The sequence below is a fragment of the Nicotiana sylvestris genome, chromosome 12 (genome assembly GCF_000393655.2).
Source record: "Nicotiana sylvestris chromosome 12, ASM39365v2, whole genome shotgun sequence".
NCBI classification, from domain to species: Eukaryota; Viridiplantae; Streptophyta; class Magnoliopsida; order Solanales; family Solanaceae; genus Nicotiana; species Nicotiana sylvestris.
Window position 1 is genome coordinate 112,969,403 of NC_091068.1, and position 144,179 is coordinate 113,113,581.

General features: G+C 39.1%; 5 protein-coding genes, 1 non-coding gene and 1 pseudogene across 7 annotated transcripts; 3 read left to right on the forward strand and 4 right to left on the reverse strand.

Moving 5' to 3' along the window:
* Positions 1-14,101: 14,101 nt before the first annotated feature.
* On the reverse strand, positions 14,102-55,599 carry LOC104238874 (uncharacterized). Of its 2 annotated transcripts, XM_070165516.1 has the most exons (14): positions 55,397-55,599; positions 55,178-55,290; positions 53,228-53,324; positions 52,961-53,085; positions 23,876-24,416; positions 23,574-23,759; positions 21,667-21,960; positions 21,287-21,439; positions 20,402-20,556; positions 18,509-18,614; positions 17,512-18,429; positions 16,116-16,203; positions 14,824-15,183; positions 14,102-14,617 (listed from the first exon to the last, which is right to left on the reverse strand). In XM_070165516.1, exons 1-14 carry the CDS (start codon positions 55,499-55,501, stop codon positions 14,424-14,426), a joined length of 3,435 nt encoding a protein of 1,144 aa, XP_070021617.1. In that variant the 5' UTR covers positions 55,502-55,599; the 3' UTR covers positions 14,102-14,423. The 2 variants fall into 2 exon arrangements, with proteins under 2 accessions (XP_070021617.1, XP_070021618.1); XM_070165517.1 differs by lacking the exons at positions 52,961-53,085; positions 53,228-53,324; positions 55,178-55,290; positions 55,397-55,599 and adding an exon at positions 24,577-24,966.
* A 747-nt stretch (positions 55,600-56,346) lies between these two features.
* Positions 56,347-56,516, reverse strand: LOC138884491 (U2 spliceosomal RNA; annotated as a pseudogene).
* Positions 56,517-65,419: 8,903 nt separating this feature from the next.
* On the reverse strand, positions 65,420-67,263 carry LOC138883555 (uncharacterized). The gene is made up of 4 exons (XM_070164249.1): positions 66,874-67,263; positions 66,576-66,723; positions 65,772-65,964; positions 65,420-65,669 (listed from the first exon to the last, which is right to left on the reverse strand). The coding sequence occupies exons 1-4, from the start codon at positions 67,261-67,263 to the stop codon at positions 65,420-65,422; spliced, it is 981 nt and encodes a 326-aa protein (XP_070020350.1).
* Positions 67,264-71,669: 4,406 nt separating this feature from the next.
* On the forward strand, positions 71,670-77,297 carry LOC104216137 (uncharacterized). Its single transcript, XM_070164250.1, has 3 exons — positions 71,670-71,678; positions 71,764-71,855; positions 76,826-77,297. The coding sequence occupies exons 1-3, from the start codon at positions 71,670-71,672 to the stop codon at positions 77,295-77,297; spliced, it is 573 nt and encodes a 190-aa protein (XP_070020351.1).
* Positions 77,298-77,367: 70 nt separating this feature from the next.
* LOC138883557 (uncharacterized) lies at positions 77,368-77,718 on the forward strand. The gene has a single exon (XM_070164251.1). It carries the CDS (start codon positions 77,368-77,370, stop codon positions 77,716-77,718), a length of 351 nt encoding a protein of 116 aa, XP_070020352.1.
* A 32,408-nt stretch (positions 77,719-110,126) lies between these two features.
* On the reverse strand, positions 110,127-110,492 carry LOC138883558 (uncharacterized). The gene has a single exon (XM_070164252.1). The coding sequence runs from the start codon at positions 110,490-110,492 to the stop codon at positions 110,127-110,129; it is 366 nt and encodes a 121-aa protein (XP_070020353.1).
* Positions 110,493-132,452: 21,960 nt separating this feature from the next.
* LOC138884452 (small nucleolar RNA R71) lies at positions 132,453-132,558 on the forward strand. Its single transcript, XR_011404646.1, has one exon. It is a non-coding gene; the product is annotated as a small nucleolar RNA R71 (small nucleolar RNA).
* The last annotated feature ends 11,621 nt before the right edge of the window (positions 132,559-144,179 follow it).

Genomic DNA, 144,179 nt, shown 5'->3' on the forward strand with positions numbered 1-144,179 from the left:
ATGGTACTCGGCGGTGATTTTTATTGAGTAGCACGGCTATTGTCCCTCTGAGCTAGTGTCCATTTTTGACCCCGTGGCCGCGCGTGCCCTGCGGTCCCCACGCCAGGTTGTGGTTCCTTTGAAGGGTCTTGGTCGAATATGCCTGAGCCGTTCGGCGTCCCTGGTTTCGCTTATGGTGATCATGATATTTGGTATAGCAATGTTGAAATTGTACTCCACTAAGCGGGGTTCCTCTGCCGGTTGTGCCTCGTTAGATCCGATTCCACTGAAGGTTCCTCGAGGATGTTGCCCTCGAGCTATTTCCCTACCGTTGCGTGGTAGATTGCATCTTGTGGCATTCCTCCCATTCGCGGTGCATGGATGGTACCTCCATCTGTTTGACATTAGTTTCTTTGCTGGGAGCCTGCTTGGGTATACCGGGCCCGTAGAGGCTCCTAAACGGTTGTCTGTGGCCTTGATTCATGGCAGATGACAGGTACGGGCATCCGACCAGGTCTTCGCTGGGTATCTGATTAAGCTTCGTTTGAAATGACCCGGAGTCGTCGGGCATGCTTCTTTTAAACTTTGGGCGAGGGCCTGGGCTGCGCAGTCATCCGAAACCAAGAGCGATCTCATTCGTCCTATCAGGGAATGAGGCGCGACTTCCTGTGATGTTTCATTCTCTCTTTGTTCGGCCTCCGATGTGCCGGGCTCTTCCATTACTGCTTCGATGGCGTCGGCATATGCTTCTGCAGAGGAACCTGTTGGCGCGGTAAGCGAGTTTGTGAGGTCAGGCGCAAGGCTGCGGTGCCACATCATCGTTCAATGAGACGGGCTCAAACTCATCATCTTGAAGGTCGCTGCCTTTTTCCGCACATGTGTAAGCGGTGGTGCGCTCGTCGGGACCCGAGGTCCTGTCGCACCTAGGGAGTTCTGGCATTCTGAATTTCCATAAAGCAGGTTCTGGGACCGCTTTCCCGGGAGATAACTGTTGCATGAACCTCCATGAACCTGACTCGACTCCCTTGGAGAGATCCTCCAGCGGCATCGTTGTGGCGGAGTCTGTTATCGGTCCATTGTCGCTTGATCTTTTGGGTACGCATTCGGCGAGGGAGCCATTTTCGGTGCTACTGTGCTGGGGATCCCCGAATGACTCTGCAACTGAGCGATAGCCAACTATTGTGCCTGCAATATTTCAAAAATGTCATGAAGACTAACTTCCTGTGTTTCCGAGCCGAGGTTTGTTGGGCTTCCTGTTGGTCGATATGCTGAATGCTCCTGTCGGTGCAAGAAGTTTTATCGACATGCTACGCGTCCTATGAGTCCGGGTCCGCTAGAATCAGTCCAGGGGCGTTATCGAGATTTTGTAGTGGTGCTCCGGCGACCGGGACAGCCATTCCATTTTCCCCGTGGTTTTGAGGTTGTCGTTCTCGAGTCTATTTACCGAGCCAGACATTTTGATCTGAAATCAAAGGATTTTAGACAAGAAAAAGGGTGAAAGATAATGTACGTTTGTGCAATGAAACTAGCAAGGAAATAATCACTATTATTTTTAGCCCCACGGTGGGCGCCAAAATGTTTACGTGAAAATGGTAACAACAATTAAATTAGTAAATGGGATTCTAAAAATATGTAATTTATTCCCGAGATAGTTGTTAGAGCAGTTGATGCTAATAATATGGAGTTTAACGATGAAATACAAGCTAAAATGAGATGATAATCAAATCGGGGGGCGTGCTACCCAAATATAGGTCTGGTCTATGGGGGACCTCGGGGTCAAAGTCAGGGTCGAATTCGAGCTATCGACGATAGTCGGGAATGGGATAACAGTTGAATATATAATTAAACAAGGCTCTTTATGGCCGATACTGAGCTTATGTGATGAAGAACAAGTAAGAAAGCGATGGATATTAAGGTAACCTCGGGCCAGTGAGAACGAATAAGTTAGAAAGAAAAGAGAGAGAGAGAGAGAGAGGCATATTATTGCACTTGTGGAGAAATGGAGCAACATCAGTCATTTACAAGGTAGGGTGAGTCCCCTTTATATAGGAGGGTAACTCGGCTACAAGTACGTGGGGATTAATTACAAAGTATGGAGATGGGATGGCTTGACGCAATGCCTCAGCATAGGCTCTGGATAGGCCGGCCCTGTCAGACTTAGTCGTGTGCCTTGGGAGCTTCCCTTCTGTCCTGGCTTCGATCTCCGTCTTCTCTAAGTCGGGCCTTGATGAGCCCCGAGGTCGGGAACTCGGCTGTGGCTTCCCATCCTCGGGGTCTCGAGGCGTTCCTCTGAAATGACTTGACAGCGAGAAATCAAGTCCTCTGATTTTGCCACGTACACTTATAACAATAGTTATCAATCCAGCACAGAGATGGCTCCATTTGAGGCCTAGTATGGTCGATGATGTCATTCCCCCATCGGTTGGCTTGAGCCTGGCAAGTCCATGTTATATGGTACTGATTTGGTAAAGGATACCTTGGATAAGGTAAAGTCAACTCAAGAGAGACTTCGCACCACTCAGTCCAGACAGAAGAGTTACGCAGATTAGAAAGCACATAATTTATCATTTATGGTTGGAGAGAAGGTTCTCTTGAAAGTCTCGCCGATGAAGGATATCATGAGGTTCGGAAAGAAGGGAAAGCTGAATCTAAGGCTCATCGATCTATTTGAGGTGTTGGAGCGTATTAGAGAGGTTTCTTACAAGCTTTCTTTGCCTCCTAGTCTATCAGGAGTTCATCTGATTTTTCATGTGTCTATGCTCCAGATGTACCACGCTGATAGACCACATATGTTAGATTATAGCACAGTTCCGCTAGATGAGAGCTTGGGTTATGAGGAGGAGTCAGTTGCCATTGCGGCCAAGAAGGTCCGCCAGTTGAGGTCTAAGAAGATTTCAGCGGTAAAGGTCCAGTGGAGGAGGTGACTTGGGAGGCCAAGAAGGACATGCAGAGCAGATATCCACACTTATTTACCACTCCAGGTATGATTCTAGACCTGTTCAAGGATGAACATTTATTTAAAAGGTAGATAATGTAACAACCCGACCGATCATTTTGCTTTCTAGATCCCATTTCCCCTATTTAAGATTCCTTGTATATCCTTTTACTATTTTATGGGGATGGGTGGTTTGGTTTCAGAAGGGTTCGGGTTGAAATCAGAACATTTAGTTCCTTAATAGTGGCCTAAGATGGCCAAGTTTGATTTGAGTCAATATTTTGAGTAAACGGCCTCGGAATTAGGATTTGATAGTTCCAATAGATTCTTATGATGAGTTTGGACTTGGGTGTGTCTTCGGATTGAGTTTCTAGTTATCCGAAAGCGTTTTGGCGCTTAATATTGAAAGTTGGCCCCTTGAAGGTTTTAGAGTTTCTTAAATTTGATTTGAAGTAGTCTTTGGTGTTATTGATGTCCGTTTGGAATTCCGAACCTGGGAATAGGCTTGTATGGTGATTTATGACTTGTGCATAAAATTTGGCGTCATTCCGAGTTGTCTAAATATGATTCGCCACGTTCAGAGCTAGTTGAAGAAGTTTGAAGTTCATAAGTTGATTAATTTGATTTTAGGGTGCGATTCTTAGTTTCTATGTTGTTTTATGTGTTTCGAGGCTTCGAGCAAGTCTGCATTGTGTTTATTAACTTGTTGATGCATTTGGACGGGGTCCCAGGTGTCTCAGGTATGTTCTGGACCACCCGGAATTAAGTCAAAATTTCAGAAAAATCTGCTACTGGTTTCCTTCTTCGCAAACGAGGAAGATGTCTCGCGTTCGCGTAGAAGGAATTGAGGACCGTGACATTTTTTGCTTCACGTTCGCGATGGCTTGGGTCCAGTGGCTTTCGCATTCACGAAGACAGTTCCCGTCTGCGTAGAAGAACTGGGTCAGGGAGGTCAGTTGGTCTTCACTCTTCGCATTCGTGAAGGTTAGAACGTGTTCGCAAAGGTAAGTTCAGGTTAGCCTTCGCGATCACGAGTTAGAGGACGCGTTCGCGTAGAGATTTTCTAGCCGTGGGAGACTTTTGCCTTCGCAATCGCGAGGCACCATTCGTGATAGCAAAGAAGGAATATCTGGGCAGTGACTAGTTTTAAAAATGGGGCTTAGGCCATTTTCTTCATTTTCCACTTCTCTTGGCCTATTTTGGAGCTCTTGGAGGGGGGGTTCATCTAGCATTTTAAGGTAAGTGATTCCTACCCAATATGAGTTTAATACATAGATTATGGGTAGATTTCAACATAGAAAATGTGAAAATCATAGATTATGTTGAAAAACTTAGATTTTGGTAAAATAAGATTAGACCACCAATATGATTATGGATATGAGTATAAAATATATATTTGAGTTCGTAAGGTTATGGATAATATTTATCTACAAAAATTTTTTGAATCCGGGCACGTGGGCCCGAGGTAACTTTTAGGAATTATCTAAATTGAGTTGGTAATTACTCTAATAGATGGATTATGAAATTTTGAGCATATATTGATTAGTTTGTACAATTTTTGATTAGTTTCAGGATGCTCGGCTTTATTTTAAGGATATTAGTATGGTTTGAGGATCGGAAAGAGGAGTTGGAAATGAGGTATGTCTCTTGCCTAACCTTGTAGGAAGGAATTTTCCATGTAGGTGTTTAAATGGTTAATTGTGGGTACTATGTACGCACGAAGTGACGTGATAGGACTTTACCATGCCATACTTGTACTATTTAAACCCAACTTTTTTAGTTTAATTACTTGAATTTATAATTAAAATTTAATTTAGAATTATGTGAGATCGAGCTTCATTATCTTGAGTTTTGGTAGAATACTTGATTGTAAGTGGAGATTATTCCTTCTTTGAGTACTATTCTTGTGTTGTAGTCGTTGACCGTAGCTTGCAGAGTTCCTCTATTCATGTGGATCGGGCCGAACTCCTAGGCAATATATATATGAGATGCATCTATGGTTCACGTCAGTCGACCATCGGTAGTGTGCACGATTATTCTGGATCGGGCCATACTACCTCGACATAACTTGTTCGTAATATTGAGGAATCCGGTTACACTTGATATTTCCTTCATGACTTGAGAATTGATAATTACTTGATGGCTCTTATATTTTGAATTTGGCATGTGATAATTTGTTTTAAATTGATATTTCATTAAGGCTCGTTTATTTATTGTTTCCCCATTCCATTGCTACTGTTGTATTTCATGCCTATTTATAATTCTTGCACTTTATTTATTGACCACTAATAAGTGTCGATGTTGACCCCTCGTCAGTACTTTTTTGAGGTAAGACTAGATACTTACTGGGTACACATTGTTTACGTACCCATGCTACACTTCTACATAAATTGTGCAGGTACTGAGGCAGGTACATGTGGTACTCATTCAGGCGTGCATACACATAACCCGGAGGCCTAGTGGTGAGCTGCTCCCTCTTGCTCTGATTTGCCTGGAGTGTCCTTCTTGTTGCATTTATTATTCATGTATATTTTATTCAGACAATAGTTGTAGTGGTTTGTATATTATACTAGATTGCTCGTGCACTTATGACTCCGGATTTTGGGAATTTCTAGCAGATATTTATGGTTTTTGCCCGTTAATATCACCATTTCAATCTTATGTTTATTTTTATGCTTTAAATCACCATGCCTTTTATACCTTTTTTCTTTATTAAATAAAATTCATGACTTAAAAAGTAATAAAAAAAATAATTAGATGGATTTGTTCACTATTTTTCTTATTAAACAGACTTTTCATTTCATCAAAAAACTGTCTTTACAGAACCAGGCAGATGCAGACCTTCCACCTCCAAATTAAGAAAACAAGATTAAACTATACTAATTACACTTCTAACAAATTTTGAGTCGCCATTCTAGCCTATGGATAATGATTCAAGCCTTTTAATGTTGACTGCCATTTATTTTTTGATCTCCCTTGTATGTACATGTGTATTGTAATTTCTCTGCAGATCGTGTCAGCATCATAGTTCCTTTTGTTGCATCTGATTGAATTTCTTTCACGCTAAATACAGTATATTACCATGGCAAATACTGAGGTGGTAATGGATGTTATACCAGTTTTCCTCTTGGCTAATATTCTTACCCATTCTAACTCATTTTGCGAGCTGCCTATTCTTTTGTGATGTCCCAGCAATTTAAGCATTCTTATCCATAGTATGCTAGTGCAGGAGCATTCAAGAAATAGATGACTAAATGTTTCAATGTTCAGTGCGCAGAAAACACAATCCAATGGCACTTGAAACCCAAATTTCTACAGCCTATCCACAGTAGATAACATTTGATGGATAGCTAGCCACAGATGGAATTTGAATCTAGGATGAATCTGTGGATGCATATGAATAGTCTTCCGGGCAACTTTAGGGAGTTGGGGTAGCAGTTGAGTACATGCCTTCTTTATCTGAAATCTGCCCTTAGTCTCTATCATTGTCAGCTTGGCATTAAGGTTGGTCTGCATTGTGTTCATCTGCACCAATGCTTGCTTTGAATCTATGATCTTTCTAACCATCCAAGCAGTTGTCTTAGGTGGAGTCATAATTTCTATGTCTCTCTGCTTTATGTAGTAACAGTGCGCCCATTTGATACAGAGTGCATCCTTTTTCTTTGCCAATGCCCATAAGTGTTTTAAGGTTGTTGCTTTATTCCACAGTCCCATATTGATGATGTTTAAGCCACCAGCAGCCCTTGGTTGGCATGCTTTGTCCCATGCTATTAATGTTTTCCTGGATGTAGCACTTGTACCAGTTCACAAATAGGTTCTACATATAGTTTCAATCAACTTCATAATCCTCTTGGGTAGTAGAAAGATTTGGGCCCAATAAGTCTGCATACCAAAGATCACAGACTTAATTAACTGCGCCTTTCCTAAATAGGATAGCATTTTAGCTGACATCAGTTCACTCTTTCTGTGATTTTCTCCATCAATGGTAGGCACTGTTGTATATTTAACTTCTTGGAAGACAAGGGTACTCCCAGGTATTTGAATGGTAGGGAGCCCTCTGCGTATCCTAGCAAGCTTATCAGTGTATCTTTAAGATTCTTTTGAACCCCAGCAATGTAGATAGAGCTTTTGTCTGCATTTTCCTGTAGACTAGATGCAGCAGAAAATCTTTGAAAGGTTTCTTGAAATATGGTGAGTGAATTAATATCTGCCCTGCTAAACATAAGTAAGTCATTAGCAAAACAGATATGTGTCACTCTTAGCTTCTTGCATCTTGGGTGATACTTGAACTCTTTGATCACGGGCAGCTGGTTCATCTCCCTTTGCAGGTATTCTATTGCAATTACAAAGAGATGGGGTGACATTGGGTCCCCTTTCCTGATCCCTCTCTTAACCTGGAATAGTTTGGTAAGACCACCATTGAATACCAGTGAATAAGAAATTGTGGTTACACATTCCATGCCCCAATTTTTAAACTTTTGAGGAAATCCAAGGTCTGCTAACATGCACCTGAGGAAATGCCAATCCAACGAATCATATGCCTTTCTAATATCCACTTTCAGCACACATCTGAGAGATATACCTTTCCTATTATAGCCTTTAAATAGTTCATGGCTAAATAGGATGTTGTTAATAATACTTCTTCCTTCTATGAATGCTGATTGTGATTTCTCAATAATCACCTCTATTACTTTCTTGAGTTTGTTGGTCAGTATCTTAGTAATAATCTTGTACAATATAGTGCAGCATGCTATTGGTCTGTAATCTTTCACCTGAGTTGATGCTGGAACCTTAGGGATCAATGTAATAGCAGTGCAGTTCCATGCTGTCATCATTTTCCCTGTTTGAAAGAAATGCTTCACTGCTCTATAGATGTCCTGCTTCACAATCTCTCATTGCTTAGTGAAAAATTTTATAGGGAACCCATCTACTCCAGGAGCTTTATCATTTGGCATGTCTTTGATGGCTGCATCAACCTCCTCCAGTGCTATGTCCTGTATTAATTCCTGCGTGTGATTTAAGGTGAGGCAATTTCCACTTTTGATGATGCTTAAGTTTGGGTAGGGCATCAATCCATTTGTATCACCCATAAGCTTTGTAAAGAATGTAAGGAATCTTTTTCCACAACCTTTGGATCACTGATCTTTATTCCCACATCATTATATATAGAAGTAATGGCATTCTTATTGGCCCTGATCTTCATCTGTGCATAGAAATATTTTGAGTTGGAGTCCCCGTGTGCAATCAGCATTTGATCAAAGGGAGTAATGGCAAGTGCTTCTTGTATACATTATAGGCTTTGTCTAGCTTGATTTAACTTCTGCGCATAGGCTGCCATGGAATTGTTCAATCCCTTTCATCTTTTAGTCTTTTGAGCTTTTGCCATATATTTTTCATTGGATACCCTCTCCCCTGTATTTGCCATACTCTAGTCATAATGGGTGAAAAATCTTGATGTCTTATTATCACCATGTAAATCTTGAAAGGCTTGGGGTGAGTAACTATTCTTTTCCATAATCGGATCATGACTAGTGAGTGATCAGATACTCCAGGGGCTAGGTAGTCTGCTTCTATATGCCCATACACTTGAGTCCGGCTAAAGTTCCTAAAGGCCCAAACAATTTTACTGTAAACTCTACTACTTTCCTATTGTTTATTACACCAGGTGAAGAAGCATCCCTTTCTTCTGAGTGGTGTTAGCTGCAAAGAGTCAATACATTGCTTGAAATTCTATACTTCACCTAATGTAACTGGTTGTCCTATTCTATCATCAGTGCGCAGTACATTATTTAAGTCTCCACTAATAAGCCATGGTGTTTCCTTTACTCTAGTTTCTAGACATCCAATGATATCTATTTTATTCTTTTTCAGAAAAGGCCCCAGCTCCTTCTGTTTATAGGGCTTGTTCAGCCCTCTAATATTTCAAGTACACACTATCATGGGGGTTTGAATGCAGGATCCTTTCTAGCCTCTTCCAGTCTAGAAGTGCTTGGAAAACATTCTTCTAGGATCATAAATCTATTTGCGTTGATGCCTCCTTCATGTTGAGGTTGTTGTCCTAGTTCAGTATTTTGCCTTTGTTGCATTCTGCATTCACCATTCCTACTGAGTAGTTGCCTTGGAGAATCTGCAACAATTATTTTTTGTTTGCCATTTCCAGCTTCTTCCTGTGGAGCTCCCACCTTTATTGCATCTTCTTCATTTCCATGCTCTACAGGTTCCTTTGGTTTCCATTCCTGCACTATTTTTTTCTTCCTTACCTTTTTCCTTCTTTTTGGTGCCTAGAATTCTGCCTCTTCAGTGTTTTGTTGGTTATTCCTCCAGCCCTCAAACTTATCATGGCCAAAGTGATTGCAATCTATGCAGAACTTTGGTTTCTAGCCATAGGCAATTTGTTGCTGAATAGTTCCTGAAGGTCAATATCTACACTATCCAGTAGTAATTTTTTGATATCAACCTTCACTAGGACTCGAGCATAAGAAATTTTGTTGAGATCAGTTGTATATTTATCATTATACATTGGGGATCCAATAGTCACTTTGCTAAGTGCATCTGCAATCCAGTATCCAACAGGCACCTGGGAAATTTACCCACAGAGGGATGTTGATGCATTTAGGATCAAAATGGAGGTCTATTTCCCAATTTTGTAAGATAAACGGCTTATTGTGGTATGTATATGGGCCTGCTTGCATCACTAGTTCTCTATCCTCAATTGTTAAGAATCGAAACACATAGTAACCATCACTGTGATACAGAATTTGTGGCTTTGAAACAAAATCTCAGACAGACATAATAAAGTTCTCCATAGATTTTTATACGGAATATCTCCTAGTACATACCTAATTAATGCAGTAGCCCAATGATCATTTAGCATTTGGACATCTTCCTCGACAATTTGAACTACAATCTTACCATCTTGATGACTAGGAGGCACATAATCTAGTTGCATTCCCATCTGAGAGTTGTGATTTAGCTTCCTTAGGTATTTTGCATGTTACTTCGTCGAGTTTTCTCTTTGAGCTATTGGTATTTGTTCTTCTAGAGTTGGGGATGGCTGCACGGAAGATCCAACCTCTGAGAACTGTAGTCTCTGAGGTATTGCTGGCACTTGGATTTTACCCTTCTGATTCTCCTCAACCGTAATTTGATATACACTGTTCCATTCGCTTTTACTGTTACATTCCTTTTCAGAGATGCTTTCACTTTCCTATCTAATTGGTTTAAATTGAGTTGGGAGGAAACTTCCAAAAGTTAAAGGAGTGAATGTATGTTGTCCAGTAGCTACCAGAGTAACGGTTGAGCTCGCCGTTGCGGGTTGTTTCCTCCACCTTGCCATCATTGGTGCAAGTTAGCCTTTCTTGGCTAAACGTGTGCCGAGGGAGAAGTCAGCCGGCCAGATTTGATCCTCCTAAGCCGCTCTAATTTATTCACCATTGGCTTGCCTAACGGTGACGTTGGGCACAATCACGGCCTATAGTGGGAAATGGGTCGTGACACAGCATGTTACTAGATCAATCAGAGTCCATCAGTTTCATTGGAGTTTGATATCCCAAAGAGAGTTTGGACCAACAATGAGGTATCCTACTCGCATATGAAGGTAATCGATTGCGGAGCTTTGTACATATACTGAAGGAGCAAAGAACAAAGTTGGATGATAAATTCCTTGCATATTCATTGAATATGGATATGAAGATTTTGGGTATAGATTGTGAGATCCTGCAAAGAAAAAGTCATCAGAAACAGAGATATAATCTTTCGAAAAAGTGAAGTAGGAATTGTTGATGATCAGACAGAGAAGGCCAAGAAAAAGAATGATATAATTCCTTACCTTGTTACCATTCCTTCTACTTCTAACCATCTCACAAGTGCAGAAAGTATTATCGACGAAGTTGCCGAGCAGGGGAAACAACTTAATGAGGTTGTTGAGCATGGAGAGCAACTTGATGATGATGTCGAGCAAGTGGAGTACCTTACTCAAGAAGAAGGACAACCTCAACCTCTAAAGAGATCAGAAAGGTCAAGGGTAGTTTCATGCAAATATTCTTCCACAGAATATGTCCCCATCACTGATAAAGGAAAGTCAGAAAGTCTAAAGGAGGTGCTATCTCACCAGAAGTGTATGAAAGCCATACAAGAAGAGATGAAATCGCTATAGAAAAATAGCACGTACAAATACAAATGGGTCTTTAAACTCAAGAAAGATGGAAATAGCAAGTTGGTCAGATAGAAAGATTGATTGGTGGTAAAAGGCTTCGAACAGAAAAAATGTATTGATTTTGATAATCTTTTCTCATTTGTTGTAAAAAGAATTTTTGTTCAAATAATTTTGAGTTTAGCAGCTAGCCTAGATCTTGAAGTGGAGTACTGGAATGTGAAAACTACGTTTCATCACGGAGATTTTGAAGATGAGATATATATATGGAGTAGCTAGAAAGATTTGAAGTAACTGGAAAGAAACAGATAGTGTGCAAATTGAATAAGTTTTTATGGGTTGAAGTAGGCACTAAGGCACTGGTACATGAAGTTTGACTCATTTATGAAAAGTCAAGCATACACAAAGACCTTTTTAGATCTTTGTGTATCTTTAAAGATTTTCTGACAGTAACTTTATTGTTTTGTTATTATACTAATGCCATGTTAATCGTAGGAAAAAATAAGGAGCTGATTGTAAAGTTAAAGGGAGAATTGTCCAAGTCATTTGATATGAAAGACTTGGGCCCAACACAATAAATTCTAGGGATGAATATTGTTCGAGAGTGAACATGCAGAAAGTTGTGGTTATCTCATAAGAAGTACATTGAACGTGCACAGAAACACTTCAACATGAAGAGTGTTAAGCCAGTCAACATACCTCTTGTTGGTCATTTGAAGTTGAACAAGAAGATGTGTCCTACAACAAAGAAGGATAAAGAGAGCATGACCAAAGTTCCTTATTTTTTAGCAATCAGAAGCTTGATATATGTAATAATATGCACCAGATCAAATATTGCTCATGCAGTTGGTGTTGGTAGAAGGTTCCTTGAAAATCTTGGAAAAGAACTCTGGGAAGCAGTCAAGTGGATGCTCAGGTACTTGGAAGGTACCTCCGAAGATTGTTTGTGTTTTGGAGGATCTGATCTAATCTTGAAGGGCTTTTATCCTAGCATAACAGTCTAGAACGTAAAAAAAAAAAATATTATTACTGCCTAACATAGGGGGCGGAGGTAAGGTAAACTCGGCCAAAATATGAGACTTGAAGGGCTCATTTACACGGATGCATGATAAGTGATTTTGATAATCAAAAATGTACTACTTGATAACTCTTCATTTTCAGGGGAGCTGTATCATGGCAGTCGAAGCTGCAAAGAATTATCTTGTAAAGAAGTTGATACGGTAATCAATTTTATCTGAGCAGCAAAAAGGGAATAGGATGCTTAAAAATATTATGGATGAACCCTGATCTCTAGGTTACCTACATACCTCTGGTTTTACAAGAATCAGGCCACGTGTAGGTCCGTCCAAGGGCGAATGATATCCTCAAAACAATTTATGAGCGGTTATAACTTCAAAAAAGGTTATATAAATAGAGGCCTTGAATAGAAAGAGTGCTAGGATATATATATATACATATATATATATATATATATATATATATATATATATATATATATATATATATATATATATATATATATATATGAGAACAGAATCCGGGGGTGAAACAGATATTTAAATATGGAATGAGGATGGCTAAAGAACAATATTTAAAATGATAAAGGGGTGTAGTGCTAAAGCAAAAACAAAAGCGATGATTGCATCAGTTTGACAGGACGATTGCCTTCATATCTTACCTGCAAAACATAAGCATGTTTGAACACTAATAATAATAAAATAATCAGGTCAGTATCATGATGATAAAAATTGCAAATATTTAAACACGATGCAATTCTCTTTGGACCATGAGAGGTGCCTTCAGACTATGAGGATGATGGGTCATCGGCCATGAGGCGCATAATGGAGAATTCGCATGCCATGAAATGGTGTCTTTAGGCTAAGAAGATGGTGTCTTCAGACGATGACACCTTTGAATAATGATGTGCAAAGTTAGATCCTTAGTCCATGAAATGATGTCTTTAGGCCATGAAAATGGTGCCTTAAGACTGGCACCTTCGGATTATGTAATAATGATGAGTTAGGGAAAGCATATTTGTGTGCTTAGAAGATCATTGTTCGAGTTGTCATCCACTTCAGAAAAGCTAATGCACCCACTTTGATGTTGGTTTCTGAGACTCCCCTCCTTCAGCGACCATTTGCTTTTGGCAGCAGCTTCACCATACGTCGAGTTCACGTCGGGTTTCTGCATCTCCCCAACCATTGTTGGAGCGAGTTCAGGAACTATAACGACTGATCTCCTTTCCCCCTCCTTTCCCCCTGTCCTGCCACTATACTAATGAATCTGCCATAACTATTGTACTTTTGAAAAATAAGTAGTTGTGTAAATGATCTTTAAGTCTCCAGTTGTTATATTTTTTCCTCCATGGCTTCTGATGGCAATAAATGGCATATCCAAAGCAAGGTCTTCTTGCTGATTGTTATCCTGTGAATTAAATTTCTTTTCCCCTCCACCCAGTTATACCACTTTTCTAAGCCGGAAAAATCCTCTGTGATGTCGAAAGATTTATCCTGCGTTGAAATATGTTGTATTAACCATGTTATGTATATAGCGAACCATCTTTTTGATCAATCAAAAAAGATTGAAGAAAAAGTCCCTCAGCCACTGAGCACTTTGCTTAGTAATTTTTGCTATAAAAAATATAGAGAAGTTTGACTGCATAAGCATGAAAATTCATCAACTTGTTCTAATTTACCCCAAATTTGGTAGATTAAAAACTTGGACATCACATCTCATTATATAAGCATCTCAATTATTCCACTTGTTCTTATTTACCCCAAATTTGATAGATTAAAAATTTGTACATCTCATTATATAAGCATCTCAATTATTCCACTTGTGCAAATTTTCCCAAAATTTGATAGATTATTGCGTGAATGCAGAAAGATCATCGTCTTAATGCATTCAAATTGCTTAATCTACTACTCGTCACATCAGGTCAAGCTTGCTACCTTACCACCAGCAGATTTGTGCTCAACTAGCGAGAAAACAAGTCAAGGGCTTTGACTTGGCTCGCCTCATCTTCTGAACCAGCATGATCTAATCATTTAGCATATTTTCATATCAAAATTTGAGAGATGGATTCAGAAAAAATGCCGAAGACCATTCTAGAATCAGCTTGGTAATTCATATCAGACAAAACGGAGTGGTTGCGATGCGAGCTCTTCTGTGGTTGTTATTGTTCTATCAGTATTACTACCTCTGTCTTGGGTATTTCGGGGGCTGGGGGTAGAAGCAATTTGAAGATTTCAACATATCCTTTCAGTCAAAACAAAAACTCCATCCTTATTTACATCGAATAAGGACAAATACTAACACTGTTGCACTATAGCCATTGTATAGCGAGCTTTTCCCTGACTAGCTTTCTGCTTTGTTCGACTTCTTGCTTTTCTTTTGTTTTTGCTTCAGCTGAGTAAGGCCTGCAGATGTGATTTTGACATTACCCTTAACTGCAGCAACAAGCTCAGGATCTGTGCATGCCTTCATCAATTCCTTCTCTCTGCTCGTAGCCTCGGGCATGTGACTGAACAAATTCATGGCTGTCTTCGCCGCTGCCAAAGGAAAAAGATTGTCTAACTAAATTTTTCCTGACATATCAACCCAATAGAATAGAAAAATGGCTCTAGCGAGAGACAGGATACAAATGTGAATATAAGCCAAAATCCATGCACAACTAGGCAAAAATATTTCACTTCTCTGTATAAAACCTTTGACAGCTGCCACAAGTTAAAAAAACAGTGACAGCATGAAATATTACCTTTTCCTTTCTTAACAGTGCCTGGAACCAATTTCACACGATATTTGTAGGATTGTAGAGCATTATAAGGACCACATACGGGCACAGCATATAGTAGAATATCATTTGGCAATGGATTTCCAGTCAAGTAGTCCACATCATTTAATTTTTCTTTCTCTTCTTCACCAATCTCATGAATATCCTCCTCCTCCATGACTATCCTGTCCCTGTCATTAGCAGCATTATCCGCACTGGTTACAGAATGACCATCCCCTCTATTTGCTGTACTTTGCGGACTCTCATCTGAATTTTCCTGACAATCCCGAGAGAGATGACCCACCTTCTTACACTTGTAACATATTTTTGAAGCATCTTCAGGCCCTAAAACCATGAAAACAAAATGAAGTCACAGATTCAGAGTCAATAAAACACTTTGTACGCATATTGGATTGCTACATTTATATTTCAAACCATCCAAGCATCCCTACTATCACCCTGTTTTCCCTCCCACCAATAACCAAAAGCATACAAATCTATAAGAGGCTTCCAAATAGGGACCCGGAAAAGATTCAGAAATTGAACCATTCCCATTTCTGTAAGTTCTTTTGGCATTTAACTGACCTAATATACAACGAAGCAGTGTTGTCAACGAAGCTTAGAAAAGCTCAGGGACGGTGTTTCCCGTTGCTTAAGCTACGCTTCAGTGTAGGAAATGCGCTAAGGTGTGAGCACTCATTGCCCATGAGTTCTGTCTTGAATGGAGCGGTACTAAACAAATATAATCGACAAAGAAGTGTATTGGAAAATGAATTTGTTACTATTTTTTTAAATTAGATATATATTTTTATTTTGGTCCTTCATTGAGCCTTTTTTACTAAAGCCCACACTTAAATTTCGCTTTCCGCTTGAAGCCCCAATAGACCTGGATGGCTTTTTAGAGCTTTTCGCTTTTGACAACACTGCAACGAATGCCACGACAGATGTGAATAACAACGCAAGTTACATGCATTTAATCTACAACACTGTCACTTTTTTCCTTTTTTATGGAAATCAGATTTCTAATTCTAATGCGTCACTGCATAATTTCCATCAATTGCCAAAAAGTGTCTCACCACAGACAGACATATAATACTTAGGCAAATCAAAAAATTGGCTGCAGTACAACACAAAACATAAGTCAATATTTCACACTGCAGTCAAATGTAGAAAAAGATAGTGTAAGATACCACTTGGCAGAAAAATTATCTATTGCAGAAACCCAATGTAACTCAAAACTGCTTCATTTTTGCTATATAAACAGACATCGAACTTACCAGTAGTAGCTTTTGCTCCCTTATCTGGCTCTGCATCAACCTTTTCACTCTGGATTGTTTGATCAACCTTTTCTACTTTTCCAGCAGACTGCAAATTCAGTGGAATCATAACTAATGCATGCATTGATGGATAATGAACATGAAAAACTAACAGCAATTGAAGATCTTCGAGAAGAAGTTCATACATTCATTTGTCAATTCATACACTTTGCTGGGAACCCAAGTGTGAATAAGCATCAAATCATGAAGAGAAAGATGGTAAATGATAAAAGGAAATCCCATAAAAGAAAAACAATATATCAACTGCATGATCTGCGCATCAAGTACGATAATAGGACATAGCAACTGCTAAGTAGGTTAAATGTGTAATGGGAATGAAAGCTTCCGATCATGGATTGGAAATGCTCATTGGTGAACTTGAATAGATAGTCATGTTCAAGAACTTCTAGCGGAAGGAGATTCTAGTTATGTTGTGTACAGGGAAGATAAAATGGAGAGATTCCACAATCCCCACCCCCCACCCCACCCCACCCAAAAAAAAGTGACAAACTTCTTAAAAGAAGATTTCATAGAAACTTTGGACAATGGTAACAGGAAAGACCTTAAAGCTCTTTAGGAGAAGAAGGGCATTGCCAGTGGATTACATCTGTAAGTAATTAGAGAACGGATTGACCACTCTTCAATGAGAGAAAGGCATATTAATCAAACTAGATCAATAAATTTCAACTGGCATCAAAAGTAACCTTTTTAAGGGACTACAACAATTGCACTTGCTTGACTGGGTTTGATCCACATTCACCTCCCTATGGTTGTATAAAAGAAATCTGAGGTAAGAAAGAAAGAAAGGCGTATTGACCAAACCACATCAAATAAACTCCAAAAGCCATGCAAGTACTTTTTGATGCAGGGTGTCCACATCTCCCCCCTGGCCACCCCCACATTGTACAAAAGAAACATTTTTAATTACCTGATTCATATTGTTCAGTTCACAAGACCTAATAGAACTATATGGAGTGGATCCAGAGAGCAGATCAGAATGAGCATCTTTACTTTAGAAGCCTGACCTTTACTTTGGCTATTAGTGCACTCCAAACCCTAGAAGCACCCATCCCACCCAAAAAATGACTGGTTTTAGCAACAGATTTATGACCAATCCAACCTATTATCTGCATCAAATGCATGATATCCACATGGCTTTAGGTTACATAGGTAAAACAAGATACTCTTTATTTTATAAGTACCAAGATAATCTGAGTAAAAGCCTTTTAAGACCCAAAGCAGGAGGCCACATACTAAGATCATTATACCTGCAAAATGTGGAGTAGAAAAAAAAGGAGCAAACCAAACCATTGAAAATGGAACAGTTATAGAAACACAAACTGATCACAATACTCACCGCCAGCAGAGCCATCCGAATACGTCGCTCCTCCTCATCCTGATCTGCATATTTCTCCTTTATCTTCTTAAGCTTACCCTTTTGCCCGCGAGTGACTTTTCCGCCACCAGACTTAGCATTGTTTACATCGTCCTCACACTGCTTCTGAGTCTTCTGGTATTTCTCTGACTGCTTCTCTTGCCTAGTGGGTGCACCCTCAGTGCTATCACTGCCTTTCTTAAGCTTTCTTCTTTCAGCTTTTGTAATATAAGGCTTTTCTCTCTGTGTTAATTTTTTTTCTTCATTATCATGCTGCCCTGCAGATCCTAATAGAGGAGGGACCCCATGGTTTTTAGTAGATGCAGTAGAAGATCCAATTTCGAGAGCTCTATCCATAAGATCCTCCAGCTGCGACGTCCCAGAAGTAGCCATTATCCCCAAAGAATCAGATATACCATCATTGTTTAGGCTATTAACTTTAAAAGAAGAGTTGTGTGAATTAGTAGCTTTATCATCAGAGATGCTCAATATGCTATTAGATTGAACTTCATTAGAAATGCCCGCAACACTTGACATATCATTTGGCACATCTGTGATATCTTTATCTACAGCGGGTGTTTCCATTGACAACTCCTCCTCTGAGTTGGAATCAGGAATTGCTAAGGACGGGTCACTTTGTTCAGCATCATTTAATCCTTCATCTTCACCTCTAAGCCTCCTTTCATTCAAGTGAAACCCCAAAGAACTTTCATCCAGGCGAAATAATATTCCAAAGCCCATAATAAGAGGGTGTGGCGGAAGAAAATTCTTTTTACCACGGATCATGAAACTTCCAACTGTAAGATATTCACCTGTAGGAGCAGTTTTACTGACCTGGTGAGGGTAAACCCACCAAGCACTAGTCAATATCTTTGAGTCCCATGCCTGGCTTTGGCAAACCTAAATCACAATTTAGTAAATATTGTGAGGTTGTTGCATCTACAGCAGATACGATTAATATGAAATCTGCACAACTTACAGTGCAGCACCCAGCTTGGTTCAATGTGAGAGGAGGTATTGGCATCTCAGGTTTGTGATTCTTGATCACAGTGCTGGAAGCTCCATGGAGCTCTGCATGTACATACCTATTTCAAGGAGATTTTTGCTCATTCCATCACAGAAACAAGGGAGAAACCCCCAACAAAACTTAACCAAATACACAAGAGTTTAGATACCCGATTTCATAAAAGAACTAGACATATATTAAACAGGAAGTCATCAATTAGGAAACAATGTAAAGTTATTATTATATTAAAAAAATACTCAGAATAAACGAATAGGCATGGACTAAAGGTAATGTAGCACAAAAAGTTCAGATCAGATAAGAGCAGAAATTCCACCTTTCCTCTCTTTCTTCTGTCAAACAAGCTATATTCTTACAAGGAGTGCAAAGTTGTCACGTTCTATTCCTCTGACTTGCTTATGATTGATAAAGTGCTAATTCGGTTGCTTCATTCTAGCGAGTGTAAACATTTCCTTTTTTGGGTGGTCATCATAAACTAATGTCTCTTTTCCTATAACTGAAAGTTTGAGAATAATGCAACACTGGGAGTTAACATTTCTAAACTCCATATGCTCAATCTATAATATGTCACTGATTGATGGGGCATAGAGTTCAAATATTGATCTGCAAATATTGATTTGACTTGTTTAGTATAAGTGGAAGAAGATATAACAAAGAAATGATTAAAAAGATACTCCCTCCGTTTCAATTTAGATGACACACTTACCTTATTAGTCTGTTTCTAAAAAAATGACACATTTCTATATTTAGAAACAATTAAACTTTAAGCTTTCCATTCTACCCACTTTATTACCCTTAATGAGAAGCTTCTATAGCCACACAAGTATCACAGTCCCACAAAGTTTTTACCCCTTAAGCTTTTAGGATCACATGTTTCAAAAGTCTTCTTTTCTTTCTTAAACTTTGTGTCAAGTCAAACTACCTCATCTAATTTGAAACGGAGTAGTTTGATAGAGAATACATCACATCATAGGTTAAGAATTGATTAGTATACTCCCTCCGGTCCACAATAAGCGACCAATTTGCTTTGGGCGCACCCATTAAGGAAATATAAATTCTAGACGAAAATAGTTAGTGTGACTAAACTACCCTTCATTAAATATTGCACCATAGTTATAGTAGTACTTACTTCTCTTCTCAAATGTGAGGAGTAAATGACATTTTAAGGATACGTACATAAGGGTAATTTTGGAAAAACAAATTGAATTTTTTCTTGATTATATAAATGGACACTTATTTTGGACCAAAACAAAAGAGCAAATTGGTCACTTATTGTGGACCGGAGGGAGTAATAAATTTGAATTCTTAAAAATTGTGAAAGTTATATAAAATAAAATTATCAGAAAATGGTGCTAAACATTTTGGAATGGGTTAAAATGAAAGAGTATCATGTAAACTGAAATGGAAGGAGTACAACTTTTCATGGGATTTAATATCTAAAAGAAAAAAGTGCTAGTTGCCCAACACGTTTTCCCAATAAATGTTCATTAAAAACACATTGTTGATTGCCTTCTCAATAACAAAATCAAGTATTTTTCTTTTATGTGGACCTTAGGTGGGCACCCCGCCAAAGTGCAATGGAGGTCACTAACCTAGGCCATGGGCCTTCTTGATTGCCCATTGACCCCAATTAATGTTGATTAAAACACATTCTTTATTGCCTTCTCAACCACTAAATCAAGCATCTTTTTTTTCCTTTATTATAGACCTTAGGCGGGCGCCCCTCCAACTTGCAATGAAGGTCACCAACCAAGGGCATTGGGCCTTCTCAATAACCAAGTCCAGCATCTTAAGTGGTGTTAATCTGGAAACAAAATCTTGACAACCAAACAGGCTTAATTTACTTACAGATCTCCTTTGGACATGTATCGTTTGACTATCATCTCATTCTGTTGTGCATCACGTCCACTTATGACTAGATAATTCTCACTGCTGATGAACCAATTAAATTTCTCAAACCAGTGAACTTTGCGCATATGCGAAATCACAGCAACCGTCTTTTCCTGCGTATTTATAGTACAGAAGGAAGTGTTGTGTCAGTCAACAGTACAAAGATAAACAGCCTCTCAGATGGGTATATTTAATCACCAAAGAAACTTCAAGTGTAACAATAGGCGTCTCTTGCCTTAGTTTAACATTTTATCCTCCTTAGTTGCCTGTAACATATTCATCAACAGACTATAAAGAAACTAAATATATATAAAAAAAAATGAAGATATTCACCTACAGCATACGTAACCAAAAGATGCATTTAGATAATTGTGGGGCCAATCACTAAGCTAACAGATCAATTGTGCTGATTCTCATAATCAACTTAAATGGACGATACCCAGGGAACATACTATGAAACAATGACATCCAAACGTCGTTTTCACACAAGATATAAAAGCTAACAGTTCTATGGAGAAGATTTTTAGGAAATCACATCAATAAAAACTTCTATAGATTCCAATGGGAACTCAAACATCAATGCCCAAAAAGGCCCCAGTAGATGGATTATCAAAAAGTTCCTCAGGGTTACAACCACTAAGAAGACAAAGATTTACTGAAAGTCTAATCTATGTTGCTCGGACTCTCCGAAAATGTCGCCGGGTGCGTGTCGGATACTCCAAAAGTAGTGTATTTTTGGAGTATCCAACACGGGTGCAGCAACATTTTGGAGAGTCCGCGCAACATAGTCTAATAATTTTACAACACAAAATGTGAGAGGCCACTGATCAAACTTTTAGCTACCTGAGATAGCTGAAGACGTGTCTTTCTCTCAGCAGCCTTGAAAGCTTTTTCATGTGCAGTTACAGTCTTCTCTTGCTTGTTTTCTTGTCTTTTCTTCATTTCATACCACCGTCGCGCATTTGCATGGGCTGATAGTGCCAGATCAACTTCAACCTATGAAAAGAGAGCATGAAAACTCACGCACAATTACTACCATTCATGCTCAAACCGCTGCATTTCTTTCAAATCAATCACAAGCATAAGTAAAGGACTTGAACCAACATTAATACTACACAGGCAGTATATATTAGGTGGGTACAAAAAGTTTTGCCACATGTGGGTTCTTAACAGAAAAATTAAAGAGAAAATCCAATCAGCAAAAGATTTTCAGGTCACCATACCTTGTCGACTGGTTGTGTTTTTTCATCATCATCCATTTCATCAAGATTGTTGCTTAAGAGCAAAGTCATGCAGTTTCTTTCAAGACGGAGCTTGTCAATAAGTCCCGCTACAGGATTTCCAGATCTCTTCTCCTCTTTCACCATTCGAGCCAAATCTTCCCAACTCATTCCATTGGCAAGAGCTACACGTACAGCTAAGATAGCAGCGTCAACATCTTCCAAATTGTATTCTATCAATTCTGCCATCTTAATACAATGTTCAACTTCTTGCTTTAATGTCACTACACGGTTTTCCTGCATCATCTCGGAAAAGCTTTTGAACTCAGAAAACATAGTAGTACAAGGTCCACTGAGATGGTGATGGGACAACAAATGAAGAGCCAATCAAACAAAGCTACAGCAATGTATCACTTCGGAAATATTTTCTATTAGATATTTGCAGATTTGAAGTAACGGAACATTTTTTTAGATGAAGTAATTGGTTTCACTGATGGCATCAAGAAGATGCAGAATAGTTACAAAAGTAGTGAAAATTGCTAGCTCCAATACAAAAAGGCTCCAACTGAAGCAACCGAACATTGCTTAAGTAAGTTTTCCCATATCGATGGCTGACCTAGTTTTTCTCTATCATTACGCAAGGAGCTAGCCTCATTAGAAAAAGAGATCATCCAGACAGAAGTCATTTGACAAACTTAAACAGGAAATAACTAGGGTGCAGATTTCTTTTCACCAAAAATAAATGACAGTATCTTTTTATAGGTGAAAGTAAGTGTAGGAGTCATTACGCTGATTTTAGAAGCAGCAGGATGAGAAAAATCTGTTTTCAGTCTTTTTAGTTCTTTATTATGTGTTGAGTAGAAGGACAAAGAGTACAACTGATAAGCATCCCTCCAGTTACTGCAAGCACATAATGGGAGAAAGAGGACAGAGAGAGAGAATATGGAGGATTGTTCAACCCAGGTACAATTCCATGCATCAGTAGCATATGAGTATAATGTTCCTCTTCATGCAATCGAAGAAAGTCTTTTTTTTTTAAATCAAGTAGAATCGAAGAAAGTCTGTTTGGGACGTACATTCTTTCTCATCAAATTCAACATCCTGCCCCCGCAGCCTCAAATCCCAGAAAATTATCAAAAAACACAAAAGAAAATTTTATTCCCACTATTTTCTCGTCAAATCTGCCCAGTATCCACAGGCTGAAATGAGTAAAAATCGCACATTGCTCACACTATAGAAGCTTTAGAAACCTCCAAGAAGCCAGTGAGCTAATCTACTTTGTCTTCACAACATTGATTCCCACGTATATCTCTTTCCAGAAATGACAATGCTGCTGCTTCTTTTTTTGATAAGTAAATTACATGTTCTGACATATTGCAACATATCTGTACCGTGGAGTCCTGAAACTTTCATTTATCATCAAGATTATTTATTAAAAGCTATGTTGCGCGGACTCTCCAAAATGTAGCCGCACCCGTGTCGGATCCTTCAAAAATGCACTACTTTTGGAGGATCTGACACGTATCCATCCACATTTTTGGAGAGTCCGAGCAACATAGATTAAAAGTATCTCCTGCCCCAGTGGAGATTCTTTTTTTTTTCTTCCATTGGGACATACTTTAAATGGAAGTAGGTTTCTTTCAAAAAGTAGTATATCATGTCCTACTTATGTCTTCCATTTAAAAAACGTACCACTTATCCACTAGTTAAAAATCATGACCTGCATGCTTCCTCCCAAAACCTTTTTGCCCCTTTGAGATCAACTATGGCCCATGAACTCTTCCAAGATTAGCCAGCATTTTCACACAGGAATTCAAGTATTCACAGGCTTAAAGGCATACTTCCTAGAGTAATTGAGAGCAACCAACTGAAATGCTTCATTATCATTAAACAGTACATGCGACACGGACCTGGTCAGTGCGGATCTTATTAAGTTTCTGCATTGCAGTGCTTTCTTTGGCTTTTTGCTGTTGTTCGGAACGTTGACTTTCAATCTTACTATAGAACTCATCCAATGCTGCATCAAATGTCTCAAACTTCATAAAATCCCGAGACTTAAACTGATTCAATAACAGTGGGCAGAATTCATCATACATCTGCAGAAAAGGAAAGTCTCAAATAAATCACTCTTCTGAAAGTATATAGGTCCAGAAAAGAAAAATAAATGGCCTCAGGGGCGAAAAAATCTCAAAAAGCAGGATACAAGTACAACCTTCTCAGAAGCTCCATTATTACACATGCTAGAGTCCTTTTTAGACAAAGCATTTTGCTGCATTAAAATGTAGCCTTCCGGAACTTTCTCACCCAGTATAACGCCCTCCAGCCAGTCTTCAAACTGCTTAACCGCCTCTATCAGAGAATGAAGCATCTCACCTTCTAATTCAAAACCTTTGCCAATCTTTGTATTTGGAACTAAACCAGCATCCAAAATAATGTGCTCAGAAAGTGCTGGACCATAACCTAATGCCTCCCCAAGAACCACCTTCAATGTCAGTGACTTTGCACGAACACCATCATTCATTTTTTTAGTAGATTCAGTAGCTTTTATGTTTTTCCGGTTACCCTGCTTTTGTTGAAGTACATCAGATCCATCATTCCCCTGTTCATTATCTTCCACGCCTTCATTTTTATCGGTCTCGGCTGAAGACATCAAGGCCGCCTGCAACTTTTCAGTAGTCGTGCGCTTAAAGACACGGCATATTTCAACTGGATATCGATGGCGAGACATGATAGCAAGACCTTTATCATCATCCCTGCACAATTATGAGTTACATGTAAAAGCAAGCCTTGCAAAATTCATGTCCACAGGAATAATCCTAGATGATGTCTGTCAAGCTTAGTTGTAAAAAAAAAAAAAAAAAAAAAAAAAAAAAAACTGCAATAACTTTTTCATTAAAAAAAAATCGGAATTACCCTTCTGCGCGATGGCTCGCTTCTCTAAGGTTGCATGTTAGCAAGCAAGCGCCTGCCATGGCGGGAAAGATGGCTCGCATACCATCACAGAAGGCATTAATGGTCCAGGCAGCTTCCTCGCAATCACAGCGAGGGCAAAAGATGACTCTAGGTGTTACAGAAGGTGAAGCAGATGATGCCCAAATTGGATCTAGGTCCAATGAGGTTGAAGAAGAGAAGGCTCAGAGGTTGCAAGCTCAGAAGCAGTGGAATGAAGTGGTTCAGGAGTCAGCTAGTAGTGGGAAAAGTGATCCAGCAAGCGGTGGGAAGAAATCATGGGCAGATGAGGTGGAAGAGGAAGAGATGTCAGGGAAGAAGGCTTAAATTTGGGACAATGTTGATATCTCTAAGATATCGAATGTAGGCTTCAAATTGGGGTATGTTTCTCCATCCATGCATGGTGAGTCCCCTATCGTTGAGATTGAACTGGAGGATATTACTTCTGAGATAGAATATTGGAGGAATGCAGTTGTATGCTATGTGTTGGGTGCTCAGTGCTCAACCCCCCCCCTCCCCCACTGCTGTGATTAAGGGATACATACAAAGTCTTTGGGCCAAGCATGGGCTGAACAAAATTGTTATGCTTAAGAATGGGATCATCCTAGTTAGGTTTGATTGTGTTGTGGGGAAGAATGATGTTGAGGAATCTCTCACTTTGACAACAAACCCTTCATTGTGAAGGCTTGGAGCTCTGATATGGAGTTTATCATAGAGGAGCAGTACACAGTTCCAATTTGGATTAGATTTCCCGGGCTGGACTGTAAGTAAAATAGGAAGTCTAGTGGGGAAGCCATTGATGGTGAACCACATCACTGAGAAGAAGATAGGTCTAGGTCTAAACTTTACAAGAACGTTAGTGGAAGTGGATATGGATGCATATTTACCTGATGTATGGGTACTTTGAGGGAATGTGATTGAACAAAAGGTCTTATACGACTGGAAGCCAACTCTTTGTAAATTTTGGAAAAAGTATGGGCACTCTGAGGACATATGCAAGAAGAAGAATGTTCCTAAACCAACCCAGAAGGAGCAGGAGGTCCAGCCTGTGCAAAAGCAAGTGGACCATCAGAAGAATAAAGATGGGGATGAGAGGCAGGTTATTGTACAATCACAAGGTGCTCAGAAGGAGTCAAGTGCTAATACAAGATGGGTCACACCTATGAAAACAGGGAGGACTCATCACAAACAAGATCAGCAGATTGTTAAAGTTAATTCATTTCAGGTATTAAATAGACCTGGAACTAGCAAGCAAGTAATGAAGGAAACAGTTGGAAATGAGCGAGGTTCAGCCCATTCCTCATTCAGGGGATGGTTCATTTTCTTTCCTGGAATGTTAGGGAGCTGAATGCCCCTAATAAGCAGAAGGAAGTGAAGCTCCTTTGCAATGAAGAAAAGGTTGGTTTGATAGGCTTGTTAGAAACCAAAATAAAAAAGGATAAGATGGATCAATTAGCTGATAAAATTTTAGTGGTTGGCACCACACTAAAAACCTGGACTCTTACTATAATGGGAGGATTTGGATCCCTTGGAGGCCTTATTACTATAGAATAATTCCACTTAGTATCATTGCTCAGATAGTAACTTGTAAGGCGTATTACAGCCCTCTTCAACTGACTTTTGGTATTTTCTTTGTCTATACAGTTAATACAGAGGAAGAGAGGAAGGGATTATGGGAATGTTTAATAAGCCAGAATACTGGTTGTAATTTGCCTTGGACGGTAATAGGTAACTTTAGTTCAGTACTTACAATCTAAGTTGCGCGGACTCTTCGGTTTGCCGTCCATTGCATCCCACTTTTAACATCCTCTCAAGTCTCATATTTACAAACCTGTACTCCATAATTATACCCCAATGGGCAATTATTCTCTCTGGGACCTTAGGTGTCTCTTGCGCGTCGCTTGGGCATCCAATACGTTTGGAATTCGATAGGAAGAGAATGCTACCTATTGCTCTAAGTATCATAGCACGATCTAGATTAGAAAGAAATGAGACAATCCCCGATACGAGACTAGGACGGGTGCGGGAGCAGGATACGTCCCGGATACGGTCAACCGACTTCGGACACTTTGACCGGAGTCCATCGACAAATTTGGGAGAAAAATTGAGATTTTGATTTCTCAAAATCAAAAATTAAACAGATTTAAGTTATGGAAAATGGCATACCTTCAATTTTGTAGTATTTTTGTCTAATATTTGCTGCTTTGCGTGTCTGAGAAATCAAAAATTCAAGGGGTCATGTTCTTATTTTGGACTTCTTGTAGACCCAGCAGCGATGTAGATGGAACTTTGCGTTGAATGGATTTCTTTTTCTCTTACGAGGGAAGAACGAAGGGACGTGAACGAAGCGTGAATGGCGATCTGTACGAGCTTGAAAGAAGTTGGGGAATTTGAGCATTTGTAAGAGCTTGAAAGAAGTTGGGGAATTTGAGCATTTGTAAGAGCTTGAAAGAAGTTGGGGAATTTTGAGGAAGATGAGCTAGAAGAGATGATCGGCAGTTCCTTCCTAAAGACTCTTAATTGTAATAATATAATAATAAGATAACCCCTTTATTCTCCATTATATGCCATTTGTCCCCTTTATTCTCCATATGTGACACGTAATTGAAAGGTTGTTATTTGCAAATGTTTCTTTCTGATACAATATATAGGAATAATTTCTAAATTAATTATTAGCATGTTGATTTTTTGCTAAATAATTTATATATTTTAATCGAGCAAAATTAATTTATACGAAATTATTTACTAGTTGTACAAATTTATCGTAACTTAGTAGTATTGTATAATTTTCAAATATATAAATTTTATTTCGAAAAACTAAAAGATTCTATGTCCAAATGTACAATCAAAATTAGGAAGTTTGAATCTCGAAAAATAAAAAATATTATATAGGATAGAAGAAGTAATAGATATTGACATAATTGATAAGTTATATCGTCTAACTTTGATGTCGAAGTTCAAAATTCTCAAATTAAATTAAACTTGTGACCAACGTGTAACCACCAATTGAGGGAAACTGTGAATAATTAAATTGTAGAAAAAGCTGACTATTATATTAGCGATCCTATCTTCTTAATAATAGGTTGAGAACAACTCTTTTGGCTCAAGAAAAGACTAACATTGCTAGAAAGTTGCAACCAATTAAAGATACATGGAGAAAGAAAGGGTTGTCGATTTGTTCGGATGGATGGTCCGACATTAAGAGACGACCTTTGATAAATATAATGGCATCATCTAGTGGGGGCCCAATATTTTTAAATTCAATCAATTCTAGCGGGGTTATAAAGGATGGAGAATATATTGCTAAACTGTTTATTGAAGAAATAGAAAATGTAGGTTCGGATAATGTTGTTCAAGTTATTACAGATAACGCAAGTAACATGAAATTAGTCGGTTCTAGCGTAGAGCAAACATTTCTTCATATATTTTGGACTCCTTGTGTTGTTCATTGTTTAAATCTAGCATTGAAAAGCATGTGCCAACCTTCGGAAAGATCACCTCACTTTTCAAATTGCGAATAGATATCAAAGTTACTTGGTCAAGTGAGTAGTTTGAAGAACTTTATTGTGAATCATGACATGGCACTTGCAATTTTTCAAAAGCATTCAAAGTTGTGCTTATTGAAAGTTGCCGAAACAAGATTTGCCTCGCACATTATTATGACCACTTGTGTTCAAAAAGTGAAATAGACATTAGAGAAAATGGTGATGGATGATGAATGGAAGCATTATAAGGGGGATAAGGGACTTGAAGCTAAAGCACGTGAAATGAAATCCCTTATAATGGATGATGAATAGTGGGATAACATTGATTATTTTTTGAAGTTTACGGAACCTATGGTAGATATGCTTAGAAGTGCCGATCTTGATAATCCAAAATTGCATCTCATTTATGATATGTGGGATACAATGATTGAGAAAGTTAATAAAATTATCTATGAGCATGAGGGGAAGGATCTTATTTCCGGCCAATCAAACTTTTTGATACAATTCATGAGATTCTTGTAGCTAGGTGGAACAAAAGTAATACCCCTTTGCATTGCTTGGCACACTCTTTGGTTCCAAAATACTATCATGAATCATGGCTTCAAGGTGAAAATGGAATTCGAAGGCAAGCTCCGAATGAAGATCAAGAAATCTCAACAAATAGGGTCAAATGCTTTCGAAGATACTTTAAAGATGATGAAATGAAGCAAGTCTCACTGGAGTATGGATCATTTTGTAGTGGGGTGGTTATTTAGTAAGCCTTTTGAGGCTATGATGTATGAGGATCCTCTTTCTTGGTGGGCAAATCATGGTGTCTCGGCTCCACTCTTGCAAAGATTAGCTTACAAGTTGCTTACTCAACCGGCTTCTTCCTCTTGTTGTAAAAGAAATTGGAGCACATATTCTTTGATTCACAACATCAAGAGAAACAAATTAGCAACTTCAAGAGCTGAAGATTTAGTTTTTGTACACTATAATCTACGGTTGCTCTCTCGCAAGAAGGAAAAGTATACATGCGGACCAAACAAGTATTGGGATTTGGGTATGTCTACATTTTTTTATTTGATATTTTCCTCAATTATTTATTTTGTAAAACTCTTTTCCCTTTTCATGAAAACTTTCTAATATATCAATTCTTTTTAATCTATTGTTACTTTAGGTGGAGATCAATTTGATATTGATGAGACAATTGATAGTTTAACCGAGCTATCAATAGATGAACCTCAATTGGAAGGAGTGATCTTTTGTAACACTCCTCAAATTTATAAAAGTTTCGAGACACGCTAATTATAAAATTAAATTATTATTATTTATTTCTTCTTGCCCACAGTGAAAACAAATATATATATATACAATTAAGTAGTTGGATGTACAATTAGGAGAATATTAATAATTTTGTTATTATTAAATATTAAAAGTATGTTATGTATAAGTAATACTAGTTAAGCTAAAACCAAAAAAAAAAGGAAAATAAATTTTAAAAAAAAAAGAAGGGAAAACGTGAACCTAAAAGCCCATAAAGGGCCGTTGGGACCAAAAAGGGGTTTCTTTGCACATAAAAGTCTTCTGTTCACTCTAGAACAGAGAATAACGAAAGCAGAAAAAAAATCCTATAGACTAGAACAGAGAGTAACGCAACAGAGGCAGCAAACCCAGGAAAGATTCTAGGGTTCTTTACAAATCACTAATTCTTGAATTCAGGTATATAAAATTCTCTATTTTCAATTATCCTAAAGTAGTAATATGTAAGAATTGAATAGCTAATTCCCTTCTTCCTCTATATCAACAATAAATTTCATATTTAGGTGTAGTACTTTAAAATTGATTAAAATATATTGGTTGTTGTAGAATCGATTGGTTGACTGGTGTCAATTTGACTGGGGCTACGTATTGGCTCGAGAAGTTTTGAGGTGAGTTGATATAACCCTTTACTAAAGTGGTTTAACTCACAAAAGCACGCATACAAGGTGTTTAACGAATTACTTAAAAGAGTTTATCTTTATTTAATTAGAGCGAGTGAGTACCCATTAATTTAGAATTGTTCTAGCAAAAGTTTAGATGATCTATTATGCTATATGTGCTTAAATTTTCAGATTTTTGTGTTATTCTTATATGTTATTTTCATGTTGAAAATTATGAAGAAGAAAGAATCTTTAGAAATATTTTTATATGTTTATTTCATTCTTATGTCATGTTTTACATTAAAGGACACCAATATGAGCATGTACATAATGTTCTATAAAGAAAAGATTTAGATTTGAAAAGTCACAAGAAGAAGTTTTAGAAAGAAAAGATTTTTGGGGAGTATCCTTTATTCTGAGAAGGGGTCATCGTCCAGGCCGAGGGTCCTGACCAAGGCGTTGACTTCCTGAAACTACTTGTGCCAAAGTAGGGAGCATACGAGCCGAGGGTCTCGTTGCTGAGAATTTACTTAGCCATGCTAAGGTATGATACATGAGCGCTGAGAACCATGAAGCGAGTGGCACCTCGTGGATTGGGCCTATTCGATCAGGTTGGGATCGAACCCGTGCCGATCACACGGTGACTGAGACAGAATTAAGTCAGGATAGTTGGAACTCCCAAAGTATAAAGTGAAGTATTTTTTTTAAAGAAAGAAAAAGAAAAGAATTTCTTTTAGAATATTCATAAATTGCTATTATGCAATTATTTTAGAATTATTCTTATAAGCTTTATGTTTTACATGCATTTAGAACCTCTGCTCGTAATGTATATGTTATTAAAGTTTCTCCCCCTGTTGTTGAGACTCACTGAGTACAGTGGATGGTACTGACGTTCTCTTTTGGGAACCTACGTTGGTCTGCGGTACAACGTATGAACCGGATTTGCAGGCGAGCATGCTACGAGTTAGGACTTCCTTCCCTTCCAGTGATATTGGTGAGCTCCGCTTTTGTTCGTGGAGTATTCTTAGAGTCATTTTCATTTAGCTATTTCTTTGTTTATTTAGAGAACTGGCCAGGAAATCTCATGTCCTGAGCAGTGCGTCAGTTTATCAGTAGAGGCTTCATAGACATAGTCATTGGGTTGAGATTCAGATGTTATTTTATAATAACTTAGCAGTAATTCAGTAGTTACTACAAATAAAGCTTTGGAGTTGATTTATTTAAATATTTGAATTAATCCAAAAGTATTTGTTTGGAGTATTGCTTTGTTGCATATAAAGTTTGGAGTTATAATAGGGTTGATAAGCAGAGATGGTTCGCTCGGTCATGTTTAGTGATCGAGTGTCGGACTAGGCTTGTTCAGAAAATGGGTCGTGACAAACTTGGTATCAGAGCCTCAGGTTTATGGAGTCCTAGGGGTCTATGAAGCCGTATTAGTAGAGTCTTGTTTATGTGTATGAAGCGCGTCATACTTATAAACATGAGGCTACAAGCATTTAGGAAAAGTCTCTTTTTTTTTCATACTTTAGATCGTGCAATAGAGTCTACCTCTAAGAAATTATCTAATTTATTCGTTTCTCCAAAACTCGCAGGAATGGCTCGTACTCGCAACTCTGACACCGACACTCAGGATGCTTCTCAAGAAACCATCGCTACTATTGTGGCTCAAGGTAGAATTAAGAAGGCTTCGACTCAGAAAAGGAGGGGAAATCCTCAAAGGGAGTCCAAGTACCCCGGGTTGAACAAGAAGAAGGGGTGGAGCATGATGATCCAGTACCTCAGGATCCAGTACTGCCCCCAACAGCAGCCCCGGCTCAGGCAACTATATCTCCCGAGGTGGGTCAGATGTTTAATGCTGTCAACAGTGCTATGGAGATGTTTAAAGCCTTTATGGCCAACCAGAACGAGAGAAGAGATGAGATTCCACCTCAATCAAATAGACAGAGCAATTCTGAGTCCTCAAGAGTGAATGAATTTTTGAAGTTGAGTCCTCCAGTGTTCCATGGTTCTATAGTTGATGAAGATCCGATGTTGTGGCTGGAGGGTGTCAAGAAAGCCCTCCGAGTGATGAAAGCATTTGATGATGAAGTTGTAGAGCTAGCTGCTTAACAGCTTAGAGATGTGGTCGGCGCTTGGTTTGAGATGTGGGAAAAGAAAAGAGATGAAGATGATGGTCCGCCTACTTGGGAAGAATTTGAAGAGGCCTTCATGGCTAACTTTATCCCAGAAGATGATAAGGAAGCTAAGGCTACAGAGTTCGAACAGCTCAAGCAAGGGAATAAAAGTGTGCAAGAGTACTACATGGAATTCATAAGGTTAGCTAAGCATGCTCCTCACATGGTTAAGACTGAAAAAGCAAAGATTCGCAGGTTTGTGGGCGGTTTAGCTTACCACATTAAGGATACGACATCAGCTGCAGCAGTAGGGATGGAAGCCTTCTCCTCTGTTGTGGGATTTGCCAAGCACTTAGAGAAAGACAGACAACTAAGGAGAGAAGAAAAAAAGCTTAACAAGAAAGCTCGTACAACGGGCAGGTTTAATGGTACATCCAGCGGAGGTGGAAGGGATTCCTCTAATAAGGAGTCATTAGCACCAGCTCAGTTCAGTCATCAGTCAGGTGGTGGGTCTTCCTTCAGACGTACTCAGAGTAATGGAAATCAGTCTCGCCAGAATCAAAATTTTAGGACATCATCCTCACATAGCCAGAATCATGCTGAGCAACATTCACACCAGCAAAGTCTTTGTGGAACATGTAAGCGGCAACATTCAGGTCAGTGCAAGCTCGGGTTTCAAAGTTGCTACCATTGTGGAGACATTGGTCATATAAAGGCCAATTGCCCAAAGTTGCGACGTAATCTCAGTGGTGGACCAACTCGTCCTTCTAGTTCCTCAGCTACTTGCAGTTGCACCACCTTAGGCTCGTGGTTTTCATAATCAGATCGGGCATGGAGCAGGCAGAGGTGCAGACCGAGTTACTCAGGGAGGGGGACAACCCCGTTTGTTTGCTACACTTGATCGTCAGAGTGCAGAGGCATCTGCAGAAGTTATTACAGGTATACTTTTAGTCTGCTCACATAATGCTTATGCCATAATGGATCCAGGTTCAACATTTTCATATGTGACTCCATACTTTGCAATTAACCTCGGACTAGAACCTGAACAACTTAGTGAGCCATTCCTGGTATCTACTCCAATTGGCGAGTCAGTGAAAGTCACCAGAGTCTATAGAGGTTGTATAGTTTCAGCCCAAGGTCGCAACACCAAAGCCGATCTCATAGAGTTAGAAATGGTGGATTTTGATGTGATCATGGGTATGGATTAGTTGTCTTCCTGCTATGCCATGTTAGATTGTCATGCTAAGATAGTCAGGTTCCAATTTCCAAATGAAGAAGTCTTACAGTGGAAGGGTAGTTCAGCATCGTTTGTAGCTAAGTTTATTTCTTACTTTAAGGCACAACGAATGATCGGTAAGGGGTGTCTTGCCTATTTGGCTCACATTATTAATCCAGAATCAGAACCACCAACTCTTCAGTCAGTGCCAATTGTTAGAGAATTTCTAGAAGTTTTCCCAGATGACCTTCCCGAACTTCCTCCTGAAAGAATCATAGACAAAGCATTGATCTCATGCCAGGCACTCAGCCCATATCTATACCTCCTTATAGGATGGCTCCAGCAGAACTTAATGAGTTGAGAGAACAGTTGAAAGACCTTCTTGACAAGGGTTTCATCAGACCGAGTGTTTCACCGTGGGGTGCCCCGGTCCTGTTTGTAAAGAAGAAAGATGGGTCTCTCAGAATGTGTGTCGACTATCGGCAGTTGAATAAAGTTAACATTAAAAACAAGTACCCACTGCCAAGAATTGATGATTTATTTGATCAACTTCAGGGTGCAAAGTACTTTTCAAAAATAGACTTGAGGTCGGGGTACCATCAGTTGAGAATCAAAAAAGAGGATATATCTAAAACAGCCTTTAGAACTCGCTACGGGCATTATGAATTTCTAGTGATGTCCTTCGGGTTGACAAATGCTCCAGCTGCATTCATGGACCTCATGAATAGAGTTTTCAAGCCATTCCTGGATACCTTTATTATTGTGTTTATAGATGATATTTTGGTGTACTCTAAGAGCAAGGAAGATCATGCAGAACACCTCAGAATAGCCTTGCAGACATTGAAGGAGAATGAGTTTTATGCCAAGTTTTCAAAATGTGAGTTCTGGTTGCAGTCAGTGGCATTCTTAGGCCACGTGGTATCTAGTGAAGGAATAAAAGTAGACCCTCAGAAAACAGAAGCAGTCAAGAACTGGCCTAGGCCGACAACGCCAACCGAAATCAGGAGTTTCTTGGGGTTAGCTGGCTACTATAGAAGGTTTGTGGAGGGGTTTTCCTCACTTGCAGCTCCATTAACTAAGTTGACTCAGAAAGCAGTTAAGTTCCAATGGTTGGACGCTTGTGAGCAGAGTTTTCAAGAGTTAAAGAAGAGGTTGACCACTGCACCTGTGTTAACCTTGCCGACAGGTTCGGGTGGGTTCACAGTGTATTGTGATGCCTCCAGAGTGGGCCTTGGTTGTGTTCTTATGCAAAATGGAAAAGTTATTGCGTATGCTTCCAGGCAGTTAAAGAATCATGAAAAGAACTACCCCACACACGACTTGGAGCTTGCAGCAATGGTGTTTGCATTAAAAAATATGGCGACACTACCTTTATGGTGAGCATTCTGAAGTGTTTACAGATCACAAAAGCCTCCAGTACATTTTCAAGCAAAAAGAATTAAATTTGAGGCAGAGAAGGTGGCTTGAGCTATTGAAAGATTATGACATCAATATCCTTTATCACCCGGGCAAAGCTAATGTGGTAGCAGATGCACTTAGTAGGAAGTCAATGGGTGTCTTGGCCCATCTTGCAGTACAAAGGCGATCTTTGGGTCGAGAAATTCAAAAACTAGCAAATGATAGAATTAGATTGGATGAGACCGAAGAAGGAGATATAACTGCTTATGCCTTAGCGCAATCCTCCCTTGTTGCGCATGTTAAGGCTAAGCAAGACGAAGATCCGTACTTAGTGAAATTAAAAGGAGTCAGAAGCAAAGAAATCACTGCTTTCACTTTAGGAAGTGACGGAGTTTTGAAGTTGAATGATCGGTTATGTGTGCCTGATGTAGATGGTCTTAGGAAGGCCATAATGGAGGAAGCTCACAGTTCGAGGTACTCTATCCACCCAGGTGCTACCAAAATGTATCTAGATTTGAAAGAGTTGTATTGGTGGAAAGGCATGAAGAAACAAGTAGCAGATCACGTGGCTAAATGTTTAAATTGCCAGCAAGTCAAAGCCGAGCATCAGAGGCCTGGTGGCCTGGCTCAAGTCATAGAGATACCATAGTGGAAGTGGGAGATGATTAATATGGATTTCGTAGTAGGTCTACCTCGCACATACCGTAAACATGATTCAATTTGGGTTATTGTAGATCGACTGACAAAGTCCGCGCATTTTCTACCAGTAAAGACGACAGACTCCGCAGAGCAGTATGCGCAATTGTACATCAAAGAAATAGTCCGACTGCATGGTACTCCTTTTTCAATCATATCTGACAGAGGCCCTCAGTTCACGGCGCATTTTTGGCAGGCATTTCAGAAAAGATTAGGTACCATGGTCAATTTAAGCACCGCTTTTCATCCATAGACCAATGGCCAGGCAAAAAGGACCATTCAGACTCTCGAAGATATGTTGCGTGCGTGTGTCATAGATTTTGGAGGTAATTGGGATGATCACTTGCCACTTATAGAATTTGCTTACAATAACAGCTATCAGGCCAACATTGGTATGGCTCCCTATGAGGCGTTGTATGGGCGGAGATGTAGGTCTCCAGTGGGTTGGTTTGAACCAGCAGAGGTGCCGTTGATTGGTCCAGAGTTTGTTTGTGAGGCCTTGGAAAAAGTTCAGCTAATTAGAGAAAGACTTAAAGCGGCTCAGAGTCGTCAAAAGTCTTATTCTGACAAGAGGCATCATGAGTTAGAGTTCATGGTTGGTGATAAGGTGTTTTTGAAAGTTTCACCGATGAAAGGAGTTATGAGGTTTGGTAAGAAAGGGAAACTTAGCCCTAGATTTATCGGACCTTATGAAATTCTAGAAAAGAAAGGAAATGTGGCTTATAAGCTAGCGCTACCCGTTGAGTTGTCCTCTGTTCATCATGTCTTTCATGTGTCTATGCTTAGAAAGTACATTCATGATGAGTCGCATATAATACCTGCTGATACTATAGAAATTAAAGAAGGCTTGACTTATGAAGAGGTACCTATAGAAATTCTCGATAGGCAAGTAAGAAAGTTGAGAACAAAAGATTTAGCATCGGTAAAAGTTTTGTGGAGTAATCATGATTCAAAAGAGGCTACATGGGAGGTGAGAAAGAAATATCCATATTTATTTGAGGAAAAAGGTATGTGAACCTAAGTTCGGTTTTACATTTATATTCCATTTATTAAATACAAGTTAGCAAGTGTTTATGTCCTTCCTAGATTATATTTAGTTGTCTTAGTGATTTAGTTTATGTCAGAATATATTTAATTCATTAAAGTGATTTACTTTTGCTAAAGTGTTGTGCTTTAGATTCTTGTTAGTTATTGTGGTACCTCCTTGCCGGAGTGTGAGTAATTAATTTATGAGCTGCGTATGGTGCCTATGAATGGCCTGTTATGGTATATTTGGTTGTTGGTGTATTTGTGGTATTTGTGACAGGGATATTTTTGGATAGTCCAATTTACAAGGAAAACTCTGGCGAAATTTTTGAAAACTTAGGGAGTTAGCCAAAATTTTGAGTCCCTTACAAGAGTGAGTAGTGCTAAGAAAATTTAAGAGGTTCAAGGACCTAAGGAATGATTGTTAGCTTAAGAATAAAGCCCTAATAACATTCGAGGACGAATGTTTTTAAGGAGGGAAGATTGTAACACTCCTCAAATTTATAAAAATTTCGAGACACGCTAATTATAAAATTAAATTATTATTATTTATTTCTTCTTGCCCACAGTGAAAACAAATATATATATACAATTAAGTAGTTGGATGTACAATTAGGAGAATATTAATAATTTTGTTATTATTAAATATTAAAAGTATGTTATGTATAAGTAATACTAGTTAAGTTAAAACCAAAAAAAAAGGAAAATAAATTATAAAAAAAAAAGAAGGGAAAACGTGAACCTAAAAGCCCATAAAGGGCCGTTGGGACCAAAAAGGGGTTTCTTTGCACATAAAAGTCTTCTGTTCACTCTAGAACAGAGAATAACGAAAGCAGGAAAAAAATCCTATAGACTAGAACAGAGAGTAACGCAACAGAGGCAGCAAACCCAAGAAATATTTCACGCAGATAACACGGAAAGATTCTAGGGTTCTTTACAAATCACTAATTCTTGAATTCAGGTATATAAAATTCTCTATTTTCAATTATCCTAAAGTAGTAATATGTAAGAATTGAATAGCTAATTCCCTTCTTCCTCTATATCAACAATAAATTTCATATTTAGGTGTAGTACTTTAAAATTGATTAAAATATATTGGTTGTTGTAGAATCGATTGGTTGACTGGTGTCAATTTGACTGGGGCTACGTATTGGCTCGAGAAGTTTTGAGGTGAGTTGATATAACCCTTTACTAAAGTGGTTTAACTCACAAAAGCACGCATACAAGGTGTTTAACGAATTACTTAAAAGAGTTTATCTTTATTTAATTAGAGCGAGTGAGTACCCATTAATTTAGAATTGTTCTAGCAAAAGTTTAGATGATCTATTATGCTATATGTGCTTAAATTTTCAGATTTTTGTGTTATTCTTATATGTTATTTTCATGTTGAAAATTATGAAGAAGAAAGAATCTTTAGAAATATTTTTATATGTTTATTTCATTCTTATGTCATGCTTTACATTAAAGGACACCAATATGAGCATGTACATAATGTTCTATAAAGAAAAGATTTAGATTTGAAAAGTCACAAGAAGAAGTTTTAGAAAGAAAAGATTTTTGGGGAGTATCCTTTATTCTGAGAAGGGGTCATCGTCCAGGCCGAGGGTCCTGACCAAGGCGTTGACTTCCTGAAACTACTTGTGCCAAAGTAGGGAGCATACGAGCCGAGGGTCTCGTTGCTGAGAATTTACTTAGCCATGCTAAGGTATGATACATGAGCGCTGAGAACCATGAAGCGCGAGTGGCACCTCGTGGATTGGGCCTATTCGATCAGGTTGGGATCGAACCCGTGCCGATCACACGGTGACTGAGACAGAATTAAGTCAGGATAGTTGGAACTCCCAAAGTATAAAGTGAAGTATTTTTTTTAAAGAAAGAAAAAGAAAAGAATTTCTTTTAGAATATTCATAAATTGCTATTATGCAATTATTTTAGAATTATTCTTATAAGCTTTATGTTTTACATGCATTTAGAACCTCTGCTCGTAATGTATATGTTATTAAAGTTTCTCCCCCTGTTGTTGAGACTCACTGAGTACAGTGGATGGTACTGACGTTCTCTTTTGGGAACCTACGTTGGTCTGCGGTACAACGTAGGAACCGGATTTGCAGGCGAGCAGGCTACGAGTTAGGACTTCCTTCCCTTCCAGTGATATTGGTGAGCTCCGCTTTTGTTCGTGGAGTATTCTTAGAGTCATTTTCATTTAGCTATTTCTTTGTTTATTTAGAGAACTGGCCAGGAAATCTCATGTCCTGAGCAGTGCGTCAGTTTATCAGTAGAGGCTTCATAGACATAGTCATTGGGTTGAGATTCAGATGTTATTTTATAATAACTTAGCAGTAATTCAGTAGTTACTACGAATAAAGCTTTGGAGTTGATTTATTTAAATATTTGAATTAATCCAAAAGTATTTGTTTAGAGTATTGCTTTGTTGCATATAAAGTTTGGAGTTATAATAGGGTTGATAAGCAGAGATGGTTCGCTCGGTCATGTTTAGTGATCGAGTGCCGGTCTAGGCTTGTTCAGAAAATGGGTCGTGACAGAGTACTGTTTGTTTCCATCCAAATGGTCCACCATATACATCCCGAGATGGTCTTCCACCACTTTTTTTGTTTGATCAGGTCTCCAGAGAAATTCCAGCAAGCAAGTAGCTCCCATGTACTCCTAGGCATGGCCATGACAGTCCTTTCATACTCAAAAATAGGTGCCATAAAGCTCTAGCAAACTGACAGTGTAAAAATAAATGGCTACTACTTCAGCCTCATTTCCACACAGATAACACCTTGAACACAATGGCATGCCTCTTCTCATTAGATTGTCTTGTGTTAGACAAGCATCCCTGGCTGCTAACCATACAAGGCAGGCTACTTTAGTTGGTATTTTGGCTTGCCATATTGTTTTCCAACTCCATAACTGAGTTTGCTGGCCTTGATGGTTGAGCAGTTTGTATGCTGAGTTCACTGCAAAAGAGCCACTACTATGCCTTGTCCATTTAACCCTATCCTTCTCCACTGTGGTCCCCTTGAACGGATCAAGAGCATTCAAAAATTCAGTGAATCTAGGCAATTCCCAGTCATTTAGTTCTCTTCTAAAGTTGAAAGTCCATCCATGTTGGTCCCAACTGTCTTCCACCGTGGCTTCATTATTCAAACTCAAAACTTTCATGTCACTGTAAAGGTCTTTCAAAGGTCCATGTCCTAGCCAATTATCATTCCAAAAGGATGTTTTCCTCCTATTCCCTACTACAATAGAAACATTCTCAGCAAAAAGAGGCCAATAAGCCCTGATGGACCTCCAGACACTAACCCCATATGTTGTTGTCACTACTCTAGGTATCCATTGTCCCTCTAGTCCATATTTTTCAGTGATGACCTGTCGCCATAGAGTTTGATCTTCCCTGCCAAACCTCCAAAGCCATTTCATGAGTAGGCTTTTATTATGTAGTCTTAAGTTTCTTATACTTAAGCCCCCAGATTTCTTGCTTTGTGTCAAAACCTTCCAGTTGACCAAGTGATAACCTCCCTTCTCCTTATTTCCTTGCCAGATGAGATTCCTTCTAATAACATTAATCCTTTTATCTATTTTTGTCGGAATAGGAAAAAGGAACATTATGTATGTGGGAAGTGCATCTAAGACACTGTTAACCAATGTTACTCTGCCCCCAGGGATTTGTACTGGCTTTTCCACTTAGCCAATCTTTTCTCACATCTTTATAATACCCCATTCCAAATGTGTAACGTCTTGTTTTTAGAACTCAATGGCATACCTAAGTAGATTGTAGGAAGAGTTCCAACTGTGCATCCAAGAACGCCTGTCAGCCTTTGTATATCAGTTACCTCATTTACCGAAAAAATGAGGCTTTTCCTCCAATTGACATGTAGATCAGAGGCTGCCTCAAAAATTGTTATAATTATCCTGAGATGTCTTAGCTCTTCTTCTTTTGCATCACAAAATACCAAAGTATCATCTGCATATAGTAGATGAGTTACCTCCATTCCACCTACACTACTTGCCACCTTAAAACCAGTCATCCACCTATTGTTATTTGCTACTTTTATCATGTTATTTAGACCTTCCATTGCTATTAGGAACAAAAAGGGGGAAAGAGGGTCACCCTGTCTCAAGCCTCTATGTGAAGGGAAGAAACCTTCTGGGGAACCATTGATGAGAACAGAGAACCTAACTGAGCTTATGCAGAAGATCATCCATTTAATCCACTTTCTTCCAAAACCCATAGATTTCAGCATTTTAAGAAGAAAAACCAGCTCACATGATCATATGCTTTCTCAATATCAAGTTTGCAAAGAATTCCAGGTGTCTTCATCTTTATCCTTGAATCAACACATTCATTAGCCACTAGTGTTGCATCCATTATCTGTCTCCCCTTTATGAAAGCCATCTGATGTCTATCTACTAGCTTAGAGATCACTGTTTTCAATCTCTCGGTCAAAACCTTAGAAATAATTTTGTACACAGACCCAATTAAGCTAACAGGCCTAAAATCTCTTAACTCTCGAGCTCCGGTCTTCTTTGGTATAAGGGCTATATATGATGCATTAAAGCTCTTCTCAAAAAACTCATGTGTATGAAAATTTCTCAAGGTTTGCATAACATCTTCCTTTACAATATCCCAGCAAGAATGAAAAAATCCCATAGTATATCCGTCTGGCCTAGGTGCTTTGTCTGAAGTACATAATTTTACCCCTGCGCAAACTTCATCCTCTTCAAATGATCTTTGTAACCACTGCTTCTCACTCTCACTTATACAAGGACAATCAGCCAAAACAAACTCCGGTCTCCATTCCTTTGTTTCAGTGTAAAGTTTTTGGTAGAAGGATAGAATTTCCCCTTTTATAGTCTCTGGATTCTCCATCGTCACACCATTAACTTCTAGCTTATCAATTGTGTTATTTCTCCTGTGTGCATTTGCCATTCTATGAAAGAATTTTGTGTTCCTATCCCCTTGCTTGAGCCAAAGAACTCTAGATCTCTGTCTCCAAGCTATCTCCTCATTGTTTGCTATATCTTCCCGCTCCATGAACATGCTGGCCTTCTGCAAAAGCTCATCTTCAAATAGATTTCTAGTTTCCTGTACAACATCCATTTCTGCCATGGAACTTAGAAGTTGAGTTTTCCTTACTTCAAAGTTACCATGATTTGTACCATTCCACTCTTTTAGTTTTCCTTTCAGCATCCTCAATTTGCAGGCCAAAATATAATCAGGTCTACCTTGTACCTCAAAAGAAAGCCACCACGTTTTCACCATGTCACTGAAACCTGCCAATCTGAGCCACCAATTCTCGAACTTGAAATAGCATGGTCAGAAGAGACTCTAGGTAACAGTGTTTGGGAAATATTCCTGAAATCATCATTCCATTCCGTAGAGAATAGAAATGTGTCTATCCTTGAAAAAGCTTGCTGATTGTCACCCTTTGCCCTAGTAAAACTTCCTCCGATAAGAGGAGGATCCACCATTTCCATGTCATTAATGAAATCAGAGAACTCTATCATGGATCTTGTCATTCTCCTACAATTTTTCCTCTCATTTACAAATCTAGTTGTGTTAAAATCCCCGCATATTACCCAGGGACCATCAAAAAGTCCCCTAGTATCTGCAATTTCCATCCACATAAGATGTCTTTCCACCCTGTTGCAAGGTGAATCTGTGAGATGCCATGAGAACTCCTTTGTCATCGAGCTGAATCTACAAATAATTGGGATATTCCAGTGGTGATCACCTCTCCTCTCCATGCCCTATTATCTCATAAAATAAGAATCCCCCACTTCTCCCATTTGATTGCAAGCAACCAAACTCTACCCTTCTATTGGTCCATATTTGCTTGACTAATGGTTCAATATTTCCCTCTAACTTAGTTTCTTGAAAGCAATAAATGTCTGCTTTCCACCTTTGTATCAAACTGTTCACTAACCTTCTCTTTTCCCTTCTATTCAATCCCCAAACATTCCACGAGATAATTTTTATCTTCATGGTTCACTTCTGGAAATTGACCTCCCCCTTGCTCTTTTCCCCTCATCTTTATACGTCACATTGAAAACCAGTTTTTCCACTTCCTTTGCCCCCTTTTGTTTTGGAGTACCACAGTTGGCAGTAGGAGTTTCTGTCATCTCCTCCTTCCTTTTGGCATCTAGTTTCATAAAAAGAGATAGAGCCTCCCCTTCACAGCCTTTGAACACTGCCCCATATTCCTTGCTCAGTCTCAATATATTCCTATGTACCCATAAAGTTCCTCCATTTCAGCTTCTTGGAATTGAACTTGAATTGGGTTAACATCTTCTATCTCTCATGCATCTGCACCTCTATATTCAATTAACTGTTGTTGATTCAGATTTTCGAGTATCTAAACCTCCCCCTCAATTTCCCCCTCTTGCATGTCATGATCTGTGTGACTTCCATCATCTTCCACTTGAGCTAATAACGGTTGAGCAGATGTTGATTTTTCAATTTGCTCTATCAGATACACCTCTGTATGTTTACACGCTTCTATCTCTAGGAATAGAAAGTCGGTCGCTCCATTTGTTGGGGTAAATTAGAATCCCTATTCAGATCCTTACTTATAACATCGGGCCCAAAATTTTGAGATATATAAGCTTTAGGTCTTGCTAGATTGGCCCCACAGCTATCCATAATAGAACTTGGGCTTTTTTCATCAGCCAATTTTCTGGAATCTGGATCTTTTATTTTTTGTAAAGTCTTGGGCTTCTCTTGAGTTCGGCCCACTTTAGTATTTATCCTAATCTCATTAGAACAATTCCCCTGCTCAAGGGCGCGTGAGATACAACTGTCAACTTTTGAATTAAAGGGCCATGTCACTGAGTCCACGTGCCTAGATCTCCCTTCTATGAAAATAGGGCCCGTAACTATATCATCACAGAACTTGGGCCATATTTCCACTACTGCATCTTCTTGGAAACTTTCACGGTCGTCGGAATTTCACTCTACAATGGCAAGGAAAAAAGCATTCCTCCTTCTACTTCTACGACTCTAGGAATCTTTTCAGTCGGTCCCTTAACTTTGATACAAGCCCACCTCATGTGATTTTGCAGCTGCGTCTCTTCCTACGTATCAATCCAGCCACCACATTTTCTCCGATAGCTTTCATGATTTCTGATGACCATAGATGTAATGGGAGTCCGAGAATCCTCACCCAGATCCAGTCGAATTTTGTTTCAGAAGGATAACAAGCTGCTGTCGGGGACCACTAGCTCAGCAATAGAGTAGCATTCTTCCATCTCCAGGTTTCCTCCCTAGTCTGCTCCGTCATCCTTCTGGTTGTGAATTCGAAAAGAAATTGTTGTCCATTCAGTTCATACTCCAACAGCATTACTCCACTTGTTGTTTACCCATCTTCGAACCTCTGTGCGTGAGGGAATTAAATCTAGTTCTTTCGAGAACTTGCCGACGATGCACCTATTCAAAAGACTTTTGTCTGATGGCATTGAAGCAGCGATTTTGATAGGGCTGCTTTCTAGTTGAATAACTCTGATGTTGGCATTTGATTCTGACCATTTGTTTGAGCGTAGAGTATGAGCAAAATCATTATGTAATTTTGGAGCCTCTGTTACTCTTGTAAAGCGAAAGTTTCTGTGAATGGACCTTTCTATTTTAGAGGTTATCTCTCCCCACCCCGCATTTAATTCAACTTCAGGTAGAATAATAACTGCTCTGCTTTCCCCACGTATTCTACTTAGTGTATTGAACTATTAATTAGTCATGTACTTTACTAATTATTAATAGCTAAATTGTGGATGAAATGAATGTCTTTGTTTATGTCTTAAATTTTAGATTTCTAATTTCACACTTCCACTTTGTTTAAGATCTTATTTTCAAATTTACAATACAAGTTACATTCTTTACATCAAGAATGTGCCATTCTTGTTGGATAAAAGGTTGGATCTTTTGTTTCACTTTATATGTGATTCTTTTAATTAAATTTGTTCTATTGTAATATTCTTTTAATATTTAGTTTCTATTTTGTTGAGTTTGTAGGAGAATGAAAGAATAATGTCCATCTTGGAGAATGAAAGATTGAATTCTACAATATTCATGTAAATTTTTCACATAATCTCTCAAAATTTACAATATTTTTATAACTCTATTTTTTATTATTTTGAATTTTCTTAGTCGTATCCCCTCATCCGTATCCATATCCGAACCCCCGAATCTTAAAATTTAGATTTTGCCGAATCCGATACTCGGATCCGTCCCCGTATCGGATAGCGGCACCCAAGTCCAAGCAACTTAGCTTACGATGGAGGATCGGATTGGAGGTAATCCCGTTACATAGGCTGAGGCGGTGGATTTCCACAACTGCATTGAAGTATGTGGTTTAACTGAACTACCTCGTCAAGGGAATAGATACACGTGGAATTACAGACATTATGGTTAAAGGATTTATTCTAAAATTGACTGGGCTTTCATCAATGGTGAATGGCTTGATTCTATGCTTTCATGTAAAGCTAAGTTTCTACCTGAAGGTATTAGTGACCACTGCTCTCTGAAGATAGCATTAAAAGAGGAGGAGCCTAGAGTTTCAACAGAATGAGCATGAGAATTATCAAAAGTTCAAACAATCATCGTATTAAGGAGAGATGTTTTTGCAGCAGAAAAGCAAAGCCACTTGTTAGCGGAAACGTAAAAGAAAGAACACAAGATTTAACGTGGTTCGGATCAAAATAATCCTACGTCCACCAGAGAACAGTTGCCTTTTTAATATTAACAAAGGAAGGGGAGAGTTCCCAATTACACTTAAGAGAATTTCTCTCTTAACTCTCTACTCACTACAATGTGTTGTATTATTTTTGGGATGGTTTCTACAAATGAAGGAGTGCATCTATTTATAGAGGTAAAGACCTCCTCTTGATGTCATTGGTGACATCAAACTACCTCCTCTTGATGTCATGGGTGACATCAAAGGAGGAAGCTTCCTCCTAGCATCCACACCAACTCTTTCCACCAACTCTTCCAATTGGCATGTCATTGTTGACTAAACATAAACCAACACCTTCAATCTCCACCTTGGTTTGCGTTTCGAGCGTGCGTGTGAACAACTCTGGCCAAAACTTCTAAGCTTACTGGGCAACCCCGTTGTAAGAAACAAGAAGAATCAAACCATTGTTGAACATACCACCTCCACCTAACAACTGTTCTCTTCGGAGTTGCATCAGTTGATGCACACCCCCGCCAAGTCCTTGCAGTGTGCAAACTTAGCGAGTGGGACTATCTTGGTCAACATATCTGCAGCATTATCGTCTGTGATAACCTTCACGACCTTGATAGTTCCCTCTTCAACAACATCTCGAATAAAATGAAATCTGACATCAATGTGTTTAGTGCGCTCATGAAATCTCTGATTTTTCATTAGATGAATAGCACTCTGACTATCACATCTAAGAGTTGATTCCAGCTGAACCAAACTCAATTCCGCTACTAAACTTTTCAACCAGATAGCTTCCTTTACCGCCTCCGCTGCTGCCATGTATTCTGCTTCTGTCGTAGACAAAGCGACAATCGACTGCAAAGTCGACTTCCAACTAACGGCACTGCCAACGAGGGTAAAGATGTATCCAGTTGTGGACCTTCTTCTGTCAAGATCTCCTGCATAGTCAGAATCTACATAACCGAGAATTGAAATACCTCCACCACTTTTTCGAAAGGTCAGACCAACACCAGAAGCTCCTTTGAGATATCTCAATATCCACTTGACAGCTTCCCAATGCCTCTTTCCTGGGCTGGACATGTATCTACTTACCACACTTACAGATTGAGCAATATCTGGACGTGTGCATACCATAGCATACATAATGCTACCAACTGCACTGGCATAAGGAATCTTTGACATATGCTCCACCTCATCCTCGGACTGAGGCATTTGTAACTCTGAAAGTTTAAAATGAGGAGCTAATGGTGTACTTACAGGCTTGCACGTATGCATATTGAATCTCTTGAGAACCCTTTCAATATACCTCTTCTGAGAAAGATGTACAACACCGTCTTCTCTTGAAATCTCCATACCAAGGATTTTCTTTGCAGCTCCTAAATCCTTCATGTCAAATTCCTTACTCAACAGTTTCTTCAAAGCATTTATCTCTGTAATGTTGTTAGCAGCAATAAGCATATCATCAACATACAACAGTAAATAAATCATTGAGTTACCAGACATCTTCTTGTGATACACACAGCTATCAAATGCACTCCTTGAGAATTCATGTGTAGTCATGAATGCATCAAACCTCTTGTACCACTGTCTAGGGGATTGCTTCAAACCATACAAAGACTTCTTTAGTTGGCATACGTGATCTTCTTTTCCCTCAGCTAGGAAACCTTCAGGCTGATCCATATAGATTGTCTCTTCTAGATCACCGTGTAAGAAAGCAGTTTTGACATCAAGCTGTTGAAGCTCCAAGTCAAATTGGGCAACCAATGCTAGTAGCACGCGAATTGAGCTATGCTTCACGACTGGAGAGAAAATCTCATTGTAGTCAATTCCCTCCTTCTGACTGAATCCTTTTGCAACCAATCTCGCCTTGAACCTAGCATCTTCCACTTCAGGAATTCCCTCTTTCTTTCGGTAGACCCACTTGCATCCAACTATCCTCTTCCCCTTTTGTCTTTTCACTAAGACCCATGTCTGATTCTTGTGAAGAGACTCCATCTCTTCAATCATGGCTAACCGCCATTGTACAGCATCCTTGCAAGAAGTTGCTTCAATATACAAGGAGGGCTCCAGATCCTTAATCTCTTCTTGTGCAGCTACGAATGCATATGCAATCAAGTTTGCTTGATCTATAAGGCGTTCCGGTTCTCGTGTTTGCCTCTTCTCCCTCCCCTTTGCAATTGTGTATGGTTCATTGACAGCAAGTTCTTCAAGGTCTACATCTTCTGACTCATCTTTAACCTGAGTCTCTTGATCCTTTTCCTTGGCAAGCTCCACCGGAAGCTCCACCTGCTCGTCGTTCTTGTTTCCTGAAAACTCCACGGAAACTTTACGGGGATCAAGTATAGAGGATTCATCAAAGGTGACATCTCTACTAACTATAAATTTGAGTAAAGACAAACACCAAAGTTTGTACCCTTTTACTCCATCCACATACCCTACGAATATGGCCTTCTTAGCCCTTGGTTCAAGCTTTCCTTCATTAACGTGATAATAAGCTGGACACCCAAATACTCGTAAGTATGAATAGTTAGAGGGTTCACCTGACCATACCTCATTCGGAGTCTTAAAGTCAATTGCCGATGCTGGAGATCGATTGACAATATGAGCAGCAGTGTGAACTGCTTCAGCCCAAAATACTTTGGACATTTTGGCTTGTAGGAGCATACAACGAGCCTTTTCAAGAAGAGTTCTGTTCATTCTCTCGGCAACTCCATTCTGCTGTGGGGTATGCCTGACAGTCCTATGTCTTGAGATCCCATGAACCTTGCAGAATTCATTAAACTCTTCATTGCAAAACTCCAAGCCATTGTCTGTGCGAAGATACTTGATTTTCCGCTCCATTTGATTTTCAACCAAAATCTTCCACTCTTTAAATGCTTCAAAAGCATCACTTTTTGCCTTCAAAAAATGCACCCAAACCTTTCGTGAGAAATCATCAATAAAAGTGAGAAGATACCTCTTTTTGCCCTTCGATGGAAGTTTAGAGGGACCCCATAAATCTGAATGGATGTAGTCTAGCACTCCTCTTGTCTTGTGTTTGCCAGTGCTGAAGCTGACCTTCTTTTGCTTCCCTAGAACGCAGTGCTCACAGAAGTCAAGTGTGCTGATCTTCTCACCTTCCAAAAGGTTACGATTGCTCAACATCTCCAGTCCACGTGCGCTCATATGACCCAGTCTCATGTGCCATAGTCTTGCCTTGTCATCATTAGATAACTGCACTGTAGATGCATTTGCAGAGCCAACAATGGTGCTTCCGGCCAATGTGTAAAGGCCGTTCTCCAGCTTGCCTTTCAGCATGACTAAAGAACCTTTAGTCACCTTTATAGTTCCTGCTTCGCTCATGTACCTGTAGCCTTGTTCATCCAGAGTACTCAGGGAGATCAAATTCTTCTTCAGATCAGGAACATGACGGACTTGTGTAATAGTCCTCACGACTCCATCATGGCAGCGAACCCGAACTGAGCCAATGCCAACTATTGCACAAGTTGCATTATTGCCCATTACTACGGTTCCTCCACTTTTCTCATAGCTGCTAAACCAGTCTTTTCGGAACGTCATATGCAGAGTGCAAGCAGAGTCTAACACCCATTTGTTTCCATAACTACTATTATTATTACACGATGTTGTTAGTACATAATCATTATCAAAATCATGTACCTGTTCAACTGTGGATGCACTCGCCTTTTCCTTGGACTTTGACATTGGGCAGTCTCGTTCAAAGTGCCCCTTCTTGCCACAACCCCAACACTCTGTATTCTTCTTGTTCACACGAGACTTTGATCTGTGCTTTGATTTGCTCTTTCCCTGTTGGCTAGTCCGGCCTCTCACAAAGAGCCCACTTGCCTGGTCATCTCTATCTCCTTCAATGTGCCTCCGCACATCACTAGAGTTAAGTGCCTGCCGCACTTGCTCAAGCTTGATAGGCTCCTTGCTATACATCATTGAATTCTCAATATCACGATATCCTGAAGTCAATGAAAATAGCAAAGCACATGCAAGCGTCTCCTCCTCCTTTTTAATTCCTGCAATCTGTAAGTCCATGACAAGTTTATTGAACGCATCTAAATGATCTTGTAACGAAGTACCTGACCCCATATTAAATGTGTGAAGACGCCGTTGTAACAACATCCTTGTTGTCACTGATCGGTCTTGGTATAGCCCTTCTTGCTTTTCCCATAACTGTTTGGTCGTCTCTTCGGTACCCGTACTCACTTCACAAAGCACGTTAGGTGCAAGGGATAGTTGGATTGCACTCAATGCATCCCCTTCAATCTTCTCCTTGTCGGGAGCTTGATATATCCTTAGGATACTTTCCGTCAATAGCATGGATTGAACCTTCCCTCCGCAGTAACGCCATCATCTGGATCTTCCAGATATTGAAGTTGTTGCGTCCACTGAATCTATCAATTTCAAACTTCATGGAACTCATCTTTGCTTGTTCTTCCTCCTTGGATCGTTAAAGAATCATGTTGCTCTGATACCAATTGTTAGCGGAAACGTAAAAGAAAGAACACAAGATTTAACGTGGTTCGGATCAAAATAATCCTACGTCCACCAGAGAACAGTTGCCTTTTTAATATTAACAAAGGAAGGGGAGAGTTCCCAATTACACTTAAGAGAATTTCTCTCTTAACTCTCTACTCACTACAATGTGTTGTATTATTTTTGGGATGGTTTCTACAAATGAAGGAGTGCATCTATTTATAGAGGTAAAGACCTCCTCTTGATGTCATTGGTGACATCAAACTACCTCCTCTTGATGTCATGGGTGACATCAAAGGAGGAAGCTTCCTCCTAGCATCCACACCAACTCTTTCCACCAACTCTTCCAATTGGCATGTCATTGTTGACTAAACATAAACCAACACTTTCAGCCACTTTTATTCAGTAATCAAGCATGGGAGACTTAAGAGGCTACTAAAAAACTTAAGGATGAAGAAGGTGAATGCCAATCTGATCCAGATGTAATTCCTAAACTGTTTGTGGACTACTATAAAGAGTTACTTGGGAAGAAAGCTGATTCAAGAGTGAAAGCCTTTAGGGGTTTCTTGAGTAATGGTTCACTTTTAGGAAAGGAGCAGCATGTAGACTTGTTGAAGCCATTGCAGGGAAAGATGTAAAAATTGCAGTGTTTCATATTGAGAGTAGTAAGAGCCCTAGGTCCAGATGGATATGGTAGTGGATTTTTTTAAGCTACTTGGAACATCATAGGGAGGACATCATTGCAGTTCTGATTTTTTTCAGAATGATAAACTACTAAAGCAACTGACTCGACAAGCATTGCCTTGATTCCAAAGATAAGTGTTCCTGAGTATGCCAGTCAATTTAGACCAGTCTCTTGTTGTAATATGTTGTATATATGTATTTCCAAGAAGATCTGTAGCAAGCTAAAGAAAGCTATCACTCATATTGTAGCTGACAACCAAGCAGCTTTTGTGAAAGATCCATGATGCATAATGTCCTCGTCGGCCATGACATACTGAGGCATTATAATAGGAAAACTTCTCCAAGATGTCGGATGAAAATTGATCTTAGGAAAGCTTATGACATGGTAAGTTGGGAATTCTTAGAAGAGATTTTGATTGGTATTGGTTTGCTAGAAAGATTCACTATTATGACATGTGTGTCTTTTCCAAAGTTCTCTATCAATGTTAATGGTGAGAGTCATGGATATTTTGAAGGAAAAAGAGAGCTCATGCAAGGAGACCTTGTCTCTCCTTTACTATTTGTCCTAGTCATGGAGTATCTTTCAAGAATACTAAGGAGTATGATTGAATTGCCTGGTTTCAAGTATCACCCTATGTGTAAGCAGTTAAAATTTATTCATCTTATTTTTTCTGATGACTTAATGATATTTTGCAAAGGTAATTTAGGTTCTGTGACCACTGACAAGGGTCATTGAAGCCCTGACACACTTTAGCAAAGCTTCAGGGTTGGTTGCTAATATGGAGAAGTTTAGCATATTCATGGCTGGGGTGGATGATCATACAAAAGAATTATTGTTGGCTAAGACAGGCTTCTCCCAAGGTTCTTCTCCTATTAGATACCTTGGTTTGCCAGGAAATGGAGCAAGTAGGAATGTCACCAGTTGATTGAGAAGATTACTAGCAGGATTAATTTCACATACTCCAAACAATTATCATATGCAGGGAGGCTTCAAGTGATCAATGTTGTCTTGTTTTCAATCCATAGCTTTTGGGGGGCTGTATTTATTCTGCCACTAAGTGTTTTAAAGAAAGCTGATAGAAAATGTAGAGATTATCTTTGGGGCTGTTCAGAAGAGAAGAGGAATGTTTCCTTGGTAGCTTGGGAGAAAGTCTGTTTTCCCAAGAAGTGTGGGGGTTTGAATATTAAAGGGTGCGTGAACCGGAATATGGCATCTGCTGGAAAATTATTATGGCAGCTAACTGAGAACAAGGCCTCTCTTTGGGTCAAAGAGGTCCACCATGGCATTTATATGAAGACTGACTCAAACATATTTTTTTTGAAAAAGGTAACATAGTTGTATATTGATATAAGACTTCACTAAAATTGTGAAGTCCCCCATAATTACAAAAAAGGATGCCCTAGCAAGAAGACTGACTCAAACATATGGATACATAAAGCTCCACAAGACTGCAGTTGGTACTGGAAGAAACTAAACTTCCTGAAAGAGGACATGCAGGTTTGGTATAAGCAAGGGAGGTACATCCTAACTCCTGGAGGAACTATTCTATAACAGAAGTTACATTTCCATTATTGGGACCCATGGAAGGCTGGAGATTGCTGAACTCATTTGGAGTGGAGTAGCTCAATCAAAACATAGATTTATAGTATGGATGGCTGTTCAAGGAAGGCTGCTCACACAGGAAAGATTACTCAAATTACATATTCCTGTGGAAGATATGAGATGCTGCTTATGTGATACTCTAAGCAGCACTTGTTTGTGGATTGCAATTGGACAAAAACTGTTAGGAAACCATTTATGCAATGGGCTGGTATTAAAATACAAGTTGGATAGCTACAACAAATCCTAGGCAGCATCAAAAGGAAGCATTGGAAGCAATTCAAGGAGGAGGTGATAGCAGCAATCCGGGGAGATATGATCTATCATATATGAGAGCTAGGAATTGGAAATTATTTAAAGGAGTAAATGCCATACTGAGGTAGTAGTCACACAGATTAAGAAGGAAATTGTAGAGAGGATAGATTTACTTAAACTTTCTAAGAGAGTGAATAGATGTAGAGGTTTTTTTCCAAAGTTTACTGTGTAACTAGTGACTTGTCTTGAGGCCTAAGTTTCACTTCACCCTTCCTACAAGGTGGTTGTGGGATTATGTGTTCTTTAAGTATTCTGTTTATTTGTTGTTATCAATGGTAATATTCGCAGTAGTTAGCAAAAAGGTTTAGTTACGAAATCTTGAGGATGCCAGAGACAGCAAAGATCTCTAGGTTTATGGCTTGTTAATTTTGTACTCAACATTTAAGTTGATGCAGCTCACTGGAAAAAGAAAATTTTATCAAGATATCTCTCTCGTCTTAGCCTAAAGGGATTAAATCCGCTCTTTTTAAATTCCAGAAGAAGATCACCAAATGAGTCATCCATTTAACCATAGGCAGCAGTATCAAACAGTTTTTGCTTGTTAAAGAGAATCCCAACTGAACTAAATAGCTGATCCATCCAAAAGGCTTCATCTTCAGCAATCTTCTGGGAGAGTTTCATAAGGAAAGGGGAACTGAATGAAAAGTGGCAACAGAAAACGTATATTGTCTGCTTACATGTTCACGAGGATTCATTATATAGACATGTTCAGCTGAAGGAGAAAAAGTTAGCAAAATAAAGGAAGTAATCTACCTGTGTGACCGTAGGAGAGTCATAACCATGAAGTCAGAATCCGTAAGGAGTATATTTCCTTGGGCATATAGTTCTAATAGAACATAATGAGCATTGGCACCTAGTCCAAACTGAAAGAGAACTATCTGAACCCAAAAAAAAATGAAGAATGGATAATATAACAGATTATGAAATTAACCACTAATTGTAGGAGAAAGAATTAATGAAAATTCCCAAACAATGAAATAAACCCAATGCAATGATAGAGCTATAGCATATGCAATATACCCTGTCATAACCAAGTTGCCGCACATCCTCCAGCCTTCTTGTCCTTATATGCTTCCTCAATTTGAGCGTAAATCCAGATGGTGTGTTACTTTTGTCCCTAAAAAGAGAAATCGAAACATAAAACTTCAGATAAACCGGGAAAGAACCCAGCATGGAGAATCCACAGCATATGTCATTGATCAACAAAGAAGTAATGCACTTGCTATGGACAATCAAACTATGGTTGACAGCAAAAGACATCCATCCAAAAATATCCAAGCTTACGTTTCTAAATTATTAAATCCTAACTTGGATGTCCTACTTATATATTAAAAAACAACCACCACGCTTCAATCCCAACTAGTTGCCATGATGGCATCTAAATCCTCTATATCAGTTCTTTTTTATTTGGATCTATTTCATTCCAATATGCAGAAATAATAGGATATAGGTCCTCCGAATCTCACAAACATCCATATCCCACCCTAATGTAAATGTGATTCTACTTATGTCCTTTTTAGTGCATATAGTATTTCTTTTCACCTATCAAAAAATAAGATACCAAATTCACTGAAAATTATCAATATCATATTTTCTGTTTCTACTTAAGTACTTTTTAGTGCATTTAGTATTTTGTTATGTATCAAAGACAACAATTAAACTGAAAATTGTCAACTAATTGTAGATTGAGGCAAAATTGATTGATTCATGGACTTATACCATAACTTGAACTTTCTAGTATTATGCCAAATGCACCAAAAACTACCAAAATCAAGGGTGTGTTTAGTAAGAAGAAAAGAAAATATTTTTTTATTTTCCCAAATTTGGTTGGCTTAAATGTTTTGAAAATATTTCACTTATGAACACATTCCTCCAAATGACTTACCTACCAAAAGGAGGGAAAACATTTTCCAAAACTCTATATCAACCTTTCACACCCTCAACCCACCCCCGCCACCACCCCTACCCCTACCCCTACCCCCTCACCCTCCACCCCCACCCCCCATCCTTGCCCTCATCCATGCTACCGCCACCCCGGGCCTCTAGACCCCCATATACCAACCTCTCCCATTCTTACCCATTTCGTCTCCCATAGTGTTAGATTATATTTTTGTCAAAAAAATATTTTCCGCTAACCAACCAATCACTAGAAAATAAGTAAGAAAATCACTTATTTTCAAAAAAATATTTTCTAGGAAAACATTTTTCCTTCATACCAAGACACACCCCAAATTTCATAGTTCCCTAATCCCTCCGTTTCAATTTATTAATCCTATTTCCTTTTTAATAATTTAAAAAAGAAGGACCCCTTTCAATATTTAGAGACAATTAAATTTTAACTTCTAATTTTTCCTTTAATGAGAAACTTTACAAAAATTATCGCATGTTTAAGATCACAAGTATCAAAAATTGCAACACCACAAGTTCTAAAAGTCTTCCTCTCTTTCTTAAACTTTGTTCCCAGTCAAATTGATTCACATAAACTGAAAAGGGGAGTAGTTTTATAATGAAGTCGAAATGAAAGAGAAGCATATTTGGCTACAGCAGATAAGCAAGAAAACTATAGAAAAGGAAACCAGATGCACGGTAAGTTATACAAGTAGAGTTACATTTATATTAACTCAGGTCCAGGAACGGAGCTATGTAGAGCCAAACTTCGTCGGAAAATTATATTGTGCACATAAGGCAACAAAATTTTTAATTATATGCATATTGTTAAATCCCTTTATTAGCATAAGGGAAGATTCTAGTGTACCAGCAAAAGGATTCAAAAATTGCTTTAGGTTGCTGGTTCATACCTCAGGGTGACATTCTAGTATTGTTTTAAATCCCCTTGTACATATTACTAGCTCCGCCATTGATTAGGTCCATATAAAAAATTATACTAAAGGCACTGAAATTTATCAAAATCAAATTTCATGTTTTCCTGTTTTCAGTTTAAAAGTAAAAGAGTAAAAAAAATATAGGTACCGAAGATAATCAGTGGTATGCAAACGAACGCCACTTTCCACGAGCAATAAAACCTTCTCACTCTCCCCTGACTCAGTAACTCCACTGCTGTTCATTAGCTTAAACACATAAGTCTGCAATCCAACACACATAACAAACATCAGCCAATCGCGGTTTTACACAAATAAATTTTAAAAAAAAACTAATCAGAAAGAAACAAAAGAAAGGAAATGGGAAAACCTTTGGGGAAAGATCATAAACGTTGGAACAACGCATTCCGATTAACCGGCGCAAGCATTTGACTTCTGCGGCCACATCCGCGGTGTTCATTCGCACCTTCACCATCTTCGATTACAGTTTCTCTGCAAACACAAAGGGTTAAATGAAGCTTCCCTTTCTCTGGTTGGTTAGGGATTTTGATTTTTGGAGCTAACTCAAAATACCATTGACGTATCCATTATATATTAGATTAGTTCAATGCTTTTAAATTTTTTAATGATTAATCAGTCAAATTAAAATTGTAAATCCGCCACCTGTAGTTGGGGCTTGTTGTCTAGTCTAAGTGCTGTTTCTTTTTTTTATTTTTCTTGTTTTGTCTTTGAGCAGTAAATATTTCATAATTTTGGTAAATAAAATTATTTAATTAATAAAAATAAATTAAGCATATATAACCTTCAATTAATTAAAACTTTTACCATTGATCCCTTTGCTTGTAAACTTTTCACAAATTTACCATTATTATCTATTATTCCACCACTTAATTATCCATGTATTATGTTAAGCTAAAAGTGATATAGTTATAAAAATCCAAATATAACATATTTCCTAAACAAATAGACCAAAAACATATATTCTACTTAATTGTAAGTTAAATGTATTCAGGTAATACCGGAAAAACTAAAATCACACTTTACTAATAACAGGGGCCAAAAATGCATATCCCACGTTTAGTGCAATTTTGTCTCGTGCCGGTCCTCCTCCATCTCTTGCTTTTGTGACCTTTTCTTTTGTTTTTAACTTGAACATTTTGACCAATCACTGCTATTGGACAAAACATTCGAATTTTTTGGTGAAAATTAGCCCCTCGGCATTCACTATATAAACGTGTGGATTTATTATAATATTCAATAATATTGTAACTATTTTATCATTAATAAACTTTAACTGAATATAGTTTGAAACTGAAATTGGTGGGTTATGTCAGGCCAAGGCAGTAGTGCAACACTAAAGCTACACTTGAAGGCATTGATAGCACGCTATTGGATAGACCTTCCCCTAAAAAAATTGTGTGAGTCATCTATATTAAACTGATACGAACATATACTATATTTGATCTTAGCCAAAAAGTCGAGAGGTGTATGCTTTTTCATATGTGTCACTTAGACTCTTTTATATCTAACTTTGTACATAGGAGCTCTGCTATTCATTCGATGTGAGACTAGAAGAGCTTCTATACATCCCCTAAGAGATAAGATTATGTTGATGTGCGAACAGAGTACTACATTGGTAGCTGAAAAGATAAGAACGTATATATAAGGTGTTAGAACTGTCAATATGAGCTTGGCCCGCTGGGCCGGTCCAGCGCAGCCCGTGATTTAATAGGGTTGGGCTAAGATTTTTGGAGCCTATTTAAAAATGAGGCTTTTAAGCGCGGCCCAGGTAAGCCTGTGGCCCATAAGGCTTGACCGAGGATGAGTTAGACTGGCCCGTGGGCTTAATTATTTAAATAAAAATATAAAAATATAAAAAGCAAAAAATAACAAAAAAGAATAGTCCAATCTCAAACTAGTAGCATTTTTATGTGAATTCAAATGTTTTTTGTTCTTAAAATTTTAGTTATTTCTTAATGTTTAACTAATTAATATCGCATATAATTATAGATATAGATGAAAATGAAGATGTTAAGACATCTTTGTTTCACGAAACGATCCAAATGTTTTTGATGATGATAATTTGTTAGTGTTGGATATGCCATGAGCACCTTAAATATATTTTTTAGTTTGTTTTGAGTATTAACTTTTAATAAATGAAATATTGTCCTCCTTTTTGTGTTTTGTAGTAATCTATTAAAATAATATCAAAGATTGTTAAGTTTACAGAAGCTTTCTATCCAACAAGTATGTTTTTAGTCTAATCTCGAAGAAGTAGAGACGAGAGGTCGACTTCGACACTTACTAGTGGTCCAATAATGATATATTATTAATGCGAATAATCATGGATTTATTAAGAATGACAGTAATTTCAAATAAGTCACGAACAGGTAAAAGTTCCTTTTTATATTAAAGGTCTCCGGATTCATAATCCATTAGTTTTCAATTATCTCAAGTCGGGGAGAGCAAATATCAATAAATCTCAAGGCAAGCAATACAAGCATGCGCAAATCATGCCGAGGTCGTACGGCCCGATCCAACAATTTTTAAACTGTGCACTGCCGCGGGTCGAACGACACGAACCATAGATGCATCTATTATACCGCTCGCGAATCATACATGCGACACAGTCAAATATAAATAAACACAACAATCAGTCAATCAAGAATTCATCAAGGAACAATTATCCAAGGAAGAGCCAATTCTCTTTTAACAATTCAAGAAAATGAAGTTTAATCTTTTTTAGAAATTCATTTACTAATTCGATGTGATTTAAGCAAATCAAACTGTCAATAAAATTACAGATATTCCAAATATAGCATGCTTTTGGGTCCTAAACTACCCGGACTTAAACATAATAGTAGCTACGCACGGACTCTCGTCACCTCGTGCGTGCGTAGCCCTCATAAATAGGAGCACACAACCAATTAACTTACCTATGGGGACAATTCCCTCTTACAAGTTTAGAAAGGAGACTCAGCTCGCCCCGAAGATCCATAACTGGCATTCCACGCTCTTCCGAAGACTCGCATCAATGCACAATACTCCAAAACTATCCAATTATTATGCAAATCCATTTATATATGTTCAATTACTCATTACAATCCAATTTATAATAATTCCTAACCCCGATCGAAAAGTTGACAAAAACACCCTCGGGCCCACGTGCCCGAATTCCGAAATTTTCGAAGATGAGGTTTACCCATGAACTCACGAACTCAAATATATGATTTTCTCTTAATTTCATACTCAAAATCGTGGTCAAATTCCAAGAATATCAATTTTCTAAGTTTTCCCTCAAACCCCAAGTTTTCTACAAATTTCCTTGTCCAAATCCGTATATAATTATGTATTTAGCATAAATTACTTACCTCATGCTTGGTGGTGAAAATGGCACCTCAAAGTTGCTCCAAAATCGGCTCCAATGGAAGAAAATGGGATTGAAATGAACCCAGCCCCCGATTTAAAGGAACCTCACTACCTCCAGCATTTCCGCACCTGCGGTCCCTTGACCGCTTTTGCGGTTCCGCAAGTGCGAGCCACTCTACCGCTTCTACGGTTTCCTCCAGACTCCCCTTTTTCGCTTCTGCGCCTCGTCCACCGCATGTGCGATCCCGCTTCTGCGGCTCCATGACCGCATCTGCGGTCTCTTCACTTCTGGCCAAAACTGCATCTGCGGCTCTTCTGACTACTTCTGCGGCCCAAATTTCGCAGGTGCGGTTATATCAGCAACCAGCAACTTCAGCCCTTTCAAAAATCCTATTTTCAATCTGTTAACCACCCAGAATCCACCTGAGGCCCTAGGGACCCCAACCAATCATACCAATCAGTCCCAAAATACATTACGGACTTGCTCAAGGCCTCAAAGCATAGCAAATAACGCTAAAACCATGAATCGACCTCCTATCCAAGCTTTATGAACTTTAAAACTTCAAACTTCTACTCTCGATGTTTAAACCTATCAAATCACGTCCGATTGACTTCAAATATTGCACACAAGTCATATTCGATATTACGGACCTACTCCAACTTTCGGAATCGAATTTCGACCCCGATATTAGAAAGTCCACTTCCGGTCAAACTTCTCAAAAACCTTTAAATTTCTATATTTAGCCAAATGACTTCAAAATGACCTACGGACCTCCGAATTCACTTCCGATCGCGCTCCCAACTCCAAAATCACCATACGGAGCTACTCCCAAACTCGGAATCCCAACGGACATCGATAACACTGAAATGCACTTCAAGCCAAACTTATGAAATTTCTTCCAAAATGCTAACTTCCACAATAGGCGCCAAAACGTTCCTTGGTCTTCCAAAACCCGGTCTAGGCATACGCCCAAGTCCGAAATCATCATACGAACCTGTTGGAATCTTTGAATCCAAATTCTGAGGTCATTTACTCCAAATTCCGATCCTAGTTAATTCTTTCAACTTAAAGCTTTCGAAATGAGAATTCTCTTTCCAAATTAACTCCGAACTTCCCGAAATTCAATTCCAACCACGCGTACAAGTTATAATACCTGAAATGAAGTTGCTCATGGCCTCATACTGCTAAATGACGCGCTATAGCTCAAAATGACTGGTCGGATCGTTACAGCGCCGCCAAAAATCGCCTACGACAGCGGCCCGTCTCCAAACATCACCCTATAATCCCAGCCTCCTCTCATCTCCGATCTACCTCCAAATTTCCTCAATCCCCACTAGAACTCCCTGAATTTCAAATCTCAGAAACCCTAGAAACCTAACTTTGCCTTTTTCTAATTTCTTTGATAAATTCAACCCGTTTTGACCTAAAACTTGGTTTTGCTCACTTCGAAGTTACCGGAATCCGCCGGCCAGAGTTTCATCGTCACCAGTGCTCGTTGGTTTGCCTCAGTCACTGTCTCCTTTAAGCTCTAAATCAGTATATCTCTCTTCTTATCTTTTCCTATCCTTTTGTTATTTTCTTTTCTTTTTTGGATTGTTAACTAAGTTTTAATTTTTAAATTGCATGATCAATTAGAATGGTTAATGAATTGATTTAGTTTATTTGAAAGTATGATTAATTAATTAATTGCATAATTAGTAGTCCAATTACATACTAATAAGTTTTAATTACCTAAGTTTAATGAATTGTTGAAAGTTTGATTTTGTGCACTGGTTTTCGGTTCAGAATCGTATATGCCTTTTGGTTGTGGCTATTTGTGATAATTAGAAAACTTTAGGAGGGTAAATGAGATAGAAAATTAGGGAATCTTTCTTTTAGCTACTGGAAAGTTCTAGAAGGGTCTTGAAGGGGTTTAAAATGCAGTATTTCAAAAGCAAAAGGAGAGGGAAAACAAAAAAAACTTAGAAAATAGGCTAAGGGACAACTGTCCTTTTATTGTTAGAAAATATGCTATTTTCCTAAATTTTAGGGAAGGCTAACAGATTCTTCTTAGATTCTCTCATTCTCTATCCTCTTGCACATCATTTTCTATATAAGACCTCACCTTCTTTCACTTACATACAAGAAAAAATCCTCTGAAAAAGCCAAATCCTCTCTTCATTTTTACTGATTCACTGATGTTCCTAAAAGAAGAACACTCTGAAAATTCAGTAAAATACATAGGAAAACAAAAACAAAATGAAGAGTTTCAAACTTTTATCTGCCTTGTGCTTTTCCACTTCACTTCTTTTACTTTATGTCACGACCCAAAATTCCTACCGTCGGGACCGTGATGGTGCCTAATATTTTACTTACTAGGCAAGCTAACGTTAGAATATTTTATCCATTTTTAACAGTTTAAAATTACTTAATGAGAAAAAACTAAAACTATTGCAATAATCCAAAGTAATAATGCGGAAGCTAAAATAGCCAAACGTCTCATACATCCCTGAACCCGGTGTCACAAGTGTACGAGCTACTAGAATAGTACAAACAAGGGGCTGAAATAATATAAAGTTGTCTGAAAAGAAAATATACGACCAAATAAAAAGGGAAAGGGACTACAGGAGCTGCGGGTGCTGAGCAGCTGTACCTCAAGTCTCCATGAGCTATCCAATCCGAGCACGCTAATAACCGTCGCTGATACCGACTCCAAAATCTGCACAAGAAGTGTAGAGTGTGTAGTATGAGTACAACCGACCACATGTACTTTGTAATTGTCGAGCCTAACCTCGACGAAGTAGTGACGATGTTAAGGCATGCCACTTACACTACAACATGTATGCAGTATAATAAAGACAGAAAAGGAAATATGGAACAAAATAGGGCAGTCAACTGAAGATAATAGCTAAAGCCGCAAGAACTAAGCCAGTGACGATCAGAATTACCAATCCTTAGAGTTTCAAGTGAAATTACCGAAAACCAACATAGCTCAAGAAAAAAAATACATAGGTCATTGCGGCGTGCAACTCGATCCCACCGTACAACACAATCCTCCTTTATTCCACCGTAACAATATCAACAATCAAAATCAATAAATAAATATTGCGATGCGCAACCTGATCCTACCCTATAACAATACCAGTATCACATTTCACCCTTATTTCACCGTATCAATCCAGCCTTATTTCACATATTGCGGCGTGCAACCCGATCCCACCATATTAGTACAAATTCACTTTTATTCCACCATATCAATTCACCCTTATTTTACATGTTGCGACGCGTAACCTAATTCCACCATATCAGTATCAAATACACAAAGAGCATAGTCACATCAATAATTCAAATCACAAGAACCTTTATGATCAATGAATATAACGCTGAACCAGAAAGGAAACCTTGTACAATATACATAAGTAATACCACACAGCAAGACAAGTCCACTTAATGACAATTAGAAGGTGCAAGTGAGTCAATTAAAGCAAATATCAGGGAATCATAAAGATATGAAAAGATCTAACGTTATTAACAGGAGGAAACACTGGTTAACAGGTAGAAACTAAGCATGGAAGGCATTTAGAGCATATAGCGGTTAAGACAAGGAAGGAGATAATTAAGGAAAAGCGGAAAATCAGGGAAAACAAGTAATTCGGCGACTGATCGAGGCCAACCCTACACCATTACAAAGTGGAAAGAGTGGTCGAAGCAGCTTTTACCTGAGATGGTCGGGATCGAATCCACATGGAGCTAGAATTGGTTGGGATTTGGATTCCTATCTAAATTAGCAACGCGTAGTGCTTTTAACTGCCCTTCCAATCATAGTTGGTTTTTTGATTACTTCTATTTTTATGCTAACGAGATGCTAAATTTAACTAAGAATAAAATGCTTGAAAGGTTTTCTAAATGGCTAAAGAGGCACTAGAGAAGTGACTCTCTCCTAGGTGAATACTTGACGGGATCTAAAGTCTAAGGCAAGGTTGTTATGTTAGGGATTATGATGTAGCCAATGCACGGAACTACTCACTCCATACCTCAGTAGCTCAAGTGACTTTGCCCTAATTGACTTTCTCAAGATCAATTGGGTGTCAAAATTGTGCATGCAATATAGGCTCAATTTGGGTATTACTATCTCTAGGTTTAACCATGTAATTTGGGCTATTAATCTCTTGATTACACCCCAATTCCTTATTGGACTGATTTTCCTAGACTCAAACTCTCTTTCTCAAGAAGAGCCCAAGCAAAATAGGCACAAATTAGTGTTTGCAACTACTAATTCAACATGGAAAACTCAAATCGGTCCAAATATCAAACACCCATAAACACCCAAGCCTTAAAACAAAAGACTCATCAAATACCCACACTAGGGTTGAGCCACAACCCTAGCTAATGGGTCTAGCTACTCATAATAATGGAAGAAATCAAGAAAATAGATGAAGAATAACCCATAAGATTTAATTACAAACTAAGATAATGAAGATTAAGTGTAAAAGTAACTACAAATTACTCAAAATAGAACAAAATCGCCGTTCACGTGCTCTGGAGTCTAACAGATTACAAAAGATACCCTAAAAATGTGAAAAGAATGTATTTATACTTGGCAAAATTTTCTGGATAAAAATACCCCTGACGAGGTATTGCGGTCCGCATAAAATGCACCACGGACCGCGATGAGGCTTCTTGGCTTGATTATACATTCTCTGAATCTGGCCACCGCGGGCCGCATAAAATGCACCACGGCCGCGGTGGCTTCAACTGTGATTCGCACAAAAAGGATCGTGGACCGCATTGGCTTCTATCGTCAAACTCCCAACTCTCTAAACCCCCCTCTCTGCGGACCACACAAAATGAATTGCGGTTGCAAGAAATCCTTCGCGGACCGCATTGCCTTAGGCTCCAAAAGTGCACCTCTCTGAATCTCATCACTACGGACCGTACTAAATGGATTGCGGCCGCAGTAGGTCTGTTGCAGCTATGCTTTGACTTGTTCTTGGTACTTGTGCATGTTTCACTCCTTTTTGAGCTGGTTTTGACTAATTGTCACCTTTTTGACCAAACCCTGCAAACAAGTACAACATGTAAGCTTTAAGGACTATTTTGTATACATTTTTAATCAAAATTCAAGTAAAAAGGAGTGTAAAATGAACTAGAATCCCTAGTTATCAGCGACATATAAGCACTCGTAACCTCGCATATACGCCGCAACACATGAAATTCACATAGCACATAATCCGAGGGTCCCTAATTCCCTCAAGTCAAGGTTAAACTCTAATACTTACCCCACTCCGCAGTCAATTCAGAGCTCTACCGGGGCCTTTCCCCTAGAATCCGCCTCCAAACCACTCGTATCTAACCACAATTGACTCAATAATACCAAATATTGCTAAAGGAATCAATTACAATGCATAAATTTAGAATTTTCAAACTTTCCCCTAAAAAGTCAAAAATCGACCCCGGGCCCGCTTTGTCAAAACCTGAAATTCGGACCAAAATTCGATTACCCATTCTCCCCCGAGCCTGGTTATGTAATTTATTTCAAAATCCGACCTCAATTTGAGGTCTAAATTTTAATTTTGCAAAAATCCCTAATTCTACCCAAACTCTCAATTTCTACCATGAAAAATCCTAGATTTTAGTTGAAATCTTATGAAATGTAATGGGTAATTGAAAGGAAGTAGGTTAGATTCACTTACCAACAAATTGGGGAAGAAAAACTATTGGGAACATTGCCTCTAAGATTTTCTAGTTTTGAATTTTGAAAAAATGGGCAAAATCCCATTTCTAGTCTGTTTTAATCACTGGGCGTCAGGTATTCATGGAGTTCGTGTGAAACCTAACGTGTTCGCAAAGAGCAGAGCCTTAATGGCTTACGCGATCGCGAGAGGCTACACGCATTTGCGAAGGTTTATCCCTCCTAACCTCCGCGTTCGCGAGACTGGACTCGCGTTCGCTTAGTGTAACCTCAAGTCCCCAGCTCCGACCTCACTAAACTACGTGTTCGTGTGTGACTGGCCGCATTCACGTAGAGCAGTCCCCCTAGTGCTCCGCGTTCAGGGCCGTGGTCTCGCGTTCGTGTAGAAGAAAGTACTCCCCCAACCTAGTTCACTCTTTACAATCGCGGGAGTATCTTCGCGATCGCGAAGAAGGAAACCAGATGACAGCTGAAGCTAAGAGAAAAACCAGATTTTCTAGGATTAAAACATCCGTAGCCTATCCGAAATTCACCCGAGCCCTCGGGGCTCCAAACCAATTATCCATACAAGTCCAAAAAGCTCATACACACTCGCTCGCATGATCAAAATGCAAAAATAATTCCTAGAACTACGAATCAGACACCAAATCAAATAAAATTTTCAAGAAAACTTTAAAACTTCTATTTTAACAACCGAACATCCGAATCACGTCAAACCAACTTCGTTTCTCACCAAATTTAATAGACAAGTCATAAATATATTAATGGACTTATACAAAGTTCCGAAATCAAAATACGGACCCCGTATCAATAAAATCAAACATCAGTCAATTCTTAAAAACCATTACAACTTTAAACTTTCAATATTTGACAAAAATCAATAACTCGAGCTAGGGACCTCCGAATTCGATTTCAGGCATACGTTCAAGTCACAAATCATAATATGGACCCACCGAGACCGTCAAAACATGGATATGGGTCCATTTTTTCAAAACATTGACCGAAGTCAACTCAAATAAATTTTTGAAATAAAATTTCATATTTTACCAGTTTTTAACATAAAACCTCCCGGGAAAATACCCGGACTGCGCATGCAAATTGAGGAAGGCTTAAAGAAGATATTGGAGGCTTCAGAACAAAGAATTAGGTTCTAAAACTCTAGATGACCTATCGGGTCATCACATTCTCCACCTCTAAAACAACCATTCATCCTCGAATAGACATAGAACAGTACATGGGGTGGTGAAAAGGTGTGGATATTTACTCCGCATGTCTGACTTGGACTCCCAAGTAGCTGCCTCAACCGGTTAGCCTCTCCACTGCACTCGAACTGAATGATAACTCTTAGACCTCTACTGTCGAACTTGCCGGGCTAAAATAGCCACAGGCTCCTCCTCATAAGTCAAATCCTTGTCCAACTGGACTGAGATGAAATCTAGCACATGAGACGGATCACCGTAGTACTTCCGGAGCATGGACACATGGAATACCGGATGGAATGCCGATAAACTAGGTGGCAATGCAAGCCTGTAAGCCACCTCTCCCACTCTTTCAAGAATCTCGAAAGATCTAATGTACCTAGGGCTCAACTTTCCCTTCTTTCTGAACCTCATCACACCCTTGATGGGTGAAACGTGGAGCAATACCCTCTCTCCAACCATGAATACAACATCATGAACCTTACGGTCGATATAACTCTTTTACCTAGACTGAGCTGTGCAAAGTCGATCCTGAATAATCTTGACCTTATCCAAGGTATCTTGTACCAAATTTGTACCCAACAACTGAGCCTCCCCCGACTCGAACCACCCAACTGGAGAACGGTACTGCCTCCCATATAATGCCTCATAGGGAGCTATCTGAATGCTCGACTGGTAGCTGTTGTTATAGGCAAACTCTGCAAGTGGCAAGAACTAATCCCAAGAACCTCCAAAGTCTATAAATCAAGCGCGGAGCATATCCTCCAATATCTGAATAGTGCACTCGGACTATCCATCCGTATGAAGATGAAATGATGTGCTTAACTCAACCTGCGTTCCCAACTCACGGTGTACTGCCCTCTAGAAGTGCAAGGTGAAATTCATACCTCGATCAGAAATGATAGGCACGGGCACACCGTGAAGACGGACGATCTAGCGGATGTAAGTCTCAGCCAATTGCTCTGAAGAATAGGTAACTGCCATAGGAATGAAATGCGCTGACTTGGTCAGCCTATCCACAATGACCCATAACGCGTCGAACTTCCTCTGAGTCCGTGGGAGTCCAACAATAAAATCCATAGTGGTATGCTCCCACTTCCACTTAGGAATCTCTATCTTTTGAAGCAAACCACCAGTTCTCTGATGCTTATACTTTACTTCCTAACAATTTAGACACCGGGCTACATATGCCACTATATCCTTCTTCATCCTTATCCACCAATAATGGTGCCGAAAGTCCTGATACATCTTGGCGGCGCCTGGTGAATAGAATACCAGGAACTGTGGGCCTCCTCTAGAATCAACTCACGAAGTCCATCTATATTGGGCACACAAACACGACCCTGCATCCTCAGAACGCCATCATCTCCAACAATAACCTGCTTGGCACTACTGTGCCGTACTGTGTCTCTAAGGACAAGAAAATGAGGGTCATCATATTGCCGCTCCCTGATGCGCTTAAATAAGGAAGAACGAGCGACTATTCAAGCTATAACATGACTGGGCTCTGAAACATCCAACCTCACGAACTGATTGGCCAAAGCTTGAAAATCTAATGCAAGCGATCTCTCACCAAATAGAATGTACGCAAGGCTGCCTATACTTACTGCCTTCCTACTCATGTCATCAACCACCACATTGTCCTTCCTGGGGTAATACAAAATGGTGATATCATAGTCTTTCAATAGCTCCAACCACCTCTTCTGCCTAAAATTGAGATTCTTTTGTTTGAACAAATATTGCAAGCTCCGATGATCCCTGAAAACCTCATATGACATGCCGTAAAGATAGTTCCTCCAAATCTTCAGTGCATGAACAATGGATACCAACTCTAAGTCATAAACAGGGTAATTCTTCTCATGAACCTTCAGCTGTCGCGACATATATGTAATCACCCTGCCTTCTTGCATCAATATCGCACCAAGTCCAATACGAGATACATCACAATATACCGTGTAGGATCCTGAAACTGTGGGCAACACCAACACTGGCGCCATAGTCAAAGTAGTCTTGAGCTTCTGAAAGCTCGCCTCACACTCGTCTGACCATCTGAACGGGGCACACTTCTGGGTCAACCTAGTCAATAGGGATGCTATAGATGAAAACCCCTCCACAAACTAACAGTAATATCCCGCCAAACCCAAGAAACTCGTGATCTCCGTGGCTGAAGTGGGTCTAGGCTAGTTCTGAACTGCCTCAATTTTCTTAGGATCCACCTAAATGCCCTATGTCGATACTACATGCCCCAAGAAAGTGACCGAGTCCACCCAAAACTCACATTTTGAAAACTTAGCATATAATTAGTTGTCTCTTAGAGTCTGAAGTACGATCCAAAGATGTTGCTCAAGCTCCTCTACTCTACGAAAGTAAATCAAGATATAATCAATAAACACAATTACAAAGGAATCCAAATAGGGCTTGAATACTCGGTTCATCAAATCGATAAATGTTTCTGGGGCATTTGTTGGCCCAAATGACATCACTAGAAACTCATAATGCCCATACCAAGTCCAAAAAGTTGTTTTAGGGACATCAAATGCCCTAATCCTCAATTGATGGTAGCCAGACCTCAAATCAATCTTTGAAAACACCTTGGCACCCTGAAGCTGATCAAATAAGTCATCAGCGCTAGGCAGTAGATACTTGTTCTTGGTGGTGACTTTGTTCAACTGTCGATAATCTATGCACATCCTCATCGATCCATCCTTCTTCTTCACGAATAACACAGGCACACCACAGGGCGAGACACTAGGTCTAATAAAGCCCTTATCAAGCAAATCTTGCAGCTACTTCTTCAATTCTTTTAACTCTGGCGGGGCCATACGGTATAGCAGAATAGAAATGGGGTGAGTTCCCAGAGCCAAATCAATAAAGAAGTCAATATCTCTTTCGGGTGGCATCTCCGGCAGATCTACAGGAAATACCTCTGAAAACTCACGAACAACTAGTACTGAATCCATGGAAGGAACCTCCACACTAGAATCACAGACATAAGCCAAATAAGCTAGACACCCCTTCTCGACCATATACTGAGCCTTCATATAAGAGATAACCCCACTGGTAGAATGGCCAGGAGTCTCTCCCCACTTTAATCGAGGCAACCCCGGCAAGGCTAAGGTCACCGTCTTGGCATGACAATCCAATATAACATGATAAGGTAGCCGCCAATCCATACCCAAAATGACATAAAAATCAACCATATCGAGAAGTAGGAGATCTACGTTAGTCTCAAGACTCCCAATAGTAACCACACACGAATGATAGACACGATCTACAATAATAAAATCTCTTAAAGGTGCGGACACATACACATAAGCACTCAAAGAATCACAGGGAACAACTAGATATGAAGCAAAATAGGATGACACATAGAAATAAGTAGAGCCCAGATCAAATAGAATTGAAGCACCTCTATGGCAAACTGGAACAATACATGTGATAACAAAGTCAGATGACTCAGCCTCAGGCCTGGTTGGGAAAGCATAACATCTGGGTTGGGCCCCATCACTCTAAACTATATCCCTAGGATGGCCTCTGGCTGGCTGGCCTCCACCTCTAGCAGCCTGACCTCCACCTCTAGTGTCCTGACCTCTACCTCTAATGGCCTGACCTCCACCTCTGGCTGCCTGACCCCTGCCTCTAGCTGGCTAAACGGGCGGTGGTGCAACCGGTGCCGAAATCATGGCACGAGAACTCTGTTGTGGCGTGCCGCCCGATAATCCCGGACAGGTCCTCCTGATATGCCCAAAACCACCATACTCAAAATATCCATCTTGGTGTTATGGCTATTAAAATTGAGACTGACCCCAACGGGCCGAATAACCACGGTGATAACTCTTAATAGGAGGTGCACTAATAGGAGTTGGCGGTGCACTGTAGGCTGGCTGCCCAGAATGAGGCACAAAAGGACCACGACTCCCTGAAGCACTATGGGATGCTTGAAGCACTGACTAAAATGGCATGGGAGGATGGCCCGTACCAAAAGTACCCCTGCCTCCAGATAAGGCACCACTAAAACCACCAGAATGATGCGACCTCTTATTAGACCCCTGCCCTCTCTCCTGTAAAAGAGCATTCTCGATCCGCCTGGCGACATTAGCAGTGGTCTGAAAAGAAATCTCACCCTCAGTCTCCTTGGCCACCTGAAGCTTGATAGGGTGAGCGAGTCCCTACATAAACCTCCTTACCCTCTCTCTCTCTCTCAGTAGGAAGCAGAAGAATAACATGACAGGCTAGGTCCACAAAAGTGGTGTCATACTGAGTGACTAACATACTACCATGCTGGAGACGCTCAAACTGCGTGCAGTAACTCTCTCTCAGCATGATAGGAAGGAACTTCTCAAGAAATGGCTGAGAAAACTTGTCCCAAGTAAGAGCAGGCGACCTAGCTAGTCTGGTAGATACATAATCTTTCCACCATCTCTTGGAGGAAATCGTCATTTGAAACACAGCAAAATCGACCCCATTGGTCTCAACTATACCCATGTTCCACAGCACCTCATGGCAGCGGTCAAGATAATCATGTGGGTCCTCAGAAGGTGCTCAACTAAAGTGATCTGGGAAGATCTTTGTAAACTTGTCCAATCTCAATAAGCCATCAAAAGACATGGCATGTCCATTACCGGCCTGTGCCGCGACAACTGGCTGAACTATCCCAACTGGCGGGGCTGTCGGAGTCTGATACTGGGGAGCCATCTACTCCAGAGTGTGAGCAGCGGGAGTCTGTGCTCCTCCCCTAGCCCGAGAGACGGTTGGTGTCATAGTAAATGTACCGGCCTGGGGGCCACACTCTCCATAAGGCCCACCAAACGGACCAGAGGGTCTTGAAGCATTGGGGTGGCGATGAACCCCTCCAGGACCTGAGTTGGTCTAACAAGTGCAGTCTGAGCTGGAACCTTCTCATCAAAATCTACTTGAGGCTCCACTGCTGGTGCTACTGCTCGAGCTCTAGGCTGAGCTCTGCCCCTGCCTCGACCTCTGCCCCTCGTAGGAGCTACTGCTGGGGGCTTCGGCTACTGTCTAGCTAAAGATGCGATGCATGTTCTCTTCATCTGCGAGAGATCAAGAATAGAAGAGTTCAATCATTAATGGTAGAATAAACTCGCACGATAGAGAAGAATAGAAGTAAAATTGTTCCGAACTCCATAGCCTCTGGAAGATAAGTACAGACATCTCCGTAACAATCCTCTAGACAATTCTAAGTTTGCTCGTGACTTGTGAGACCTATGCAACCTAGTGCTCTGATACCAATTTGTCACGATCCAAAATTCTCACCGCCGGGACCGTGATGGCGCCTAACATTTCACTTACTAAGCAAGCCAATGTTAGAACATTTTATCCATTTTTAACATTTTAAAATTACTTAATGAGAAAGAACTAAAACTACTGCAATAATCCAAAGTAATAATGCGGAAGCTAAAACAGCCAAACGTCTAATACATCCATGGACCCAGTGTCACAAGTGCACGAGCTACTTGAATAGTACAAACAAGGGGCTGAAATAACATAAAACTGTCTGAAAAGAAAGTACACAGCCAAATAAAAAGGGAAGGGGACTCCATGAGCTGCGGGCGCTGAGCAGCTGTACCTCAAGTATCCACGAGCAGTCGAATCCGAGCATGCCAATAATCGTCGCTGGGACCAACTCCAAAATCTGCACAAGAAGTGTAGAGTGTAGTATGAGCACAACCTACCCCATGTACTCTGTAAGTGTCGAGCCTAACCTCGACGAAGTAGTGACGAGGCTAAGGCAAGTCACTTACACTACAACTTGTACGCAATATATAATAAAGACAAAAAAGAAAATACAGAACAAAATAGGGCAGTCAACTGAAGATAATAGCTACAGCCTCAAGAAATAAGCCAGTGACGATCGGAATTACCAATCCTTAGAGTTTCAAGTGAAATTACCGAAAACCAACACAACTCAAGAAATAGAAACACATAGGTTGTTGCGGCGTGCAGCCCGATCCCACCGTACAACACAATCCTCCCTTATTCATCGTAACAATATCAACAATCAAAACCAATAAATAATTATTGCGGCGTGCAACCCGATCCCATCATATGACAATATCAGTATCACATTTCACCATTATTTTACCGTATCACTCCACCCTTATTTCACCTTTTGCGGAGTACAACCCGATCCTACTATATCAGTACAAATTCACCCTTATTCTACCATATCAATCCATCATTATTTCACCTGTTGCAGCGGGCAACTCGATCCCAGTATATCAGTGCCAAATACACAACAAGCACAGTCACATCAATAATTCATATCACAAAATCCTCTATGATCAATGAATATAACACTAAACCAGTAAGGAAACCTTGTACAACATGAGAATTCACATAAGTAATACAATATAGCAATACAAGTCCACTAAATGACAATTAGATGGTGGAAGTAAGTCAATGAAAGCAAATAGTAGGGAATCATGAAAATATGGAAAAATCTAACGTTATTAACAGGAGGAAACACTGAATAACAGGTAGCAACTAAGCATGGAAGGCATTTAGAGCATATAACAGTTAAGATAAGGAAGGAGATAATTAAGAAAAAGCGGAAAATTAGGGAACACAAGTAATTTAGCAACGTATAAGCACTCGTCATCTCGCATATACGTTGCGACACATGAAATTCACATAGCACATAATCCGAGGGTCCCTAATTCCCTCAAGTCAAGGTTAAACTCAACACTTACCTCACTCCGCAGTCAATTCAGAGCTCTACCAGGGCCTTTCCCCTAGAATCTGCCTCCACACCACTCGTTCTAACCACAATTGACTCAATAATATCATATATTGCTAAAGGAATCAATTACAATGCATAAATTTAGAATTTCTAAACTTTTCCCAAAAAAGTCAAAAATTGACCTAGGACCGCTTGGTCAAAACCCGAAATTCGGACAAAAACCCGATTATCCATTCACCCCTGAGCCCGGTTATGTAATTTATTTCGAAAACGTCAATTTGAGGTCTAAATTTTAATTTTACAAAAATACCTAATTCTATCCAAACCCTCAATTTCTACCATGAAAAATCCAAGATTTTAGGTGAAAATCTTATGAAATGTAATAGGTAATTGAAAGGAAGTAGGTTAGAATCACTTAACAACAAATTGGGGAAGAAAACTCTTGGAAAAATCACTTCTAGGGTTTTCTAGTTTTGAAATTTTGAAAGAATGGGCAAATCCCATTTATGGTCTGTTTTAATCACTGGTTGTCCGGTATTCATCGCGTTCGCGAAGAGCAGAGCCTTAATGGCTTACATGATCACGAGAGGCTAGACGCGTTCGCGAAGGTTTAGCCCTCCTAACCTCGGCGTTCGCGAGACTGGACTCGCGTTCGCGTAGTGTAACCTCAAGTCCCCAGCCCACACCTCACTAAACTACGCGTTCGCGTGTGACTGGCCGCGTTCGTGTAGAACATCCCCCCAGTGCTCCGCATTCGTGGTTGTGGTCTCGCGTTTGTGTAGAAGAAAGTCCTCCTCCTGCCCAGTTCACTCTTCGCGATCGCGGGAGTATCTTCGCGATCGCGAAGAAGGAAACCAGATGATAGCTGAAGCTAAGAGAAAAATCAGATTTTCTAAGTTTAAACCATTCGTAACCTATCCAAAATTCACCGAGCCCTCGGGGATCCAAATCAATTATGCACACAAGTCCAAAACTCCATACGAACTCGCTTGCACAATCAAAACGCCAAAATAACGCCTAGAACTACGAATCGGACAGTAAATCAAATGAATCTTTTAAGAAAACTTTAAAACTTCTATTTTAACAACCAAATCTCTGAATCACGTCAAACCAACTCCGTATCTCACCAAATTTGACAAACAGGTCATAAATATAGTAATAGACCTATACCAGATTCAGAAACCGAAATACGGACCCGATATCAATAAAATCAAACATCGGTCAATTCTTAAAAACAATTAAACCTTTAAACTTTTAATTTTTGACAAAAATCAATAACTCAAGCTAGGGACCTCCGAATTCGATTTTGGGCATATGCCGAGGTCCCAAATCACGATACAGACCCTTCAGGACCATCAAAATACGGATCCGTGTCCGTTTGCTCAAAACGTTGACTGAAGTCCACTCAAATAAATTTTTGAAGCAAAATTACATATTTTACCAGTTTTTAACATAAAAGCCTTTCGGAAAAATACCCGGACTACACACGCAAATCGAAGAAGGCTTAAAAGAAGCTATTAGAGACTTCGAAATACAATATTATGTTCTAAAAATTTAGATGACCTATCGGGTCATCACATTTTACAAGCTGGATTGACTGCTGAAAACTTTGGTTCTACTGCTGATTTTGCTGCTGGGATTTTAGCTTAAACCAAACTCTTCTTTGGATTATCCTTTAGTGCTTTCCTTTTCAGTTAGGTCAGTACCAAGTTCCTTATGTTGTTATATTTTATTGAATGACCAAGCATTGTTGCTTTATTTGATTTATGAAGTATTGTTTCACTGTTTCTCTTAATGTGTTAGTTTAAATATGTTTTTCACTTTAATCTGGGTTAGATATCTATGGTCATTCAAGCATGTAAGCTCAGTTGTTAAACCTTTTCTTTAAATCTTGAATAAGGTTGGAGTCTTGTTTAAATCATACAGATTCAGCAATAGTTCAAACAGAAGCTTTACAATAGTGTTGTGTGTGTTGGAGTATGTGGATTTGTGTTAATATTGGAACGCAACAAGGTTGTTATTACTGACCATATGGTTGTGGTTTGCAGTGGTCAGATCGGTAAACTCTAAGGCTAAGAGGTGGGGTTTCAGGAGTATTCACAGGCCATTAAGCCATTACATATGGTCGTGAAGCTAAAAATTAAAAGTTAGAAGGTTATTTTCTCTATTAGTTCAGGTCGTGTATTTGTTCATCAACGTGTAATCAAGAATTTATTACTATCAAGTCTGAGTTTTATAATTTAATTATGTATGTAATTTTGGAATCGAACAAAATATTCATGCTCAAAATATGTTGTAGTTAATTCATGGGATTTTTTCATTCCTATACAATATTGGAAACTTTATTACCCTAAATATTCATGTTTAGTAAATTAACCTACCTACACAAGTTTTGTTTACAAAATATATACATTACACCAAAAAAGATTCCCAATCCATTATTAGTGTCTTCAATTAAGGGATTTAGTTATACCCCTTACCTTTTTTCTCCCCTCTTTCCCCTCTTCTCTCCAAACAGAGTTTAAGTGTGATAGAAATTGCCAGATGTGACACAAAATTATCATATGCAGCGCATTAGGCACACCTTCAGGAAAAGTAAAAGCTAGCCCATTACTAACAACTCTACAAATAAAAAGTGGCTCTTCCTCCCTAAATATTTTTCGATATTCTCTATGAGCAGATTAGCAAAATTGAACAATCACTGATCCTACGATACTTTTAGACTCTAGTTAACGTCTTCAACTATTAAACGATCTGCTCTTAAGCATTTTCTTTCTTCAGTTTATACCAGAACAATAAAACCAACTAAACGGCGTAATTTAGGTTTTCAATAGTGTAACTAAAGCTTAGATCTAGTCTAAAATCAAAAAGTTTACTAGAACTTACTGATCTGTACTTGTACTTTGTAGCCCAATACAGATAGTGTATGAAATTCAATGCACTGAGTATGCACATTAGCTAGTAAAAACTCTCCAAATGGAAGTGATTCAAATTGCTTCCAGAAAGCCATGAGTGGTGCTTTGAATTACCTATGACACTATAATTTATCTACAACTTTCATGTATTATTTTTTATCTAGTTAAAATAAAACTATAATATCATATAATTTAAATACAAATTTTATACAATATGTCTTTTGTATATTTTGTATCTGATTTATACATAGTAAAAATAAATTTCATACAACTAATTATATATTATACAACTTATCTACAACTTTCATACATTATTTCTACCCAGTTATATACAACTACAATATTATAACCCTTAACTACAATTTTTATACAAATTTTATACAATATGTCTTTTGTATATTTTGTATCTAATTTATACATAGTAAAAACAAATTTCGTACAACTAATTATATATTATACAATTTATCTACAACTTTCACACATTATTTCTACCTAGTTAAATACAACTACAATAATATACAATTAAAATACAAACTTTATACAATATGTCTTTTATATATTTTGTATCTGATTTATACATAGTAAAAATAAATTTCATACAACTAATTATATATTATACAACTTATCTACAACTTATATACAATTTTCATACATTATTTCTACTCAATTATATACAACTTAAATATAATTTTTATATAATGTTGTTCAATTTTTTTAAACTAAATCATCGATGGCTAACATGATTCTTGTTATAATTCACCATAATATACTCATTTTTTATTGGAAGAGGGGAATCCACTTGGAATGCTCCACTCCATGACCATCTAAATACATAAATTAGGCATCATGTCATCGGAGTTAGAACTTTCATACAAAAAAACATCTAACAAAGATTTTGGTTAGGGATAGGCAATTTAAGCCCAAATCCGTTTGACCCGTCAAGTTCGCACAAGGTTGGGCCAGTTATTGACCCGCCAATTTAAACTCAACCGATCTTGACCCAACTCTTCTCAACCCATTTAAAGTTGGGCTAATTTTTAGCCCATATTGATCGATGTGTAACTTTGCTAAAGTATCTTTAAAATATTTTTTTGTTTGATATGTTATATATTACTATAAAAAAGTTTTATTTGATAATTAAACAATTCGTAAGAAAATAATACACATTAATTAAAGTTTGGTAAGAGTTGGACGAGTTGGACTATGACCCAAATTTTAGTCTATCATGATCTAGCCCAAGTAACTAATGAACCGCTCAATTATTGACTCAATTCATTTTGACCCGCCCAAAATCAACTCAACCGCCCATTTGACATCCCTAATTTTGGACTTGTGACTTAAAGCAATTGAAATTGTAACTTTAAAACAATTTTCGAACCCCCTCTGCCACTTCACATGACTTTTTCCTTATGTAAGGGAGATTCAACCGCTACAGTTTTAATTTATAACCTAAATTATTTTTCTCTATTTACAGTATAATTTTTTTAACAACTTCCTCCACTTAGCTCCGCCACCACATGCCTAGAGCCATCCAGTGCTTCCGTAAGACATCCAAATGGGGGAAATTTCTTGTAGATAATGGAGGGAATTCTCTTATCTTCATAAACTAATTTCAGTTTGCTAATAGGTATTTTCACAAGAACGTAAAGTTACTATCATATACAGAAGAGCTATTAAAAAGCTATTCAGGCTCTTTTATTTGGATCAATATTTATTAGATTAAAAATAAAAAAATACGGAGCAAAAAAGTATTGCATCGAAAAGTTGTATTTTCCGGCAATTATGATTTTTGTATAAGAAAACATAGTTATAAGACTTTGATAAAAAAAGCCATAGTTGTATACAAAAAATAACTTAGTTGCTTTAGATCAAATAAAGTAAAATTTGAATGACTAAAATAATACATCAAATGCAAGTTGTCAAAATTAACTTTTTTTAACACAGAAACGTGATTAGTGCTTACGCGCCTCAAGCGAGACTAAGCGAGGAAGTCAAGAGGCGCTCTTGGGTTGATTTGGACGAGGTTGTGCGTGGTATCCCACAATCCGAGAAGATTTTCATAGAGGTTGACTTTAACGGTCATGTTGGGGAGATGGCTAGGGGTTATGACGAGGTGCATGGCTGGTTTGGTTTTGGGGTTAGGAACGAGGGCGGTACTTCGTTGTTGGAGTTTGCTAGAGCTTTTGACTTGGTGCTAGCTAACACGGGTTTTAAGAAGAGGGAGGAACACTTGGTCAATTTTCGGAGTAGTGTAGCCAAGACTCAGATTGATTTTCTTCTCATCCGGAGAGGTGATAAGAGCCTTTGTACGAATTGCAAGGTTATCCCGAGTGAGTGTTTGTTGACGCAGCATAGGCTCTTGGTGATGGACTTGGAGGTCAAGGTAGCTAGGAAGAAGAGAGCGGTGTTCGGCTAACCTAAGATCAAGTAAGTGGGGAGCCTTGACTAAGGGAAAGGCTCAGGAGTTGGGGGAGAAGCTGTTGGCGATGGGGGCCTGGAGGAGTAGTGGGGACGCAAGTAGTATGTGGACCACGACAGTGAATAGCATTAGGGAAGTAGCTATGGAGGTATTAGGGGTCTCGAAGGGTTACTCGGGTGGCCACAAGAGGGACTGGTGGTGGAATTGGGAGGTCTATGGTAAAGTGAAAGCTAAGAAAGCGGTGTATTTGAAGCTAATGGGGAGCAGGGACGAGGAAGAGCGGAGGTCATATAGGGAGTGTTATAAGAAGGCAAGGAGAGAGGCGAAGCTCGCGGTCACGGCGGCTAAGATTGTAGCTGTTGAAAAATTATATGAGGATTTGGGGGCAAAGAAGGGGATAGAAAGCTGTACAAGTTAGCCAAGATTAGGGAGAGGAAAGCTCGGGACCTGGATCGAGTGAGGTACATCAAAGACGAAGATGATAAGATATTGGTGGAAGTGGCGTGTATTAGGCGCAGATGGTAGGAGTACTTCCACAAACTCTTAAATGAGGAAGGGGATAAGAGCATCATGCTAGGTGAGTTGGAGAACTCAGAGTCGGAGAGATTTTGGATTTTGTAGGCATATTAAGTGTGGGGAGGTTGATGTGGCAGTACGGAAGATGATGAGGGGTAAGGCGACTGGGCTTGATGAGATTTCGGTAGAATTTTAGAAAGTAGCTGGTAGGGTAGGCCTGGAGTGGCTTACTAGACTATTTAATGTCATTTCCAAGAAAAAGAAGATGCTCGACGATTGGAGGGGGAGTTTGATGATTCCGTTGTACAAAAACAAAGGTAATATCCATAACTGCAACAACTATAGGGGTATCAAGCTGCTGAGTCACACTATGAAGGTGTGGGGAGGGTGGTGGAACAGAGAGTGATGACATGTGTATCTATCTCTGAGAATCAGTTCGGATTTATGCCGGGACGGTCAACCACAGAAGCCATTCACCTTGTGAGATGATTGGTGGAGCAATATAAGGAGAGGAAAAAGGACTTGCACATGGTGTTCATTGACCTAGAGAAGGCTTAAACAAAGTCTCGAGGGGGTATTATGGAGATGTTTGGAGGTCAGCAGAGTCCCGGTGGCATACATTAGGGTGATTAAGGACATGTGCGAAGGTGCTAAGACTCGGGTGAGGACGACGGGAGGAGATTCAGAGCATTTCCCTGTGAAGATGAGGTTGCATCAAGGATCATCCCTTAGCCCATTTTTGTTTGCTCTAGCGTTGGATGTGTTGACATGACACATATAAGGGAGGGTGCCGTGGTGTATGTTATTCGCTGATAACATAGTTCTGATTGACGAGACGCGAGGTGGTGTTAACGCTAAGTTGGAAGTTTAGAGATAGATGCTGGAGTCCAAAGATTTCAAGTTGAGTAGGTCGAAAATCGAATACTTGGAGTGCAAGTTTAGTGACGAGAGGCATGAAGAAGAAGTGGACGTAAAGATTGATACTCAAGTCATTCCCATAAGAGATAGTTTCAAGTATCTTGGGTCTATAATCCAAGGCAACAGGGAGATTGACGATGATGTTACTCATCGCATTGAAGCGGGTTGGATGAGATGAAGGCTAGCTTCGGGGGTTTTATGCGATAAGAATATGCCGCCTACACTTAAGGGTAAATTTACAGGGTGGTGTTTAGACCGGCTATGTTGTATGAAGCTTAGTGTTGGCCCGTCAAGAAGTTTCATGTCCAGAAGATAAGTGTGGCCGAAATAAGGATGTTGAGACAGATGTGTGGACATACCAGGAAAGACAAGATCAGGAATGAAGTTATTAGGGACAAGGTGGGAGTGGCATCAGTGGAAGCCAAGTTGCGAGAATCGAGGTTGCGATGGTTTGGGCATGTGAGAAGGAGAGACATAGATACCCCAGTTAGGAGATGTGAGAGGTTGACCATGGCGGGCTTGAAGAAGGGTAGGGGTAGGCCAAAGAAGTAATGGGGAGAGGTGATTAGACAGGACATATCAGCGCTTCACCTAACCGAGGACGTGACCAGTGATGGGAAGGTGTGGAGGCCGAGGATTAAAGTGGTGGGTTGACAGGTAGTTTGAGTTTCTCCTAGGTTAACAATAGTACTAGTATTATTCTTGTTGTTGGTTGAATGTTACTTCCTTTTAGTTTGTTATTATATCTCGTACTTAACAAACAAGTCCAATATTTTTGTAAATTGCTACTGAAAATTGTTGCTCCCTTATTATTATTATTTGATGCTACTCTTTCTCTTTTTTATTGGAAATTGTTGCTCCTTGATTATTACTATCTAATGCTACTTTTTCTCCTCTTTTTCCTTGTCGTCTTTTGTCTCCCTCATCTGTTTTTCTCCCCCTCTCTTTCTTCTTCTTCTTCTTCTTCTTCTTCTTCTTCTTCTTCTTCTTCTTCTTCTTCTTCTTCTTCTTCTTCTTCCCTTCTTCTTTTCCACCTTTTCTTGAGCCGAGGGTCTATTGGAAACAGCCTCTCTACCTCCCCAGGTAGGGGTAAGGTCTGCGTACACATTATCCTTCTCAGACCCCACTGTCACACCTCCTTTTTCCGCGCCCGCGAGGGTGCAAGGGAGTTTTCTCCAATTAAAGGACAGTCGAAACGGGATTTGTTTGTTTGTTTCAGAGTCGCCACCTGGGAATTTTAAGGCGTCCCAAGTCACCGGTTTTAATCCCTGAATCGAGGAGAATATGACTCTGTCTATTTAACAGTCTGCGCACCAGAAATCCGGATAAGGAATTCTGTTAACCCGGGAGAAGGTGTTAGGCATTCCCGAGTTCCGTGGTTCTAGCACGGTCGCTCAACTGTTATATTCGGCTTGATTATTTTGATTTGTAAAATACATTTTTATTGCATGATTTTATTGTTACCGCTTCTATTTATATTTAAAGACCCTTCTTTGAATCGAATCACGCGTACGTATATTCGTGTTATAAATTATATTTTTTTTTTTAAAAAAACATGCGGAGTTGTGTCAGGCGCACGTGTACACGATAATATAGATAATATATTTATTAAAACAATTATTTTCGAAATTGTGCTTAAATAAAATCAAAAACATTCGCCCTTTTTGTATAATTAAGTAGTGAACCTCACATCTCGGGGTTTTATGAAATTAATAATGATATTCTCCGAGGAATCCCTTTTATTAAATATTCGATCGAAGTTGCGCGAACGCATAATCCGAATTGCTTTTAGAAATATAATCAGGTTACGCGAACGTATCCCTAATCACAAAAATATTCTTGATAAGGTTCTCTACAAATTGTTATTACGTGTTGACCGCGAGCCTTATTTTACACATATGAATCATATATCTCAAATTTTAAAGAATTAATGGCGTGAAGAAGAAAACAGACAATATGTATCTAAAACTAACATTTTTTGTGGATACAACATTTGGATGTCCATAAATCGAATGGTGTATAAAATTGGGAAAGAACTTAAAATGATAAACAAATTAATAGTTTCTGCAGAATCTTCATTGTTTCATTTAAGGCGAACTCTTCTTCTATATATCTTTTACATAAAATGCCACGATTTGTTTATAAATCTCATGTCCTTCTCATGTATTTGTTTTAGTCCAAAGTTATAATTATTTAGTTGATTTTTGATTACGAAGATTGAGTTTGAGATAAATAAACCAATTCTTATTCTCTGCCTATGCGAATATTTGCAAACACTAACTCTATATTTTGTAAAAAAAATCATCGACATTATTTCATACATTAAAAGAAATGAGTTGATTTAACTACGCCATTTGTTATTAATAAAGAGAATTAATCTACCAATTGATTTAATAAGACAACATCATCTAGCCTTAAACAAAATTGGATATTTGACAAAATAAGCTAGTAATGTAATTTCTGGGTATTTCCGTACTATTCTTTACTTAGCTAACAATATCACAAGATTTAATTAATGGCCAATTTTCTGCAATGTTCCCTATCAATTCAAACAGTAAATGTCATCACTAGTCCTCAAAACATATAAGATTATCGTGGAATTTACTACTCCAGAAGGTTAATTAGTTAACAGTTTATCATGTCAAGTATAATACTATACTAACCAATTAAAACAAAACTGAAACTTAAACTAATAAAATTTAAATGAGTAGAAGACATCCTTATAATTCCAAACTTCATTTACTTGCCATGTTGAAGCTTTTCATGACATGAATTTACAGATATGTACCTGATATTGGAAGCAAAAGAAAATGATGATGAGAATCAGCAGCAATAATAACAGTACAATAGCAACAACTGCCCAGCAACAGTAACAACCCAGTAACAGACCGGTGGAGTAGTAATCCCAAAAACAAAAGCTTTAAGCTTTAAATGAAACAACAACCATTAATACTAATTTCAAACAAAGAAAGAAAGCAGTAGATTTTTTTTAGTTTTATTTTTTATTTTGAAAGCTTAAATATTTTTTCGGAATTTTTCTCTCTTCTATTCTCTGTCCGTTTTTTCTCTCTATCTCTGTGTGTATTTTTTCGTATCTCTCTCTATTTCTGTTCTTGTCTTGTGTTCAAGACTTCATATATATATAATCTCATCCCATAAATCTTTTAATCAATTAAATCAATACTTTTTCTCTACCCAACCCATTATCTTTCCACTCATCCCCATTACATTAAATAAACATATCACACCACCCCATTATATTTTGTCCCCCATGCTTCATTTAAAATAATGCAAGATTCCCCCTTTAAATTAAATCTTGTCCCCCCTTTATATTAAACAACTATATCACAACCCACCCCATTTCATTTTGTCCCCCATGCTTCAAATAAACAATTTCAAAATGTACAATTCCTAAACTACCCCTCACGACCTTACTGAAATTACCAAACTACCCCTGAACGTACTACAAATTTACCAAACTACCCATCAGCTATAACACATCAATTAATCAAACTTAACCAAAATATAGACAATATGATCAATTTCTAACAATGTTCAAACAACAATATGAACACGGATGAACATCATAACAACAATATCACATGAACACGATTTTAACAACATTTCAACAACAAATCACATGAACACAAATTGAACAACAAAGAACAACTAAAATTTGATTGAACAATATTTTAGCAACCAATAATTCTATTTTCGGATTCAACAACAACAACAAACAAAGTATGAAGATTTCTAAATTCAATCATATTGAACTTAAAATCAACTCTAACAATATTACAACCAACAATTCCTATATTAAACTTAAACAACAAGATTATGAGACAAATTCAAGAAATAATCATAAATGATAAACAAAAAATCAAACTATACAAATTTCGGATTCAAGAACAATCAAACAAAGTATGAACATGAATTAAATCTATTTTAAACAACAAACACGATGGATTTAAACGATTAAACCAACATATTTCTCTAACACAACTAAATTCTTTAAACAAATAACAAGATCGACGAAGAAACAATTATGAACTTAAACTTGAACTTAACAATATTAACAATTTCTAACAATACATAAACATATGAAACAAATTGAAGAAATAGTTAATTAAATTTCAATTTGAATCTAACAAACATTTAAACTAACAAATTTTTACCTTTTTTACAAAATGAATAAAATTAACATGACATAAACATGAAAAACAACTAATTAAATTTCCATTTGAAATCTGAAAATTAAATCAACAAAACACATGAACAAACAACACAAAAAATCAAATATCTAACGATTTTAGATTCGAGAAATATCAAAACGAAATACGGACAAACATAAAACTCAAAATCTACTAACCGGATCGAACGACATACGTACGGACTGTTTTGACGACCCAAGCATCGAGCGAATGACGATGAACTTGGATGGAAACAATCTGTCCGGAAACGAATCTCGCACCAAGATAAACTTGACGCCGAAGATGACCACGAACGGACGACCAAAGAAGGTGGTCGTTTGGCATCGTTTTAAAAACGAAAAATGGCAGCCCGTCACAAGCAGAAGGCAGCAACAGCTCGATTAGTGAAGAAGACGAATGTGAGGCAGCATCGCGGCAACAACAGCTCGGAGGAAGGAGGAGAAGCAGCGGCGACGAAGGAGCTTGGTCAACGAACTATGGTGAAGCAATAGCGTTTGGTCGACGTCGAACAGCAGCAGCAGTGGGGTGTCGAGCAGCAGCAGTGTCGACGCGGACGACTCAGAGGCAGCAAGAAGAAGCAACAAACATGGCGTTATAGCCATGGCGATGGGTCGACGACGAAGACGCAGCCATGGACGAGCCTTTTGAGCTCGACATGGAGAAGATGGGCTTCTTGGTGGTGTGTGCGCTTGTGTCGAAGGAGATGAAGCTGCTGGAGCTTAGCCATGGCAGCCATGGATGTGTGTTTTAGAGTTTGGAGAAGAAAGAAGAAAAGAAGAAGAAGAATGATGGGGGAGGGGGGCGGATGACTTAGGTCATTTTTAGGGTTTTTGGGGCTTTTTTTTTTGTTTTGTTTTGTTTTGTGTCTTTGAAATGCAAGATAGGGGTATTGGGTCTTTTGGGTTATGGACTGGGTCGACCCAGTTCGAAATGGACTGGGTCGTAGGGAAGATTGGGCCATTTTTTGGGCCTGTGGCTTGAAATTGAAGAAGAGGCCTAATTCCGACTTTCTTTATATTTTCGCTCTCTTTTCTTCTTTTATTTTTTCTAAAACTAAATTATAAAAATACTTAAACTATTATTAAGAACTAAATTAAGTTATAAAAGCGCAAATTAACTCCCAATAACAATTAACGCACAATTAAGTATTAATTAAGCATAAAATTGTATATTTGGACATTAAATGCTAAAAATGCAAACGATGCTTATTTTTGTAATTTTTAAATTTTTGTAAAACAAATTTAATTACTAACAACTATAGAATTAAATCCTACATGCAAAATGCGACATATTTTTGTATTTTTTATTAATTTATCAAATAAACACGCACAGACAAATACAAATAATTATTCAAAATGTCACAAAATATCACAAAATTGCACACCAAGAAAAATTACTTTATTTTTGAATTTTTTGGGAGTAATTCTCATATTGGGCAAAAATCACGTGCTTACAGCTGCCCCTCTTTGCCTGAAGACACGAAGGGTTTTCGTGCAAAGATAAAGCGAGCGATTTTTGCCCATCCGAGTACTCCGTGTGAAGCATTTTTTTTTTTGAAAAAGATTTGACCGAACCTTTGCTTCAAAGGTTTCCTACATATCCTGGGCTAAACAGGAATCAGGTCAATGTAGTTCGGGAAATTTTGGTAGCTGGGACTACCGTTGGACTGCAATGTTACTGTTGTTGCATGCTATTACTACTGCTTACCGATCTCCTTGTTACACCGTGCTTAAAAGAAAACAAGAAGCTAAGCTATACTGCAATTTTTCTTGTTGCCTTGCTTTCTTGTCTGCTTGCATTTTTTCGGTGCTTTTCTTCTTTTTGACACATGCACTTGAGTTTGTGCTGTGACCTCTTGTTGCAACCTTCTGTTTCCCGGTGCCGGGGAATTTTATTGTTTCCTGCTGGGGATTCCTATTGTAACCCTCTGTTTTATTGTCCTCTGACTTGATTTTGAAATGTATGCCTCTGTTATCTGGGCGGGCTCCCAACTTCAATACTTGAAAATTAAAGACTTGAAATGTATGCCTCTGTTATTTGGGCGGGCTCCCAACTTCAACAACTGAAATGTAAAGACTGATATGTATGCCTCTGTTATCTGGGCGGGCTCCCAACATCAATAACAACTTTTAAAAAACGCCTTTCCTCTCTTCAGGCGGGCTCCTGACTTCAACAACAACTTTGAAAATAATCGCCATTCCTCTCTTCAGGCGGGCTCCTGACTTCAACCAATACATCGCCATTCCTTTCTTTAGGTTGGCAAGATTTCAACAACTTTTAAAAATGCCTTTCCTCTCTTCAGGCGGGCTCCTGACAACAACTTTGAAAATAATCGCCATTCCTCTCTTCAGGCGGGCTCCTGACTTCAAACCATACATCGCCATTCCTTTCTTTAGGTTGGCAAGATTTCAACAACTTTTTAAAACGTGCCTTTCCTCTCTTCAGGCGGGCTCCTGACAACAACTTTGAAAATAATCGTCATTCCTCTCTTCAGGCGGGCTCCTGACTTCAAACAATACATCGCCATTCCTTTCTTTAGGTTGGCAAGATTTCAACAACTTTTAAAAATGCCTTTCCTCTCTTCAGGCGGGCTCCTGACAACAACTTTGAAAATAATCGTCATTCCTCTCTTCAGGCGGGCTCCTGACTTCAAACAATACATCGCCATTCCTTTCTTTAGGTTGGCAAGATTTCAACAACTTTTAAAAATGCCTTTCCTCTCTTCAGGCGGGCTCCTGACAACAACTTTGAAAATAATCGTCATTCCTCTCTTCAGGCGGGCTCCTGACTTCAAACCATACATCGCCATTCCTTTCTTTAGGTTGGCAAGATTTCAACAACTTTTTTTAAAACGCCTTTCCTCTCTTCAGGCGGGCTCCTGACAACAACTTTGAAAATAATCGCCATTCCTCTCTTCAGGCGGGCTCCTGACTTCAAACAATACATCGCCATTCCTTTCTTTAGGTTGGCAAGATTTCAACAACTTTTAAAAATGCCTTTCCTCTCTTCAGGCGGGCTCCTGACAACAACTTTGAAAATAATCGCCATTCCTCTCTTCAGGCGGGCTCCTGACTTCAACCAATATATCGTCATTCTGTTCTTCAGGTGGGCTCCTGACTTCTTCTTAAATTCTTCATCCTCGTTCTCCAGGTGGACGCCTGACTTCTTCTTAAATTCTTCATCCTCATTCTCCAGGTGGACGCCTGACTTCTTCTTTAATTCTTCATCCTCATTCTCCAGGTGGACACCTGACTTCTTCTTCAATTTTTTTTTCATCCTCATTCTCCAGGTGGACGCCTGACTTCTTCTTCAATTTTTTCATCCTCATTCTCCAGGTGGACGCCTGACTTCTTCTTAAATTCTTCATCCTCATTCTCCAGGTGAACGCCTGACTTCTTCTTTAATTCTTCATCCTCATTCTCCAGGTGGACGCCTGACTTCTTCTTCAATTTTTTTTCATCCTCATTCTCCAGGTGGACGCCTGACTTTTTCTTTTCTTTTTCCTTCGCTCTGCTTTGTTCTTGCTTGCTGGGGATAATACCACTGTGGGAGTCTCCTTTCTTCCCCTCCTTCAAATTCAATTTTTTTTTCAGAATTTATTTTCGCTCAACACTGCTAGGGATAAAAGTGTTATCTTCTTGGGATAACGTTGTTGAGGATAATGCTGCTGGGGAATTTTATCCCTTCAAATCGATGCTTCATTCTTCTGGAAGCTGCTGAGGATGATAATGGTTTTTGCTTTTCTGAGCACAAATGTCATCCCTTTGTTCTGTCTGCTGGGGAACAACTTCTTTTATTAAAACTTGTTATGCTGGGGGTAAAACTGGTTCAAAGACCACTTCCCTTGAGACTGGTGCTATATTCATTTTACCCTGAATGGGTATCTGACTTCCAGAAAATTTTCCAAATGAAAGGAAAATTTTCTGCCCCAGTTTGACAGTCTCCCTTATGGCCTGCATTTCTGTCATCAATGCCACTTCCTTTACCTGTTTCAATTTAAACAAAATTTGTTAGTTTAAAACGCGGTGGTTGGTTGTGATACTCCCACTGGGATGGTTTTCCCTTTTCCCTTCCTTGCTCTGCGTTCCACAACTTGTTGGGGATGATATTATTTGCTGGGGATAATCCTTTTCTGCTGGGGATATCCCTCTTCTTTCGTGGCATGGCTCGGAAACTTGCATTTTCCCGACCTTTTAGTCTCGCATGAATTTCCCAAATCATGCTTATTGTTTTTCTTGTTTTGTCCACGGGCTCTGGTCTTGAGGTTTAATAACCTTTGATTTCGGCAAGGATATCCCTCTTGACACTCGTCAATCCTTTTGCTGGGGATATCTTTCTTGACACTGGCCTCGCGCTTGTTCCTTCCTGACTATATCACTTGGATGTACTAGTCAGATCTTATCTTGGAAAGCTGATGGTCTACTTTGAAGTCATTTCCCACTGGTCTTGACCAAACAGACTCTACTGGGGAAATTTCTATGAAAGGAAAAGATAAAAGGGAACAGAATAAAAGACAACGGAATTAGATGACTCTTTAACAAAAGAAACTATAAATAAAAACCTATCAAACGCAAATACCGACTCTAATGGTCATGACATGCACATGTGGCCTATCCTTCGTCATCAATCGTCTTTCGAGATCTTCCCTTGACTTGGCGATTCCCCATCTGATTCCCAATCTTATTCGACTTGTAGTGCCCGAAGGGTTTTCACTATCAAGCCTCTCTCATTTTGGTTTTTCTCTCAGCTTGTGTCGCCTTATGGTGTCCGTAAATATTTTCACCGATAAGACTCTCTCATTTGTATCACTTTCCAGCTGGGGATTTGGAGTGTTGCCGGTATGACTCTCTCTGCTGGAGATTAGAGTCCTTTCTGCTGCGGAACAGAATGTTATGTTCGCCGGTAAGACTCTCATTTGTCTGACTTGGCATCTTTTGCAGACTGATCAGAAGGTCTTTCTTTGGACCTTAATGTGGGTTTTTTGGATAGGCTTAGAAATAAAGGGTATTAAAGGCTCAAAAACAAATCAATTTGGGGTTCAAAATTACAACCTTCGAAATCATATTTGTTTATGACAAGCGCAACCCTTGCCCCAGTTTCTTGCTTGGGGATTATTTATTTATTATATATTTTTTTAAATTTTTTGGTTACACTATGCATACTACGTACATTATGCGCACTATGCACCCTATGACCGAGCCGTGAAGCGCCTACGTATCCTCTTTGAGGAATCAGGTCAAACGTAGTTCCCAATTCCTCTTTTTTCATTTGACTTTCTTTTTCTTTTTTTCATTTTTCTTTTTCTTTTTCGTTTTTTTTTTTTTTTGATTTTTTCTTTACCTTCCTGACTCGTATTTCCTAGTCGTTGCTATTGATTCCGAACGAGGGGTATGAAAGAAAATAAATAAGGCTCAAAAGGGGTAACGAAGGATAAAGTGTTTAGGTAGCAGAATAAAATGCCTTCGTCATTCCAGTCTTCAAAACATGCCAAGTGCAAACAACACAATTGAACATAGATTTATAGTCTCTTCCGATGGTGCTGGACTTGACAATTATGTTAAACACTTGCTTTTTCATTTGTCATTTCTAAAGCACTGCTGGGCGACACTCTCACTCTCATGCACGACCCTCATGCCAATTTGGCGAATCTTGCATTTAACGGTTTTCTTTATGTTTTACTTGCCCCAGTTCCACATGACTCGGGCTTCAAATAATCTCAAACCGTTCTTATTTCCTTTAAATGCTTTGATCACCTTCCCAGGGTTTTATGATTAACTTTATAGACTAGGCCCAAACTGTGTGCGCATGTCATGTCCCTAGAATCGGCATTGAACGAAAATGACAAAAGGACTAAATAAAAAGATGACTGGAAATAATAAAAGACCGGCTTTTGTATTAAACTTCAGGCGAAATGGTTAGAAAAACAAACAAAACAACCAGAATAAAATCTTAACACAACATCAACGAGACTTAAACAAACTGATACGACAAAAATGGAAAGATAAGAAGGTTTGACACAAGACAATATTCGGATTACAACCCTAAGAATAATCCGGATAACAGAAATGACAACAAAATAAACCACCAACAGCTTCTCTCTTGCTAACCAAGGAACGGAGCGTCCTCCCATTTTATCAAAATTGGCATCTTAGCCACTAAGCTTTGCATTAGTATTGCCAAGACCATTATCAGCTTCCATATCATCAACCTCCATCAACAAGTTCTCGATAGGGTTCGAGTGCTCCATGTTACTGTTATCGATCACAATCCGCCCTTCTTGGATCATTTTCTCTACTTCCCTTTTCAAATTACGACAACTCTCAATGTTGTGCCCTATGACATTGGAGTGGTACGCGCATCGCGCTGCCGGATCAAAGTTTCTTGCATGTGGATCTGGAGTATATGCGGGGAGCGGCTCAATCAAGCCAGCATGCTTTAGCCTTTCAAACAGACTTGCATAAGATACTCCGATAGGGGTGAGAGCCTTTCCTCGTTTCAGCAACCTTTCGTTCCTAAATGCTTGATTGGGCCGGAAACCTGATCCAGGGGGCTTCCGGTAGGCTTGTGAGGGTGGATAGGCCTTCTGTGGAGCTGGGTATTTGGAAAGTGAAGCCCGTCTTTGGGAATCTCGTGGAGAGAAGTAGCATTGGGGAGGGGAGTAGCGTGGACGAGTGATGGAGCTACTCGTGTAGCTAGGAAAGCTGTCATAAGTGGGTTGAGATGGAGAGTATGAGGGATGGGTAATGTCAGAGTTTGAAAAGCTTGGCGGTGATGGGGGTGGTGTTTTCCCAGTTATCCATGCCTGATACATGTCTGCCACATGTTGTCTCAGCATTTTCACTTCTTCTACCAACCCGTTGTTCTGTTCGACCAATTGTTGTCGGTCATCAGTACCGACCCACCCTGTTCTGAGGTTCTGTGTCATTTGCTTTGCAGGGAGGAGTTACCACAACCAACCACTTTTCTATATATGAACACAGCAAAGGGAAGCCATCACGTTAGTGTCAGGGCATTTGACAGATAATCATATATTAGAGATGCAATGCACCTAAGTAGTTAAACCGTTCTATTAGAGATGCGATGCACTTGCGCTTTCTTTTATTTTTCTTTCTTCCCTTTTTTTTCTTTTTCAGTGGTGGTCGAATCTTATGCAGATTGCCTACGTATCATGACCCCGCATGAATCAGACCTTGCGTAGTTCGGACTAATAAAAGATAAACAATACTAATCATTTTTTTTCAATTTTCATATTAAAATAAACTGGGTTTTAAAGGTTTGAAGATGACCCACAAACTCGAAAATCAAACAACCCACATATTTTAATTAAAAGATTTACAAACTCCAAAACAAACGGCCAGCTTCCTTTCTCAGTTTGACAAATGCAACCGAACGGTTATTTTTGCAAACGTGGCCCCTTCAAATTTTGAGGCCAGAGAGAATTATTTTGACACTTTACAAACTTGTCCGTTCTTTTACGAAAATAGCCTTTCGACAACTGAAAGATACTCTAAGTCTATTTCGGCAAGAACGGTTTAAGACGCGGCCGAAGCTGGCTCGGCTTATTTTGACCAAAAAATTCAAATGGTATTCACCTAACCGCTGACTCTTTGTTTTTTTTTTCAAATTACAATGAAAACGTGGTGTTGCAAACACGGCCCTTCAGCGCCTCGGGGACGAAGATTTTTAAGGCTGTGGGGGTCAACTGGACCAAAATCCTAAACATGAACCAAAAGGTGGCTGTTTATGCAAAGTCAGCCTTCCGGCGTCCTTTTCGGGAACATTCGGCTATGTCTTGATAAAACAGCGTCACCCGACTTCTTTATGACTAAATTAAAATTTGACATATTTTTTTTCCGGCTATTTTTAGCAAAAGGGGAGGTTAGACACCACTCGACTTATTTATGACAAAATTAAAATTTTGACACGTTTTTATTTATTTATTGGTTTTTGGCTATTTTAGCAAAAAGGTGGGGTTGGACCCGATGAGGGTTGCCTACGTATCTCACATCCGGTGAGAATCAAACCCGCGTAGTTCGGGCAAGTCATGAATAAAGTAAGTAAACTAATTTTAAATTATTATTATTTTGAATTTGTAAAAGAACTGCTTTGAAAGAAGAAATGAAGTATATATTTTTTTTTTGAATTTTTGATTGATTTTCTTTTTGAAAGAAAGACTTCTAAGAATTCCTTTTCTTTTGATTTGAACTTTGAGAATTTCAAAAGTAAAAGGAAGATTTTTTTTTCTTATTCTAAGAAGAAAGAAAATATTTTTTTGGAATTTTACCTTTAATAAATGAAATGCTTTCTAAAAAAAATATTTTTTTTTTGAATTTTGAAATTTCTTTTCAATTTTTAAAGAAGAAGGAAAATATTTTCGAATTTGTTTTATTATATATATATATATATTCTTTAATATATATATATATATTTATTTAATAATTAAAAAGACTTTCTTAAAGAAGTCAATAATGGAAAATATTTTTGGATTTTTTATTTTGAAAATTGGGAGTCTAAAAAAAACTTTTCTAGACTTTTTGGCAGGACAAATATTTTTGCTACAAATAAAGATATATATACATTTTTGGAAATAAAGAAAAACTTTTTGGATTTATATATATATATATATATATATATATATATATATATATATATATATATTTGCAACAAATAATAAAACCACTTTCAACGCGACTCTTTTTATTTTATTATTTTGAATTTTTCAGAAACGAATAAAAAAAACTATTTTAAAAGTAAGACTCTTTTTCATTGTCATTTTCAGGGGAAGACAAACTATTTTCCTATATATATATATTATTTTTTTTTAAATTTTTTGAAAAATAAGACAGAACAACGATTTTTTTTCTTTCTATTTTTTCTTTGGTTTTAATAAAACAAACTAATAAGACATTTTTTTTCATTTCCTCAAAATTTCGGCAGAGTTTTGACAGTATTTGGGCATTGGTTTTTTTTTCAAAAATAAACAGTCAATTCCCTAACCGCTATTTCTTTTTTCAATTTTAAAATATTATTCATGATATTCAAAAGTCAGTCAACACACAAATCCGGATCAAATAAATGCGCAAGTAGCAGCAAGTAAGATGCATCAGGATGGTCATTTTTTTGGTACACCTGTCCTAGACAGACCCAACCCCTGTGTTGAGTCTCCAAAGTCAAATGCACGTGATGCAAACAATCGCTCCTACTAGGGATCCGACATGAAGCTGAGTTATTCTAAGTGAAAAAACCTGAGGCATATTGATCTAGCCCTGGCTTACCCAAACGGACAGTTTGAGCCGAAGCGGGGGCAACGTACCGGGAGCACGAAAGTCTACCCGGCCTAGTTACTTGTCCCAACTTCGTCTTATTTGGTATGACTTTAACAGAAAGGTGGGCCACGCGCACGTGTGCACCATAAATTTAGAAGACTCAGAAAGAAGGGGGTTTCGTAGCAGTTGTATATATTCATAATTCAAATAATATTAAAGCGGTAAAAGTGTCATTTAGCACATTGGGCATATATCATGTAAAAAAATCAGATAATAAATAAAGCCAACTATAACAATTATTTTAAGCTCGAATTCTTGAACCCTGAACCAGTGGTTCTGGGTGTTTGTCCCCAGCAGAGTCGCCAGAGCTGTCACACCTCCTTTTTTCGCGCCCGCGAGGGTGCAAGAGAGTTTTCTCCAATTAAAGGACAGTCGAAACGGGATTTGTTTGTTTGTTTCAGAGTCGCCACCTGGGAATTTTAAGGCGTCCCAAGTCACCGGTTTTAATCCCTGAATCGAGGAGAATATGACTCTGTCTATTTAACAGTCTGCGCACCAGAAATCCGGATAAGGAATTCTGTTAACCCGGGAGAAGGTGTTAGGCATTCCCGAGTTCCGTGGTTCTAGCACGGTCGCTCAACTGTTATATTCGGCTTGATTATTTTGATTTGTAAAATACATTTTTATTGCATGATTTTATTGTTACCGCTTCTATTTATATTTAAAGACCCTTCTTTGAGTCGAATCACGCGTACGTATATTCGTGTTATAAATTATATATATTTTTTTAAAAAAACATGCGGAGTTGTGTCAGGCGCACGTGTACACGATAATATAGATAATATATTTATTAAAACAATTATTTTCGAAATTGTGCTTAAATAAAATCAAAAACATTCGCCCTTTTTGTATAATTAAGTAGTGAACCTCACATCTCGGGGTTTTATGAAATTAATAATGATATTCTCCGAGGAATCCCTTTTATTAAATATTCGATCGAAGTTGCGCGAACGCATAATCCGAATTGCTTTTAGAAATATAATCAGGTTACGCGAACGTATCCCTAATCACAAAAATATTCTTGATAAGGTTCTCTACAAATTGTTATTACGTGTTGACCGCGAGCCTTATTTTACACATATGAATCATATATCTCAAATTTTAAAGAATTAATGGCGTGAAGAAGAAAACAGACAATATGTATCTAAAACTAACATTTTTTGTGGATACAACATTTGGATGTCCATAAATCGAATGGTGTATAAAATTGGGAAAGAACTTAAAATGATAAACAAATTAATAGTTTCTGCAGAATCTTCATTGTTTCATTTAAGGCGAACTCTTCTTCTATATATCTTTTACATAAAATGCCACGATTTGTTTATAAATCTCATGTCCTTCTCATGTATTTGTTTTAGTCCAAAGTTATAATTATTTAGTTGATTTTTGATTACGAAGATTGAGTTTGAGATAAATAAACCAATTCTTATTCTCTGCCTATGCGAATATTTGCAAACACTAACTCTATATTTTGTAAAAAAAAATCATCGACATTATTTCATACATTAAAAGAAATGAGTTGATTTAACTACGCCATTTGTTATTAATAAAGAGAATTAATCTACCAATTGATTTAATAAGACGACATCATCTAGCCTTAAACAAAATTGGATATTTGACAAAATAAGCTAGTAATGTAATTTCTGGGTATTTCCGTACTATTCTTTACTTAGCTAACAATATCACAAGATTTAATTAATGGCCAATTTTCTGCAATGTTCCCTATCAATTCAAACAGTAAATGTCATCACTAGTCCTCAAAACATATAAGATTATCGTGGAATTTACTACTCCAGAAGGTTAATTAGTTAACAGTTTATCATGTCAAGTATAATACTATACTAACCAATTAAAACAAAACTGAAACTTAAACTAATAAAATTTAAATGAGTAGAAGACATCCTTATAATTCCAAACTTCATTTACTTGCCATGTTGAAGCTTTTCATGACATGAATTTACAGATATGTACCTGATATTGGAAGCAAAAGAAAATGATGATGAGAATCAGCAGCAATAATAACAGTACAATAGCAACAACTGCCCAGCAGCAGTAACAACCCAGTAACAGACCGGTGGAGTAGTAATCCCAAAAACAAAAGCTTTAAGCTTTAAATGAAACAACAACCATTAATACTAATTTCAAACAAAGAAAGAAAGCAGTAGATTTTTTTTTAGTTTTATTTTTTATTTTGAAAGCTTAAATATTTTTTCGGAATTTTTCTCTCTTCTATTCTCTGTCCGTTTTTTCTCTCTATCTCTGTGTGTATTTTTTCGTATCTCTCTCTATTTATGTTCTTGTCTTGTGTTCAAGACTTCATATATATATATAATCTCATCCCATAAATCTTTTAATCAATTAAATCAATACTTTTTCTCTACCCAACCCATTATCTTTCCACTCATCCCCATTACATTAAATAAACATATCACACCACCCCATTATATTTTGTCCCCCATGCTTCATTTAAAATAATGCAAGATTCCCCCTTTAAATTAAATCTTGTCCCCCCTTTATATTAAACAACTATATCACAACCCACCCCATTTCATTTTGTCCCCCATGCTTCAAATAAACAATTTCAAAATGTACAATTCCTAAACTACCCCTCACGACCTTACTGAAATTACCAAACTACCCCTGAACGTACTACAAATTTACCAAACTACCCATCAGCTATAACACATCAATTAATCAAACTTAACCAAAATATAGACAATATGATCAATTTCTAACAATGTTCAAACAACAATATGAACACGGATGAACATCATAACAACAATATCACATGAACACGATTTTAACAACATTTCAACAACAAATCACATGAACACAAATTGAACAACAAAGAACAACTAAAATTTGATTGAACAATATTTTAGCAACCAATAATTCTATTTTCGGATTCAACAACAACAACAAACAAAGTATGAAGATTTCTAAATTCAATCATATTGAACTTAAAATCAACTCTAACAATATTACAACCAACAATTCCTATATTAAACTTAAACAACAAGATTATGAGACAAATTCAAGAAATAATCATAAATGATAAACAAAAAATCAAACTATACAAATTTCGGATTCAAGAACAATCAAACAAAGTATGAACATGAATTAAATCTATTTTAAACAACAAACACGATGGATTTAAACGATTAAACCAACATATTTCTCTAACACAACTAAATTCTTTAAACAAATAACAAGATCGACGAAGAAACAATTATGAACTTAAACTTGAACTTAACAATATTAACAATTTCTAACAATACATAAACATATGAAACAAATTGAAGAAATAGTTAATTAAATTTCAATTTGAATCTAACAAACATTTAAACTAACAAATTTTTACCTTTTTTACAAAATGAATAAAATTAACATGACATAAACATGAAAAACAACTAATTAAATTTCCATTTGAAATCTGAAAATTAAATCAACAAAACACATGAACAAACAACACAAAAAATCAAATATCTAACGATTTTAGATTCGAGAAATATCAAAACGAAATACGGACAAACATAAAACTCAAAATCTACTAACCGGATCGAACGACATACGTACGGACTGTTTTGACGACCCAAGCATCGAGCGAATGACGATGAACTTGGATGGAAACAATCTGTCCGGAAACAAATCTCGCACCAAGATAACTTGACGCCGAAGATGACCACGAACGGACGACCAAAGAAGGTGGTCGTTTGGCATCGTTTTAAAAACGAAAAATGGCAGCCCGTCACAAGCAGAAGGCAGCAACAGCTCGATTAGTGAAGAAGACGAATGTGAGGCAGCATCGCGGCAACAACAGCTCGGAGGAAGGAGGAGAAGCAGCGGCGACGAAGGAGCTTGGTCAACGAACTATGGTGAAGCAATAACGTTTGGTCGACGTCGAACAGCAGCAGCAGTGGGGTGTCGAGCAGCAGCAGTGTCGACGCGGACGACTTAGAGGCAGCAAGAAGAAGCAACAAACATGGCGTTATGGCCATGGCGATGGGTCGACGACGAAGACGCAGCCATGGACGAGCCTTTTGAGCTCGACATGGAGAAGATGGGCTTCTTGGTGGTGTGTGCGCTTGTGTCGAAGGAGATGAAGCTGCTGGAGCTTAGCCATGGCAGCCATGGATGTGTGTTTTAGAGTTTGGAGAAGAAAGAAGAAAAGAAGAAGAAGAATGATAGGGGGCGGATGACTTAGGTCATTTTTAGGGTTTTTTTTTTTTCTTTTTTCTTTTGTTTTGTGTCTTTGAAATGCAAGATAGGGGTATTGGGTCTTTTGGGTTATGGACTGGGTCGACCCAGTTCGAAATGGACTGGGTCGTAGGGAAGATTGGGCCATTTTTTGGGCCTGTGGCTTGAAATTGAAGAAGAGGCCTAATTCCGACTTTCTTTATATTTTCGCTCTCTTTTCTTCTTTTATTTTTTCTAAAACTAAATTATAAAAATACTTAAACTATTATTAAGAACTAAATTAAGTTATAAAAGCGCAAATTAACTCCCAATAACAATTAACGCACAATTAAGTATTAATTAAGCATAAAATTGTATATTTGGACATTAAATGCTAAAAATGCAAACGATGCTTATTTTTGTAATTTTTAAATTTTTGTAAAACAAATTTAATTACTAACAACTGTAGAATTGAATCCTATATGCAAAATGCGATATATTTTTGTATTTTTTATTAATTTAGCAAATAAACATGCACAGATAAATACAAATAATTATTCAAAATATCACAAAATATCACAAAATTGCACACCAAGAAAAATTACTTTATTTTTGAATTTTTTGGGAGTAATTCTCATATTGGGCAAAAATCACGTGCTTACACCCACCTATGGGATTATACTGGGTATGTTGTTGTTTTTGTTATTGTAACTCTTCATCCCAATTCATGAAGCATAATACAGCTAAATGAGTAGTTACTCCACACATAATTCCTATTCATTTGCCTAGATAATAAAAAGAGAAGGAAACATAAATTTCAAATAAAATAGGTTCGTCCCTCTATCCTTCTCCACTGTAATACTAGATTTTGTTATGTGTGCTGATCACACCCAACTATGCCTTATAAAAAAGACAAAGCGGTCGCTGCATATATATTCCGGTTAATAAGTCCGGAGTCGAATCTCATAGGGAATTAACCTATCAATCACAGCTATTGGATTCACAGAAATTCACATATTCAATCTTCGGAGATATTTAAGTAATAGATTGAATGTGTACTTACTAAATATTACGAAATGAAAATGCAGTAATTAAGAGCTGACTATGAACGATTTGTAAACAAGAATTGGAAGGATCTAAGGTTCTGATTTCTCCTGTTGTCGAAATCCTTTCCACTATGTTTGCTATAAATTTGCCTAAGTCTTCTTTATCGATCATGAGTACTCTGACTGCCGTAACTCTCTCCCGAGTAATTACAACAATATACTAGACATATTCTCCCAAATTACGCTAGCTAGATTTTAAGTACAACTCACTTAGATTGCACCCAAGGTTTCGTTATCCCTAATCCCACCTTTAAACCTTTCGTATTGATCCCTCATATATGTTAGGAGTGATGATGTTCAACAACTACCTTAATATGAACTCTCTCCCGAGTAATCCACACTAAATAGGAACAATTAATTGAGTGCCCTTCAATCAACAGCAATAAGCATGTAGTTAAACAAATAGAGATAATACTATGGCAAATTTATATTAACATAACGAGAAAATCATCCTTCAACAGGTTCCATCAAAACCCTAGATTAGGAATTTAGCTACGCATACTCATAGTAACAATTTCCCAAATAATTTGCATAATTAAATTACAAAGTAAAGATGAAGGAATGAAGAATTCGATGCCAATCTCCTCTGGAAATTGCTCCAAACATTTTCTCCCTTCCGAAATAGTCTCCCTAGGTCTAAGATGTGTCAAAAGTCCTCAAAATAGCATTTTTATATGTATTTATACCAAGTAGGGTCGGGCCCAAACGAAACACCCTTTCCTTCGCGAAATAGGACTTGGCTCTGTAAAATTTGTACTGCTGCGCTGCACCATGCGGCACGACAATGGAACTTATCAGCAACTTCTCACGTTTCTTGTCAGGCAGCCTTTTACACTGTTGCGCCGTGCCTTGCGGTGCCCCATGCAGCGCGATAGTGTAATTTCCTCAGAGTGAACTTATTTCGTCCTCTTTTAACATCCAGACTTGGTACACGACCTCCGAACACAATCCCGGCTTAATGTATTGGGCTTTTACTCAGACTTTAAAGCTCTGGATTGATCGATTTAGCTCCAAATTAACTTTTGAGCTCATGATCACTTCCTACAAGGCATAAAACACGTACTAAGTGTAATTCACTGTCATTTGAGCTCAAACACTCGTAAAAATGCAGTAATTGGAATGTAATACTACGGCTAAAACACAGGTTTCTAGCCTAACATTAACGCCCCACACTTAGACCATTGCTCGTCCTCGAGCATTTGAACTACATTACACCTAGGGATAACTTTTCATCAAACAACCTTCCTGATACACCATGCCAAGAATAATTAGAGTAGACTGAGCACCTTATCATAACACCTCACCCTCAAGATTCAACTCAAAAGTACCATGCATTAATCACTCGCCTACTTATTCTAATATAGAGGTCAATGACATTACCTTTCCTTCATGAGTCAAGTGCCCTCACACAACACAAGAGAGTAGTTCCACAGAATAAAATTTAAAAACACTTAGGAACTCAAGATAGAAAGAATTCACTCACTCTCAGAAATAACATTCATATGCCACAAAAGATGCACCATAGGCTTGCCCGTAGTGTACTACTCTACTAATCGAGTTCATTCAATCTAGGATCAAGTAGGACTTTAATTGGTTGTAATGTAGGTTGCGGGACGGGTAGGATACATTTAGATATAAGAGTGATTACACCTCCCTAAGCACATTAATACATACATTTTAACATTCAAGCTCATACTTATGTCAACCCATAACTCCACATTCACATCAATATATATTAACTCCCTACGTCTTTAAGCACAATTACGTCAAGAGCCACTACTATCAAAGAATATATATATTTCCTTTTTCTTTTCTTTTCGCTATAACACAACCATTTTTTTTCTTTTCTTTCCTTTTCAATTCAAGTAGCTCTTACTTTTTTTTCCCAACACAATGCACATTTCTCCTTATTCCATTAGTTCCACTTAAAAGCCAAACCAATCACCCCACACTTTAACTTCTATAAAGTTCATAACAATTCAAGTGCTCATGAAAGGTGAAAAGGTTCAAATAGATGGTTAATTCAAACAATTGGGTAAGGCTTGTAATGTGGTTGCCAAAGAAACAGGGTTACAGGCTCAAAAGGAATAACTACGACACATAATAGTTAAGCAGGTAAAATATATATATCTGGGTCAATAAAGAAACGCCTATGTCACTTCCAAGACTGAACAAAACTACTATTTCGCTTTGCAAACACACAGGGCAAGTTCTAGGCATCAAATGCAACACACAGAATAACACAAAATAGTCAAAGCAGTTAAGCACAGTTTAATCACACAATTTATGGCACTTATTTAAGAGTCAAGAATTGAGCCTAGGTGTCACAACTAAGGCACTTACCACTCTCAAGGCATATGAAATCAAGGGAAATTGATCCTTCAAACTAGATTCTTGACTAAAGATTCTTAATTCCTAAAAAATAAAAATATTTAACTACACCCGGTTCAAGCAAAACCATTGGAAAAGAATCGTGGCACAAAGAAAAACCAAGGGGGAATTGTTACACTACCTAAAAAAACTAAAAACTAAAATAAAAGACATATTTTTGGATTTTCACATATATAATTTTTTTTTGTATTTTTTTATATATTTTTTCTTTCGACTCATCTCCCTCAAGAAACCAGTCGACGAAATCCATCGCCGAGAAGAGTCGAACTACATACTTAATTACTAACTATTACAGGAACGATGGATTTCAAAATTATAGATTACAGATCATATTGTCTAAGAAAGCAAGAAACAAATCAAACAAAACCAACTGGCAAATTAAAAAAAAAAGAAAAGTACAAATACAATCAAATAGGAGCACCCCACCCCACACTTAAGCGATCGCATTGTCCCCAATGCAGAACAGAAAAATTAAGAGTGAAAAAGGTGACTCCCTGAGACCCAAAGCCTAATCATCAACACCCTCGAAGGTGCGCAAATACTTCTCATCATCGGAGGGAATGGAGTTCACATCCTCATCAGGTGGCAGGTGTCCTCCTCTCGCTAACCCCAACCACTATTGAGTGATAGTAGAAAGGAGGTGATCTTGCTGCAACTCCTCCAAGTCGGTCTCCCCCCGAGCAACACGAAGGCGTAAGTCAATAAACAGTAGCTGTAGCGTCTTCTCAACACGGACCAACCTCTGGTCCGAATTAACATCACTAGCAGGAGGGTCTATCACCAACGTAACATCATAAGCCCTAATAAGATAAGACACTGGAATAGCCCGGTCATAGTGAAACTCCTCCTCCACATGGTGTGCTCTCAACAATCGAGTGATCATACTCGGGTAATGTAGACGGCGAGCCCCAAGTGGTCGCACTTTAGCCGTATGCTCAAGCATGATTTTACCAAGATTGAACCGCATCCGAGTCAATAGGGCATAGATCAAACACACTTTCAGTCGGGGGACATTAGTGTCACTTTGAGTGCGCGTGATCTTGGCATTAATCAACCGCAAAAAAACCCTGGCTGGCCGCTGGAATGTTGCCTTCTTCATGTCCCTATGTAATTCATTCGCATACCATGTCCATGCGGCAGAAGAGTCATCTCCACATAACAGGCGGCAAATAGCCGGATAGTCTGGCCGACAGAGAAACCTCTGAAAGAGCTTATGGGAATGCTCTGTAAATTCCATAATCCGATTGATCACCTGGGAGGAGAATGGAATCACTTTACCCCTTACCCGCACTTCGTAAACCGCATCCAAGTTGGCTTCAGGTTGCCAGTTAGCATAAAACTCTTTGACGAGGTTCACATTCACCGCATCACCCGGACAGAACAGACTGTCAAAACCCAAAGCCCGAATGTTGTTGTATATTTCACTATATTTGCGGGCCAACTTCCCATCGTCAATAGCAACCTCAGGGTCCGGGTTCACCGACGAGACAAATGTCTGAACCAGTGTCGAGCATGGGCGGGGACAACCCGTATACCATATTTGCACGCTGGTACCTCATCCGCATTAGGGTCAATGCACTCCTCTTTCTTCTCTACTGGGGCGGGAGGAGGTGCCCGTCTCCCACCACGACGGCTACTAGAAGCAACCTAAGAAGAACTAGTGTTAGAGCGTTTGCTCGGGCGGCAAGACATTATACCTGCACAAGACGAACAGTATTAGCCACAACACCAAAACCAAAACAAGATCAAACGGGGTAACTACCCCACACTTATGTTATTGATATGTTCACAAGTAAAATGTATATCAGGGACTCGGACTACCCCATTGGAAGTGCGCCACAAGCAATCAACAACCCGCCAACCACCAACATAATAGTACAACCACAAAACTATGGACTATACTAGCTTAAGATACAAAATTAAGAAGCTAATCTAGTAACTAAGAAGAGAAAGAAAAGAAGTTATACTAATGCACTGCTAACAAACTTTAGAAAGTACAATACAACACTACACAAGCACATAGCATGAATCGGACATTCCAATTATCCCCTAGCACCGCATTATCTCATAACAATTATCATCTACTAAGCTACAATGTCACCTTTTATGTCATTGAGACATTTAATCAAACACATGGTATTCACTAATGTTACCTCATAATTTCAACTTAATATTTCCAAGATTACTACACAAACATACCAATTAACCATCCTACAACCACCATAATGTAACAAGGGCACAAAGTGCTCCAAATTTGCACAAATATTCCACATATTTACGGCCATAAAGGCACCTCCACCCAACTTCACCATCAAACTATTCTATAAGCACCAAGACATATAAAAACTCTTCCACAATTAGAAGCACAATGGAAACCCCACAAGTTAAGCACCAAGCATGACCAAAATAAGCAAAGAAATTAACAAAAGAATTTTTTTTAGCACAACTACACTACCTATAGTTTAGTTCAACATAAACGAATACTACTCAACTACACTAAATTACTCAAAGAAAAGAGATGAGAGTACAGGAACTTACCTTGAGGATGAATGGAAGGGATGAGAGGTGTGCGCGGGAAAGGAATTGAAGAAGAAAAAAGATTGGGGGAAGGTCTGTAGCGTTTGGTTTGGGTAAAGAAAGAGAAAAGATAAAAAGGGGTTGGGGTGGGGTTTATCAGAACGGGTTAGTAGTGAAAACTAATTTTTTTTTAAAATTATGTACTGCCGCGTCGCAGGGTACGACGCCCCATACAGTGCGGTAGTGTAAATTATTAGAGTCCATGCATTTTTGTTTCTCAGACCCGTTTGGCCTGGCGCGGCGCATGGCACAGTGCACCATGCGACGCGTTAGGCCATTTTTTACAGAGTTCGCTTTATTTTCGACATTTAGCTTACGGGTTGCACCCCGACTCTATTATGTACTTATTTTATGTCCAATTTATGCTTGTACCTGCCCAATCAAGTCTCACAACTCTTAAATTCTCATAATCCTAAACTACAATTATGGGTTAGTGAGGTTAAAAATTGGGTTGCCTCCCAACAAGCGCCTGATTTAATGTCGCGGCACGATGCAGGTAAGCGCATTTAAGGTGCGCTCAACATCGGAGGCTCGATCAAATGGGTCTCTGACACTCCTTTTGCCTCATCCATGCCCACATAATGTTTCAACTTGTTTCCATTCACTCTGAATGTGCGAGAGTCATTTTCTACAGCAATCTCTACGGCACCCGTGGGGTGAATTTCAACCATACGAAAAGGCCCTGACCATCGTGATTTCAATTTACCTAGAAACAACCTCAGACGTGAGTTGTATAGCAATATCGTATCTCTAGGTTTAAAATTCCGCTCAATAATATTCCTATCATGTATCATCTTCATTCTCTCCTTATATAATCTTGTGCTCTCAAAAGCGTGATATCTGGACTCGTCTAGCTCGTGTAACTTCGTTACTCTACTTGTTCCTGCAGCTTCACTATCAAGATTCAACCATCTAAACGCCTACCAAGCTTTATGCTCCAACTCTACTGGTAAATGACATGCCTTCCCAAACACCAACTTGTATGGCGACATGCCAATTGGAGTTTTGAAAGCGGTTCGATACGCCCAAAGTGCATCATCTAACTTCCTCGCCCAATCTATTCTCGTAGCATTCACAGTCTTAGTTAGCACACTCTTTATTTCTCTATTCGAGACTTCACTTGCCCTGTTTGTGGATGATATGGGGTGGCCACCTTGTGGCGTACATCATACTTCTCCAACAACTTTGCAAAGGCTCGATTACAAAAGTGAGTACCTCCGTCACTGATTATTGCCCTTGGGGTGCCTAATCGGGTGAATATGTTCTTTCTCAAAAACCCAGTTACCCCCTTTGCATCATTTGTAGGGAGTGCTGCAGCTTCCACCCATTGGACACATAGTCTACAACGACGAGTATGTACTTGTTGCCATATGAGCTGACGAACGGCCCCATGAAGTCGATCCCTCATACATCACACACTTCTACCTCCTGAATTGGGTTCATGAGCATCTCATGTCTACGGGAAATGTTCCCAGTTCATTGGCATTCATCACAAACCCTTTATCCACAGATGTGCATCTTTGAACAGTGTTGGTTAGTAGAACGCCGACTCCAAGACTTTCGCAGCTGTCCTCACTCCCCCGAAGTGACCACCATATGGTGAAGCATGACATGCTTGCAAAATAGAAGATTGGTCTATCTTGGGGATACATCTTCGGATCATGTTATCAATACAAATCCTGAATAGATAAGGCTCACCCCAATAGTACATGCGACAATCACGAAAGAACTTTTTCTTTTGAACAGAGGAAAGGTCATAAGGAACAATAATGCTCGCCAGGTGTTATATCCCATTTTAACACGAGTCAAACTAGAGTATAACATATTGGTAAATCTTGAGGTTTAATTAATTAAAAAGAGTCGCCACCTAATTATTTTAAAGGTGAATTAGAACACCTATTTACTAAATAATGGTTAAAGTTAACTCTGTTTTTAAGGTCCGCTTAACCTTATGATTATGGGTAAGGATTCTAGTTATCTCAAAAGGAAGGGGTAAGACACCTTTTAAGATCCATTAAAATGATTAACCGGCCAAACTTAGGTTAATTAAATTAGAAATAAGTATAAAAATATGAGTAGCGTTTTCAACATACAAGTACATGAGAAGCTAGATCATGACTAAGTAATTAGATGAGTAGGAAAACATTTACGAAAATTGTGTTAAGACTTGATTTATATTCAAATCTTTACCTGGAAAGCTTGACAGAAACTACCAAACTTTGGTTCGCTCTTAAGAAAAAATGAGTTTTCAAAACTGAACTTGGTTGGTTTTAAAAGCACTAGATGAGTTAAAAGAGAGATTGAAATATATTCCAAAGGAACGTTCAAGCATTCTCTTTAAAATCTTACACATTGTAAAAATAGAAACAAATCTTATATTAAGACGACCAAATGATGTGTGCTGGACGTTTTTATTGAGCTTATAAGATCGGTGGTTATACTAAATGGATAAAAAAGTTACTGAATATTACTAATTTTAAAGACTTTTAAAGATGCCACATTATATGTGATAAAATAAACTAGAGTAGAAAATTCTAAATGGTTAGGTGAAAAGACTTAATTAAAATCTACGTCAAAGATGGGTCCAAACAGGGATAAAATGCAAATTAATAGATCCGAGAGAGAATCAAATAGACAAATGCTAAAAGGAAAGTCGCGACCCCAAGCGAATTCCGCTTGTTTTTCTGCTATCCAATGCACTCTAAGGACGTGGAAACTCCATGCTCGGGTATGGGCGAGTCTTGCATTAAGACTCCAAATTTGCTCCAAGTGCATATGCAAAGAGAAAGAGAAATAAAGAATTAGATGTGAAGATTTAACTCTGAACCATATAAATAAAACACATAAGATAAGATTGGCTTCTCAGTTCTGCAACTTCTACCAGTAGTTTGCTACATACAACAACTTTAATATAAAGCAATATTTAACCATATAAACCAGTCAAGCAAACCAGACAAGTTTTCTAATTTTTTAAGGTTATCTCAGATTAGTAAATGTAAAATACTTTTACCTACTAGCAACGCCACTTAAACAGAATATGTGACACCTACTAGAATTTCATATAAGAGCTCGTGTTGGCTTCACTAAAGTATTTTAAGTCTGACAAGCATGATGGGGGCAAGAAACTTAACAGTATCTGGCTTCAAATGAGTTCTACAGTCACGATTTATAGATCTAAAACTTATATTTTCTACTACCCCGGATCGCAACCAAATTTCAGTAAAGTAATTCCTTTATACAGCACAAAGTAAGTAAGAACATTAGCTAATTTAAGTGTCGTAAAGTCCTATTATTATCTGAACACATGGTTCATGGAATAGAGAGTTCTTAACATAGTGCTAAAGTAAATTCTTAGTGCTAAATAGTATACTTCAATGTAAAAGAGTCAGACTCCTTATAAGCACGTTCTTGAAAGGAACTTAAAAGCCATATACCAAACATACACTTTGCAACAAAATGAAACTAAGCTTAACATGAAGCTACATAAGTTCCATCAATACATAGCTACGACACATTTATATTCTTTTACTCTTACAGACACACATTTATATTCTTTTAATTAGGATTCTATAGGCATGGTTTCTAAATGACAAAATTACATAAAGAATGTTTCAATCTTATAGACACGATTTCAATGATTTTTAAAAGAAAACTCAAAGGTTACAGCCCTTAAAACTGAAGAATTCTTCCATTTTCACTTACATGGGTTAATGACACACTAAATCTATAATCATATACTTTGAACCGATTTTAATTTCAACGAAATGTCTATTTTGGATATTTCAGGCAGATATTGAATATGACATAGAATTCATTCCTTTAAATATCTATTTAAAGACAGTTGATTCATATAGGCATGCTAGCTAATAAGAACCCTCAGGTCATGATTTTGTCAGGAGAACAATTCCATTTGTTTTAAAATCTAGGCCAAGTAACAGAATCTTTCAAGCAAAATATGTAGATAATTAACCTCAAATTTATTCATGTGAATACTTAACAACCTATGTGCTATTTTGTTTTAAAGTCTATTCCATTTAGCCAAAATACACAACTTCCACAAACAAAGGAGCTATAACTCATAATTCCATATAACATAAGCTCATAACGGGTTGTTTATACTTGAGCCATAATCAACAAGCCAATTGTGGCACATATTTCAAATAGAAACAAAATATACTTCTAATCAGAAAATAGACATAAAGGAAGAGTTTAACAGTTACTGACCTTTTTGCGGGCAGTGAACTAGGGTGCGCCGTTATCGGATTCTAACCTCGAACTTGCTGTACTCAGGTAGTTGTCATATACCGGAACGAACAGAAAACAAAAGCCTCTGTTATGGCTAAATGCCGACAGAATTAAAGAGATTAAAAGAAAGAGAGCTTGAGCTTTTTAAGAGTATTTCTTTTAGGGATAAAATCGAGTAACAACAGCCGGCTTTAAGGAGTTATCTACGGCGGCTAAAAATCTGAGCTTGAGGGTAAAGGGGGCGGCTCAACCTTCTTAAATGACCTGCAGATGCCACAATTTATAGGAGAAGATTCGGTTTCTTAGGGCTAAAGGGGTGGCTAACCACCATTTTTTTGTGAAAGTGGGCGGCTGAACCCCTCAAATTTTGGGGTGAAAGGGGGCGGCTCCGAGCTTTCAACTTTGGGGTGAAAGTGGGCGGCCAAGAGCTTCTTCGAAAATCTCTTCAAAGTTCAGTATTTATAGGCTGATTTATAGGGTTCTTGGTTTGGGCGGGATTTCGAAATTGAATGAAGGCTTTTGAACGTTTGAAATTTGAACGTTGATGTTGTAGAAAATTAATTAAGGTACAGAGCTTCTTGTTAAAAATGGCAATGGCATGTTCTGCCATGGCTGAGCAAGGATGGAATTTTGTGAAGAAGAGAAAATAGAGGAGAAGAAACCTCTCTTTCGGATGTTTAGGAGAGAGAATGGCAACAAAATTAAAACCCTAATTGTTTTAGGTGAAGTCATGAGTTTCAACCGTTAGATTAAGAGTTTAAACGGCTGGGGTTATGTTTGGCTTATTTATCAAAACGCATAGTTTTGATGGGATTCTAGAGTGTTCTACAGTTGGGCTAAAGTTAGAGGGGCTGAGTTTGGAGATGGTTTTCGGCCGAATTGGGCCTTCATTTTGGGGCTCGGTTCAGATGGGGTTGATTAGGCAAATCTTTGGGTTGCTGACTTGAATACTTGGGCTTATGAGTAGGCCAAAACAAAATGACGTTTTCCCATCTTCAAATTTAATTCTTTGAGCTTCTAATTTATTCCAAAATATCCTATTACTTACATTATATAATAAGATGTAAATATGCCTTAATAAAATTATTAGCATTTGTAGAAAAAATAGTAGATTAATTGTTAAGTAAACTTTATAATGTCATTAGAGCAAATATATATAAACGGTAGGACTACGAAAATATTACTATTTGGTTGAATAAAAGAAATGATATGCTTTTCGCAAAAGACAATAAAAGTTATAATTAGAATGTCAAATATAATAATAATAATAATAGTAATAATAATAAGGTCTATTTTGGGATAACAACGCTAAAATAATTATTCTTATATTGTTAGTAATATTAGAAGCTCAAAGAAATAGTTTGAAAGAAAAGAGAGACAAAATTGGATGTCAATACCAGGTAGTTTGCAATGTCTGCATACCATGACACTTCCTTGAGACTCGTGGCTAGTAGTTGTTCATTTGGAAAGGTTTCTAGAATCTCTTCTACCTCAACCTTCTTTTAGCTCCTTCTAGCCTGGATAAATGGTTAGCTACTTGGTTCTCCGTTCCCTTTCGGTCACGGATCTCCAAATCAAATTCTTGCAGTAGTAGCACCCATCGAATCAGGCGTGATTTTGACTCCTTCTTTTCATTGAGTACCTAAGAGCAGCATGGTCAGTATAAACAATTACCTTTGAGCCTATCAGGTAAGACCTGAACTTGTCAAATGCGAACACCACTGCCAACATCTCCTTCTCGGTCACAATGTAATTTAGCTGGGCTCCACTCAACGTTCTACTTGCGTAGTATATCGGGTGCATGATTTTATCTTTTCGCTGCCCAAGAACTGCTCCCACAGCATAGTCACTCGCATCACACATCAGTTCAAATGGTTACTCCCAATCGGGCGCAACAATGATAGGTGCTGTGACCAATCTCTTCTTTAATTCCTCAAACGCTACCCTGCAGTCATCAGAAAACACAAAAGGGTGATCTTTTTCAAGCAATTTACACAAGGGGTTAGCAATTTTGGAAAAATCTTTTATAAATCTCCTATGGAAACCGGCATGCTCAAGAAAACTTCTGATTGCATTGACGGAGGTGGGTGGTGGAAGCTTTTCTATCACATCAACCTGTGCACGATCCACCTCAATACCTTTACTTGACACTAGGTGCCCCAAGACTATACCTTCCTGTACCATGAAATGACACTTTTCCCAGTTGAGTACCATATTAATCTCGATACACCTTTTCAATACTCGCCTCATGTTCACAAGGCAATCATCGAATGAATTCCCCATCACTGAGAAGTCATCCATGAAAACCTTCATTATCTCCTCTACCATATTTGTGAAGATGACCATCATGCACCTTTGGAATGTGGCGGGTGCATTGCATAGGCCAAACGACATTCGCCAAAAAGCATAGATTCCATAAGGTCAGGTGAACGACGTTTTCTCTCTATCCTTTAGGGCAATGGAAATCTGATTATACCCCGAGTACCCATCCAGGAAGCAAAAGTGAGACCTCCTTGCCAATCTATCTAGCATCTGATCGATGAATGGCAGTGGGAAATTGTCCTCCCTGGTAGCCAAGTTCAACTTCCTATAATCCATACATATTCACCAACCTGTGACTGTTCGTGTAGAGATCAACTCATTCTTCTCATTTTTCACTACCGTCATACCTCCCTTTTTGGGTACACACTACACTGGGCTAACCCAGTTGCTGTCAGAGATGGAGAATATGATCCCAGCATCTAACCATTTAATCACTTCCTTTTTCACCACTTCTTTCATGTTGGGGTTCAGTCTTCTTTGATGTTCTTTAAGAGGTTTGTGCCCATCTTTCAGTAAAATCTTATGCATACAAAAGGCTGGGCTGATCCCCTTAATGTCTACAATAGTCCACCCAATTGCAGTCTTGCACTCAGTTAGTACCTGCAAAAGATGTTCTGCCTGCACATCTAACAAACTGGATGAGATAATAACAGGTAGAGTTGAGTTAGGTCCTAAGAATGCATACTTGAGATGAGAGGGCAGTAACTTCAGTTCCAACTTTGGTGGCTCTTCTATTGACGGCTTAGTTGGAGGAGTTTTTCTTTCCTCCAAGTGCAAAGGCTCAAATTCAAGCTCCCTTTTCCAAAAACCTTGGCCTTCAAGAGCCAGTATCCACTCTGCCAAGTCTTCACCATTAGCTTCGTCTAAGTTCATGAGACAAGCTGCTAAGGGGTCTTTAACGTTCAATGCTTCATCGTCCTCCTCCAACACTACATCTACCTCATCTATTAGAGAGCAATTGGAAAATTCACTGGGTCTGCGCATAGATTTCTGCACGTTGAATGTTATCTCTTCATCGTTTAATCTCATCTTGAGCTCTCAAGTTTCACAATCAATTAAAGCTCTCCAAATGTCCAAGAATGGTCTTCCCAAAATTATGGGAATTTTCTCGTCAACCCAACAGTCAAGGATGACAAAATCTGCTGGGAACACAAACTTCCCAACCTGCACCAATACATCATCTAGAATACCAGAGGGCCTTTTTACTGTTCGGTCAGCCAACTGTAATAGCATAGACGTGGGTCTAGCTCTTCCAATGCCTAGCCTTTTGTAGATAGCTAGGGGCATAAGGTTTATGCTTGCTCCCAGATCACACAGTGCCTTAGCAAAACCAAAGTTGCCTATCGTGCAAGGGATTGTGAAACTCCCTGGATCAAACAGCTTCTCGGCTATGGGTCTCGTCATAACAACACTGCAGGTTTGAGTCAGTGTAACCGTGGCCAAGTCTTAAAAGCCAAAATTTCGGGACATCAAGTCCTTCATCATCTTTGCATACCCAGGAATTTCCTTTAAAACATCAATCAATGGAATGTTTACCTGAATTTGCTTCAACATCTCCAAAAATTTCTTGTACTACTCATTGTTGATACCCAATTTTTTCCTAAGTATTTTTTACACTCAAAATACTTTCAAAATAACATATATGTGCATACATAAGCATGCCCAAGTATTTTGGTATTTTTCCCAAATTTTTTAAGGATTTTTCAAAACCAATTTATTGTCTATTTTAGCAGTGCAAAATCCAATAATTATTCCCAAAATTATATTTTGGTGAATAATTTATTTATTTCTCATATTTACACCAAAATATAATTAAGGTGATTTTTGCATATTTTTACAAATTTATCTGGTATTTTGAAGCTAATTTGCATATAATTGCAATTATAACCCATGTTTCGATTAATAGTATTTTTATAATTGCAAAATCAGTTCCAGTATTTTTGTATTACTAATGGTTTCAGTACTTTTAATTTTCTTTTAAAATCATTTCCATTATTTTTATAAAATTAAGAGGGAGAAATTGGCTATTTAATACCTAGCCTTTTATTATTGCAATTTTAGCCCCAATTGTAACCCACCCCATCAGTTTTTTAATTAACCCAATACCCAATCCAAATCCGCCCAGCCCAATCTCTGAATAACTCGGCCCAGCTTCGATTTAATCTGAGCCGTTGATCAAATGAGATCAACGGCCTAGGTTTCGTTTCCTTAATTAAGTTCTAACTATCCCCCGACCCCTCATTTCATCGAGACCGGTTTCTCTCTCTACTTGGTCTCTTCCTCTCCTTCTTATCTCTAGAACCTTTTGGTTCTTCTCCGATGGCCTTCACCATCTATCCGGCCACCTCCAGCCTCACCTCTTTCGACCACCAGCCGCCGTGAAACCTTATCTCGCTGATTCCCTCTATCCTGGAGACCCTAGGAGCCTCCACCATATGAGATGGTCACTGAAAGCTTTGCCTGGTTTGTCTTCGTCCTTTCTCCGATGAGTTTTGGTCCGATGGTGCTATGAACACCATTATTTCTCCTACTTCTCACTGGTTTCTTATGAAACCCTAATCTCTACCCAGACCTCTTAAATCTCTGTATTTTTAAATGATTTTAACTCACACCTTTATGTTTTACACTACTCTCTACTCGATCTTTACGATTGCTCAAGTTTTAAACGTTTTGTTCCCTTTTTTCAAACTAGGGTTTCTGAACCCCTTTTCGAAATCACTTTATCTTCTGATTTTGAGTACTATATGTTTGTGTTTATATTATTTGCTTGTTTGTGTGATCTTCTGGGTTATTTTCCGAGTTTTATGCTTTAATTTTGTTGTTAGGGTTTCAACCTTCTACAGTTTCTGCGATTTCTTGCTTAGGGTTCTCTGATTTTCGTGCCTATTGTGTTTAATAGGTCTAATTATTCATTGTTTACCAAATATTCTGCTGATTCTGTGCATCTCTTCGAATCCCTGATTTTGTATATGTTTTCCTTAGAAGTTTTTCACTGATTTTGAAATTTGTGAGATGCTTTCCTTACTTAGAACTAATTCCTTGTGATTTTAGTCTCATCCGTGATTCTTTGACTAATTTTATGAGTTAATTTATATTTTTACCATATTTATGCGCATAAACATACTTTCAAATATTCAGTATATATTTTCCTTACTTGAAATATTATGTATTTGGCCCTTATTACATGTTACATGCTTTACTACTCATATTATGGTAGATTTAGTAGTCTAAGTGATTCTTTCCTTATCTGATATAACTTGTACCCATTCGAATCATGACTCTCTAATTAAAAGGAGTTTGGTCCTGTGATTGATTCCAATTGGTATTGCTTCTATAATTGTGTACTTATTACCCTATTCTTTACTTGTTTTCAAATATATAAATACTGTACCCTTTGTTTAGCATAACATACGAACAACCACACTGTTCTGAACTCTCTCTTACACACACAAGCATACTCACTGTTCTCTCTTACTTTTCTACACATTCTCGCTCACTTCTCTTATTAACTACTGGTTACCTAGTCGGCTAAAAGCCAAGACTGAGTAACTTGTCACTCTACTATTTTATTGCTCTATACATTACTTCTTTCTTGGTCTTCACACTACCGCTTTACTTCCCTGCACACTACTGCTCTATTATCCCACTCTTGACTGGTATGTCTGCTATTTGATTTACAGCTTCCAAAACAACATGTTTTTACGTATATTGTACTTTCTCTTATTTTTTTATGCTTATACTTATGGTTTTGCTATTTTCATTGTAATTAGCGTGCCTCTTTGCTAGTTCATTGATGTGATTACCCTTTTCTTAATTCAGCATGCCTACTGCTTCCCTTACTTGTTTAATACAGTTCTTCCTTACCCCTAACCCCAGTACATTATTAGCATGTATTCACGACCCTTCCTAGCTACTAAATAATCATGAACCTCTTCCATGAGCACTTTGGGATGAAATGTGTTGTGACTATTTAAGTTCCGAAATGTTTCTCTGATGTCTACGTATGTGCAACTATGCTCTTACATGTGAACTACTTGTCCCCATTTCCCCTTCCCCCTGTTTGTGTTTGCTTCCCTAAACTATGTGTGATATTCTAGTTCTGAGATTGTCCTACTCACCTTCTTACAAAACTGTCACACTCTTCTATTGTTTTTCTTTCAAGAACTGATTCTATATAGATCATTTTTAAACTAATTTTTTCTCAACTCAATTTCCTTAAAACTATATCACGCACTCTCACTACTCTTAGAGATTAGGTTCTACCCCCTTCGTGTAAGCATTGCTTTGGGTACCTCTGAGTACTCATTGAACTTTGATGCACAAGGCTGGTAATTCCACACTGCACTTGTTCAACATTTTTTGGGTAAATGTTTGGGTGCTGGTATTGGCCAGGGACCCAATGGGGCCTTAGGGAGCTTTGCCGCACCCAGACCATGGCAAAAGTTGTAAAACTCGAAAGGAGTGAGGTTGGAAGATTGGGCCTGGCTGAAGGCTCCCTATAAAATAACTTCTTATTTTTTATTCTTTATTACTATAGTTCGGCTATCCTTGGTTTGTAATAATTTGTAAACGAATGATTGGGGTCGAATAGTGAATATGGGAGGGGTTATGCATGCTTAGTTCAAGTAATGGGTAGAAAACATGCTTATAGAACTTTATTTACCTACTTGTGCAATAGATATCATGTATAGGACATGCATCTCACATATTAGTAATCTTGCTTTAGGCTCTTTACTTTTAGTCTGTTATTATACTCATTTCGTAATCACGATTAGTTAATAACCAACAAGTAACTGTTATAAAATTACTGCTGCATTCTTATTAGCATTTAGAGACCATGTTTTAGGAGCTTCTATGTGCATTAGACATCCTGTTACTTAGGGTTTTTATTTTTTCTGAGTTGTAATTGTTGAACGCCTCACCAGTATGTTTAATCTAATAATACAAGTTTGGTTAACTGCGTCCTTTTAAAACTGGAATTAATATGCATGTTCTCCCCCTTTAAGGTAATTAGGCAACGCATACGACGCCTAGACAAACTTTAGGTCTAATAAGAATCGATTAATCATGTTTTACCGGTTTAAGACCAATCAACCTCTTATAATTTTGAACTCTGCTGCTTACATTCTTGGTGAAGTTCACTTTGTTTTTTTTTTAAAAAACTCCCGCTCTATCTAGAAACAAAATCTTGAAATTGTGCATCTATTTACTCTCATTGATTTTCTGATTCTTGTTCTATTATGTTTTCAAACTACTGGGTTACCATTCTCTGCCCAGAATCGTGCTATTTTGAATACTTGTCCAACACCTCGTTAAGCTACTGTCACTACTTGGTTTTCAAAAACCATGCTTTAACGATTTTTTTTTCTGTCGCTAAACTCAACTGCTGTTATCTATTCATGTTTTCTGAAAACTCCTATCTTTGAGACCTTAAATGTGTTTGAGACGTGCTGATTACATTTTTACTTGTGGAGGGATCTGTGAGCTTTTTATTTGCCATTGTGTTCCCTTTATGTGTAGTCCTACTTGTTATGTATGTCGCTTAACATTTTGTCCTTTAAACCTAAGGGTTCAGCCTAGTCCTTACCTTATAGGAATAGTGGTCCTAAATACCCTCTAGGACTTATAGGATGGGACGGGTAACAGCATGCAATAAGCTTTCGTGACCAAATCACGCGTTTTAAATAACCTTTACGGGATGGGAAGGGTAGAATATGAAGATGATGACCGATGCGCTAATATCTCATGTAGCCCCTCTTCTGAGGAGTGATTACTGGGTATTGCATTGATGTGATCCATATTGTTCACAAACCTAGGACCCCCTCCCCTTTGTTTTTTTTAGAACTTGTCTAAAATCATTTCTTCAAATTTCTGCCTTCTTTATTTTCAAACTTTCAACCTACTTGCAAAGCGTATGTGAGAAGACCTCCTTATTTGAGCCTTGATTGTGACTTGTAAAGTCACAATTGTAACATGGCCGGGACCATTGCATGTTGCTTGTGACTTTACAAGTCAGTTCCATTGCAAAACGTTTGTGAGAAGACCTTCTTTAGGCTTTTACCATTGCATGTTGCTTGTGACTTTACCATCTCATTAATTGCTTTATTTACTTTTTTATTCTTTCACTACGAAACTGACTTGGCTCTTCATGTCTTTTCTTTCCTTTAACTGCTTTCCTTTACTACTTTATTTCAATACTATTGTAATTATTTCAATACTATTGTAATCATTTATCTTATGAACGTGGAAATACATGTCAATTTGTTTCATTCTTGTAAACTGCATCTTCAACATCATATTCCACTCGTGCCAAACAAATACCATAGCAACGCTTATAATGAGTGGTTGCGCTCTTCCAATATTATCACCCTTTAAATTTGGCAAAGGCGTATTTGCGGTAAAACCAGTCGATCAGCGGTGCAGTCGACGGTTCCGTGCCTTTCCCTCTTGAGTTGTCCGCTCAAGGGTACCTGTCTAATACCTCAATAGAAACCTTACTCTGTTCAATTGTACATGCATCATGGTCAAACCTAGCCGAGTCAGTTATGTTGTCCTCATAATGACTCATTAAGATAGCCTTATCCAAAGTCCATCGGGTTTCCCTGAAACCCAAACGGACACCTACATGTTATATGCATTTATTTGGAGAACTAAATGCTTGCTATGCTAATTATTGGTTTAAATAGTCGAGTCTGGCGGGGTAAGGGTCTAACACTCTGTTTTGCAGAAAATGAGGCACGAAGTCCCCAGATTTGGCATGGTAACCAACATTCATCCAAGGATGCTAAATTGGTGGAAAGACCTCCACTCCAGTGATCAGACACTCATCCGCAAATACTTAGGGAATCTGCCTTCTCTTCTAGAAATCCAGTCTGACAACAAAATCATAGAGGCTGCAACTTTGTTCTGGGATAGTGACAGGTCCGTGTTCCACTTCGGAGACCTTGAAATGACTCCTTTGCTCGAAGAAATATGAGGTTTAGCTGGTATTCCTTGGGAGACTCCGGGTTTGATTATGCCAGAGAATCGCAAGGGTAGGGGTTTCCTTAAGATGATGGGACTGAAGAAGAATCCAGACTTGACTTGTTTGAAAGACTCCTACATCCCATTCGACTATCTGTACGAGAAGTACGACCATAGCAAGTCATACCACACCTACTCAGACGAATTTTCCCTCACCTCACTGGGGCATATTCACAGAAGGGTCTTCGTATTCATGTTTTATTTCCTGGGGATGATAGTGTTCCCTATGAAGAAGGCTAGGATCCACACCAGACTGGCCATGGTAACCAAGACTCTGATGGAAGGAATTGGCGGACAGACTTTCAGTATAGTGCCCATGATCATTGCTGAGATATACCGAGCCCTGGACAACTGTCAGCGAAAGGCCAGTCATTTTGAGGGATGCAATTTATTACTTTAGCTTTGGATCATGGAGCACCTCCAGAAAGGGGAATACCGACAAGAGATCTTACGCAGAGACTGGGATGATCACATTGCCTTCCACCAGCCAATGCGTATGAATTATATGCCTAACATGTTCGCTAAGCTAGAGGACGCTGAAGGATGGGTGAAGTTATTTGAGAATCTAAAAGAAGACCAGGTACAATAGATGGTCGAGTGGTTACCTACGGAAGAATTCATTGTTCGATCCCGAGACGCACCATTTCTCATAATCATTGGTCTAAGAGGAACTTATCCCTACGTTCCCCTCCGGGCCATGAGGCAGGTTGGAAGAAAGCAAATCATACCAAGGGTCGACAAAATGAGTCACTTTAGGGCTGATTTCCAGGACGATGATAGCCCTCACAAATGCCAAGCTCAGTACTTGTGGCATTGCAAGCTCGTTTTGGGGAGAGAATCTATTGAGCCAGACAGGTATCACGCAGGTTGTGTGCCGCACTATTCAGGTTGGTTGGAAGATGATCACAATGGTTTGGGTCAGCCCGGGTTCATCCGGGTCATAAGGTCATCGCCGAGAAAGCTGAAGCGCAGGTTAAGTACAATCAACTGTGCAAGAGAATTCGAGAGTGTGAAAGTGAGCATCGGGAAATACAAGAAGCCCATCAGAAGTTGATCGAGGAATGGAAAGATATGGCTGTTAGCACCAACAAGCGACTAGGGTATTTGGAGCGGGGTCTAGTGGAGCTAGAAGGAAAGTTCATCAAGAGGATTGAAGACTATCAAAATACTGAAGGGAATGCAGGCAGACATTTGGCCCGAGCTTATCTGCTGCTAGTACTGTGCGAGCTGGTGAAGCTGTTTGAGGGAGACAAAGATGCCGAATCTGGGGAAGGTCCTTCTGGGACCAAGTAGTTAGGAGTCTTTCATTTTGCTTTAATGATGTAATAAGGCTAATGGCCACTAGTGACATTTTACTTTCCGTTATTTAGTGTCATTTTGGATTCGTCTTATTTTTATCAATAAAATGAGGCATTTAGCATTATAAGTTCTCCAAATTAATTTGTCGCTAGGCCTACCTCGGGCACAACGAGGCACCCAAATTAGGACGCGATTTATATTCTTGAACAATGTGTTTAAATACTGCAACATTTTTCTTCATGATCCGCACTAACTTGTTACCTTGTTTTTTGTTTTTCTTTTATTTTTTATTCCCCTCCCCAAAGGTTAGTTCGTGCATTCTGGCACCATCATTATACTGTACAAGATCCAAGGGCCCTCCACCTCCTCCTCCTCTGAGTCCTATCCGGAACAAGAACAAAGGCAGGATGGGAGATTCAAGCGCCAGAAAGGAAATTGAAAGAATTGAGATTCCTCAGGATACCCCGGTTACTAAGGAAACTACTGCCCAACTTGAGCAGAAATTATTAAAGTTTTGAGAAGAACTGGATCAAGTTTGGAACTTGGCAAATTTATCATTCTCTCTCACCGCTCCTGATGTCAACTTTCCAAATGCTCAAAATCCCGCACCTCCATAGTACACCCCACAACCACAGATGCAACCCACTCATGTTCAACACTGCAACACATGCCACACTCCAAACAACACTCCACTACTCATTCCTGAACCACTGAACACCACAAACGACCACCTCCACAACACTCCCATCTACGTAGATACCGTACCCCACTACACTCAACCAATCTCAAGTGCACCTGAGTCTGATGACAAGGATTCTCTTATCAGAAACTTGGCTGCAGAACTCAAGAAGTTGACCAGCTGAGTCCAGGGCATGGAAGGAAACAAAGGTATAGAGGGGCTGAATTATGAGGACCTCTGCATTCAGCCAGATGTTGAACTTCCGGAGGGGTACAAACCTCCCAAGTTCGAAATGTTCGATAGCACGGGAGATCCTAGAGTCCATTTGAGGACGTATTGTGATAAGCTGGTCGGAGTCGGAAGGAATGAGAAAATCCATATGAAAATCTTCATGAGAAGTCTGAAGGGGGATGCTTTATCCTGGTACATCAGTCAGGACCACAAGAAATGGATAAGTTGGGTAGGTATGGCATCGGATTTCATGGATAAATTCTGATTCAATACAGAGAATGCACCCGATGTATTCTATACCCAAAATTTGAAGAAGAAGCCTACCGAGATATTCCGCGAGTATGCTACTCGTTGGAGATCAGAGGCTGCTAAGGTTAGGCCAACCTTAGAAGAGGAAAAAATGAACAGATTCTTCGTCCGGGCTCAGGATCCACAATATTATGAGAGGTTGATGCTGATTAAGGGCCAGAAATTCTCCGATATCATCAAGCTGGGAGAAAGAATTGAGGAAGGCATTAAGAATGGTATGGTTACTAATCTTGAAGCATTACAGGCCACCAACAAGGCTTTACAGTCTGGTGGCACATCCAAGAAGAAGGATGTGAGTGCTGTGATGGTCGCACAAGGAGCCAAATCACTGCTAAAATACCACACTTAGCCGTCACCTCCACTTACATATCAGCCTATCCCGAATTACCAAGCACCCGCACCCCTTACCAAAATCCACCACCCGTTTACCAATCATCTCCACCTCCCACATATCAACCCACTTCACCCAGATACTCTCAACCTACACCTGTTTACCAAGCTTATAATGCCCAACCCTCTCACTACCAATCACCTCCCACTCGCCGAAATTTCCCTAGACCCAGACCAAATTTTGACCGCAGACCTCCCAGACAATATACAACCATCGCTGAGCCAATTGACCAGCTGTATGAGAAAATTAAAGCTGCTGGTTACGTCTCCCCTATCCCTGCCATAACTTTAGAAAATCCTTCCCAGTGGGTCAACCCTAATAAGACCTGTGCGTACCACTCCGGCATGAAGGGACATACCATTGACGAGTGCCGCTCGTTGAAGGACAAGATTCAAACTCTGATCGACAATAAGGTTATCGTAGCAAAGGAGCCTGCTCCTAATGTCCGCAACAACCCTCTGCTTGACCACAACGGTGGAGACATTCACATGATCGAGATCGAAGATGACTGGGACCCCAAGGGGTCGATAGGATTGATTGCTGATGATGATGAGCCAACAAAATCGGCAGTCACACTTAACCCGATTGTTTTGCAGAATCAGCCCTCCAGGGGAGATGAAGTAAACATGTCTATACCTCTCGAATTTGAAGCACCTTCTTCTGCGAAGGTGGCCGGGCCAATTGAGGTTGAGTTTGGGGCTCCAAAAGCACCTGTACCCTTTGAAGTTGCTATGTTACCACCGAGGGTACCCATTCCTGTAGCAATGTCAGACATAACACCGTTCCACTCAAATGCCATACCATGGGATTACACAGCTGAAGCTAGGAGGAAAGGGAAGACCAAGACGAGAGAAGCAATTGCTACGCAGGGTATGACCAGAACAGGCAGGGTTTACACTCTAGAGCACCTAGCCGAGTCCAGTAAGCAAGCCTCTGGACGGACTATTGAAACTGGGCCCGATGATCTTTGGAGGAAAATACAAGATAAGGAGTATTCGGTCATTGAGCAGTTGAATAAAACACCAGTGCAGATCTCCATCCTAACTCTTCTACAGAGCTCTGACGCACACAAAAATGCCTTGATGAAGATATTGAGCGAAGCTTATATGCCCAGCAACATAACTGGAGGCGAAATGGCAAATATGGTAGGACCAATACTGGAAATCCACAAAATCACCTTCCACGAAGATGAGCTGCCACCGAAAGGATTGAGTCACAACAAGGCCCTGCACATCACCGTGCAATGCGAGGATTACTTTATCACTAGAGTCCTGATCGACAGAGGATCCAGCCTCAACATCTGTCCGCTGATCACTCTCAGAACATTGGGAAAGAGCCTGCACGAGATCAAAGATAGAGCCATCAATGTCAAAGCCTTCGATGGGTCCCAAAGGTCCATTATCGGAGAGATCAGCCTATGCTTGCAAATTGGGCCAACCTGGTTCGACATTGACTTTCAGGTGATAGATGTCCCAGCATCCTACAATTTGCAGTTGGGATGACCATGGATCCACACCGCTGGAGCTGTAGCATCGACCCTGCATCAGGCAGTGAAGTTCGAATAGAATCACCAAGAGGTGATTATTCATGGCGATGGTAGCAACCCCATATATAGTCGCCAAACCATCCCGATGATTAGAGGCAGAAGGAGAATAGGCGGAGAAGCATACCACCACATTGAAAGAGTCAACGCTGTAGACAAAGATAAATGGTGGGATAACAAGATTGAAAGTATCCTGAATTGGTGTGGATACGAACCTGAAAAGGGACTCGGCAAAAACCTCCAGGGAATCGCCAAACCCATCAAGCTAAAGAAACATGGTACTACATTTGGTTTGGGGTATGAGTACACTTGGGAGGAGTTCAATCACTGGTTTCCACCATGGCGCGGTCCCTACTACCCACTGGAGCATCGATACCTCACCTGGAGCAGACTTTCCAGCCGGCAGATACTATATATGGGTTGGAGGAAGATGAAGCATTGGCAGCCGTGAAGAATCTGTTCCTGGAGGATGATGATATGGACTGCTGTGTTATTTTCAAGGAGGAAGGGGAGGAAGGCCCTTCTATACGAGTTGTGAACCGAGGAGAGCGCCTCAGCAATTGGTCAATCAGAACCACCAGGGCCCGGAAAGTTTCGGGGTAGCAAGGCTAAACAAAAGCACCATGCATCACATTTTTACTTTTTACTAGCTGATTTTATTTCCGCATTGTCTTTAATTTTGAAAAGAGCTCTGATATTCAAAACAATTATGAATTCAATCAAAGCATTTCAATTTATTATATCTCTCTCTCTTATTATTTTTTCTATCATTCACTTTATTTTACACAACATTACTATTACTTGCCTTGACGATGAACCAACGATTATGACTTGCAACGAGACAACGCAACAAACAGGTATGGATTCAGAAGAGGATGATATACCAGAAGAGGTCGTCAGAGAGGTTGAGAATTTTGAGAATAGGCCTAAGTCTAACTTGGACGAAACTGAGGTCGTTAATCTGGGAGATATAGAGAATGTCAAAGAAACGCGCATCAGTGTTCACCTGTCACCATCAGAAAAGAAAGAGTACACGAAATTCCTAAAGGAATATGAAGACATATTCGCCTGGTCGTATGATGATATGACTAGTCTCAGTACATCCATTGTAGCTCACAAACTGCCAACAGATCCAACATGTCCGCCGGTAAAGCAGAAACTCAGGAAATTCAAACCCGACATGAGTTTGAAAATCAAAGAAGAGGCTACCAAGCAAGTCAACGCCAAGGTTCTCAGGGTAGTAGAGTATCCGACATGGTTAGCCAACATCGTGCCAGTGCCAAAAAAGGATGGGAAAGTTAGAGTTTGTGTTGACTATTGGGATCTTAATCGGGCGAGTCCCAAAGACGACTTCCCCTTGCCTAACATACACATTCTTATCGACAATTGCGCCAAGCATGAGTTGCAGTCTTTTGTTGATTGTTTCGCTGGGTATCATCAGATATGGATGGACGAGGAATATGCAGAGAAAACGGATTTCATCACGCCATGGGGAATGTACTGTTACAAAATGATGCCATTCGGTTTGAAGAATGCTGGTGCCACCTACATGAGAGCCATGACTACTATATTTCATGACATGATACACAAGGAGATCGAGGTATATGTGGACGACGTCATCATCAAATCCAAGAAAGCCAGGGATCATATGGAAGACCTAAGAAAGTTCTTCAATAGACTGAAGAGGTACAATCTGAAACTAAATCCCGCCAAGTGTGTATTCGGGGTTCCTGCTGGAAAATTATTGGGTTTCATCGTAAGTCGTCGAGGAATAGAATTGGATCCATCAAAGATCAAAGCTATCCAAGAATTGCCGCTGCCAAAGAACAAGAAGGACGTGATGAGTTTCCTGGGGAGGCTCAACTATATCAGCCGGTTCATAGCTCAGTCCACTATCATTTGTGAACCTATCTTCAAAATATTGAAAAAGGATGCTGCTACCAAGTGGACTGATGATTGTCAGAAAGCCTTCGACAGAATCAAGGAATACCTGTCAACGCCACCAGTCTTGGTTCTGCCTGAGCCTAGAAGACTCCTATTGCTTTACCTTGCGGTATTGGATGGAGCATTCGGTTGTGTTCTGGGACAACATGATGAAACAGGGAGAAAGGAGCAGGCCATCTACTATCTTAGTAAGAAGTTCACACCTACGAGGCCCGGTATTCTCTTTTAGAACGCACTTGTTGTGCTCTGACTTGGGTCGCGCAGAAGTTGAGGCATTACTTCTGTGCTTACACTACTTATCTCATATCCAGAATGGACCCTCTGAAGTATATCTTCCAGAAACCCATGCCCACTGGCAAGCTCGCCAAGTGGCAAATCCTGCTAAGTGAATTCGACATTGTTTATGTGACCCAGAAAGTAATCAAAGGGCAAGCCTTGGCGGATCATCTCGCCGAGAATCCCGTGGACGGGGAATACGAGCCCCTAAAAACGTATTTTCCCGATGAAGAGGTATCTTTCATAGGAGAAGATTTGCATAATCCTATGATGGTTGGAGGTTGTTTTTCGAAGGAGCTGCAAATTTCAAAGGAGATGGCATAGGAGCAATCCTAGTATCAGAAACTGGCCAGCACTACCCAATATCCGCCAAGCTCAGGTTTCCTTGCACCAATAATATGACCGAATATGAAGCCTGCATCTTGGGGCTCAAAATGACCATTGACATGCATGTTCAGGAGTTGCTAGTGATCGGGGATTCAGACTTTCTCATACATCAGGTTCGAGAAGAGTGGGCAACCAAGAACTCTAAGATACTTCCCTACTTGCATCACATACAGAAGTTGAGGAAAAGGTTTACAAAGACAGAATTTCAGCACGTCCCCAGAGTCCAGAACGAGTTTGCTGATGCATTAGCTACTTTATTGTCCATGATCCAACATCCAGATATAAATTTCATTAATCCCATACCAGTAAAGATTCATGATCAGCCAGCTTATTGCGCCCACGTTGAGGAAGAATCGGATGGAAAACCATAGTTCCATGACATCAAGTAGTACCTGACAATAGGGGAATATCTATAACTTGCCAGCGCTACTCAGAAGCGCACACTTCGTAGGTTATCCAGCAAATTCTTTCACAGTGGAGGAATCCTGTACAGGAGGACTCCCGATTTGGGTTTACTAAGGTGTGTCGAAGCAAAAGAAGCATCCAGGCTATTGGACGAAATGCATGCAGGGACCTGCGGGCCGCACATGAATGGTTTTGTCTTAGCAAAGAAGATACTCCGAGCAGGGTATTTTTGGATGACTATGGAAACAGACTGTATCTGGTATGTTCGCAAATGCCATCGCTGTCAGATACATGTAGATACGATAAAGGCGCCTCCAAACGAGCTTACTGCAACAAGCTCACCATGGCCATTCGCCGCTTGGGGAATGGATGCTATCGAACCTATCGAGCCTGCCGCATCAAATGGGCGCAGGTTCATCTTAGTGGCAATCGATTATTTTACCAAATGGGTCGAAGCAGCATCATACAAGGCGGTCACTAAGAAGGTTGTGGCAGATTTCGTCTGCGACCGCATTGTTTGTCGGTTCGGAATTCCGGAATCAATCATCACTGATAATGGTTCCAATATCAACAGCGACTTGATGAAAGCAATGTGTGAAACATTCAAGATCAAACACAAGAACTCTACAGCCTACAGGCCTCAAATGAATGGAGCTGTGGAGGCAGCCAACAAGAATATCAAGAAGATACTAAGGAAGATGGTCGAAAGGCACAAACAATGGCATGGAAGTTATCATTCGCCTTATTGGGATACCGCACCATAGTCCGCACATCGACCGGAGCAACTCCCTACATGCTGGTTTATGGTACAGAGGCGGTCATCCCCGATGAGCTAGAAATTTCCTCCTTAAGGATCATACAAGAAATAGAGTTGGATGATGCAGAATGGGTAAAAGGTCGCTACGAGCAGTTAGCCCTTATAGATGGGAAAAGGATGAATGCAGTTTGCCACGGTCAGTTGTATCAGAACAGAATGTCCAGAGCCTTCAACAAAAGAATTAAGCCAAGGAAGTTCACACTGGGGCAGCTGGTGTTGAAGAAAATATTCCCACATCAAAATGAAGCCAAGGGGAAGTTCTCTCCCAATTGGCAGGGTCCATACATGGTTCACCGAGGTCTAACTGAAGGAGCCCTTATTCTTGCGGAAATGGACGGAGAAGTCTGGCCGAAGCCAATCAATTCAGATACAGTGAAACGATACTATGTGTAACCACTTATGATTCCCTTTATGATGTAATTTGAAAATTCTATTTCCCCCCGCTATTGGAACTGGGGCAGAATTTTAAGGAGGACCCTCAAAATTCCGAAGATGATTTTTTTAGTCATTCAGCACAGCCGTCAGAAATTTCCGCTCAGCAAACTGGGGCAGAATTTTGAGGAGGACCCTCAAAATTCCGTAGCGAAAGAGGTTGCAATGTCTGGAACCACGTCGCAGTCATTGGTTCATCTAAAGAAAACTATTTTCAATTATATACTTACGTTATATTTACTAAATCATGCATAACTATTATCCGGATTGCTGTTGTTTAGCGACGCTACCCCAATGACACACAACGTCAAGAGCCCGGGGAAGACGAACTAACCTTTTCCCCTTATAGAACTCACAATTTTCTTTGGATGCAGGCACTCAATTTGCAATATCATTAGATATATTTATGCACTCACACTTTCCCAAGAATGCAACTTCTCAGAACCATCACGTGCCCGCAATTGCTATCCGTACACAATCTCCCCAATAGTCATATTGTCATAATAGGCTATCAGCTAAGAGATCTTACTACTAATCGCCCTTTTACATTCTTGCACTGCATAAGGCTACTTTTCTGCCTTCTGAGGTTAAGCTCTACCTCCATCATCATTTGTATAAGGCTACCTTTCTGCCTTCCGAGACTAAGCATTGTCTCCATCTTGCATTTTCTTGCATTGCATAAGGGTACCTTTCTGCCTTCCAAGACTAAGCATTGTCTCCATCTTGCATTTCCTTGCATTGCATAAGGCTACCTTATCTGCCTTTCGGGACTAAGCCCTATCTCCATCTGCATTTCGCATAAGGCTACTTTTCTACCTTCCGAGGTTAAGCTCTACCTCCATCATCATCTGCATAAGGCTACTTTTCTGCCTTTCGAGACTAAGCTCTGTCTCCACCTGCATTTTGCATAAGGCTACCTTTCTGCCTTCCGAGGTTAAGCTCTACCTCCATCTGCATTTCCTGCATTACATAAGGCTACCTTTCTGCCTTCCGAGACTAATCTCTGTCTCCATCCTGCATGGCTGAAATATCGCCACTTTATTTTCTTGCATCGGCTGAAAGATCGCCACCTTATCTCTCTCGCATGGCTGAAATATCGCCACCTTTTATTTACGTCTTGCATCGGCTGAAATATTGCCAAATCCTACATTTCATGGGCTGAAAGATCGCCACCTTCTGCATTTCATGGGCTGAAAGATTGCCAAATTGTCCAAAGGCATCATTGTTCGGAGGCACCATTTGCATAGCCCGAGAACGCCATGCCATGGCCTGAGGACCCCATTTTATCTTTTGCATATCATTATTCAAATGCATCATAGTTCGGAGGCATCATCTACATGGCCCGAGAACATCATTTCATGTCCTGCTAATTTTTATTTACGCTCTTCATAGCCTGGGACGTCATGGTCCAAGGACGTCATCCTAACCGTCCAAAGACAGCATTCATGGTCCAATAGGAATTTGCATCACGTTTAAATTTATGCACAATATACGCTCATATTGCTTACTTGCAGGTACACTAGCTGGCAACGGCCGTCTCAGCAGGAGCGATCCCGCTCCGATTCCCGCAGCCTATCAATTTTCAGAAACCTCTCTCAATCTAAACATCGCTTTCGTCTGTTTCAAATCTCCATCGACATATTCCGTCAATGGTTCCTGAACTACATATGGCCTGATTCCTGTAAGACCAGGGATATGTAGGCGAGTCAGAAACCAGAGGTCGGTCAGAACTCCTTTCAAATCACCACTTCCGGTCAAAATTGGCCATCTTATCTTTACCCGACAACTCTTTCTTCCTTTCCGGGTAAAGAGGGGCAACTGTTGATACCCAATTTTTCCCTAAGTATTTTTTACACTCAAAATACTTTCAAAATAATATATATGTGCATACATAAGCATGCCCAAGTATTTTGGTATTTTTCCCAAAATTTTTAAGGATTTTTCAAAATCAATTTATTGTCTATTTTAGCAGTGCAAAATCCAATAATTATTTCCAAAATTATCATTTTGGTGAATAATTTATTTATTTCTCATATTTACACCAAAATATAATTAAGGTGATTTTTGCATATTTTTACAAATTTATTTGGTATTTTTAAAGCCAATTTGCATATAATTGCAATTATAGCCCATGTTTCGATTAATAGTATTTTTATAATTGCAAAATCAGTTCCAGTATTTTTGTATTACTAATGATTTCAGTACTTTTAATTTTCTTTTAAAATCATTTCCATTATTTTTATAAAATTAAGAGTGAGAAATTGGCTATTTAATACCTAGCCTATTATTATTGCAATTTTAGCCCCAATTGTAACCCACCCAATCAGATTTTTAATTAATCCAATACCCAATCCAAATCCGCCCAGCCCAATCTCCGAATAACTCGGCCTAGCTTCGATTTAATCTGAGTCGTTGATCAAATGAGATCAACGACCCAGATTTCGTTTCCTTAATTAAGTTCTAACTACCCCCCGACCCCTCATTTCATCGAGACCGGTCTCTCTCTCTACTTGGTCTCTTCCTCTCTTCCTTCTCTCTAGAACCTTCTAGTTCTTCTCCGATGGCCTTCACCATCTATCCGGCCACCTCCAGCCTCACCTCTTTCGACCACCAACCGCCGTGAAACCTTATCTCGCTGATTCCCTCTATCCTGGAGACCCCAGGAGCCTCCACCATACGAGATGGTCACTGAAAGCTTTGCCTGGTTTGTCTTCGGCCTTTCTCCGATGAGTTTTTGTCCGATGGTGCTATGAACACCATTATTTCTGAGTTTCACAACCAGGTTTCTCCTACTTCTCACTGGTTTCTTATGAAACCCTAATCTCTACCTAGACCTCTTAAATCTCTGTATTTTTAAACGATTTTAACTCACACCTTTATGTTTTACACTACTCTCCACTCGATCTGTACGATTGCTCAAGTTTTAAACGTTTTGTTCCCTTTTTTTCAAACTAGGGTTTCTGAACCCCTTTTCGAAATCACTTTATCTTCTGATTTTGAGTACTATATGTTTGTGTTTATATTATTTGCTTGTTTGTGTGATCTTCTGGGTTATTCTCCGAGTTCTATGCTTTAATTTTGTTGTTAGGGTTCCAACCTTCTACAGTTTCTGTGATTTCTTGCTTAGGGTTCTCTGATTTTCGTGCTTATTGTGTTTAATAGGTCTAATTATTCATTGTTTACCAAATATTCTGCTAATTCTGTGCATCTCTTCGAATCCCTGATTTTGTATATGTTTTCCTTAGAAGTTTTTCACTGATTTTGAATCACTTCCTTATTTGTGAGATGCTTTCCTTACTTAGAACTAATTCCTTGTGATTTTAGTCTCATCCGTGATTCTTTGACTAATTTTCAGAGTTAATTTATATTTTTACCATATTTATGCGCATAAACATACTTTCAAATATTCAGTATATATTTTCCTTACTTGAAATATTATGTATTTGGCCCTTATTACATGTTGCATGCTTTACTACTCCTATTATGGTAGATTCAGTAGTCTAAGTGATTCTTTCCTTATCTGATATAACTTGTACCCATTCGAATCATGACTCCCTAATTAAAAGGAGTTTGGTCCTGTGATTGATTCCAATTGGTATTGCTTCTATAATTGTGTACTTGTTACCCTATTCTTTACTTGTTTTCAAAACTATAAATACTCTACCCTCTATTTAGCATAACCGATGAACAACCACACTGTTCTGAACTCTCTCTTACACACACAAGCATACTCACTGTTCTCTCTTACTTCCTACACATTTTCGCTCGCTTCTCTTATTGACTACTGGTTACCTAGTTGGCTAAAAGCCAAGACTGAGTAACTTGTTACTCTACTGTTTTATTGCTCTATACATTGATTCTCTCTTGGTCTGCACACTATCGCTCTACTTCCCTGCACACTACTGCTCTATTATCCCACTCTTGACTGGTATGTCTGCTATTTGATTTACAGCTTCCAAAACAACATGTTTTTACGCATATTGCACTTTCTCTTATTTCTTTTATGCTTCTACTTATGGTTCTACTGTTTTCATTGCAATTAGCGTGTCTCTTTGATAGTTCATTGATGTGATTACCCTTCCCTTAATTCAGCATGTCTACTTCTTCCCTTACTTGTTTAATACAGTTCTTCCTTACCCCCTAACCCCAGTACATTATTAGCATGTATTCACGACCTTTCCTAGCTACTAAATAATCCTGAACCTCTTCCATGAGCACTTTGGGATGAAATGTGTTGTGACTGTTTAAGTTCCGAAATGTTTCTCTGATATCTACGTATGTGCAACTATGCTCTTACATGTGAACTACTTGTCCCCATTTCCCCTTTCCACTGTTTGTGTTTGCTTCCCTGAACTATGTGTGATATTCTAGTTCTGAGATTGTCCTACTCACCTTCTTACAAAACTGTCACACTCTTCTATTGTTTTTCTTTCAAGAACTGGTTCTATATGGATCATTTTTAAACTATTTTTTTCTCAACTCAATTTCCTTAAAACTATATCACGCACTCTCACTACTCTTAGAGATTAGGTTCTACCCCCTTCGTGTAAGCATTGCTTTGGGTACCTCTGAGTACTCACTGAACTTTGATGCACAAGGCTGGTAATTCCACACTACACTTGTTCAACATTTTTTGGGTAAATGTTTGGGTGCTGGTATTGGCCAAGGACCCAATGGGGCCTTAGGAAGCTTTGCCACACCCAGACCATGGCAAAGGCTGTGAAACTCGAAAGGAGTGAGGTTGGAAGATTGGGCCTGGCTGAAGGCTCCCTATAGAATAACTTCTTATTTTTTATTCTTTATTACTGTAATTCGGCTATCCTTGGTTTGTAATAATTTGTAAACGAATGATTGGGGTCGAATAGTGAATATGGGAGGGGTTATGCATGCTTAGTTCAAGTAATGGGTAGAAAACATGCTTATAGGACTTTATTTACCTACTTGCGCAATAGATATCATGTATAGGACATGCATCTCACATATTAGTAATCCTGTTTTAGGCTCTTTACTTTCAGTCTGTTATTATACTCATTTCGTAATCACGATTAGTTAATAACCAACAAGTAACTGTTATAAAATTACTGCTGCATTCTCATTAGCATTTAGAGACCATGTTTTAGGAGCTTCTATGTGCATTAGACATCCTGTTACTTAGGGTTTTTATTTTTTCTGAGTTGCAATTGTTGAACGCCTCACCAGTATGTTTAATCTAATAATACAAGTTTGGTTAACTGCGTCCTTTTAAAACTAGAATTAATATGCATGTTCACCCCCTTTAAGGTAATTAGGCAACGCATACGACGCCTAGACAAACTTTAGGCCTAATAAGAATCGATTAATCATGTTTTACCGGTTTAAGACCAATCAGCCTCTTATTATTTTGAACTCTGCTGCTTCCATTCTTGTTGAAGTTCACTTTGTTTTTTTTAAAAAAACTCCTGCTCTATCTGGAAACAAAATCTTGAGATTGTGCTTCTATTTACTCTCACTGATTTTCTGATTCTTGTTTTATTATGTTTTCAAACTACTAGGTTACCATTCTCTGCCCAGAATCGTGCTATTTTGAATACTTGTCCAACACCTCGTTAAGCTACTATCACTACTTGATTTTCAAAAACCATGCTTTAACGATTTTTTTAATCTGTCGCTAAACTCAACTGCTGTTATCTATTCCTCTTTTCTGAAAACTCCTATCTTTGAGACCTTAAATGTGTTTGAGATGTGCTGATTACATGTTTACTTGTGGAGGGATCTGTGAGCTTTTTATTTGCCTTTGTGTTCCCTTTATGTATAGTCCTACTTGTTATGTATGTCGCTTAACATTTTGTCCTTTAAACCTAAGGGTTCAGCCTAGTCCTTACCTTGTAGGAATAATGGTCCTAAATACCCTCTAGGACTTATAGGATGGGACGGGTAATAGCACGCAATAAGTTTTCGTGTCCAAATCACGCGTTTTAAATAACCTTTACAGGACGGGAAGGGTAGAATATGGAGATGATGACCGATGTGCTAATATCTCATGTAGCCCCTCTTCTGAGGAGTGATTACTAAGTATTGCATTGATGTGATCCATATTGTTCACAAACCTAGGACCCCCTCCCTTTTTTTTAGAACTTGTCTAAAATCATTTCTTCAAATTTCTGCCTTCTTTATTTTCAAACTTTCAACCTACTTGCAAAACGTATGTGAGAAGACCTCCTTATTTGAGCCTTGATTGTTTACTTATAAAGTCACAGTTATAACATGGCCGGGACCACACTAGTGGATCTTGAGGGGTTCCTAACACCTTCCCCTCGAGATAATTTCTAGCCCTTACCCTAATCTCTGGTCTCTTCATCTTAAACTCTTCTAAAAAGTGTCCTAATGCACTATAATCATTAGGTGGCGACTCTTCAACTTCTAAACCCAATTCTCGAAAGGGAATAGAGTTGTCCTCCCAATGTCGTATACCCGATTTCGACCCATAGAAAAAGGGGGCGTCGACACTCATCTTTCTGATACTTGGCCAATCTCTGTGGGAATGATGCTGGAGGTCGCTTCTTCCCTGTGATTTGGTTTTTCTCTTGTTCAGTCACTACTTCTACTGTCGGTTCTGGTGCAGCCTCAGTCTCTTTCACAACCTTATCTTCTTTATTGGTGTTCTCTTGCGCATTCTGTACTGTCACCTCAGTTAAACCTGCTGAATTATCTATTTCAATGGGTACTGGCACCAGTGTCTCAGTCAGCCTGCTTTCGCAAGCAATTTCTTGCTCCAGATCTAAGTCCCTACCATTTCGGAGATTCATTGCCATCAGCTGCTTCGGGCCCTACTCTTTTGGATTGATTTGGGTGTCTGCAGGTAACGTCCCATGAGGGCGATATTTAGGTCCATAGAAATCTGTCCTAACTGGATCTCAATATTCTTAATCGTTGACTAATGTGAGTCTAATCTGTCAGCTAGTTTTCTAGTGGACCCAATCACTTGTTGCATTATACCCTCAAGTTTAGCAAACTCATCCTCATGTCTCACAATCTGTTGTTGTGGAGGTTGTTGATAAACCTGCTGCTGATTTTGCTGGTTGTACCCTTGTTGCTTTTGGTAAGGCATCATTTGCCCCTGTGGTCGCATAGCCTCCATGATTATTGTTGTTATTGTACTACTGCTGAGCTGGTCTGTATTGTTGATTATGCTGACCCCAATTCTGACCACCTAGTCTCGGTCCCCCATAGTTGTCCACATAATTCATGTTCTCCTAATATTGTTGATTCTCACCTTCAGCACTCCATGAGCAGACATATGGTTGGTTAATGCATAATGTACATAGACCCCATTGGTTGCATCAACTATATGTACATGCTGCTTCTGGCCTGATTCTTCAACCTTTTTGGTGAGGATGCTCATTTGTGTCATCAGAGTGGCCATATTTTCAGCTATGGAGTTAGCCGGATCTAGAGCCACTTAGTGAACCACATGAGTGATTGGAGCATTTCTTATTGTCCAACCTGAGTTTTGTGCCATCTTATCAAGTATGATCTTGCTCTCTCTGAACATTTTGCTAAAAAATGTTCCACCTGCTGAAACATCAACATTGACTTTCAAACTATCTGCCAAACCCATGTAAAATCTCTTCCCCAACATCTGCTCTGGAATACCATGATGTGGACACGTAACCAGCAGACCTTTGAATCTCTCCCACGTTTCATGTTGCGTCTCAATTGGTCTCTGTTTGAAGCTCAATATCTCATCAATTTGATGAGCAGTCTTGTTGGGTGGATGAAATTTGCTCAAATATTGCTTGACTAATTCCTCCCAAATAGTGATGGAGTTGATAGGGAGTGAATTAAGCCAAGTCTGGGCTGCTTCTGTCACTGAGAATGGAAACAACAACAGACGTATTGCTTCCGGTATGACATTGTGCTGTCTCTGCGTGGCACAGATTGAGAGGAAGTTCGTTAGTTGCTGCTGAGGATCTTCAACGTATGACCCAGAGAATAGTCCTTTGTTCTGCAACAGATGTAGCATGTTATTTGTGATCTGGAATGAGTCTGCTTGTATCTGAGGGACTACAATAGCAGTTGCTAAGTTGTCAGTTGTGGGTTGTACCCAGTCATATAGTACTGCTTTTGGCACAAGAGGTGCCACACCCTGATCATTTGGGTCATTCACGTTGTCTCTGTTGTTTAGATTATCGTCTTCCATGTTTGGTTCAATTCTTTCAGTTGAGTTCTGTTGTTGTTTGCCATTCCTGTTTCACGGTTCAATGCCTTGAACACCTTATCAGGATCTGCTAATGCTTCGAACAATTCTCGAGTTCTTGAGGAGTTTCTAGGCATGCACCTGTAACAACCACGACTACAAATGTTAGAATTTCAATGATCAGTTTAAATTGAAGAAAATTGACTACACTAAAAATTTCGGAACTTCTTCTTAACTGCAATCAATAACACTGTTAACTCCCTGACAACGACGCCAAAATTTGATCACACCCAACTATGCCTTATAAAAAAGACAAAGCGGTCACTGCAAATATATTCCAGTTAACAAGTCCGGAGTCAAATCCCACAGAGAATTAACCTATCAGTCACAACTATTGGACTCATAGAAATTCACGTATTCAATCTTCGGAGATATTTAAGTAACAAATTGGATATTTACTAACTAAATATTACGAAATGAAAATGCAGTAATTAAGAACTAACTATGAACGGTTTGTAAACAAGAATTGGAAGGATCTAAGGTTCTGATTTCCCCTATTATCGGAATCCTTTCCGCTATGTTTGCTATAAATTTGCCTTAAGTTTTCTCTATCGATCATGAGCACTCTGACCGTCATAACTCTCTCCCGAGTAATTACAACAATATACTGGACATATTCTCCCGAATTACGCTAGCTAGATTTTAAGTACAACTCACTTAGATCGCACCCAAAGTTTCGTTATCCCTAATCCCACCTTTAAACCTTTCGTATTGATCCCTCATATACGTTAGGAGTGATGATGTTCAACAACTACCTAAATATGAACTCTCTCCCGAGTACTCCACACTAAATAGGAACAGTTAATTGAGGGCCTTCAATCAACATCAATAAGCATGTAGTTGAACAAATAGAGATAATACTATGGCTAATTTATATTAACATAACGAGAAAATCATCCTTCAATAGGTTTCATCAAAACCCTAGATTAGGAATTTAGCTACTTATACTCATAGTAACAATTTCCCAAATAATTTGCATAATTAAATTACAAAGTAAAGATGAAGGAATGAAGAATTCGATGCCAATCTCCTCCGGAAATTGCTCCAAACGTTTTCTCCCTTCTGAAATAGTCTCCCTAGGTCTAAGATGTGTCAAAAGTCTTCAAAATAACATTTTTATATGTATTTATACGAAGTAGGGTCGGGCCTAGACGAAACACCCTTTCCTGCGTGAAATAGGAATTGGCTCTGTAAAATTTGTACCCATGCGCCGCACCATGCGGTACGACAATGGAACTTATCAGCAGCTTCTCACTTTTCTTGTCGGGCAGCCTTTTACACTGCTGCGCCGCACCTTTCGGCGTCCCATGCGGCACGGCAGTGTAATTTCCTCAGAGTGAACTTATTTCGTCCTCTTTTAACATCCAGACTTAGTACACGACCTCCGAACACCATCCCGACTTAATGTATTGGGCTTTTACTCAGACTTCAAAGCTCCGGATTGATCAATTTAGCTCCAAATTAACTTTTGAGCTCAGGATCACTTCCTGCAAGGCATAAAACACGTACTAAGTGTAATTCACTATCATTTGAGCTCAAACACACGTAAAAATACAGTAATTGGAACGTAATACTACAGCTAAAACACGGATTTCTAGCCTAATATCACGTGGGTAACACAACCCTCATGATATGTTAATCTCTTAATTACCACAACATTTTCAAATAATCTATTCTTAAACTTCAGGTTAGATAAAATCTTATTTCCCCAACGTTTGCCAAGATACAATATATACGGCAAAAAAATTCTAAGGTCTTTTGTGCAAAGGGAAATCTAGAAAATCTTATAACCATTGCTTGACGGAAGCTGAAAAAAGGAAGAAGAGAGAGCTCAGATTCGTAGCTAAGGTTAACGAACGAACTACCATTTAATACATTCTTTTAAGAATAAACTTTTCATCTCATATTTAAAAGACATATGAAAAAGTTGTGGTCAGAGTATAATTCATTTGACTTTCAAAATTTTAATACCATCACATAAATTGGGACAGGACGGAAGGAGTAATTAATAATAATAATAATTTTCTCTAAAACAAGATGTAGAACGCATTCAAACAAGTTTTGAACATTATAAACGTTATAAACGAGAATTCTAACACCGTGTTTCTGTGATCATATTTATTCGTCTGTGTCCCAAAACAGTAGTATGAATTCGCATGTCAGTTTATTTTCCAAAATTAACGGAGTGTATAAAAAATAATAAACATATTATTGTAAAAAAATGAAAGTGTAACAGAATGTAATAATTTAACATGAAGAACGCTTCATGAGAAATAGTGTTAAAATTAATCAGATATACTCACATGTTAATTCACCATATTATGGAAGCCACTGTAGGATTAACAGTTTGTTTGGATAGTTGTTACGTGTTGCATCGTATCGTATTGTTACTTAAATACGATATTTATTTTAATTTTTTTATATTGTATTATACGATTGAAGGCATATAAATTTTATTAAAATTAAATTCATAAAATAATTTGAGTTATATTTTAAATTCAAGATATATTAGTCCAAATAAATACTACGGGCTAATACAATTGAATTAATTATATAAGTCCAATATATATGGATTAAATAAATAAGTCTTAATCCATTGGGCAAGCCCATTTAATTGGGCTAAAGTGATGAGCCCACTTCATTAGGCCCAAAATGTCATCTTCCTAGAAGCCCAGTTTGGTGCCACGTGTCAAATGACGTGGCGCGCCAAGTCAAACGGAAGAGTCAATAGGATCATGCCACGTGTTAAAATGACAAGGCATGCCAAGCCACACTAAAAGGCCAATGAAATCGTGCCACGTGTGCAAGTGACATGTTCTGGCCAATCAAATGCGGTCATGTCACACTTCAATTTGATTGGTCGGAAAGAGTTTGTTCTTATCACAACTCTTCCCTTCCACAACTATAAATAGGGGTCTTCATAACTCAAAAAAGACACCAGAAGTTATAACAAGAAGAAAGAGAGAGCTCGTGGATCAAACGCCGCAAATTTCTCTACAAGTTTCAAGTTTCAAGCAATCAAGTTCAAGTTCAAGAAATCAAGTTCAAGCTCAAGAACGAAGAACAAATCAAGTTCAAGCTCAAGAACGAAGAACAATTCAAGTATTCAAGATCAAGAACGAAGTCAAATCAAATACAAGGCGTTCAAGATCAAGGCTACTTGTTTGTGATAAAATTCGTGGCAACAATCAAAGTGTTCGCGACGGATAAATCAAATTACAATTCAAGATCAAGCTCAAAGACCCTTGAATTTATACTAGAAAAGTAGAATCAGAGGAATCATAGAGATTGTAATACTCAAATATTTGAAATAAAATACTACGATTGTTGCGATATTTTTCGGTCTTGATTTTATTTTCTTGAGGCAAATTTATTGTCTACAAATTCTGGCACACCCAGTGGGACAGTATCTACCTCTCATCTCAACTTTTCATTCACCAAATACCAAGAACATTGAAATGGCCTCAAAGAAAATCAACTCCGGTTCAACTTCCACCAAGGCTGCTAACTCCAGGTTCTATGCTGATGTGGAAAACATCCTCAATGTTACCTTTGGAAGCTTCGGACCAGTTACGAAGAGCAAAGCAACCTCATTAGGACAACAAGCACCCCAAGTGCTGTCCGCGTCAACCCCTGTTTTCGGACCTTCATCCTCAAAAGGAGCAAGATCTTCCACAAACGCATCTGAAGGAGGAAGCGATGTTGCTGAAAAGATCAAGAAAACTCTTGCTCTACTTGACCTCTCCGGATCCAAGCACTCTGCTATGAAGGAAGATGATGATGCTTCAAGTGATGGATCCTCCCCACTTACACCACATAGCGTAAACCGATCAAGGATCAATGCTACTCTCCGTCATCCACGACAATCATGCAAGCTATAATGACAAATACTTCATCCATAGAGGAGCAGTTGGCAAAGTTGACGGATGCAATTGTTGGCTTGACCAAATGCATGCAAAATCAAGAGGCTAGAATTGATAAGCTAACAGACAAGGTGGAAATCTTGATGGAAGAAGAATCCACCCATGCACCCGGAAAGCTCCCAGAAGTTCTAGAGAGTGACTCTCCTCCAAGACAAGCAACATCCACTAAGTCTATCCCTGTCTCTTCTGAAGGGATGATTCCAATCGATCAACTGACGGAGTTCATCGAAGGAACCATTAAGAACAAATATGAAGTTGCTTCCAAATCTTCCCTTACATGTGCAAAGCCGTACACTGCAAGGGTCGATATGTTGAAGATGCCTGCTGGCTATCAATCTCCGAAGTTTCAATAGTTTGATGGTAAATGTAACCCAAAGCAACATGTTGCGCACTTCGTGGAGATGTTCAACAATGCTGGGACTTATGGAGATTACCTCATCAAGCAGTTTGTTCACTCGTTAAAAGGAAATGCTTTTGACTGGTACACGGACCTCGAGGATGGATCTATCGACAACTGGGATCAACTAGAGCAAGAGTTACTCAATCGCTTGTATAGTACGAGACATACTGTGAGTATGATAGAACTTACAAATACTCATCAACGAAAGGGGGAACCAGTTATCGACTTTATCAATCGATGGAGGAATTCAAGCCTCAACTGCAAAGACAGGCTTAGTGAAGCTTCGGGCATAGAGATGTGCATCCAAGGCATGCATTGGGATTGTTCTACATCTTGAAAGGTATCAAGCCTGGCACATTTGAAGAACTTGCAACTCGTGCCCATGACATGGAACTGAGCATGGCCTCCGCTAGAAATGAAAGGCTGCCCATCTATGAACCTCGCAAAGCGAATGACAAGCAAGAAGTCAGGAAGTGGGGCAAGTTCGTACCCAAGTCTGAAAGCAAATAGGCTATGAATGTCAATACGTCACCTGTGAAGTTCACGACGAAGGAGAGCAAGAAGCAGAGTATGAAATCCACTTCGTTTCAAGATAAGCCAAGTGGGAAGCTGACTCTAAAAGAAATGCAAGAGAAAGAGTACCCATTCCTGGATTCTGATGTGCCAGCCATTTTTGAAGAACTCCTCGAGTCATCGAGCTTCCGGAGATGAAGCGACCAAATGAAGCTGGGAAAACAAATGACCCAAACTACTACAAATATCACCGACTTGTAAGCCACCCTCTAGAAAAGTGCTTTGTCTTCAAGGATAGAGTAATGGACTTGGCTTGCGAAAAGAAGATCGTGCTTGAAGATGAGAAAGCAAGCGCAAACCAAATCTCTATCACCTTTGGCTCATTCAGTCCGAATGAATTATGTGATTTTAAAGAAAGTAAAAATGAAGAATTACTGGAGAGCAACAAAGCTGAAGTCAACCAACCTGATAATCATGAAGGTTGGACGTTGGTGACTCGTCGTAGGCGCCACAAAAGGAGCCCACAAAAAGAATCAGTGGAACAACCAACAAGGAAGATGATGGTAAAAAGACCAATAAAAAGAATCCAGTTAGGCATTTGAAGAAAGCAAAAGTGGAGATACACCACCCTCAAAAGCCACGAAATCCAGTGACCTTGGAGGAGTTTTTACCAAGTTGGTTCCGCACGAAGATTTCCCATGAGGGCATTGATGCCTCTTGTTGCCATGCTGACAAAGGGGAAGAAAAGAGTGATGACCTACCATTGGCACCATCTTCGGAAAATCTTATCGAGTCCACTCCTCAAGAAGTTAATGCTTGTGAGGAGAAGGTCACGTTCACAAATGACGATCTTTTGCTAGGTGACACTCCTCATAACTACCCATTGTACCTGGTTGGCTATATACGCGACGAAAGGGTAAATCAAATTTTGGTTGATGGAGGATCCTCAGTGAACCTTTTGCCAATCTATATTATGAAAGAACTTGGTATTCCCATGAACGAACTCTCAGAAAGTCGTGTGATGATCCAAGGATTCAACCAAGGGGGCAAAGAGCCATAGGCGCGATCAGGCTGGGAATCACTATTGAAGATATGCAATCAAGTGCATGGATGCATGTGATCGACGCGAAGACTTCATACAATGTTTTGCTTGGGAGGCCTTGGATACATGAGAATAAAGTTGTTCCATGTACCTACCATCAATGTTTGACATACTACGAGGGGGAAGTCGAGAAGACGGTAGTTGCTAATGATGATCCATTCACCGAGGATGAGTCACACTTCACAGATGCAAAGTTCTACTTGAAGAACTGCATTATGAAGGAGCTGAAAGTTGATGATGGTATGAAAAACAAGAACGATGAACCCATAACTAAAAGAGCTGAGGTGACTATTGGTAAAGCCAAAGCTGTTACTGAGGAGGTACCCACCAACGTGAATAAATCTCATAAAGGGGGTATTGCGTCATATGGAAAGAAAGTAAGTCCCGCGCTCCAATATGTCCCTAAAAGGAAGAAAGATGAGGGCGAATCATATAATCTCCAAACCAAGACGCTAAGGGAGTTTATTCTTCCGGTAAAACGAATTGAGGCAGTAAAGTTACCCTCAAAATCGCTTGCAGGGTTTGTAGCCCAAAATCGTTTGCAGAATGTGGCACTCCCTACAAAGCAAACAGATGAAGGTTTTGATCCTAACGCTTACAAGCTATTTGCAAAAGCTGGATACAATCCCAATGAGCCGTCAAAGTTAGGGAAGCTCCCATCAGAAGCTGCAACGAGGCAACCACGTGAAGGTCTGGGATACAAGCAACCATCACCAGTGCGCATCTCAATAAGAAGGGCGAGTAGCAATTATATCAATGTAGAAGATGAATCTGCCGCTTCTATCAGGCCTTCTGTCTTTGATCGGCTTGGGAAATCAACTGTGAGAACTTCTGTATTTGAGAGATTGGGTCCATTAAAGAAGGGGAATAAGTTCCAGAGAAATCATCGAAATACAAGAACACCCGCTTCACCCAAAATTCAGGAGATCTCTAAGGATTTCCAAAGTTTGGTTCCTTCTAGAATGAGACGACAAACAAAACTGGTGGTTTCATGTGAATAAGTACTGAAGGTAAAGCCATATACTGTGGTCTACACTAAGGAACATGACGAAGATGAAGAAAGTGTAGGTTCTTCGTATCATGTCACTGTACAAGGCGAGAATGATGTTTCGTCTTTGATGGAAGATAATGCGGAATTGGAGGATGTTTCGCCGTGTAACATATCCTTCAATGATGGGGACCCTCAAGAAGATGAAGATGCGAAAGATGCTCCACCTGAACTTGAAGAAGGAGTGAAGACGACAGTTGATGCCTTAAAAGAAGATAACTTTGGCACCGATGAGGAACCAAGACCCACCTACCTAAGTGCTTTACTAGATGCTGATGAAGAGAGCACTTATATTGAGTTACTCAAAAAATTCAGGGATTTCTTTGCTTGGAGTTACAAAGAGATGCCTGGCTTGGACCCGAAAGTAGCAGTCCATCACCTTGCAGTCAGAAATGGTGCTCGCCCTGTTAAACAAGCTTAAAGGCGTTTTAGGCCGGACTTGGTTCCTCTAATTGAAACTGAAGTTAACAAACTCATTGAAGCTAGATTTGTTCGGGAAGTTAAATACCCAACATGGGTTTCAAGTATTGTCCCTGTAAGGAAGAAGAATGGCCAGATTCGAGTATGTGTTGACTTCAGGTACCTCAATAATGCATGTCCCAAAGATGAATTCCTGCTTCCTATTCCAGAGCTGATGATCGATGCTACTACTGGTTACAAGGCAATGTCTTTCATGGACGGTTCGTCGGGCTATAACCAAATTCGCATGGCACCAAAAGATGAAGAGCTTACTGCGTTTCGCACCCCCAAGGGTATTTATTGCTACAAGGTAATACCTTTTGGCTTGAAGAATGCTGGTGCAACTTACCAAAGGGCTATGCAGGATATTTTCGATGATCTTCTCCACAAGAATGTCGAATGTTATGTTGACGACTTGGTGGTGAAATCAAGAGAGAAGGGCAACCACATGAAAGACTTGAGGATGGTATTTGAATTGCTCCGGAGGTACCAACTTAGGATGAATCCGTCGAAATGTGCCTTTGGAGTTACTTCTGGAAAGTTCCTTGGTTTCATTGTCCGCCTTAGAGGGATCGAAATTGATCAAGCCAAAGTGGATGCCATTTTGAAAATGCCTGAGCCTCGAGATATCCATGAATTGAAAAGTCTGCAAAGAAAGCTAGCATACCTTAGAAGATTCATATCAAACCTGGTTGGGAGGTGCTAACCATTTAGTCACCTCATGAAGAAAGGCTTTCCTTTCAAGTGGGATCAAGCTTGTAGCAATGCCTTCGAAAGTATCAAAACCTACTTGATGAAGCCTCCAGTTTTAGCAGCTCCTATACCAGGAAAGCCATTGATACTATATATTGCGGCGCAGGAAAGGTCTGTTGGAGCACTGTTGGCCCAATAAAATAGTGAGGGGAAAGAAAACTCTTTTTACTACTTGAGCAAGATGATGAGTTGAACTATTTGCCAATTGAAAAGTTGTGTTTGACACTAGTCTTCTCAATTCAAAAGTTGAAGCACTACTTTCAAGCTCATGTCGTCCGTCTTGTTTCTAAAGCAAATACCATCAAGTTCGTGATGTCAAAACCTATTCTTAGTGATCGACTAGCGAGATGGTACCTCCAATTTCAACAATTCGAGATTTTGTACATCCCTCAAAAGGCTGTAAAAGGACAAGCATTGGTAGACTTCTTGACATATCATCCGATACCTGATGACTGGGAGCTAACTGATGAACTACCTGATAAGGACGCAATGGTCGTTGAAGTTCAACCTCCATGGAAGATGTACTTTGATGGTGCTGCGCATCATGGGGGAGCCGGGGCTGGCGTAGTATTTGTCACTCCTCAAGGTGAAGTCCTGCCCTACTCCTTCACCTTGACACAACTCTGTTCCAACAATGTTGCTGAATATCAAGCATTAATACTTGGGCTTGAAATGGCCATTGACATGAAGCAATTGAAATTGCAAGTCTTTGGTGACTCCCAGTTAGTGGTTAATAAGCTTTTGGGTGGTTACGAGGTCAAGAAGCTTGAACTACGCCCATATCATGGTTAGCAAAAATGTTGATGGGGTGGCTCAGCGATATGACTATTCAGTATGTACCAAGGAAAGAAAATAAGAAGGCTGATGCTTTAGCTGCTCTAGCTTCATCATTAGCCCTGGTTGACCAAGCGCAAGTTACCGTTTGCCAAAAATGGGTAGTACTACCGCCAAATGAGGTCGAAGATGAAGAAAATGAACTCAAGTATGTTGCTGTTTCTGAAGTTGAGAAAGAAGAATGGCGACAACCCATTATCGACTACTTATGCTATGGGATACTTCCAGAAAATCCGAGGAGAAGGACTGAAATCCGTCGTCGTGCACCTCGCTTCCTTTACTATAAGGATACTCTATACAGAAGGTCATTTGAGGGAGTACTCTTGCGATGCCTAGGAGAAGAAGAAGCTCTCCAAGCTTTGCAAGAGGCACATTCTGGGGTATGTGGGTCACACCAGTCCGGACCAAAGCTCCACTTTCATATAAAAAGGATGGGATATTATTGGCCAACGATGGTAAAAGATTGCTTGGACTACGCTCGAAGATGCAAGGCTTGTCAATTCCATGCGAATTTTATTCATCAACCTCCTGAAATATTGCACCCGACTGTTGCATCCTGGCCATTTGACGCTTGGGGATTGGATGTTGTTGGACCACTGCCAAAGTCCTCTGGTGGGCACCTATACATCTTAGTTGCAACTGACTACTTCTCAAAATGGGCTGAAGTTGTTGCTCTTAAGGAAGTAAAAAAGGAAAATGTTGCAAGTTCCATCCGAGTAAACATTATTTATCACTTTGGCATTCCTCGTTACATAATAACGGATAATGGAAAGCCATTTGATAATAGGTTGATGAACATGATTTTTTATCTCTTTGGCTTCAAGCAACGTAACTCTTCAATGTACAATGCTGCCGCCAATGGTCTAGCTTAGGCATTTAACAAGACTCTATGCAACTTGTTAAAGAAAGTTGTCTCCAAATCCAAATGAGATTGGAATGACCGTATGGAAGAAGCTCTATGGGCCTATAGAACGACTCATCGCACGCCAACGCAGGCGACTCCTTATTCACTCGTTTATAGAGTCGAAACCGTCTTGCCACTTGAGCGTCAAATACCTTTGTTACGACTGGCCATTCAAAAAGGGATCACTGATGAAGAAAATGCTCGACTTCGATTAGCAGAGTTGGAAGCTCTTGATGAAAAGAGATTGGAAGCTCAACAGAGTCTTGAATGTTATCAAGCTCGATTGTCTCGCGCCTTCAATAAAAGAGTTCGTCCGAGATCCTTTCAAGTAGGAGATCAAGTCCTTGCTGTACGGAGACCCATAATTACTTCCCATAAACCTGTAGGGAAGTTCACTTCAAAATGGGATGGGCCATATGTCGTACAAGAAGCTTATTCAAGTGGGGCTTACAAGCTGGTTGATACAGATGGTATGAGAATCGGCCATATCAACGGCAAGTTTTTGAAGAAGTATTATCCATGAAGTTGCAAGTCATAATGCTCCTCGATGTACGAGCCTAAACTGCAAGTCATGACGCTCTTTGATGCACGAGCCTAAACTGGATGTTGCTACACTCCTGGCCGGCAAGAATATAAACTGTGTACGGCCCAAAAAAAAAAGTCCGCTAGGTTGAAAATCTCGAAAGAGGCGGGCTAGGCAAAATTTAGGACGTAAAAAAAAATCTAACCAGTCCGAACTACGGTATGACTTGATCCTCTTCACCGAGGTACGTAGGCAGCTTAGAGTTTCATTCTAAGTTCAGTCGCATAAGTTCAAAAGATACATATTGCCCTAATTTTTGTTCGAGTGAAGTATGGAGGAATGCAAAATCAAGCTGCAATGCCATTCTCCTGTTGAACTTTGATCTCATTTGATTTAAAGGGGGCAACCCTCCTTGGTAAATTGATATCTTCAATGGGCCGATTTTAGAAGGATGTCAAGTATTTACATTGAAGTCCAGGGATTCTCTATGTCTTCAAGTTCGCCAAACCTTCAAGTTTGTTGGTCTCCAAGTCCGCCCTCTGCCTAAAAAAAAAGGGGAAAAAAAGCGAGACGTCAAAAGGAAACAAAAGTATAAGGAAATGATTGATTGGCGCAACGTTTCAAATTCAGTGAGATTTGAACCCCGAGATATTTGTGAGA

Bases quoted from the DNA above. Each gene is read 5' to 3' on its own strand.
- LOC138883557 (XM_070164251.1), top strand. From the start codon at position 77,368: ATGGGGGCCTGGAGGAGTAGTGGGGACGCAAGTAGTATGTGGACCACG.
- LOC104238874 (XM_070165516.1), bottom strand. From the start codon at position 55,501: ATGGTGAAGGTGCGAATGAACACCGCGGATGTGGCCGCAGAAGTCAAA. The intron at 15,184-16,115 runs GTAAGTTCGATG...TCATGGTTTTAG, and splicing joins GGGAGCAAAAGCTACTACTG to GGCCTGAAGATGCTTCAAAA. The intron at 14,618-14,823 runs GTAATATTTCAT...TTCCTTTGGCAG, and splicing joins CACTGTTAAGAAAGGAAAAG to CGGCGAAGACAGCCATGAAT.
- LOC104216137 (XM_070164250.1), top strand. The intron at 71,856-76,825 runs GTAATTTAGCAA...TTTTTAACACAG, and splicing joins CGGAAAATTAGGGAACACAA to AAACGTGATTAGTGCTTACG.
- LOC138883558 (XM_070164252.1), bottom strand. From the start codon at position 110,492: ATGACGAGACCCATAGCCGAGAAGCTGTTTGATCCAGGGAGTTTCACA.
- LOC138883555 (XM_070164249.1), bottom strand. From the start codon at position 67,263: ATGGCGCCAGTGTTGGTGTTGCCCACAGTTTCAGGATCCTACACGGTA. The intron at 66,724-66,873 runs GTAAGTATAGGC...TCCTTATTTAAG, and splicing joins ATGACATGAGTAGGAAGGCA to CGCATCAGGGAGCGGCAATA. The intron at 65,965-66,575 runs GTGAGTTGATTC...TGCCACTTGCAG, and splicing joins GCCCAATATAGATGGACTTC to AGTTTGCCTATAACAACAGC.